General features: G+C 40.5%; 2 protein-coding genes across 2 annotated transcripts in view; both read left to right on the plus strand.

Moving 5' to 3' along the window:
* The first annotated feature begins 11,394 nt into the window (after nucleotides 1-11,394).
* DEPTOR (DEP domain containing MTOR interacting protein) lies at nucleotides 11,395-86,973 on the plus strand. The gene is made up of 10 exons (XM_041470666.1): nucleotides 11,395-11,535; nucleotides 11,689-11,784; nucleotides 36,943-37,121; nucleotides 39,136-39,259; nucleotides 44,846-45,024; nucleotides 59,957-60,142; nucleotides 60,776-60,910; nucleotides 64,007-64,077; nucleotides 64,701-64,805; nucleotides 85,437-86,973. Exons 2-10 carry the CDS (start codon nucleotides 11,699-11,701, stop codon nucleotides 85,563-85,565), a joined length of 1,194 nt encoding a protein of 397 aa, XP_041326600.1. The 5' UTR covers nucleotides 11,395-11,535; nucleotides 11,689-11,698; the 3' UTR covers nucleotides 85,566-86,973.
* Nucleotides 86,974-104,957: 17,984 nt separating this feature from the next.
* COL14A1 (collagen type XIV alpha 1 chain) overlaps nucleotides 104,958-144,179 on the plus strand; it is a 114,018-nt gene continuing 74,796 nt past the window's right edge. The window contains exons 1-11 of the mRNA XM_041470570.1: nucleotides 104,958-105,064; nucleotides 108,288-108,409; nucleotides 115,184-115,300; nucleotides 116,397-116,540; nucleotides 119,561-119,647; nucleotides 134,176-134,182; nucleotides 138,753-138,904; nucleotides 139,588-139,707; nucleotides 141,019-141,183; nucleotides 141,578-141,739; nucleotides 143,084-143,232. Of these exons, the coding sequence (XP_041326504.1) occupies nucleotides 108,322-108,409; nucleotides 115,184-115,300; nucleotides 116,397-116,540; nucleotides 119,561-119,647; nucleotides 134,176-134,182; nucleotides 138,753-138,904; nucleotides 139,588-139,707; nucleotides 141,019-141,183; nucleotides 141,578-141,739; nucleotides 143,084-143,232 (1,191 nt within the window). The 5' untranslated portion in view covers nucleotides 104,958-105,064; nucleotides 108,288-108,321. The remainder of the gene's footprint in view (nucleotides 105,065-108,287; nucleotides 108,410-115,183; nucleotides 115,301-116,396; nucleotides 116,541-119,560; nucleotides 119,648-134,175; nucleotides 134,183-138,752; nucleotides 138,905-139,587; nucleotides 139,708-141,018; nucleotides 141,184-141,577; nucleotides 141,740-143,083; nucleotides 143,233-144,179) is intronic.

Here is a 144,179-nt window from a genome sequence, read left to right on the forward strand (position 1 = left end):
TCTACTAATGCGTAGGTGCAAACTGATATGTGTATAGCCTTATTTGAGACTTACATTTTGATTTAATGAAAATTTCTTCATGCACACCTCAGGTAAACCAGAAAATCACTTTTTACCAAGTAAATGTTGAAATAGTTACTAGGCTTATTTGTGATGGCTTTAATTTATACCTTAATTTGTGCAATTTTCCAATGACCTTGCATACATGTTTCTTGTTCTTTCTACTTTTCATTTTGTAAAAAAAGTTCTGGTATAGCCAAGAAACTGAATCCAAGGCATGGGTTCATGGAGTTTTTTCCATAAGAGATCTTTTATGTAAGAGAAACTCAATAGGAATTAAATCACTGGATGTTATTCAGGAGTTGGCATTGATCTGTGGTCAGGAACATTTGTAGCAGTTATTAATTTTTCTAATCAGTTTTGTTTATCCTGGTAGTTTTGGTTGAAGATGCTTTATATATATATAAATAAAATTATATATATGTTGGAACTGAAATGTATGTGCTTGTGTTGTCTGCCATCTTTCTCTGTCTGTCCCTTGTTTACCCTTGGAAGTTGCTGTTTAAGGTCAAGCAGATTTGGCATGTAAATTTCTTGGAATTTTGGTAGAAATCAGTGGCTGGATGATATATTGAAACCCCTACTTGGGGGAATCAGCTCTGATCCATTCTAAGAGGCAGAAGCCAACTGGCCTATCACCAAACACATGGACATAAGTCTATAGAGATGTCTCATTTCTCAGGAAACAGCTGGTATTATGCATCTGTTTTCACTGAGATTGCTTTAGAGCTGTGACCTGACAAAAACAGGTTTGTCTAGGAACTCATGAAGTTGAAACATGGATGAATCATTCAATGAATTTGAATTGCAGAGAAAATGAGATGATGAACTATCAATGTTGCTGTCAATTTATAAGCATGGCATGCTCATAAATGCATGCTATGGCAAGAGAGCTTGGTAAGATCCTGAAATTTTATATTGATGCTGTGGGGTTATTTATTTGCTTTGGAGTTGCTATAGCATAAATGATTTCTGTTTTCAGTTTGAGCTGGTCTGGTGGACTGAAAATGTCAGGGGGCAGGAGCGTCTAACATCGTGGTACAAGCAGGGGTGAAACTCACCTGCAGGAGAATGGAAGCAAGAGTAAATTCAGCCATCCTGACTTGAGGAAGCAGTAAATTCAGCCATCCTGACTTAACTAATCGCCAGCTGCTGTCAGTCCACCCAGGTGCCCATTGGAGCCTTAAGTGGCTGCTATGAGTGTGAGGTAGAAGGTGTACACCTGTCAGCATAAGGGACATGTAGACTGAACTGCCAAATAGCCTTTGCATCCTCAGCTGGGCTGGGGACAGGGCAGGAATGAAGTCAAGCCTCAAGCAAGATGAGCTTTGACATAGTTTTTCAACTGACAAGTGTTAATGGAAATTACTGTTAATGGAATGTGTTTGAGTGAAGTTAGCAAACAAAAAAGGGATCGTTGACGATTGTTATAGTCTTGCCTTTGAAGTCCTTGGCCCTGTTTAGTCTTTCCCAGAACTCAAACATCAGGGATGTGAGCCATTAAATGAATGAAGGGCATCTGTGACAAATGAAATCAAAGAAATAACTCCAAAGCTCCACATTGAAACACAGAATGATGAAGCAGGAGATAACAGTGCACAGTAGCACTGTCAAGCTCTAGTCATTAGGTAGCGTGTTAGGGGGATGACTTCCCAGTGTGATTGCAATTCAAGTGCTTGGAGCTCTGTAGTAAAATGTAGTGAGAAAATAGGGCTACATGAAATGGGGTGTTCAAATGACAAAGATGTACACACTAGAAATTTACAGATGTCCTTTAAAGTACAACAGAGGTAGCTGAGGAGATGACCACTGAAGCTCTAGGTGTGACTGGGGTTAGAGCTCTGAATGCTCTTTCAGCACATCACAGACTCCTGTGAGACACTGGGAGAATGACTGTCTACAATGACTGTGTCACATTTCCTTCCTAGGAAAACAAGAAAGAGAAAAGTCCAAACAGAAAATATCATTGTGCTATTGAATAAATCCATGGTGCACATATCCCAAATAATGATTGTCTAGTCTGTCTTAAATATAAGAACTGGGGATATATAATGATGAAAATGAACATGAATGATGAAATACATAATGATGAAAAGAACAGAAAGTAATGGATAACAGGAGAGAATGAATTTCTATGCAACACATTGAGAAATTTGGGAGATGTGGTGAAAGTCAAATTACTGTGATTCACAGAAGAGTTAGAAGAGTTAAACAAGTTCATAAAGATGTGCTTGTCTCTGTTAATCACAATATTTAGGTTTTAGTCATAACTCAGGATCCTAAATAAATTCAGACCCCCTAAGTCACCAGAGCACACACTCTTCTGCTCTCCATTGGAGTTGGTTATTGAGACATACTTTGATTTTTTAAACTTTTTTTTTTTTTTTTGTAGTGAAATGTAAAATAGCAGAACAGTGGCTTGCATATTCTCTGTTGCAGACCTTGGTTCATTTGTATTACTGTACCCCAGTAAAACCATCGTACCTGATGATGTCAGCCAGAAAAACACCACAAAGCAGGAGCTAATGAGTCCAAGACTCAAACAGAGAAAATTTCAGCCAATTAGTAGAATAACCAGATAGCTCATTGCTACCTCAGCCAAGGCTGTCTTGTCAGTCTTAACAGGCCACCAGGGAGATGCAAAACACATATATTCAAATTAGGAGAAAATAAACAGGTGTAACCAAACCTAAATATTCATGTAAACCATACAATAGCTTGGAATGTTTTGGTGACATACAATTGGTTCTGGCCTGGAAATACTGGAGAAGAAACACTCAACCACAAAGCTGGAAAGCATACACCGAATAGTCAGAGCTCAAACATGGTCAAGACAATTTGGAAATGACTTTGAGAATGTCACTGCACACTGTTGTGACAAGCAAGAACCCAAATGCTCAATGCTTATGAGACAACCAGCAATTAGAGACCTGTTTCTTTGCTATGTTATTTCTTTGCAGGGACGGCATGTGTAATTGCAAACAAAGACAGAGGATCAGTCATGCAACACTGATTTGAAGATAAGGTGGGGTAAACCTGAGCAAGCTGGTACCCAGCCTACATTCAGAGCTTCTCCCAGTCTCAGCCAGTTAGCTGGGACATTCATTGCTGCACAGCATGTCCTCACAGGGTAAAAATGGTGCCATGGGTGGGGGAAGGTGCTGTGATCTTTGTTCACATTGGCATGAAAGAGCAAGCTGTTTTTTTCAATAATGTAATAATTACAGGGACCCTTTTAAATTTAGAATATATGTCAGGCAGCCATGTTATTTCATGCATGAGTACATCATTAAAATCTTTTGCTCCCTGTACATCATTTTGTGGATAGATCTCCAGAGTGCTTCTACCACAGCAAAGCCTGTAATTCAGACTCAGATGATTTTGCTAGTTGGGAAAATTAGCAGCAATACTTTACTGCAGGCCCTAAAATTTAATCACATAAACCACTTCCTGCTAGAGATATTTAAAATGGTGTTATTATTAATATTGAGGTAAATTAATATTGAGATAAATGCAAACAAACGTAGGGTTTTTTTAATACTGTGTAGAGGATTTTGTGGCTATTTTCAGTCTGCAGACCTTATTAATACTGACAACCTAAATACCAGTATGTGTCATCTGGCAAGTTATTCCATCATCTCACTTCTTGACTAGATGCTATCTGCATAGCAGTAGCCTCAGAAAGTGGGTGGTTTATTATTAATTTTTAAGGCAATGCTGGGGATATATACTACAAATATATCCCAGCAAACTACATACTTACACTTTCTGTATGAATCTAAAATAAATAAATAGATTAATCAAATTAGTGTGAAAACCATAGCTATTTTATGCAAAATATTTTTTAAAACCCAAGCAGGAAAATGCATCAAGTATTTTATTTGTATAGAGAATACAATGGAGGTATAGAGTGGCACAGGAAAATGACAGTGAAAAATGGCAAGATGAAAACTTAAATGAGAAGAAGCCAATATGGGAAAAGCTCATGTAACAAAGGGAGCAGAAGCCTTACGTGGGAAAGAATAAAATGTAATACAATAACACATCACAAAAATTATGTCCAACAAATCTAATGCTGGAATGAGCTGCAGAACAGATATCTGATTCTGTTACATTCTAGGTGTTTCTCATGCTTCTGCTTGTAGGACCTTCTAGTTTCACTCTCAGTTGTGATGAATAATGCAGTCTTGGGCTGTAACTGTTGAAGAATTACCATTTCACTCAATTTTGTCATTCTCAACTTTCTTCCCGATGCTGACATGTTAGATGAGCAGGCTATACCCTTCCCATCCTGCTCCCCAATATACTTAGAAGCCCTTCTAATCCCATGTCCTTTTTAGCCCCAAACCATCAACCTGACATGAAAATGGAAAAACTCTGCAGATATCTCTGCAGGAAACATTTTGTTCTGAAGATTTCCATCTACCCCCCTCACCAGGTACTAGGGCCTATGCCTAAAGCATCCCATGTCTATTATATTTTTTGATATTTTTCTGTGAAGATGCTAACCATCTTTATTTTTTTCTCCTGCTGCTGAATACTGGGTTTTGTTAAGAGGACAAACATTTTTCCATTGTAATCATTGTCTAAATGAGTATCTCGATTTTTTTTTTTACAACTCTGTGAGTAATGAATAGTAGTGAGTATATCAAAAGGGCTGTCAATGTCTTGAGATGTTGAACAATTTGCCATAACGTGTAGGCTATAACCAGGATAGCACAAGTAATGTTCCATTCACTGGATGTTTTGGCCTCTCAGATCCCCAGTCACTGTTGACTCAGAAAAGTTCACTGCCTGTACACTTAGAAGAGATTCTTCTCCTTTCACCTTCTCCTGCCTATGTGCTGGAGGCTGGGTCATCAGTTCTGACACAGACCTAACCTAACAGAATTGCCTCAACCTGGGAAATTGCTTGGTAAGTGGATGATGAGACTGCTGTCATCATGAACTGCTTCAGAAGAGATCCTGTGTGAGGCATGAGGCAAAATACTTCCCTTTAAGCCCGTCTTCAGAGAGGGAAATGAGCTTTCCTCCAAAATTTTATTATTTGAATGAGAGGAACATCAAAGGCAATTAAAAAACTTCAAATGCTTTAACTAAAAATTCTATGCAGGTTCCATTCCTGGGGGAGTGCACACTGGAGTCTGCCAAATTGCGTTACAGAAAAAATACAGGTGTAGCTGATCCTATTCCGCAGTGGGGATGTGCAGTAAGTGGGCCTCCTGAGATGCTTCTGGGTGAGTTTTCTGTATTGACATCTTTAACAGTGGCAATTTGGAGGGCTCCTCTCCAGAGAGAGCAGTCGGTGCAGACAGGGAGGGAAGGTCTTGTCTCTTTGACAGTTGCTGTGAAGCGACTGTAATACAGGGAGAAAACTCTGAGGGACTACACAAATTTATTCCTTCCATCTCAACCCAGGAAGTCTCCGACAAATACTTGCAGAGTGCCTTCCTGAAAATGAATATTGAATTATCCAGTGTTTTACTGACTTTTTCATTTTTACTAGATTGGGCAGTTATTTTTGGTGTTCATTGGGGAGGGAAATTAATGATGGAGTCAAATATGTTTGTGTTTTTGATTGTGTGCAAAGATTGTCTTGTCTAAAGATTATTCCTTTATAAAATTAGCTTAATTTAACAGTCTTTTTCTTTTGTGGAGTATCGATTCACTACAATTTTCTAATTGGCATTTTCATATTTAAATTCTTGAAAAGGCCACAGGGTGGCAGAGCGATTAAGCACTGACAACAGCTCTTTCTGCGGCCATGGACCCGAGTCAGGCGGGATGTGCTGATTATCCCAGTGGAGCGAGCCGTGCCATCGGTGTGTCGCGTTGCCGGTGTCCCACGGCAGCGGTGGCACTTTGTCGATGTGCCCAGCGAGCTCTGTGAGCACAGGAGCGCCCCGCAGGCCGTGCTCCTCCGGCACGGGGTGTCTCTGTGTGCCCCGCAGCCTCACCTGAGCAATTACAGGCTGGGATGTGGTGGAGGACAGAGACGGTGCTGAAGCCCCCGCAGCCCGTGAGGAGGCCTGTGATTCTGTGCCTCACGGACGCAGCTGTTCGGGCTCTGTCAAACCGTTTGCCTCTGTGGCTGCCCCCGGAGCCACATGTCCCCTGAGATCCGCACGCTGCACGCTCGCACCCAGCACCCACACCCACCCCGAGCCCTGGCGGTGATGCTCACGCTAGGAAACAAGGAGCCAGGTGCCCTAAGGCAGAGTGTGCTCCATCGTGGGCAGCGTGGAAAGAGAAATAGTCAACCGAAACTTGTCCTGAGAAGCAGAGATAGACAGCAAAGGATACTGAGGTGTCTTAGACTGAATCTCTACTCTTAGGTGTTGTCTCCCAGAGAACAAGAAAACCAACCCATGCCTGAGTGTTCAGGGCTGATCACAACTCAGTGTCAAACCGCCAGTTCGAGCCACAGTGCTTTAAGCAAACATTTTAAATCTTGTGGCCAGAGTGCTTTAACGCAGAGGCAGCTGGGGGATGGCTTAAGAAGCTGGCTTTTACCACAGAGCTAGAAGGTGTTGTCTTCACATGTGGGAAGTGGTTTAGAAAGCGTTCCTTTTCACCCCTTAGTCACACTTCCCAGCTGACTCACACCTCCCAGTCCATGCATTAGGCTGGATATTACACAAGTCTAGGACTATGATCCGGACGAAACATGATATAGATGAAACTCAAGTTGTACAAGTTCATAATTGCCTTTGGTTAAAATGCAGAATAAAATAAAGAGCAAACAAACAAACAAAATGAACTACTGGAAATACATACGAACTTCTTCAAAGATAAACCTGAGGTTTATAGATGCTTTTAGGCTTGTCATTGCTTTCAGGCTTGATCATCACATCATTTTTGTGATGATCAAAATTTGAAATAATTGGAAAATGAATATATGAAATAAGAGGAATTAGAAAATATTCCAGGTATAATGAAATAGGGGGCAGCATACATTGGGTACTGCAAAATGCTGGTTTAACAGAGCATACTGTCAACTGGAATTATTTGGGTTACAGGTCTGATGCGAATTTCTGATCTTTTGTCTTATTGAAGCTGCTTGTTTCTATAAAATATTTACCTGCTCACTAGAGCAAGCACTAAAGCAGGTACCCATCTCTTGGTCATGCCTTAGCTGTCAGCCTGCACAGAAATCTCACTACCTCTGTCTGGCCTAGTGAGTGTTTGAATATTTAATGCAAAATGGAAAAGCTGTGTAGGGACAGGCTTAGAAAACCCCTTTCAGATTGTCTCTGTATATCTAAGGATCAAAATGCCTTTTTCTCTGCACTTCAGCTCACTATTACAACAGCTACCAGGTCAGTAACACATGAAATATAAGAATATAAACAGATATGATTTTCACTCTAATGCTGAAAAGTTGGACAGACTATGAAAAATTCCTTCTGTTATCTCACCATGGAGGCTCTTGCAGTAATAATGCAGATGCAATAATAGAAAAAGAGAAGTTTAACACATATCCTTGTTTTTTGGGTTTTTTCTTTGTTTGTTTGTTTGTTTGTTTGTGGGTTTTTTTTGAAAACTTACTACTTACTAAATTTCCTGTGATTTATCACAGGACTAAAATTAGCTTGGCCAGATGTATTCTTTGAATCACACAAGCACTGATTCTTACTACCAGTTCTTAGCAGACAACTTATATGGTTCAAACTTAGAGCAGCAATGAATGCAATCTGTGCACTTCCATGTATGGGAAACACTATTGTACATAGCTTGAAAAGAGGAGGGGAGATTGGACAATACCTGGCAGTTCCTATGGTGCCCCTTCTAGTGCTAAGGAAGTCAACCAGTTAAAACACAAAGACAAGGGAGCTCTCTTTGCAAATAAGCATGGGAATATAGGAAAAAACCTTCACACTCATTTTCCATGAGTGTTGCAAGAGCTACTTAGATAAAAGGTCAACTTAAAAGCCAAAAAACATTTTGTACTTTTCTTTCTCAGCAAAGAGCGTGACCTTTATAAAATTCCTTTATAAAGGAATTTTTAAATTTCATGTTTACATAATGATGTCTCTTATACAAAAGATCTTAGGGGAAAAAAAAAACCCACAATCATCCAACAGGTTACCTACTAATGCCTTTTGTCCCTGAAGTGCTTCACCATCTTTTGCATCCATGTCATTTTCCTGTTTAAAAATCTTATCATCCCAGCAAGAGAAAGCCAAACAACTTTATATGGGACTCAAGAACAATGCTATAGGAGAAATGAGAAATATAGACATGAATACTTGTAATTCTTTCATGAGGATGTCTTGTGTTAAAATAAGCTTGCAGAAAATTGACTAGTGAGACTAAAGAATTAATTATCAAACTATCAGATTAATTTATCAAGTCAGAATGGAGGCCACAGATACAACAGTCTTCAAAACAGTGAAAGCAATATTCATATTTCATTATGTAAACATCTAGTGTTTCACCACTTGGGCATTTACTAAATGAGATAAGAAAGTTTATACAACTTACTAACATGTTTTCTAAACCCAGTACTCTAATACAATGTGCCTATTCATGCATGAGCTTCCACAGAGCGTTGTGACCTTGGTGGTTCAAGTGTACTGCCTTATACCTCCCTGCATGCCAGAGAGCCTCTAATGTCAACAAAAGCCACTTGAGCTACCCCTCACACCTGTGATACCAACCCTCTAGCAGACCTATGCAGCCTTTGTTACTCTCTTGATGTCATGGAGGATGAGTTTTGAAGTGTCCCAGGGCTCCAGCTCAAAGATCTGTCCTGCTTTTGGCTGAGGAATGCCTTATTGGTGGCTAGCTATCTCCATCTCATTTAACTTCAGCCATGCTAAAGTAAAACTCAGGTATTCATATCTAAAATAGGCACCAACTTCTAAAACCAATCCCATATCTGAAAAAAATAATTTTTTTACTATTTACCAGAGATTGTCTCAGAGGGATGCCTCTCTCTCGTGCTGTTAGGATTTCAAACTCTACACATGCTGTAGAGTTTCCACCTCTTAGAGGAGCATTTTTGTCTTCATGACCTCTCCCTTGGGAGGAAGGGCCAACACAACCTACTTTTTTGTTAGACCTTATGTTCTATAGCAGTCTGTAGATTAAAAACAAGTTGCAAACATCCCACCGGGTTATTTTGTGTAGCTTTTTACTGGCTCTTGCCTGCAATGTCACCCTTCAAGATTATGTCATTACACTTTTCTGGGGGATAGCAGGCTTGGAGTGACTGATAACCAATTCCCTCCTCTGAAGATAACTGTAACTGTAAGAAATTTCAGTGTGAACATGTGGAACAAATTACAAATGGGATATCAGTGTGCAAAGGCCAACATGAAATTCTATAATCATTAAATAATCCACTACAGGAATTTGTACTGGCCCGCATTTTGCAGGTTGCAAAACTGCACAGGGAAGGATATGGATTTCAGGCTGCAGTTCCACCAGCACCCTGTCACGACACTTTGTCACTGCATGAGGACAGCTTCTTCTCCCTCTTCCTCCGCTTTTGTTCCTGTTTCCAGCTGCCAGGGCCCATTCTACCTTGCTGTCAGCTCTGGCACTCATTGCACCCTGCAGACATCTGCACAGCTCTGCTTACTCGCTCAGAAGAAAGTTCCCCACTTTCTGTTACTCTTCTGTCTGTTTAGTGAATTGAATTACAACAAGCAGAGGACCTAGAAGTGAGATAACACAAGACACATTGCAGATTGTGTTGCCAGGGCCTGGAGGAACAGTGTATCTCCTTTTAGCAGCAGTGAATGGATGAAATCAGCCAAACCTAGGTGATAGAGCCAAGGATTTACCCAGAAAAGGTCTGCAATGTACATTCTCTTGAAATTATCTTTCCTTCAATCATGTGATAAAGCGCTTGAAAAATTTGCTGTGTACGTTCTTTGTCTTAAGGTCAGATGAGATGGTTGTTTCAATTCTCTTTTTGTCTCCAGCTCTGTGAATCTGTACTTTGTATGTTTTCAGTATGAGTGGAATTAGAGGCTGTTTGCAAGTATTAAGATTAAATGTGTGTCTTCCAAATTTACAGAAAATAGTCTCAAACTGTAGTGCTTATAGTCTTAAGGTGTCCCTCTCTCTGGCCCAAATGAAACAAAAGCAGATTGTGTTTTTCTCCCTTTGCCATTCATGGACATCTAGTGCTCTTTGAGACCCACAAAGGTGCTCATTAAAAGGACTCTACTGGGTTGAACCAAAGGTCCATCTAGTCCTGTGTTCATCTCAGTGGCTATAAACAGATGCATAGGGAGCAGCAGGGAAAGCACATATGAAATGTCACACAAGTGCTTGCCTTTTGAGACCATTATTTTTAGAACAGAGAATTTCCTGAGCTGGATGTGGCTTCTGTCTACTTAGTAACCCCATGCAGATTTCTTTTCCAAGTGTTTTTCTCCTTAGTTCCAAGTCCATTCTTTTACATCCAGAGCCACCTTTGGTAATAAATGCCACAATTCTACTATGGACAATGCAAACAACACCTTCTTCCCATTGTCTGCAGTCTCGTTACTACTAGGTTCACTTGATTCCTTCTTAGTTTTTCTTGTGGTTCTATAATTTTGTTTCTGAATCGATGACAGTATTGCAAGTACTTTAGCAGACACAATTTCCATGCATGCAGAGTATGTGCAGACAGATATAAAGGCAATGAGTAGGCAATCAAGGTATTGCATGTATTTGCAAATAAAAACCATGGTTGGACCACTGCAGAAGGTGCCTCTTCCTGGACTTTTTTTAAAGAAAAGGGCGATTTTTTTCCCCATAAAAATGTTGACAGTGTTCATGACCTTGCAATTTATTTCCCGTTGCCAAGACAAAATATTCCTCTGCCCTCAAGAATTCTGCATCCTCTGTCGCCTGGAGACAAAGAGTTGATGTAAGCAGGGGACCAGGGTTTGAAAATAACCCCTGGGTGGCAGATAAGCGGAAATGTGGACAGCAGGAGGGCAGTAACAGTTTTTGAGGTTGAAACCCCAGATCACCAGCTTCCTTTCTGCTACCTGCCCCGCGCTGCATCTCCAAGGATCGCTGCCAAGGCGCAGCCCGCACTACCTGAGCGGGCAGCAGTCGCATCTCCTCCCGCGCAGTCGGATCGCCTTCTCCCGAGCTCACCGCTCCTCCCGGCAGCCCCGCGTTGAAGGGCGGACGCGGGACTTTGCACCCGCGGGAAGGAGCCACGGGCGGGGAGCGCTGCGCTCCCCCGTGCGCCGCCGCTTTCCGCCTCCCGGGCCGGGGCAGGCGGGGAGGGCAGCGCAGCAGCCGCTCGGCTCGCAGCCCCCGCCGGGGAGCGGCCCCTTCCCGCGGGGGCAGAGCCGACCCTGCCGTGTGACAGCCGGGGGGGGCCGCTGCTGCCTCGGCTAGCCCGGCTGCGGCGCGGCGGCTGCAGCCATGTGTTTCTCCGCCTGCCAATGACACAATAACACGGGAAGCGGCGGGAGGGATCCGAGCCTGCCGAGGGGAAAAGTGACCTGAGGCGCTCAGGTGAGCCGGAGCGGCAGGAGGTGGCTGTCGCTGCCCGCCTCCCCCGCGCAGAGCTCCGGAGCTCGGGAGGCGCCCCGGAGCTGCCGCGGGGGCAGCGCGGCCGGGGGGCGGCGAGTCCCGGTCCCCCCTCACCCGGAGGTGCTGTGCCCGCAGGCCGGCGGCGATGGAGGAGGGCATGAGCAGCATGCAGCAGAAAGCGGCGGAGCTGGAGCACATGGCCGAGGTCCTGCTCACCGGCGAGCAGCTCCGGTAAGCGGTGCCTTCCTCCCGCTTTGCCGGGGACGCGTACCCGCGGTCAGCAGCAGCCCCGCTGACGGCGGGAGGGGGAGGTTTGGGAGGCGGAGGGCGAGGGTCTGTCCCCGCGGACTTTCTTTGCACCGGAGCACCTGCCCTGCTTCCATCGCGGCCCCGGGCTCCGGCCCCGCTTTCAGCAGCGACGAGGACGAGGGGCCGCGGCGCGCTGCGAGCCCGGGGAGGTGAAGCAGCGCACGGGGGCTTGTGCCGCGGGCACCTCTGCTGCCCTGCGGGCAACGCGAGGCGGCTGCGGAGAGGCTGCTGCGTCACTAAAGGCATCAAACGCTGCAGGAGAGCGGCGTCTTTAAAGATAAAAACCCCAAAGAAACCAGAGATAAAGTGTCTGAGCACCCCACGGAGAGCCAAGGCGAGCGCAGGGCAGCGCTCCCCGCAGCCCGGCCGGCGCTGGCAGCGGCGCCGGGCACTGGCCCCGCAGAGCTGCGCCTCGCTCCAAGGGACTGTTTTTATTTTGCATCAGCTGGTCCCAGCAGATGGAAGGGGATCCCTACTGTCAGTGCCAGCAGCAATTAACAGTGCTGTGTGACTGGAGTTGTGAGCAGCACAGGAGCCTTGAACAAAAATGCTTGACTCAGTTAATTTTTAATTCTGTGGTGTATGCTGGCTATGTGTGCCAGCTGTACCTATACAGTACAGAGGAGAAAAAGTAATTTTAATAATGTCGGTTTGGTGGTGGACCATCTTGTGATTCAGGAAGAAAAATCTCACTATAATGTGTTACATAAGTAACTAGAAGGGGATAGTAAAAATATTTTCCCAGCAGTTTTTCTTGAATTTTTAAAAACTTTTTTCTCAGATGTCAGACAACACTGAAAAGTGTTAGAAATGTTCCCTGCTTTGGCAGATACCATCATTGCTGCTAGTACAGACACTGTTACTGTTTGCCTCCACGAAGTAAGGAGAAGTGCCACTTTGTGATGCACAGCAGTGATACTCCTGTTTGTCAAGTAAATGTTATTTTGGTGATCTGGCTGCAGTACACATGAGTGCCTCCTCCAAGTTGAGATTTTGCTTCACAGTAGCCTTTAGGGTGACAGAGTACACTGGCATAGGTCCTGCATAGTGGATTTGGTGCAGAGTTGAGCACCCAAGTGTCAGATAAGAATTCTGTTGTTCCTAATTTATTTTACTAGAAGTTGAAGATTTCAGGCTAATACAAAATTTCTATAAAGATCACATTAATCTTTCTGTATACCTCATAGTTAAATATAAAAGCAAAAGTTTTGCAATCTTTCCCAAAGGAGAAACTGAGGAAATGTTATCAAATCAGGCTCCTAGAATCAGCTCATCTGTGTTGTTATCAAGAAGTACATTTGTCATTTTATTTATTAAGGTATTGAAACACAGTCATCTTTTTTGGGCAACATGATTTGCAGATACAAAATAATTATTGCCCATCCTGTGAAGTTACCTGTGGTCATTCCTTCATGAATCTATAAGAAGTGGCTTAGATCTGCTTGGACTGGGAGTTCATTAACAAGTCAGTGTGCATAATGTCTGGCTGCTGCTGAGCAGGGAGATCCACTCTTCTTCTGGCCCTTTTCCTACTACCCAGCAGTGTAGTCCCACCTCCTCTCAGGTAACACCTGCTCAGGTAACTTCTTGGACTTCTTGAAGACACATCTAGTGTGGTGATTTGGTATGTAGGTTGATTTTCTGACCTGCTGACTTCCATTTGGATAGCGGTGAGCTATTGGGTCAGCTGGAACTGTATTGTGAAAATTGTCTGCTTCCCCCCAATTTTTTCTTAACTTCATTCTGTTTCTGTGTTGGGATATTCTCTGCAAAGGATTTGTATTCTTCAGTTTTCCAGGCAGTAAAAGCCACAAATAAGTGATAGAAGACTGGCTGGCAGACAAGTTGTAGCCAACCCTGCATTTAAAGTTTCCCTTTTCCTGTCCAAGATAAGCATATAATTGTTAATGTGAAATGAAAATGTGGAGTGTTTTCAGGATCAAAGACAGTTTATATCAGCAGCCTTTGGGGCAGGCAAACAGATGATAGAAAACCAGCACACACGTGCACTCAAGGCAGCATACTGTACTCTATTCTTAGTGATGCTTACAACTGCAAGATTCCCCAGTGGGATTGATGTAGCCAGACAGGTGATTATGTGTGTATTTGGGTGAAAGTGCATGCAAGATGAGCACATAACTGAGGAGTAAAAGTGTAAAATGAAACTGTGAGCATGGTGTTACTTACACAAACCCAACCAAGTGGAGGTATTTAAAGCACTCTTGTACTAGACCAAACAGCACGTGTGTCTAAACTCAAATACTTACCAGAGCTGCTTGATTTAAATTCCTTGCAAAGTTCCTAGTGCCTGTCTCACTCTGCCTCATGCATTGCCTCACAGCTCTCATTCCCATCGGCTGTTGCATGTCTGTCCTTCTCTGGCAGGGATCTGATGCAGTGAGGGTCAAAGTTGTCTGAGCAGCACCTTGGCAAGCCTGGCTTTGCACACTGGCAGTGCCTGTGGTGGGAATGGAAGCTCTGTGCCTCTTCCACTCCCTAGACAAGTGCACAGTGGCTGGGGGAGGGAAAGGAGTAGGACAAAGAGTTATTTCCTTCTTCTTCCTGTCTCTTGGTTGCCTGTGATGTGTGTTTTGCCTTTGCAAGGTCAGGAGCCTCTGCCCTGATGTGTGCAATGTCAGCTGGCACCCAGGAACTTGGCTGCTGGCACAGGCTGTGATGTAAATCCTAACCCATGGGTGGGGTGATTTATGGAAAAAGAAATGAGAGCTGTATGTTGATGTATGTTAGACAACATGGTAAATTTTTACATCCAGTAGTGTCCTTTGCCTCTATACCCAGTAGCTGTCTGAGCAAATGCCTAACTCTTACTTTTGGTTAATAGAAACATATCTTTTAAAGTGAGGACTTTGAAGTTTGGCTCTTGGCGAGCCTTTAAATTATTAAGCTGACAGCTGTGAAGGAAAGCTGAAGATTTCAGCAGTGTGACACACCAGCACAGACCCAATCTCTGTTGCCATGCAAGAGATTCACAAGAGAGAAAGCTGGGCTGGGCATGACCCGGCTGTGAGCTTTGGCACCGATGGTCCTGCAGGGACAAACTGCAGGCTCTGGCTGCCTGACAGCTCCAGCCAACCAAAATCTCAGCTCTTCCCTTTGAGACCCGACAGCTGTTCAGTGGTGAGCTCTCTCTTCTCAGGAGGTTGCAACAGCACTGCCCTTAAAATGTTTGAGAGGATCATGGGGCCTTCAGATTCCTCAGGACTGGGAGAGCCCTTGGAGCCTCCACCCTGCTACATCCCTGCCTGCAAATCCATGCCTGGTACAGCTCTGGGGAAGTGAATGTCCCTGAGACTCCTTGGCCTTGCTGGGAGTGCCTGAAGGAAGGTGTCACATCCATAGTCATTGATGGAAGCTTAATAACAGCACTACTGAAGTTGTTAAGAATTTTTTTCAGAAGCAGAGCAATTCCAATCTCATTTCTCTCACTGTTGAAGGCAACAGGTTGTGCCCATTTCAGCACTGTTTGGCAGAAGGATTAAAGTATTATGTCTGGGTTTGAGCACTGACTTGGATAGAGCTGATCTTGCCCTCTGGCAACCAGTTTCAGTGGGCATGTTTTGATATACATTCTGGTTGCCTGTCTTCCAAGGTAAGGGTGTCTGAAATCTCCTCATCTGCTAATTGTTTCTTGATGTCAGATTGTCACCAAAATATTGTGTATCTCCCAAGAGTCCCTCATTTCTTGCAGAAAATGTGCCTAATAATTCAGGAATCCTCAGACTTCAGTTGACTGAGCAGCAATATTTAAACACCTATTATTGTCATTGTATATGGTGTGCAGTTCTCTGTAGTAGGTGTAACTTCAATGACATTTAATGTCTCTGCAGACTTTTGGATCCCTCTTTATCACCAGCTTTCACAAGAAACTGCATCTTTCCCTATCCACATTTCTGTTAAATAGTTGAGTAAATAAATATGTTTTATTTATACACACTTCTCTAGATGAGGAAGTGATTTTGATGAAATAGTTTTTATAATCAGCATTGTCTTTCTTTCTACTTAGAGAAATATGAAGCATGTTTCTTAGACATTTTTCTTTCTTTTGGAAGAGACAAAAGTTTCAATAGAAATTTATTTCCCTTTTTGTCAGAGTTGGTGTATGAATTTTGATTCACAGAGTTAAAGGTTTTACATGATAAACAGCTGTACATTTTGAAGCTGTAAGACAAAAACAGTTTCACTCGTCTTCCAAAAGTTTTACTTCAGGAGCCTGATTACTTTCAGAAGCCACATTTGAGTGCATAACTTTCAGAGTCATTAACTTGTGAAGGATGGCAGCACCTACAGCTCTGTAACTGTTTTCTTATTCTAAGCAATAAACAGGCAACATTTTTTTCATGGTTGTAGGACTGAAAAGTTCATTAGGCACTCTAAGGTGCAGAAAGCCCATGGCACAAAACAGTGATAGTTTCTAGAGCAATGGTGTCAAAAGACCCTTAGTGTTAATGTATTGCTGTGATACAGGATTATATAAACTGTAGAGTTACAGAATTGATTAAATGCTATCACTGTGTTTGAAAGTGTGTTAAGACTCTGGTGTAAGCTTAGACTCTAAAAGGATTTGAGATATGTAATTGTCTAGAGGTCAGTTATTCTCAAGTCGCATCCCTACATGTTAAACTAACGTGTATGCCATTTGAAGAACTGACAGATTTTCCTAAAATGAGATTTTGCAATCTGCCTAAAACAATCCAATTTTTTACTTCCTCCTCAGGGAATGATTGCTTTTCTACCCCCTGAACACTTTTCTTGCAACTTCCTTAGTTTTTCACCAGTGGTTGCATTTCCCAAGCACTGATTGGGTTCAAAACTAATCTTGAAAAAAGCAGTTTTCAGTTGTCTCACTTGAGATGCTTACTTCCTCAGTGTGGATAGAACAGAGAGATTATATCATGAGATCTCTATGGAACAGACTCCTCCAGAACTTTCTGTACAAATAATTTCACTTCCATCAATTTGTTTTCCAGAATCAAGCAACCAAAAAATTATCATTTTTCTCTGTGAGGTTTCACCAGAGTGATACATTGAAAGAAAAGATGTCAAAGTGAAGGTTGGTAAAGCTGCAAAATGAAGTGTTCTGAAATCAGGTTTCCCACTAACTCTACTCTATCACAACAATTGAAATTACTTTTATTTTTTTTACTATAAATTATTTAATTTTTTTTTTTAAAAAGTGTTTCTCACATTTATATGTTCATTTTTCCTGGAGTTTTTTATTCTTCATCGTTTAATGTGTTTCAATCTTGCCTGTTGGTACTAATTCTAATGACAAACTCCATCTGTAAATAAATAAATAAATAAATAAATAAATAAATAAATAAATATGGGATTCCTGGGCCAGGAATTTCAATTTCTCATGTCCTTCAGTAAAATCTGGGCTATTCAACATTTCTAGAAATGAAGATGTAAGGCTTTGTTTCCTTATTTCTTTCCTTGTAGCTATGCCTTTTAGTAATTCAGTTGTTGCCCTCAGTAGCTTTCCTCAAGTGCAGCTCAGAGATCAAGTAGTTAACAACGCATGTGCAAATAGTGATCGTTCTTTCACTGTGTACATAAGAAGGCAAATGTTGTATGAGTGGTTTGTGCTGTATATTTTATGTATTCCATTCCAGATGGAGTCAATCATTAACTTTTGTCTCAGGTTAGCAGAGATTGGCAGGCGACTTGATGTGTATAGCATGTGCAAGAATATTTTTTATTTATTTTATGTTAGAGGAGCTGCCTATGAAGAAGTGAAAGAAACTTCTTTCAATGTTGATGGTCATGCAGGGAAGGCAGAATGAATGTGCCAAAATCAATCTAGGTTTGCATTTATTACATGAACCCTGCTTCTGTGGGAGCAGTGGCCATAGGTTGGCACCATGACAGAGAAGTCCTCCTATCACTTGTCATTATAATTTACTGTTTGTGTAGTGGTAGTGCCTAGGAATTTGAGCTGTTTATCAGGTCCCAACAGGGGTAGATGCTGTATGCCCTGAAGAAAAATAAAGCCCTTGCAACACAAATCTTGGCTGTGGTTGGTTGTAGTGTCTTGCAGCAGTGGTGGGTTCTGGCCTGTGTGGGATGGTCTGTGTGAAGCCACCAAGGTGGGATTGTTTCAGGACTGGGATTTCCGGTTTGGGAGGTCAGACCTTGAGCCCAAGAGTGGCATCCTGAAAGCACAGAGAAAAATAACTCCCAAGTGTGGAGATGCAGAGAGTGTATACCGAAATAGGTAGGGGTCTCTGGGTACTCTCTTCAGGAAAGGATCTGCTCTTTTCACCCCCTAGAGTCACACCAGTAAAGAGACCAGACTGGAGCCAGGAGGGAGGTTAGCCAGCTTTTACTATTGGATAGATGAAAAAGGACAAGGGAGGAATCAGTGCATCTCATTTTAATTGAGGTATCTGTAAACTCCAGTACTTTTTGAAGTGTAAACTCACAGAATTTCAGTGCTTTCTGTGATGTAGAGCTTAAGAAAGTGAAGGATAGTGTCACAGCAGAATATATCAGCCTCTTTGCAGTCCAGCTAAGTTTCTGACATAGACTTCTTTGTCCCTGTCGTTGTGTCCATGCACTGTGTGCCAGCTTGGTGGTAGCTCTGGGCTTGGGGTCTGCTCTCAGAAACAGACATCACCTTCTGAGGCTCAGGGCCCTTCTAACTCTCATGCTATTTATTCTGCTTTTTATTTTCATAACCCTGGTATTGTTATTCTGTTAATTCTCTTACTTCTACCATCCTGGAGAGCAGACTTGTCTAAATCCTTTTGCTTACTCAAAGATACTTTTTTCCTGTGTTCAAGGCCAGTCATCTCCTCAGAATAAATTTAAGTGGGAAGAGGTTAAACTGATAAAGAGGTGGCAAAGCGGATCAAAGGCTGAGGAAGAAGCAAGAGCTAATCAGGTTTGGTTTGTGTATCTGGTCTTTGAAGAAGAACTGTGTTGAGGCTCTGAAGGTTAATAAAGACAGAAAGTGTAAAGCTTGAAGTCTCAGCAGAACTGCTGGCATTTGTTGAGGGAAGGATGCATTTCTTGTGTTTATCATGGATTGTTGGTTTCATTCTTAAACAAGATCAGAACATGTAACCATATATTTTAAACAATTTTAATACATAAACTGCTGGAATTAAATGGGTGTTCTTGCCTTCTGGTTCACTCCTCTGTGTTTCCCCTCTTTTGGACTGGATTTAGCACCTCTGGACCATCACCATATGGTGACCTGCACTGGGGGAGTGATCAGCAGAGCTTTTGGAAGGTTGGTATTTCAGTTGGGTCAGTTTTACCAACCAGTTTACCACACAACCACAAAAAAGCTTTCTCTGAAGAAGTTCAGGGGGAGAAATGGGTGCTGGCTTCCCCCATGTCACTGGAATACGCACGGTTTGAGGCTGTGGTTTACTGATAGAGCGGATCCAGCTGCAGGCTGCTACTGCCCCGCTCTTATCACTTCCCTTGCACTTTGTACTGGTGTTTGTCCGGGATCAGAAGTTCGGGGAACTGAAGCAGCTGAAGCCAAATAAGAAAAATTTAACTTTCTAAACTGGTTCAGCATGAAGTCAGACCAGTGCCAACACTGGAGTGAAGGAGACAGTGGAAACACATGGTCAAGTACAGGGAGAGGGAATGGTGGCAGCAGCCACTGCTGGGTTTGCTTGACCACCCCCTCAGGATTTAATTTGCTGGATTCCCATTAAAAAAATTCAGACTGTGGTAGAAGACATTGTAAAAATGGTGTTGAGTTTAAAATGCCCAGTGTACATGCTGTTATTGGACAGAAACATAGACTAAGTTTGACAATGTTTTTTTTTCTTTCAAGGCTTTTACCTTTACTTTTGCACTCTTGTCAGTATTGTGTGTGAATGGACATTCAAATACTGACATTTCATGTGTTTTGGAATTTGTACTGTGCAATTTGCATGACCAGCTTATCACCAGTGTGACAGCACAACTTCAGAAGGCAACCTTAATTATCAGCCTTTTACGGTTTTCATAGTTTTCATCTTAGCAGTGCCTCAATCCAGTAAATGCATTCAGACCTCAAAGGTGCAGTTGCGAATAATTAAGATTGTTTCTGATTGCACTTGCTAATTCAGAGTGAATATAGAAGCATGTTTTCACATCACAAGGCTGTAATTCTCCATTTCCTTGCAATTGTGTGGTTGGGTCATGGGCTACCACAGCAGTGTCACAGGGATTTGCAGGCAGATGAGAGTTTTCTGGTTTCTGTGAGGAACAAGGGCAAGGTCATGCTGTGGATTTTACAGAACTGTTGGTTCAATGTGTCTGGCTACTGCTGCAGAAAGGAGCAGCCCAATTCCCTTGGGCTGGGTCTTCTGCTGCATGGCTGGTGCACTGCATTGGTGCGTCTGAGCCCATGGTGAACAGTCTGGGGGGCTCAGTCAGGGTGTCATTGTGTCAAACTAGTGCCGATGACGGTGTAAGGGGTAAGATCAGCTGGCCTGAGGTCAGGGGATGGGGACCCTACAGTGAGATTGTTTTCTCAGGGAATCAGTTCTTGAAGTTAAAAGTACAGCCCTGCCAGTCCAGGAGCCCCTTCTCACCCCCGTTCTTGACCTGCTCAGCCCTTGTTTACATGTCAGGTTTTTGGCAGAGATCATAGCAATGCTACACAAGATTTGGGTGACTCCATCCTAATGGGTTTGTAGCTGTTTGGATGGGGTTGCCTTCTGTATTAAGGCAGCAAGCACAGAGATGTTCACTTGAAGGTAAAAAATCAAATGACAAACTGTTACTAAATGCTGATCAGAGCAAAAGCCAACACACCTAAGAGATGGTGATAGCAAAGATGGGAGCTTGAAAGCCAAGTATGGCAATACTGTTTGGTGTGACAGAAGAGGAGAAGGCAGTGGAAGGAATCTGGGAGATGGACACTGTTATCCTTCTCAAGAGCTGTGGCAGCTATACTTCCAAGCTGTAATGCTAGATAATTTCAAACAAGATGATGTTTGTGGAGGACAGTGCACAGAAGACTTGAGATGGACAATAATAGGGAAGGAGAGCTTGAAACAGAGCTTAAACTTTCTCGGGGGAGTGGTATAGCTGTCCTGAAAGGGTCACAAGGAATCTGCGCAAGGAATCTGCAGAGACCAAAGTTCTGCTGGTGCAGCACTATGATATTTATCCTGTATGAATCTGATATGCTGTACCTGGTTTGGGAAGATTCTCCCACCCCCAGCAGTACAGTGGCCATCCAGCCCAGTAGCCTTTGGCTTTGTGTTACAGAGGTTTGTTTGGGTTTGCTTCCTTGCTTCTCACATTAAGTACTTGGAGCCTTTTTCTGTAGTGTTTCTGTTAGTGTCCAGCTGAACAGCTGTACAACCCACTGGCTCTGTGTCTGCACCCCTTACCCGCATATTGGGCCAAATGGGTTTATTTGCACTTAAAAAGGAGTGTTTGTATGTCGTGTCTGTTGCTCTTTGCATTGTGACTTGTGTCTTCAAGGCATTGTGGCTGCTTGAAGCAGGCCTGCCTGTCCTTTTGTGTTTGTACAAGCCAGTCTTGGCCCTGATTTAAGAGGCAAAACGAATGCAAGAAATAATTACAATACGGTTAGCAAAAACAATGATTTTTGATTTAATTCCAATGAGTATTGCAAAATATTCACAGGAAGCTGAATTTTTGAAGGTTTAATTGAGGAATCAGTCCAACATTTATGCTCATCCTCTCTGGAAGGACAATCTGACAACACACAGCCAACACATCACTCAAAGTTAGGATTGCAAATAATGGAAATTACTTCTGAAAAGATATTAGCTAGGCATTATTTATAGCACTGATTGTCAGCAGTGGAACAATTTCCTTTCATTTTTTTTCTGAAAAGATCCTTGTCTTGATAATCATACATCCTTTTCTGCGGCAGCATATAATTGTATAGCTTAGAAATTAGGGTGATATAATAGAAAGCTGTTAATTGTTTCCTGATGCTCAGGATATAATTAACTTACACTTTCCTCTAGTTGAAATGAATTTTTTTTACTAAGATGTAGAAAAAGTAACTCTTAGCTTAAACTGCTATTTTGCTGGTTGTTCAGTGCAAACAGAGGGAGATTGTCACAGGAAGAAGCTCAAAGTAGCGCTATCATGTAAAAATCCCAAAAAAGATTGTACAAATGCCATTTTGAGAATGTCTAGAAGCTTAAAGACTTGCCTTGGACAGTTATTTTCAAAACTCTTAGCATGTTAGACTAACTCACACCTTTCAAGTCTTTTGGGAAATGGTAGAAATAAGTGAGATTAAATGAGTTAATAAGTAGATCTCTGTGACAAGAAAAATGAGTCCATAATAGGAGCCATTGGTATTATGTTACTACATGTCTAATTAGACAAAGGATGTATCTTAAAAGGTCTCTTAAAAACACACTGGACAGAAGAAATAAAACAAAGTTTATTAAAAGCTTTATTTTATTTTAATAAGATTTATTTATTTATCTTTAATTTATGCAAAATTACGCAACTCTAAAATAGACTGCAAAATGTTGTCTTTCTACAAGACTCAAGCCCCAAGGAGGGCTGGTTCTCAGGTTGGGGTTGGGCCAGGGCATGTGATATACAAGGAGGTGCTGAGGGCTGTGTCTGCTCAGCCTAGAGAAGAAAAGGAATGGGGGATTCTTCTGGTTGCAACTACTAAAATGGGACAATGTAGGGAAATGTGAAGAGAATTTTCCAAAGTGCACACGGATGGTACAAGAGGCAGTAGTCAAAATTTGCAAGGGACTTTCTAATCAGATATTTAGAAAGAATTATTGTCTGTGAGGCTAAGTAAAAAACTGGAATAGGAGTCCAGAGAAGCTCTGAAATATTAAAATCTTCCCTGGACATGACCCTGAGCAAATTGTAATAACTGGTTATGCTTTCAGTATAGGTTGGACCAGATGACATCCAGAGATCCCTTCCAACTGAATATTTTATGAAGGCATAGTGTGTTGTCTTCTTTAAGATGTGGTGGCTGATATTATCAGCTTTTTGTTATTAGCTGGTAACCAGAGATAATTATCCACTCAGTGACACTGGTGGGAAGGCTTCTAAGAATGCCTCCTAACCTACTCCAGTGCAAAATCAGCTGTGTTAGTTTGTACCACTGCTCTCTCATTGTCCAGCTTTTCAAGCAAATTTAAGAAGAGAAATGTATCAATTTCCAGATGAATCCCAAGAACTTTTGAAATCTCTGTGTTTCAACTAGGATTTTTAGGAAAATGTGAAGGTGAGAGCCTGACTCCCTTGACCTCAATGCCTTAAGTTAGGCTAGGATTTTACCTCAGATCACATGAGATTCACCAAATGCCAACATCACAACTCTTCCTGCCACCAAGATTTCTTTCCAAGATGTTTGTGATCTGTAGATTCATGTCTCAAGAACTTGGGGCACAGAAACCAAAACACACATATTTGGGACATGCTGGTTTTATAGCAATCCTTGAAGTGTGAGAATAGGGGAAAGACTGGAGACAGTGTAGAGAGTAGTATGTGCTGTAAGGCCAGTAGGTCACGGTGCCAGAAATGCTGCTGGCTGTGCCATGTTGGCATTGCAGGAGGAGCAGTAATCTCAGGGCCAGCCACCTGCTCCTCTTTCTCGCTGCCTGCGTGACGCTCTCAGATCCCCTCACGCTGTGCGCAAAGGAGGGACCAGTTTGGGAGTTCATTTGTGTGCACAGGTTCCTGAGCATAGTCCTGCAGCTCCAACTTTGCTTGTAGAAAGAGGATTTTCATTCACATATTGAGGTGGGAAGGTATTTGAACTATTAAAATTTTCTTCCCTTGTAGGTGCACATCTCATCTGGTAGTCTGTCCTGCAATCAAAGACATGCTTATATCAAGCATGTGTCCTACCATTATCCCACCTATTTAAAAATAACAGTATTTCTTTCAACACACACAAAACAATGAAATTTTTGCTTTTTCTATATGCCATTGTGCTTTATCACAATGTTGCAAGGCCTGGGTCCTTTAAAAATATTTCCTCATGGGGGAAAATCCTATCTCCTTAGTTTTCTATGAAGTGGTGGTTTTTCCAAGTGCTATGCTTTGGGCCTACTGTAATGAATCAAACACCAGTGGTTAAAACATAATTGCCTGCATTCACTTTGTTGGGCTACAGAGGGACTAGAGCTGCTCCAAACTAATGTATTAATAACTTCATATTACTTTTTTTGTTGAATCTGTAAATCAACACCAGCTGAAACAGTGTTTCCTACATAATTTCACACAAAATATGTTTGTGCCCTGTGTTGCTTGATTTTCTGATAAATATGGAACATCTGAGTTTAGATAGGGCCAGTAACAACAGTACTCTTGGGAAAGATATTTTAGGGCCAAAGGAGGAAGAAAGCAAGGATTGCATAAACTGTTCAGGACAAGCACAATAAAAATGGAAAGAAGAATTTATTTAAACATATAGTGGCTAAGGAAAAGTTCCAGTGGAGTGGAAATTGTGAAATTTTGCTTGCAGACTGAAAATTACACAGCACATCTTTTTACGTGAATATCAGTATTCCCTCTAAGAAAAAGAAAAACCTATAGGAAAAGGCACAGAAAGGCATTGGCCACTTGATCAATGGTTTCATGTCTTCAGTGGCCACAAACCTTTTGCAATTTCAGCAGTTCATATCTGCACAGCCTACTTACATATGGACTGAAATGTTGTATATCTTCACAATCTGGATGAGGGTATCAAGGGCACCCTCAGCAGCTTTGCAGATGATACCAAGTTGTGTGGGAGTGTTGATCTGCTGGAGAGCAGGAGGGCTTTACAGAGGTGTTTGGACTGGATGAATCAGTGGGCTGAGGCCAATTTAATGAGATACATCAAGGCCAAGTGTCAGGTCCTGTATTCTGTTCATAACCCCACACAATGCTCCAGCTGGAGTTGAGTGGCTGGAAAGGAGCCCCTTGGAAAAGGACCTGGGGATGCTGGTCAACAGCTGCTGAACATGAGACAGCTGTGTGTGTCTGATGAGGAGCAGCTGAGGGAGCTGGGGGTGTTTAGCCTGGAAAAAAGGAGGCTCTGGGGAGATCTTATCAATCCTTACAACTCCCTGAAAGGAGGCTGTAGCTGAGGTGGGTTGGTCTCTTCTCCCAGGTAACAAGCAATTAGACAAGTAATGGCCTCAGGTTGAACCAGAGGAGGTTTAGAATGAACATTATGCAAAATTTCTTCACTGAAGTGATTGTCAAGCACTCTAACAGGCTGCCCAGGGAATTGCTGGAGTCATCATCCCTGGAGGAATTTAAAAGATATGGCACTTAGGGAGCTGATTTAGTGGTGGACTTGCCAGGCTTAAGGGTTGGACTTGATGATCTTAAAAGTATTCTCCAACATAAACATTTCTATGATTCTGTGATTTTCTCATTCAACTGGTTTTGGTTACATTCAAATTAAGACCTAATGAACACTGTAGTGTGCTTTGATAGCCAGCAGGAATAAGGGACTAAGCCCTGGCACGTGCTCTAGCCATGCTCCACATGCCTGGGTAGCTGCAACAAGAAGTGCCTGTGGTCTGTCTGCCCAAATGTGCTTGTTCAAACCATCTGAGGAGCAACCATAGCCAAGCTCCAACAGATCTTCCTTTCTTCAGGTGATGGTCTCAGGGCTGGTCTCGAGGTGATGAATTGGATTAACACACAGTGTTGGGCCATTTAGACCGATGATAGGTGAATATCTGAGTTTGTGTAAAGGCAGTGTGCCGGCCTGAACCACTCGGCTCCTCTTGTCCTGTTGCCCATCTAAAGTCTATCTCTAACCATCTGTGAAACATGTGTTTTGGATTCTAGTTGAGGTCCAAGACTAAGTTTGGAGTATGCTGTAAACATAACCATGTTGTTATAATCTAAATCCAGCAGTATTCTACTGGGGCTGATGAGTGTGTAAAGCTGATGGTGAATAAGGGTCAGGATGCATGGTCTGAGTTATTAAAGCAGTAAGAAGTAGATTTTGAATTTATTGTCAGATCACATAAATACCTGTTCACTGAGCTTTCTGCATGTGTGGAGAGAGAATATTGCTTACAAGGAGAAATGGCAAACACATGGCCCAGCAATGGAAACAATCTGTTCAGTAGAGCAGCAGAACTTCTCTGGACTCCTTAGGGATTTATTTATTACTTTAAAGGAAAACTTCCATTTAATCTTAAGAGTAGAGGAGGAATGCCTCTGTAATATTAATCTTTTCAAAGCTTATATACTTGTGAGCTTTTGACAAGGCCTTATCAAACAAGACAAGATCCTTGATAGCATCCTGACAGAAGGAACTATTCATAAAGAGTGGTTGTGCCACAGCTGTGTGTCTGTTCATATCGTGGTGTATGAGAGGTAGAAAAATGCTGAGCTAATCAAACAAAACAATCCCCAGACTAGATTTTTGCAAAAGGAAAATAGATAGATTCAGTATGTAACTATGATTTTTAATAATAGATTTTCCCTAATGATGAAGTTTTTCATTAGCCTACCAGAATTTAGGCAGTGAGCAACTTCATCCCATTAAATAATCCCCTTAAATTCACATACCATAATTCTTGCTGTTACGTGTTTGCATGACCTAGATAGAGATTTAAAGCAGATAGGATGGTTTTTTGCCATTAAAACATCTATGTCAGAGAGCAATCCTTTCTGTGTTTAAAAAATAAATGCAGCAGAGTTATGTTGCAAAATTGTTGAGTAAAGTCATTGTTACCATTGGCATGCATTCATTTGGAACTCAGTGTAGTCTGGGGCAGTCAGTAGATTTCTGAGACATTTTTCATTTTTTCATCTGCACATGGTGGTTTATTTTTTCTTTTTCTTTTGGCAGTGAGATCTTATTGAATGTTACAGTATTTTCGGTAAGAAGAAAATGTATAAATGAGCAGAATGTTAATTAGGATTATGCTGCTTTGTTGCCTCCAGCTGACTGGAAAGGTCATACTGGCTTATATTTTACTCTCAAAGACAAGACAACTTAAGGGAACTCTAAAAGGCTGTAACACCATTTGATTTAGACTTCTAACCTATTTTGATTTATTCACTTTAATAATTACATACTCTATATTATTTCAATAAATAAAATAAATATGTACCACTATAAAAAATTAGACAAATTCCAGGCTAAGAAGATGAAACTGATTAGACCAAGCTGACTATGACTATATAGATGTGCCCTTTGCAGTAACTTTACAAGATCCCAGGTTGGAGGCTGGAGGTCCCTGCAAACCTGGTGCTCTGGATCTCAAGAGGATGAGTGAATGCAGCTACCCACCTGATGGGTTTCCTCACAGCAGATCCCCAGCTCTGTCCTGACACAGTTGGATGCCACAAAGGTTGCACAGTTTCCTTCAGATGCTGGAGGAGAACATGCCACTAATTTGATGTTGGCTGGCCAGTTAAATCCCCATCCTTCCAATCAGCCAGGTAAGGACTATTGGATGCTTGCACAGTAAAAATGAAAACCAGGGAACACTCTGTGGCAAAAACAAGGAAGCATGTTCACAAAATGGGGACATCTCTCATACTTACAGCTCCTGAGCTTTGGCAGACACACAAAGAATGTCTGTATATCTGCATATACACTTGTAATAAAAGCTTTGATGTAACCAGCAAGTGTCTGAATATAGGCAGCATTTGAACTTTCCTTTTTTGCTGCTGACATGAACCAGACTTTAAAAAGGCTGAATCTTGGTATAGTTCTAAGGTCAGCCTCTGATATTCTTCCACCTTACACTATTCCCAAGGTTGTTTGGAGATAGCAGTGTAAATCATGAAATTTTAAACCACAGGACTGGAAGGTCATCTGAAGAGTATTACAATACATAATCCTTTGATATATTTATTATTATTATTATTGCCTTAAGTAAGAATTGAAATCTTTTCTCCGAAACTTTGTCTAATTCTTACGTTAGGATCCCTCAGCATTACTTAAATAGCTTTTCTTGCTCTCTGCTTTCAACCCACCTGAAATATTATAGACAGCAATTCTGCTCTTCTCACTTTTTGTCTAGGTAAGGCCAGACTCCCAATTCAGTATCTTTTTCTCTCTGCTCATGAGACTGGCTCATCATTTCTCATACCAGAGTAGAGCTACAATGCATCTCTTTGAGCTGATCATTCTTGAATGAGATGTCATGAATGAGATGTTCTGTAGTAACAGACACAATGACATAGGCAACTGGATTCCCCATAATTTCTGGTGACATCTCTGTTGGTAGGATGAGAGGTTGCCCTTGGTTTTTGCATGGTCTCAGCCTGTACCCAGTGAAATCACTACCCCATATTCAGCTATTTCTTACTCTGTTTCTCTTAGCCTCTTGAGTTCCCAGTTTTCAGCAGAGCATTTTGTTGTTAGTGCACAGCCTTACATTTTATAGTTTTACCTGTTCCTCCATGTCTGTTTATGAACTGTGAAGGTCATCCTCTAACAATTTAATTGCCTCTAGGCAATCCAGTCAAATGGATCATTACCTTCACTGTTTAAAAATCTGCATCAGTTTTCCAGCTTTGTTTTACAGTTTAGTGCTCAACCAGTGAATTTCAATAGAGTTCTGGAAGACAGGGGAAGAACTCCCCTTGAATCATGTCTTTGGTCAGTGCAGCATCCTGCATATTGGGGTGTTGTGAGCTGGAGGAGGTAAAAAAGCATGTATCAGTGGAAAACATGGCAGATTTTTCTTTTAATTTAAAGAAATTCAATGCAAATTGCCTTTTCTAGTGAGTACTGTTGCTCTTACTGCTGTCACAGCTTCCTTCAAAATAAAAATAAAGAAATGCAGTTAAACATGAAAGAAAGGAAGCTATTCATCTAGAATGTGAATAGATAAACAAAGTTTGATGGTTTTAATGCAACATATTGTATATTGAAATAATATTGCATCTCTCTTCATTTTTAAGATGGACCTACGTATTTGTTGGAAGTGCATAAAAATTTTTGAGTCATAGCCCCAGTACAAAATCAAGTGTTAACAATTGTACGTAACACAAAGCATTTTATTACTCACTATCTTACCTGTTAATTACTGGATATTTATGCTTAATGACAGTCATGATTCAGCACAGTATTTGGATAAGTTTTGTGTGGAGATGGAAAACAACTGTGGAAAGCCATTGAGATATTACCGCAGTATGATGCTTTATTAATGATGAAGGCAGGTTTTTTATTCGTGTGTTCAGCAGGGTTGCCAAGGACCACTGAAAGAAGTCCAAACAGTTGGTGCTCCTCTGAGAAGTGCAGAATATCAGGGAGAAAATCTCCTGCAGGTCTGTGGTTCTCAGGCTGAGAGCAGCCATTCCTGGAAGGACTTTGAGCTCAGAGTTACCCATATAATGTCCCAGCAAAACTATTTGTCACTTATTGACAGGGTGGGAGAAATACCAAACCGCACTCAAGATTAGGCACTTGACTGGTGTCAGTTTTCCCATGGATTTCTTGGGTTCTCTCTGGCCCATAGCAACCCCTTTTACTGTTTGCACTCCAGGCTGGTTCAGTACTGTGCTGCATTCTGGGCGTTACAGATTTGCTCTTCCCCAGATGTGCTGAGGTGGTTCTTGTTTCTCAGGTGGTCTGAAACTTGCTGCACACAGTGCAAGTACCAAGGCTAAAGTCAGCTTTGCCCTCTGGGTAAAAGAGGTGTCAGCCTGGCTGCATAAGGGACCTCAGCCTGTAACTTTTTTGGTTCCCCTGCCCCCATGGCATGCCAGGTGCATCCAGGAGAGGAGTTCTCACACAGCAGGGCTTTCTGGTACCCACAGCTGTTTGTGTCCTTGGTGCAGGCCCTCTTCTTGACTCCAGTGATGCGGGCCTGTAGCTGAGCATCCTCTTTCCCAGCTGCTGCTCTGTCTCACCAGGTTCCTGAATGGCAGTGCTAGAAGGAATATCTGTAGCAGTAGGATTTGGGCTCTCTGACGGGTATTTTCCCTGTTTAGCCCATTTAGCATTTCAAAGGAACATTCCAGCCATGTTACTGAGATAACAGGCCTGCATTCCCTGGCACACATTTCATTGATTTTCACTGGCCTCCCTTGAGACCTCACTGCATCTTCCTGAGTTTACTATCCATAAAATAATTCATTTTTTGACAGGTACTTTTGCATAAGTCAACAAGAGCTGGTGAGCTTATTACCATGTTAATCCAGTCATAGGATGTCTGAAATAACAGTTCTGCTATGGTTTCTGGTCTGTACTTCAAAATTTTGGCGGTCTTCAGTTTAGATTTGGGAAAATATCCTTGCAAAAATTAATCCTCACAGTACACATTGATTTAATAAGCCTAAGAATATCCCTGAAATGGAGACACAGAAAATCAATGTGGATACAAAACCTAGTTGGTTGATATTAGCAAAGATGGCTTGTTTTTGAGTGAGAAGTACATCAGTTCTTTTGGGGATCCACACAGTAGTATCCCATAGACTTTTACCTGCATCCATTTGTGCTGTGGTGCATCCCAGCTCATCCATAACTGAGTGAGAAGCACAATTATGTCTGACTTCCATTTAGAGAGGGAGGGCTGTGATTTGCTGAGTTCTGACAGCTTCAGCCCCAAAAGTGAGCAGCCTGACTGAGACAGGCAGTCTTCTGCTTTCCTTATAAGACTAGGGTCAAGTGAAATAAAAACTTGCCTGTATTCTGTGTTTTCCTATTTATAAACCCCAGTTTTATGCTTTCCAGCAAGACAGAATCTCTCAGGGTGCAAGTGCATAGGCAGTTCGATATATTATTCGTGTTTGAACACATTTTACTTTAAAGTGAAATGCAAGTGAAATGGCTTGGCAGGCAGGGAGATTAGTCACTTCACAGCTTCTGTAGGTTTTACAAGGGATCTCTAGTTTTATGACAGATCAATACAAACACACAGATTTAATTTCTTCTGCAGTCTGGGGTACTCTGGAGGCTGTGGCTCTGAATTTCTGGCCTGAATTTGTGGCCTGAAAGAGAGTTGCTAAGAGATGCCATGTTGATTTCATCCCAGACCCTGAGCAATGCCTTTGTCTGTTCCCCAGAGTTTGCTTTAATCCCTGACAGTGTTAGTAAGATATTATGAGCATTGGGGATGTCCTTGTGCACCTTTGGTTGCAAGCTTAGTGGCCTTAGTACTTCCTGAATGTATTAAAAAAGACTTCATAAAGAGGCAGCCACAATATTTTATTTAAAGCCACAGGGACACTGGTGAGCTGTTATTTCTTTGGAAGCTTTAGGATTTCCTCTGCAGTGCATCAAGAGATGGTTGATGGCTCTGTGTTCTGGCATCTCCTCACTTTGACTACATACATGGCTGTGGGCAAAAATGGGGAGATTGTCACAGTGATGAGAACTACTATTAGGAGCTGCTTTGAAAACACTCTTTCTAAATGTATTTAAAATGGCAGAATTCCTGCTCTGCTACAGCTACCAAAACAAAAATATCTTCATCCTATTTCCAGCACGACCCCATGTTTTAAAGGGTAATTTAGCTCCTGTGAATATCAAGTAACAGAAGTAAGTGATTGCGGAGCTGAAGCATAAATAGAAAGAGGAACAGGCAGCAGAGAAACGCTGACACTTCAGCTGAGACTTGGCAAGCCCAGCTGGAAATGCTTGTCCCAGCAACACACACTGCATTCACAGAGTACCTTCGCGATTGCTTCTGTGTACAAAGTTCATATCCTCACTGACCTATTTTATTTTTATGCTGACAGTGCAAAGGCAAAAGTTTAGGATAAAGGACATTTTAAGAAGTTTTATCCTGACTATGTGTATATACACAAATACCACCTTATACTCATTTATTTTGTAATGAATCAGGTGTGTAACTGACTTGTAAGTTTTAAATTTCAGTGGGACTTCTGCTTCTAAGTCACTGAGACACTTTGGAAAATGTGATCTTTTAGTAAGATACCCATCTACCATCATGTAGACAGGTCATATGTTTATGTTAGAAACACCAAACTTTGTGACCTCTGGGAGGATATAAAAATGTTCTATTTCAAACAGAAAGGGGCAATTCTACCTACCAGTGGAGGATGTAGGATGTCCCTTGAGAAGAGGTGTGAAAAATCTGTGCTCTTTGGCCACCATGAATTGTCCTTATCTTTGGCAAGATGCTTCTTTTGTCCATGTATATTTCTCACAAAGGACATCATTATTAGTTTTCCTTGGAAATAAGTAAATCCTTCTCCTATAGATGTTCTGTAATACGTGAAACTTGTGAAAGAATTTTAAGATGGCAGAAACCACCTGCAGGACTTTGCCTCTCTGCATATAGCTACTAATTTTCAAGGGATCTAATACAGTTTTGTTCAGTTTACCCAAATTTGATAGAATTGTAGTAGTCTAATGAATGCTGCCTGGCAGTGCTCAGTCTGGCATAGTCAGTGCAACCAAGGGTGTTATGCAAGGTGTAACACATGAGCAGTAACCCATGAGCATGCCAGAACTCCTCGGCAGCAGTTGAGCATGCTGAGGCAGGATGTGCATTGTGCTGTGACTAATTACATCAGTGTGTATTGTTCAATAATTAGTAAATTCTGATAGGGATTTCTATTTTAAGTGATCTCACTGGTGTTTTGTTCTTCCATTGAAAACCACGTTGTTTCATCCAAAGCATTGTGGACAGCAGTTTGAGGGATTGGGTTCTGCCCCTCTACTCCACTCTGGTGGGACCCCACCTGCAGTGCTGTGTCCAGCTGTGGACTCCTCAGCAGAGGAAGGACATGGACCTGTTGGAGCAGGTCCAGAGAAGAACCCTGAAGATGATTAGAGAGATAGAACACCCATTGTGAAAACAGAAACACAGACTAAGTGTCAGGGTTGTGTAGCCTGGGGAAGAGACCTCATTGTGGCCTTTCAATACTTAAAAGGGGCTTAGAAGAATGATGGGGACCAACTTTTTAGTAAGGCCTGTTGCAATAGGACAGGGATAACGGTTTAAATTAGAAGAGGTAAATTCAAACTAGATATAAGGAAGGCATTTTTCACAGTGAGGGTGGTGAAATACTGGAACAGGTTGCCCAGAGAGGTAGTAGATGCCCCATCCCTGGAAACATTCAAGGTCAGTGTGGAGGGGCTCTGGGCAACTTGGTATAATGGAAGATGTCCCTGCTCATGTTGGACTAAATGACCTTGAAAGGTCCTTTTGTTTGTGTGTCTGTGATTCTATGGTTCTATTATATGTACATTTCATGTGTGTGTGTGATTGTCTCAGGAGGGCTAAAAGAGGTGAAAAGGGGGAGCACATTATGAAAGTCTTCATGCCATGTTGTTTATTTAGAATGTCAGGTACCAACCTGTTCCTTGCCCATTTTTTTGAGCCTTGCTAGGATAAGCATAGGAACTGTATAGGATGTAGGAATTGGCAGATACATTATTCAGAAAATTACCAGGAAGAGCATGAGGTGGTTTTTTTTTTTTTTTTTTTTTTTTTTTTTTTTCATTCATAGAACTCGAGATTGGATAATGCTTTGTAAGATCTATGTTAGCCAAGCATAAACTACTAGACTTAATAGAGGAAGGTAGCTGGGTGAGATATTTGGACTGTGGTTCAGTTAATGGCATGTATTCATCCAGCATGCTGGCCTTTTCTGGGGTTGGAAAGGAAAGCTATTGTGCAGGCACTGTCTCATAAATCCTTACCCACTGGTTCAGAAAAGAGGCAAGGAACTTCAGAATGCATAATGTCCCTGGTGGAAATAAAAATGCCCCCATTCGTGAAAACCAGAATGCAAGTTTCATATAGCTGCAAGAGCAATTTCATCCCAAGTTAGTGCCTCTTTCTTCATTTCTGGGCAAAAAATTAGATGTTTCCATTATCATAAAAGTGCCTAATGGCATCTCAGCAAATAACATTATTCCAGAAAGGTCTGAACACATTTACTGCAAAGCAGGAGCAGTGTGTTCCAAGTTATCTTGTTCCATGCTCTGTAGGAGGAAGACATTTCTGTTTGGAGCAAGAGTCCCTACATATTGTCAGTTAGGAGCAGCTCCTGTTTAGAAAAACCCCCATGAAAACTATTCTAGCATGCATGCTTGCAAATACAGCCTTTATTTGTTGTAAGCATGAGTAAGGGCCATGGATATAAATTTGTAAATATTAAAGGCTTGCATATGCCTGTTAACCTTCACAGACAATTGCTCAGATGCTGTGGATCTCACTCACAGTGTTTTCCTCAGGTAGGGAAGACTGTGGCCTCACATTCAAAATCTGGCAGGTGATCTTGAATAATACATGGAATTATATATGGGTGAGATAGTGGTACACACAAAATTGTTTTCTGGTGTTAAGCTATTAAGTTGCAGAAAGTGGGTCAGTATTTCAAAGGCTTGTTGAATCAAGGTGTCCCCCTATCACCCCTTGTTGTTTGCCTATCTTCTCCCCTTTCTCCTCTCAAACTGGTCAGGGTTTGTCAGTCAGCTAATTCTCTTGAACAGCTCTTGAGAAAAATTTCTTCTAGTGAGAAAAATGTGTTTGATGCTAAGTTAGGTGTTTTCCAGTCATCATGCAGATTAGCTGACATGAAGTGATTAACGTTACTTAAAGGGAAAACATCAAGGACTTTGGGTGAGAAGCCTGCTTCTCAGTGCCAAGGGATAAAGAATTTACCACTTGAGAACTGGTTTCAGTGTATAATTGTATTCACTGGTACATTTTATTCCTTTTTATTCCATTTGACTTGGCTTCTGATAAATACTTCTGAGCACAGACACATTTTTGAATTCCTGCCTGAACCTTTGATTAGCACATTGCAATATATACTCAATAACTTTACCTGAGGCTTCCATAATTGTAATGTAACCTATGTACAGTGCCAATTTATTGAGCTACTTCTCCTCCATAGAGTTTGATTTTTAGCAGATTTGTAGAGGTGAGGGAGCCTTGACAAAGAGAACAGCATACAGCACCAAAGAGAAAATCTGAATTCCTTTTGTGTTATTCCAAATAAATAAGCCTGGACATAATTCAGTATGGACATAATTGGCATAGACTGCAGAAGAAATTCACACATTCAAGTGGAAATTCAGGTTTGTTAAGGGTTATGTGGTCATGTTTTCTTTGACTTAATGATTTTGTATCCTCTTAGCAAATTTGGATCCACTTTAGCAAGTGAGTGGAAATAATTCAGATAATGAAATATCTACGAGTTTTATAAATGTAGACAGAAAGATGTACAGAGGGACCCTTTTTCTGAGTAAGGCAAAAGATTGTAGTGGGAACCTGTGTCTTTTGACATGTCAGAGGAATTGAAATACTTATAAGCCCACCAACTGCAGGAAAGCCTGCAGTTGGAATTTAAGTTAGAATGAGCATAAATGCTCATTTCTGGGGCTCTTGACTACTGGCTTGTTTGTGAAATGTCAGACCAGTCCTGGTATGCTCCTATGCAACATGTGGACAAAGAATTTTATAGAAGGGTTTTTTCCTCTTGTGTCATATGAACTCCATCCATTTAGACTTACACCGCTGACAGAAAGCTGGATTGAGCTGTCTGCCTTTGTATGATACACTCTTTTTCTAGTTTTGTTCTTGCAGGTTATTGTGTGACATAAGACCAGATGATCATTAACAGAACCTATTTTAATGTATTTTAATTTGTAAAGCGCCATCAGACATACAGATAATTGCATGCTTTATGATTAAAACTGTGAATGCTTTTCTTTCTAAGCATAGCCACAGCTGTTAGAGCACATCTGGAAAATATGCTTTAAGCAAAAGTATTTTAGCTCAGAGAATTTCACAATCTGTGGGATATTTATCAGCATTTCTTTCCAGAATACTAATCTGATTTATCAATATTTTTTATATAAAAGTCTTGCTTGTTTTTTATGATGTCTGCAAATCTGGCTTTGAATTCACATCCCAGATTGGCAATTCCAGTGTACTTCAAGGCTAAATGCTGCAGAACAAAGCATTGCTTTGCTAGTATTTTTAGGTAGAAGCCTACATAAGTCTTGTCTGATGCCCTGATAAACTTCCTTCATTGATTCCAGCCAAATATTTTCCCTTTTTATCGTTTTAAAGAGAAATTATTGTTTCACACTGGAATTTCATTGAGAGGAAAATTTCTCATACTCCTTCTCTGTACTTCTTGAGGCTCATGTTAACACCCTTCTGTGCTATTACCCTTGTACCACCTACAATTATTGTAGCATTACTCAGGGCTCTTTGCAGTCAGTGAGAGTGTTTACAAGGTAGGACCCTGGCCACTTGGAAATGAGCAGCAATGTTTCTGTTTTTGGTAGGAGCCCAAGCATTGTTGTTTCTGCACTTTCCTCAGAACTGTCGTATAGACATTACAAAACCAGCTTTTCTGATATGATTCATTAAAATGGAACAAGAGAGCATAAAACTTCAAACAACTTTAAAACCTCTATCTGCTAATTTATTGCTAATGTTGCTTATTTTGTTTATTTGGAAAAAAATGACCAAACATAAAGATGCAGAACCTTAGAACCTCAAGGTATTACTTTAATCAGGATCTTGCATTCTGACCCAAACATCTCAACCAACTTGTTTTCAGGATGATGAGGGAGATTTTGCAGAGAGAATTTGTCAACAGATGCCTAAGTGAGAAATCAGTTTCCTTTATTTGGAGTAGGAGGCAACTTTTTAATGATAGATTACACTGTGTTGGAGCAGCTTCACACCTGAACTTTAAATCATAAGTGCTATCCTTGTTGTGCAGTTGGAGGCAAAATGCAGTTATGCAACCAAGAGAGAAACTACAGCTGCAAAAACTAATGAGATTAAAAAAAATCTACAGCAGCGATACTATAAAATATGGAACGCGTTAGTGGTAATGTGGGAAAATTAATTCCGAATTATTGACAATTTAATTGTCCTACGGGAAGTATTTTAATGGACTTTATATGCTGTGCTGTTCTTCAGTTTTTTAAACTTTTCCACTCAGCAGAAAACAAGTTTTTCCAATTATGGGATTTAAAGTTGTAACAAATGGTTGCTGTGGGTTCCTTGGTTGTGAGATGCCAGCTCTGGATGTGTGACTTTCTGCCCAACACCTGCAAAGCCCCTCCTGTGAGCAGGGCGTGGGTGCCACTGCTCCGCTCTCATCCCAGTTTGCTGTCACAGAGGCTCTTTGCAAATGATGCTTACACGGTGCTTTGACCCCCAGGCTCCGACTGCACGAAGAAAAGGTCATTAAGGATCGGCGACACCACCTCAAGACATACCCAAACTGCTTCGTTGCCAAAGAGCTGATTGACTGGCTGATCGACCACAAAGAGGCCTCTGACAGGGAGACAGCCATTAAACTGGTGCAGAAATTACTGGATCACAGCATTATCCACCATGGTAAGTGCAGTATCACCTGCTAAAAAGTTCTAAGCTAAATTTATTGACTGCTGTGAGACAAAGGGAAATCCCACTCCTGCTCTTCAGCCAAGTATAGGACAGGTAGGATCCTTTCCCTGGCAGATATGGAGCATCTCTTGAGCTGTGCTGCTATGCAAGGTCACCTGTGTCCTGAAGGAGATGAGAGCCTGAAGAGGTGTGGAGTGATGTTCCCCATGGCAGGGGGGAAACTTACTGGAGACTGTGATGCTGCTTCCCTGTCTCCAGAGCAGCCCCAGCTGGATCATGTCCCCCCTCTCCCTAGTGCCCTCATTTCCCTGCTCCTAAGAGCACAGTTCTCCAGCTGAAAAACCCATCTGAAAAATCAGCCAGCAAAAAAAAAAAAAAAAAAATCATTTTTCTCACATGGATTAGCTCTCTGGCCCTGGCCCTCACAGCAGCTGCACAAACATTAGTGCTGGTACAGCTGCAAGAAAGTTAGTGGTCTGGCTGTGCCCTGATTAATTTTCTCCTAAACTTGTTGTCTATTTGAGATCTGTTCCTTTCAGCTTCTTGAATAACAATTCATGCTGATGAAAAGACTGCCAATTCGCTGGTAACATTTAGTTACCTTTTGGGGCACAAAGAGGCTGGGAAGCACATTAGCAAAGAAGATCCTAGGCCTCAATTTCAAGCCTTTACTATTACCCATTTCAAAACGGCAAATGTGCTATTTGTTTCTTTTTAAAGAGAAAACTGAGTGACTCTGAACAGTCGAATGTTGACTTTATGCAGAGGTCATTGTATGTGCAGCAATGCTGCTGCTGTCTGCAGTACATGAACAACACCTTAATTAAAGTCAGAAATGCACATATTGAATGAGTGCCACTTCTACAGCTTCTGCTTGGCTATTAAATGAAAATTCTGGGTTGTTATGGAAACTGGGACTCACGGTAGATAGTTAAAGAATAAAGTAATTATAGGGTATTCAAATCTGTCTGCTTAATCCTCTATTGAGAAAATGTCAGTGAAGAGTTGCGTGGATGCCTGAGTGACTTAATTTAATTGAGCAATAGATATTTTATTGCTGAATGCTTGTTGAAGCTCTAAGAGCCTTCAAGCATTTTCTACCCTACCATCCAGTTGAAAACTGTATAAGAAATTTTATGTATGTGTGTAGATATTAGAAATTGAACAGGTATTTCTTGAAAATGTTCTTGGATTGCACTCTAATAAAATACTTTGTGAAGTGAGCTTGGGCAGGTAAATTCAGAGAGGTCCTCCTGTCAGGTTCTGCAGGATGCTTAGAACATGCTTTCAAGTGCCACGTCAAGTGAAAGGAGCACCAGTTCCTGCATCTGTGGTGCAGAAAATCCCCCATGTACGTGGGTTGAGAGCTGTGCTAGGAGCAGCTTGCTTGGGATAGCTTTCCCATCAGTTTATGCCCTTGGTGGGGCTCTGCTCTGCATTTACAAGAGCCCATGATCAGCTGCTGTTCTACAAACCTAATCTGCCATTTCTTGGTGTGCTCATTTTGTACCTACCATTTGCTAGCTGGCATGGCAGAGCAATTGAGACAGTTTTAAGAAGGCAGAAGGCTTTGGTTTTAACTGTTTCTTTAGGAACTCTCAGGTTTCCTACAACACTGCTAACCGATATGAATAACTTTAGGAAGTTTGGCAAACCTTAAATTATTGGGCATTCTACTTCGGTGTCCTTTTAAACAAACAAGCCAACAGGCTTTTTATCAAAAAGTTTTCTGGGTATGTAGTGGATGGATGCTTTTTTGGTCTTTATGTTTGCAGTAATACTCACAAAACTGATGGACACTTCTCCTCCTCACCGAGAAATTTGGTTACCTCTCAATGTTTTCCTTCATTAGAACGGAGTAAAGCTGTTTGCTGAGAAGTACGCAGGGTTAGACTCTACACATGCTTGCTTTGAAGCTCAACAGTGGTACCTGCTAAATGGGTCCTCAGCTACTTAACATGTATGTGAAGATTTTTTTTGTTTGTTTAACTATTTTTTGTTTCAGTCTGTGATGAGCATAAAGAATTCAAGGATGTCAAACTGTTCTACCGCTTCAGAAAAGATGACGGGACGTTTCCACTGGACAATGAGGTGAAGGTGTTCATGAGAGGACAAAGACTGTATGAAAAGTATGTTGCATTCAGTATTCGTAATATGTTGATAATAGTGCTGTGTGGGGCAAATGATACCTGTTAATCTATTTTTGAATCATCAGAGGCTTTCAATTTATGCAGGAATGGGTCTGGGCAATTCCATTACTTCAGCTGGGAGTCCTTCCCTCTCCTATTTTTCTTTTGCTTTTCTACCATATTCACTTGAGGCATTTTCTTTAAAATCTGATGCCACAGATTGTAAATACATCCCATATGAGAATTCAATGTGAATTGAAGCCCTTGAAATCTATTCTGTAAAAATAATTACAGAATTATTTGTCAATATAATTCAAATAATTACAGAATTATTTTATATGTAAAAGCATAATTATAATTCCTAAAACATTATTGAACAAGCAGCTACATGTCTGTGGAGATTTCATATCTACAGCTTCACAGGGAGGTACAATTTTAAATCATAGGTGAGATGAATCTTCAGTGTTCCAGTCTGCAAAGTTTCAACATCAGAAAAATTATGTTAAAAACAATTTCAAAAAAACCACCAACTCAACCAAGAGTATCTGATTATCTAATTTAAACAGATTATTATACTGAGATACTAAATATCCCACTGGATTACTTCCATCAAGTAACTAGGTATCTTAATGATACTTCCTAATATTAAATTAAAGACATTTTTATTCAGGATGTAGAGATTTTGACATGGTACTTTCAAGCAGAGAGAGGAAAATGCATATTGGCATATGCTACAAATTAATGCAAAGGTTGTGATGTGTTATTTACCAAAAAGCTTGAAGTATTGCTCTAGACTGAATACCACCCACTCTCCTGCTTGTTTGGAGCAGAAGCGTGCAGCAGCCAGGAGAGATGCTGTGTTTTCTCCATGAAGGAAATTTGTTTCCTTCTGAGAAGAAGGCACTCAGGAAACTGGCAAGTTTAAAAGCTGATAATAAATATTATTATTAAGGTTAGGTAGCTCTGAAGATCAGTTTGGTGAAAGAGTAGTACCCAAAATATAAACAAATCCTTGTAAATGCCACTCCTTTTGTTACACCCATCATATAAAATTCCCCAAGACAAAGTGACTGTGACTATTTATTATAATAAATTGTATAAGACATAAGAAAATGCATCACTGGAGAAAATCCTCCATTCTATGCACTGGGGCAGGTGAAATGAATCAGTTACCTTCAAACTCTTCTGTGCCTTACTAAGCACAGCATTTGCTCTTTAGACTCAGTAAACATGCAGTGTCTACAAGCCTGACCTATACTCGGAAAAGAAGATTAGAGTGTCTACAGTGATTTTTTAAAGTCTATATTTCTATTTCAATTATGCATAAGAAAAATAAAATTTTCTTGGCAAGGCTGATGTCAGTGCCTGCATGAAAGGAGCCACAGTAGAAAGAACTCTGTTCTAATAGTGTCTGCTTCCATCACCATTTCTCTGAATGGAGAAATATCCCCAAACCAATGTCTGTGATCCAGTTTGTCTAACTCTGTAGTAGCAGAAAAACATTTATAGCTGTAGAGAGTGTTCCTGTATTGGCAAAGGAGTTAATGCCAAAAGCAGCACCTGTATCTGAATATAACTGCATCCTTGAGAGGTGCTTGCTCCTAGGCAACGTATTTGAAGGGTTCAGAAATTTTTAAAAACAGCCTTGAGTGCTAAATATAGTATAAATTAAAAATAACTGTCATATCAAAATCAGTACATGACAGCCAAAGGTAGTCAAAATTCTCCATGGATCATCGGAAGTATTTTATATTCATGGGAGATAAGAAGGCATACCTGGGCTTCACTTTGTTTATTTTAGCAAATCCCCTGTGCAGAGATTTTAATTTTGTTAGTTCCCTTGCCTGTGCACCTTTATTAGCAACACCTTCACAATTTCATTGGATACACTTTAAACTCAAAATCTAATGCTGAAAGTCAGGAAGAGCTCTGCAATGAAATGTCTGGTTATGTAATATATCTGTTGTATCAGTTTGCTGATAGTTTTGAGAAAGAAAATATTAATTCAGTCCTATTAAAATAATTACTAAATGGCAGCAACCAGAGAAAAGTATTTGTGCACAAACATTAAGTCATTTACCAGCATATTCAACTTGTTTATCAAAATGGCTATGGGCCTGATTGCAAGAGAAATGCAGCTATGCCAAAGGAAATCTGTCCAAATCCAACACATTTTGAAAATCTGTGTCTAATTTTGTAGAATTTGCTGATCTTCACTAGGCTTTGCTAATTTAAGATAGACATTGTAATTATTTCCTGCTCTTTTCCACTCTCTGATTGGGGCTGGAGTACTACTAGGCTGAGAAGCCAAGGTAGTTTGTGCTTGCCAAAGTTGCAGACATTACCCGACACCAGTCCAAGCAAATTTGTACCCTCAGTGGGTAAAATGAACAAAATGCTTTAGGAGGATCCAGAGGTTGTTGCATGGATGTCTTAGGCAGGTTCCTTACATTCAGACAGCTGTTTTGGGTAAATGCCTTGTTCTCTGCCCTGGGACATGAGAACATCAGGACTGTCCCTCTGCTGAGGAGCTCCCTTTCTCATCTCTCTTCTGCATGACCACAAAGCTCCTCATAATCTGAACTCTCCTTTCTTGTGCATTACCCCCTTCACCCACTGTGGACATCTTCAGTGGCTGATTAGGAGATTTAAAATCAGTCTCTGATTGTATTCTCCCTTCATTTGCACTGAAAATCATGAACCAGTTCAGATTCCTGCACATCATTGCAGACTTTGGTAATCCTGTCTGTGAATATGCTTTGAGGTTCAGGTTTATAACTAGAGATGAAAACTACTGGATTTCCTACAGTCTTGTCTGAAATTGTTGAATAGTTTATAAAATCTAAGGTTGGTATCAGCTTTCAAGCTCTACAGGACTGTCCAGATAGGTTGAATGAGATAAACATGTTTCCTGTTCAACAAAACTCTCCCTGCAAATCTTTTAAAAATCCAGCACAGACCTTTTGTAGCTTTAAAAAAAAAAATCAAGTTGTTGCAGGCATCTTGTTTTTATGATGTTTGCAATTCTCAGTAGGGTTTGGTCAGACACACAAGACTGTTGTTTCTCGTGCAGTCATGTATAGAAGCTATAAGTCATTTCATGATGCTGACATCAACTGAGATTTTTGAACCAGATTTCACAGTGAAAGAAGTGCAGATTTATGGTTTTAATTTCAGGAAATCTTTCAGATAATTTTGAGACTGCATTCTTGGAATCACTTTCAGTTTAACTCATCAGTGGTTGAGTTGCTTTTATCCTCTGGTGCAGTTATTTTGATAAAAACAAGGTTAAAGACTTCTTTTGAAAAGGAGTTTGAATTTCAGTGTTTGGATAAATACATTCCTTTAATGCAGGACAACACCAGTCATAGCAAATAATACATTTCGGCATTAACAGCCTCATGCATTTTTGGAACAAGGAAAAAATGGATGAGTAAAAGGAAGTTTCCAGTTCTGCCTAATGAAAGGCCAGGTTTTTGATTGATGTAAATTGGTACAGTTTTGTTGACAGCCGTGGAATTACAGTGATTTACTTCAGTGAGTGACGTAAGTCCATGGATTGCTGTGTCTGGGCTTCTTAAACTGGCAATTTGTCGTGTCTGTTTGTTCACGAGTCCAAATCCTTTGCAGTGCTATTCTGGGCTTATGCAGAAGGGTGTGAAATGTCAAACTGAGTGTTTTTCCACTTGATATTTTTCCAGATTTCTTTTGTGTCTCTGTAAAAATCTAACCATTAGCACTGCCTTTTCAAGGACCTTCCTATCTGCGATTTCAATGGAGGAGGTCAACTAATTATAGACTCATCAAAGAACAATTAACGTAATCCTAAGGATTTTTTTTTGGTGCCTGCAGAGCCTGGGTAACCAGTTCTGGGTAGCCATGCAGCAGATGGTACGAAAAGACACAAGCTTTGGGTTTGCATTTTTTTTTCTGGGGGGAAAAAGTCTGGTGAATGAGACACATTTAAAGATAGCCCCTTGGAGCATAGTAGGTCTGTATTAGGGGTGGTGGGTGTGGGACAAAATGCTGTGGGACAAGAGGCTTGCAAATGAAAATATTAAAACATAATGAATTCTGCAAGAATTCTGCAGTCAATACGTTGTCTTCAGCTAATTTGGCTTTCTCAGCTCAGAGGTGCTGGCAATGACACACCATCTAAAGGAGCAGTTCACTGTGCTACCACTGACACACAGCTGTGGCTGAGCAGCCTTGGCCTGGTTTCATGATCTGCTACCTGGTGTCACATCCTGTAGGTTCAGGCCTCAGGTTAGTGCTCATTAAAATCAAGAGAAGAGTCTTTTAGATGAAATAACAGAGGTTGGACCATGTCAAACTTCTTCACTGTAATTTCAAATGAAACTTCTCTCTGTGTTCCTATGGAACAGATTTTTCTGATGCTTCCCAAAGGAGATGAAGTTATATTCTGTAATCTCTGGACATGCTGTCAGTTTAAGAAGCAGATGGCTCATGTATGGATTTACTTGAATTTCAATTCCTTTATCAGAAGGGCAAAGATTCAGTACTTCCAGAATATGACTGTTGTAGTTCAGATGTGCCCTTATTTCAAAATTGTTGGTGGAGGGAGGCGACCTGTTACTCTTACATGGAAAAAACAGTTCTTGAACTATTGTTCTGAAAGTCTTATGCTAGTCCTATTATTAGCCCATAATAAATAATATAGTTATTAAAAAATTAGGTTAATAAGGATGCTATGTGGCTCAGTCTCCCCCCAAAAAGTAGAATTCTGTATTAGAAATAAATTATTCTCTCTTTTTTTTTTTTTAAACTGCCTTTTGCATTAACAAAATATTGAGGCTTTTTTTTTTTTTTTTTTTTTTTTTAAGACTGTGTCATTTGCATAGGTATCTTGAATAGCAAAGAGTTTTATTAGTATCCTTCAGCTACTCACATGTCAGTTGCTAGGAGACTTTGGGACATCTCATGATGTTCCTCTGACTGGTGTTATAGAGAGCCAGCTGAGGCACAGAGAATGTGAGCCTCAGATGTTAAAATGTGCTCAGGTTCATGTGCAACTCGCTGACTGCAGCTGCATCATCAAGTGTTGGATGCACAATATTTATCCGCCCCCAAACCACAGAACAACCTTTTTTCCTTCTCTTGAATTTTTCTGCAGCTGTTTTAGAGCTTATGGAGAGAATTTTCAAAGTCATCTAAATGACTTTGGGGCATAGTCCTGTTAACTGTTAATATTAATTAGGAATCTTTGAACACATTAGTCACATTCTGGTGCTTTTAGGCTAATTTTTTTTCAAAGCTGATTGTACAGTAACTCTTACAGAGTGTTAAACACTAAATAGGGGAAATGCAAAACCGAAAAATCTGATTTTCTTTTAGGGGAAAAAACAAGAAAGCATTAACTTCACACAGGGATATAAAGCCTAAATTTCTTTACTAAGCAGTTTTCATTCACTTCCTAAGTAGATTGATAGCCTGAGGAAAGATTTAGTAAGTCAGTGAAAGCTTCATATGCATTTGCTTGATATAAATGAGATTTGCCAGAGTAGATCTGGAACCGCTTTTCTGAAGAACCATTTTCCCTACCAATTTTCCCCCCCACCACACCAGGCTGATGAGTTCTGAGAACAGCCTTCTGCAAGCCAGGGAAGAGGAAGGCGTGAAGTACGAGCGGACCTTTGTAGCGTCGGAGTTCGTTGAGTGGCTGGTCCAGGAGGGAGAGGCCGCGACGCGGAGCGAAGCGGAGCAGCTCGGCCGCAGGCTTTTGGAGCACGGCATCATCCAGCACGGTGAGAAACCTACTGCCAAGCAGTAAAAGCCACACCTACTGTAGCACTTTCTTCAGCTCAAATCACGTGGAGTGGCCCTTGTCTTTCTGATCATGATATGTTTAGGTTCTAAATAATTTCAGATAGAAGTCTAAGTAACTCTATTTAGTAGAAGGGTGGCTTTTCCAAAAGTGCATTGTATTAGTTCTGAAAATGCTTCCTCAAAGGCAGAATATGGCTGGAATTTGAAACTGTGTAATAACAACTTAAGGATGTGGATGAAAATCAGTACTCCTACACTTGTAGTAATTAACTTGTGGAACTTGCTATCTGCAATGTATATTACTGAGGTAAATAGATTTGTAAGGATCAAATAGGGATTAGAACCATAAATAAGCTAAATTCTGTATGCAGGATAAAAATTTCAGGGTCTGTGTATCTCCCTACTTGTAGGCAGAGCAGAGCATAGTCTGATGCTAGAAAAGCAGCTTTCTCTCTTGGGTGTGTAGCAGAGTTGTTCTAGTATGTTTGGGTAGGAAGGAGGATGTCACTTTTGGTTGAAGTGTTATTGTATTTGTCCTGGTGGTATAACTTCTTTGAGGCAGGAAACAAATGTTTCTTCATGGTCCAGTATAATGTGTCTGGCAAATGCACCTCACCAAGAAGCTCCTTCTGTTAAGGGTAGAGGAGAGAGTTTTCTCTCTCTACTGCCGTGAGGGTGAAGAAATTAACACCCCTGGCCCCATTTTACATGTTGTCATTATCTGTTCTCAGTGCATGTTGCCCTTCTGTGACCAGGCTTTTCCCACCACAGAAGTGGCAGTAGTTCTGGAGCAATGAAGGGATACCAGGAGATGACAACAGAATGGCAGAAGTTGTTACCTACATGACTTAGTGCACATTAGGAAAATAATCATAGCCTGGTGGTCCAAGTGTTGTTGCACCAAACCTAATTCTGACAGAGAGCAAACAGATGATATCCGCAGGCTGTTAGTACACAAGGTGTTAGATTGACTGGGTTGCTTGTTACTTCACGAGAAAACCTAGTTTTAATGAATAGAGAAAAACGGGCATGTAAGTGGCCTGTACAGTTCTGTCATGCTTCTAATCATGTTCACATTAACTTGCAATTACTGGGAGCTACTTCTCAATGTTTACAGTGATCAGCTTCTAGTTCTATAATTACTCCTGTGCTTCCTATGATTTATAGGGTGCCAACTGCTCAGAGCTTGATGGACAGGAAAGGTATGCCACCCCTCCTCTTTACAGCAGCAATGATTTCATTCCTATTTTTACCTGAACATTTTCTGTGTATTACATATGTGGTAAACTTTCCTTACTGTCCTGGGGTCCCAAACCAGGACATTTAAAAAAAAAAAAACCAAAAAAAAAAAGAAAAAAAAAAACAAAAAAAACCCAAACAAAAAAAAAAAAAAAAAAAAAAAAGAAGAGAGTGAGATTTATGCTGATGTAGAGGTTTTTGGCAGAGAAAATAAAGTCAGGACTTAACATTTGGTGCAAAGCTGCTTTTCTTAGATGCTCAGATCTTTGCAGAGCTGAGAAAGTCAGGATGTGGCTTTTCTTGCAGATCAACCATTGTTTCATTAACTAAGGCAAATGCTCAGCAGGGCACATTTGCAGGGAAATAATTTTGCCCCTGTCAAGCCAAGTTTCAGGGGTCATTCCTGAGTGGCACTGGCCCTGCTGCTCTAGGGATAGCCCTGGCCATTCTGCAGGTTTATCCCCTGCCCATCGGTTTCTTGTAGTCAAGAGCATGTGCAAAGCACCCCCTTAGAAAGAGATTTGAAACTCATGAAGTAAAGACAGGATTCTGGGAATTAGTTGATTGCTGAGGGAGTGGTCTTCTCACTTGTCCACACCAGGTCATTGCTGCAAGGTACTGTCATCTTCCTCACCCAGTTTTTAATAGAACAAACATAACTGAGTGGGGATTTCACAAGGACTTGATGGGGATGCTGGGAGTAAAGTTAAACTGAGTGGTGTCCTTGAGATTTGTCTCCTATGAGTGAACATGCTTTGTGAACACTTTCTCCTTTGTGAAAGGAGATTTCATTCATTTCACTGCAACAATTTGTCCAGATAGTGTTAGGAATGTTGATGAAAGTACTGGCAGAATTAACATGGAGCTGGTTTGGGGTTCATCTTAGCAAATGGATATGATCTGTGCAAATTGAAGGTTCTTGTAATGCTGGCTTCCTCTGAGAAGGGAGCTTGAAATGAGAACTTCCAGTACAGATTTAGGGATATAAACTGTAAAACAGCAGGAAAGGTATTCTCTACCCAACACCCTCCCTCCCATCTTACAGAGTGGTAAGAACCAATTAAAAAACAAAAGAAAGCTATTTTTCTGTGTCTTAGTACTATAAATTCATTTCACCATTCTGTGCTTCCTTTGTGTTGTCTCTCATGAGCAACACCAAAATGTTACTGGACACTAATTGGCATCCTTGTTGGCAGAACCAGCAGAAAGACTCTTGACTGAACAGCAGTGGAGAATAAAACATTTCCTGTTCTAAAGGCAATCTTTTTCTAGCAGTATTGTTTGATATCCACAATATGGAATAAAATAAAACTTGCTGTATTATTCTTATGAAGTACTTCTTACCCCACCTAAAGTAATAGAAATAGTTGGATCAAGTTGCCAATCTCAGTAGTAATTTTCCAGCCACAACTGAGTTACGCAATGTCTTTTTGCTAATACTGACTTTCATTTCAATTACTCAGAGAAGCTGTATTCTGCAGCTGAGGCACTGTGTTCAAAATGGCTTCCTGACACATTTTTCTTCACTTTAATTGGTCAGACACCAACCAGGTTTCACACAGGAAACAAACACCCATGCTAATTTTAAAAAGGAAAAGAGTGGTTTAAGAGGAATTGTATAAATGCTGCAAAAGCATCAAATTCTCAGTTTTAAAATAATCTTCCTGATCTCTTTGGACATATGTAACTATACATATTTCCCCTGCCATGCATGAAAATGATGAAATGTACTTAAGTGCTGAATTGCTTCCTGCCAAAATCTCACTGGCCCAGACATATCACCAAGATTTGTTCCATTGGTTGGAGCATGGTGCTAATAATGCTAAGTTGTGGGTTTGATCCCCATACGGGCCATTCACTTAAGAGTTGGACTTAATGATTCTTGTGGGTCTCTTCCAACTCAGAATATTCTGTGATTCTGTGAAATCATAACCACAAAACACCATTACTACAAATAGGACCCAGATTTCCTTTGCTGTGTATTGGCACCCTATGCAATATGGAATAAAGCCCCCATAAGTAGAAGGGAATTGTGCATTTTGCATTTCTTGAAGGCTGGTGGGGATTGTAGTTGCCAGTAGTTATTTGGCATTTGTGAACACTGATGGCCTTCATCCAGAATATAGAAATAAAGACTGTGGGAAGAGTTATAAGTTTGGTGATGCACATAAAATAAAGGCAGGGACAAAAGGTGTGCAGAACACATTTCTCAGCTGTAGAAAAGCCCGTCCGGTGAGGTATGTAGAGCTTGATAACGCTAATAGATAAAACTTTCCTCCAGGAGGCTGGGTCTTTCTTAGTTATTCTTCATATGGGCATGGTGGGACAGATTAGCTACTGTGGTCAGCAGGAGAAGAAGTTCTCTGCCAGATGCCAGCTCCCAGGTAGATCAGGCCAAAGCAAAGATGGTCTGGGGGCAGCATCCACACATAGTCACAGCCCTTTCTCAGTCTGACAAAGTGAGATACTGAGATGTCCAAGGACAAAAGAGGATGTACACAGAGCTCTTTATGGAGTCATTTTTGGCTCATACTTGCTTATAGCCCTTTCTGAAGAACTTACCCAGTTGTGGGTAACAGAACTTGCTGTTGTGCAGCCACAACAGCAGAGCACTGCTGACATGACAGGCAGTCTTCCTGTCCTCCTCCAAGGACTCATTGGGTATGAAAGCTTGAGGGATGGAGAAACATCTGCCTGCCTTGCAGAAACTTTTAAAGTTTTAAGAACCTCCAGTGATGAATAAGTTCAATTTAAATCTGGTTAATACTGTTAAGAGAAACCAGTGCTTTTTTTTCTTAGGATAGCACCTACAACTTGCAAGATGAATATTTGCAATTCTTCCATGGCAGGAACCAAACCATAGCTTACTTATGAATACTTTTCAATATATTGTGGGATGTAAACACACAGGGATTGCCTTGTACCACAGATGGCACTGTGTGTGCTGCCAGTTGAGCCTGTGAGAAATGGGGGCCTGAGCAGCTGAAGTCATCTTCTCATACCACTTCACATCTTGTCTCTTTTGTAGTTATGGTTTCTCAAGCTGCTGCTGACCTTCAAGTTCATGTGCTTGGTGTGATTTCTTCCCTGACATGCCCCCAGCATCTTCCCTGAGCGGTGACCACAGCACGGTTCAGCATGAAGCATTTTGCAATGGCTGTCCGCTCTGCTTCAGGGCTTTGGGATACAGATTCCCAGACTCAGACCAGCAGCAGAATAGGTCTGGTGAGGCTTTGCTCTGCTGAATGATTGAGGGGTGTAAGAGTGCTTTTGGAGATGACAGCCTAGCAGCTGTCTTTGGAAGACATGGTCTGCCTGGACTTCAGTAAAGCCTTTGATACTGTTTCCTGTGATGTTCAGCAGAAACTATTCCCATGGTGTGGATGGATGCACTCTTCACAGGGCAAAACATTGGCTCGATGACCAGGCCTGGGGTATTCCCCAGGGCTCAGTATTGGGGCCAGGACTCATTATTGGGGCCAGCCCTGTTAATTATCTTTATTAAGAAGACCTTTATCAAGGGATCAAGGGGAGCAAATGTGACTTTGTGTGTGACAAGTTGGTTGGGAGTATTAATCTTCTGGAAGGTAGGAGGACTCTACAGAGGGATCTGGACAGTCTGGAGTGATGGCCTAAAGCCAGTGGTGTGATGTTCAACAAGGCCAAGTGCTGGATTCCGCACTTGGGTCACAACAACCCCATGCAAGGAGCCCCATCCAACACTCCAGGCTTGGAGATGAGTGGCTGGAAAAGTGCCCCTTGGAAAAGAAGCTGAGCCCAGGTGGCCAAGAAGGCCAATGGCATCCTGGCCTGGATCAGATACAGTGTGGCCAGCAGGACCAGGACAGGGATTGCCCCCTGTACTCAGCACTGGTGAGGCCACACCTCGAGAGCTGTGTCCAGTTCTGGGCCCCTCACTGCAAGAAGGACATTGAGGGGCTGCAGTGTGTCCAGGGAAGGGCAACAGAGCTGGGAAAGGGTCTGGAGCACAAGTCTGATGAGGAACAGCTGAGGGAGCTGGGGATGTTTAGCCTGGAGAAAAGGAGGCTCAGGGGAACCTTGTCACTCTCTACAGCTCCCTGAGAGGAGGCTGTAGCCAGGTGGGGTTGGTCTCTACTCCCAGATAACAGTGACAGGGCAAGAGGAAAAGACTTCAGGTTGCGCCAGGGCAAGTTTAGGGTGGGTATTAGGAAAAATTTCTTCTCTGAAAGAGTTGTCTTGAATTGGAACTGCCCAGGGAAGGGATGGAGTCACCACCCCTACAGGAATTTAAAGATGTGTAGATGTGACACTTAAGGACATGGGTTAGTGGTGAATTTGGCAGTGTCAGGTTAATGGTTGAGCTTTATGATCTTAGAGGTCTTTTTCAACCTAAATAATTATATGATTTTGTCAGTGCTAGGATTTTTAGATGGTAAGAAATATGTGGTAAGATGTCTTAGACATGATATCAGTAGCTTCGGCCTCCACCCACCTTTAAAATATCTTTCAATTTTAAAAAGTTTTATTGAGATAATTGCAGTAGATCAGACCTTGTGTGTTCAAGGTAGACATGTTCTGCTGGCCTAGCACAGAAGCAGGTGCTTATCTCCTTTCAAGAGTTAATCTTTTATCTGCAAACTCCACTGTGCAAATTACTTTCTGAGATGAAAACCAACACTTTGTAGTGACTTAGTGAGAACAGTAAATGTTGACATGTGCTATGTCCCTGTCCCTGCAGCAAAGTCTTACATCTATATTTAATTGTCCCTATTCTTTGCAAGGACTCTGTACCTTTATACAGCAGAGTTTCCTTTCTGAAGTTGATCAGTGCATTTAGTTTTAAGCATCAAGACACATGATGCAACTGAAAGTTTGTTATAATTGTGGAAGTGGATTAAATATTTGACAAAGTATTATTTCTCTTGCTTTTGTTGAAAAGCTTTCCTTCTCTTCTAAAATTGCTGTGAATAATGAAGTATGTGCTGCTATATTTAGATGTCCAACTGCTTATGATTAGCTGATTATGATTCACTTGCAGAGTGAAAACTTGCCATGTATGTGAAATGTACTCTTTCTTAATTCAAGATTTCTCTTTGGAACCCCTTTCTTGGAAATATCAGCTGCAGATAGGAGTTTACAAGTATCATTGAAGCATACCATAAATCCTTGACTTAATTTATCACAGGCTTTCTTCTCCAAAATCAACACATATATTTTTTAAAACAAATTTTCTAGTTGATCTAAAACCTGATTCACATCAGCCCTTGGATATATCCAAGCTTTCATTATGCTAAAAATTATAAAACATCACATTTTTACAGATGATGCCTTGATTTATCTCAGTAAAACACAAGCCTTCAGTTAGTCTATGATGTCCTGCAACACAACATTGTTTTTTTAAGTTCTGTTGCCCCCATGCTGATGCCAGAGAGAAGCACTCACTTGTTTGTGTGGCACTTCTCATGTTTAGGGACAGTAACCTCATCCACAGTAATTTAGCTGCTTATGCTAAATCTGGAGACCACTTTGCATATTTTTCATGATTTTGCCCCTCTAACAAGTCAAACAATAAGAACTTTTTATGTAATTGTATAAACACCCAGCTTCTTAGTATGTCAGCTTCTCATTGTGCTCTTCTTGCAGTTGTCTTTATCTACAGCAGGAATGGATTTGGTTTTTGAAAGAGCCACATGCTTTATGTAAATAACACATGAAAAATTCTTTTCATATTAACTATTGAATTTTATTTTTCTGACAGAGAATGGGTTTTAGTTTTTAACAGCTGCAACAAAAAAAAAAAAAGATACACCCAGATGGGCCTTTTCATCTTTTGCTTCCCTTGCCACAGACTGTACTTTCCATACTTTATTTGGAAGCAAAGAAAAGCAGTTGGCTATGTTCTGTAAACTTACTAAATTAAAGATGATAAATCCTCATATACAAACCAAAAAGACTGCTGAAATGTGTGTGATTCAACACTGGCTTTTCATGCTAGAGTAAGTAATGTGTATTTGAAAATATACTGCAAATAGATGGCAAACTGGCTGGAAAGGCAAAATGTATTTAGAAACACGTATCTGCATACCTAATTTAAAGCAACAGAAATAACATGTTAATGCACTGATCAGAACATTCCACATTAATAAGAACAGGATACTCTAAATTTCAGTTCTCAAGGAACTTTTTGGCACTTTACTGTAATCCTGATGTTTTAAAGACAGTATAAAAGTTGTCTAGACTTTTTTTGGACTACATGAATCTACTACAGTTCATTGAAAACCCTCCCTAGTTATAGCTCAGAGAGCTGCAGTTATAGCACAGCTTTTTTTTCTGGACCTACTTACAGTTCCAGGACCTATTTATTTCTGGACATGCTTACTGACTTCACCCTTAGCAGGATGAGCTGGAACAGCTCTCTGGATTTTGTATTGCAGTGCCAGAATCTGCCTTGCAGTTTTATACAAGAGGATCAGTGGAAACAAGAGCAGTTCAAGCTTAGCTCCATTGTCTGTTCAAAGTGAATTCCTTGTAATCCAAATAAGAAAAAAATACAATTTAGTACAGCTGCACTGCCAAGAGTTTAACGTGATGGTTGAATACATGCACAGGTGGGCTTATCTATGGTCTGTGCAGCATATAAACATTCATAAAAGGTGGAAATGCAAGTGTTGTGTTTACGCAGTGCAGGGAATCCAAGACCCAAGATCCAGGGCCCTGTGCTCACTGAACATCTGTAGTCTCTCTCCCTGGATTTGTGGGAGATCCAAGCAGGTGGAATTCATCAATGTGTAAAAGGAAACTAATCTGAATAGGTGCCATTATTAAAATGCATTTGCAGTGCCAGATTAGCAGAAAAACAGGAAGGCTTTGAGAGGAGTGGGAAAAGCATTGTCCAATGCTGAATAAAGTGCCAGTTACTCTCCTCCAGCCCCACGTGTGTCGGTGCAGGGCAGTGGGAGAGGGGCAGCACGGGAGTGGCTGGGTGCTGTGGCAGAGACGGCACGGTGGGCTGGGGGCTGGCTGAACTCTGGGCTGGGGTGGCACTGTGGGCTGGGGGCTGGCTGAACTGTGGGCTGGGGTGGCACTGTGGGCTGGGGGCTGGCTGAACGCTGCACAGCCGCCCTGCAGCTCTCAGCAGCCCCAGTGTTTGCCAAGCCCACGGACTCACCGCTGCTTTGTGAAAGCCAAAGTGGACACACACTTCCACTGTTTCTCTGGCAAGGTACCAAAATTGTGCTGGCTAAAGGCCTGAGGCACAGAGGAGGCTGGCTCAGCAAGCTGTGTGCTATCCATAGAGAGAGACATTTTTTTAAGGAACTCGTATTTTATGTGATTTGTTTCCTTCCCTTTTAAACACTGATTCTGCTTTGGAGAGGGGAGGGAGAAAGCAAAATGACATGGAGTGAGGGCCAGACCCTCCCTGGGCACACTTTGGGTGCAGGTGGAAGCAGCTCCAGCTGTGCTCTCCATCAGATAAGCCCCGAGCCCCTGCTGGCCCCTGCAGCCTGTCAGTGTATGTCTCATCATCCTGCATTTGTTCTTGGCATGATGTTGCTCTTTTGGGGTAATATCCTGCCACTCTAGAGGTCAAAACTGATATGGTCATCTGTGACTGCCTGTATGAAGGCACAGACTATTGCAGCCAGTAATAGTGAAGGTCTAGAATGATCTCCTGCAACTTCAAACTGCATTTCACATCATTTTAATAGAGGAAACTACCTCATTAAAAAGATAAAGTGTACTCGTGAATATACTGGGGCTGCTGCCTTGTGCAAAGACTTGGAAATGTGTTGTGCATTGCTGGAAAGAGATCAGTCCTGCTTTTGTGTTTAAGTGGAGAAAGATATGACATATCCACACTGAAAAATCCATACATTCTGCTCATGTTTGTAGCCTCTTCCTCTTAACCCTAGCACAGGCGCACTCTCACACAAACAAGCACACACTTCAGTGTGTCCTCTGCTCTTTTGAGAAAAGCTGCTCATCTGGCTCCTTGTAACTTTGATCTCCTTCCCACTGCTCCCTCAACATGGAGCAGCCGTTCCCTGGCTCCAGCCAGGAGCTTGCCTGGTGACAGTGTTGTTTGTGGGGACGTGCAGAGCAGCTGGAGTGCCTCACTGGATGTGTCCTACTGGGGACTGCAGCTTTCAGCTGGGAGAAAGCATTAATCACCACGGTGGAGATGCACACAGATTATCAGTGCTAAAATCATGGGGAATTGAAGTGGTGGGAGGGATTTGGGGGAAAAGCCAGTTATGAAAATGGCCTGATTTCTCAGGCATGAGTCATACCATTTATTAAAATAGGCTTTTGTACTTTCTAAAGCTTCCTTGGTCCCATGTAATCAGTGTAAAGCTAATATTTCTATCTCTGCTGTGCATCAGCCTCCTTGAAAAAGTGGAAAAGAAAAGGTTGTGAGCTCCATGCAGATCCTGGGATTTTATGTCAGAATCAGAAGCTGAAAGAAGATTTGCATGGATGTTACTATTTATATTTTATGTATCTGAACAGAAACTGTGAAGCAGCCAGGAACAAGAAGCACCAAAGCTGAAACATTAAGTGCTCCCAAACAGAGAAAATCTAAAATAAATGTTCTGATTTTTCTCATCTTAACAGTAACATAAATGGTGAATGAACAGCTAAAACCCTTGCCAATGAAATTTGCAAACTCTAGGGATAGATGAGACAGTGAACAAATAATGGAACTCAATTAAATAGTTATTACCCCAAAAGAAGTGTGGGTTTTTTGTATAGCTAATGGTATAAATACAAAGCAATGCATCTAGGAAATGAGAGTACAGGCTCCACTCCTTGGTGTGGAACTGTGCTGTGCAGGGAAAGGAGGATGTGCAGGGCACAAATTATTCCCATTTTATGCTATTTGTGCAGTACAGTGCAGAAATAATGGTGGGCCTGGGATGTACAAAAAGGACAACAACCAGTAAGAAAAGGGGTGTGAAGCTGTAATTGTGGGCATGCAGTTCTGATAAGTGGATTTTTAGGAAAGAAGTTCTGAAGAGGACTCCAGGAGGGCTAAAAACGTCAGAATTTAGGGGGTGGTATTTATTCAGTTGATAAAAGATGCATTTGAGAGTTGCTTCATCTCTTCACAAATTTCTTTGCAAAGATTTTTGACCAGATCGTGTGTAACTTTCTAATGAAGTGTGACAAAATCCAGGGTGTTGGATAAAGTAGATAAAGTTAAGCAAACTCAGCTTTGAGTTGAATCTTTATTTTCTGTCAGGGCAAGTGACTGAAGGCTTGAATAGCTTGTAAAAGGAAGAGTAAAGTGGTCAATAAATGCTTTAAAGTATGAGTAAACTAAATTTTTTGTAAGATTAAAAGATAATTGTTAAATTCTCTTTCTGGGAGAAATTTTGTGGCCTATGTATGTGGGAGATTAGACTGGTGGGTTATGACTCTACCTCCAAAGTTTGACATTGGTGAGTATATGTTAGTGTTGGTGCCTTTCCTTCCAGGACAATAAATGCTCTTGTATACTTTGATGGTTTATGAGGTCTCCAGTTGCTATATTTGTACTTTACTCTCTTTGGTGCATTTCTTTCTGTTGCATAAGGTGCACATTGTAACATGAACATGTTGCCACCTGAACAGCCCTGAATTAAATTGGTGCAAGAAACATGAAGCCACCCCACCTTGCTCTTTGCATCACCCTCATAATGTACAAATGCAGGTCCTGACACTCATCAGCCATGGCCTGGCTGTTAAAGACAAACTGAAATGGGTGCCAGTTTGCTTTTCTGTGCTGCACTATGAAGGACAGTGAACTAATTCAGGAGTAGTAATTTAATCCCTTTCTAGAACAGCAGCTTTCATGAGAGGTACCTGGAGCAAGAGCCTTGTCAGCTGCCACAAGTTTATCTGCTACTGCCTCTGAGTCAACACCCAGAGGTAACAACCTCTAAATTACCCTTAAAGAAACTGCTCCTGGGCAAGTCTGTGCAACCCTCTCAGCATTCTGCCATTGGTTTGGAAAAGCTTTTCACTCCTACTTTTCTCTGCTGCTGGCAGCAAAGTGTGGCTGCTCAGTGGCTGGGCAGAGCACCCGCGACTGCACCTGTACCTCTCACCCAGCAGCTGCCAGCGTGACAAACCCACCCTTCTGTGTGTGTGCTCTGCATCCAGCATTCCCAGAACTGTGATTTGCCAAGGACAGGGGCATGTGTCACTTCTGGCTCTTGCTTAAAGCCAGCCACTGCACCCGGGGAGTGCTTTCAGAGGCAGCCAGCACACACATCTGCCTCCCTCTCCTCAACTTCTTCCTTCTGATCCGTGGTGTGCAAATTCCTTTTTCCACACCTTTTCAGATACACTCATCCTTAGGCAGAGTCACAGCCTGGACATTTAATCACAAATAATGAATAACTCAGATGATTTAACAAAAAAACCCCCCAAAAACAAAAAAACAAAAAAAAAACAAAAAACAAAAAAAAAAAAAAAAAAAAAAAAAAAAAAAAAAAAAAACCAAAAAAAAAGTCATAGTAGTAATTTTGGTAAGAGACTTTATTTTATTATGTATGTACAAGGAGACAGTCTGAGCTATATTGCTCCTATTTAAATGCTTAGCTTATTTTTAAATATGTCAAAAAAAAAAAAAAAAAAAAAAAACCACCCCAAAAAAAAAAAAAACCAAAAAAAAAGTCATAGTAGTAATTTTGGTAAGAGACTTTATTTTATTATGTATGTACAAGGAGACAGTCTGAGCTATATTGCTCCTATTTAAATGCTTAGCTTATTTTTAAATATGTCAAAAATTACATGATGTTACAAGCACATGATATGTGAACTGTCTTTAGAAATTAGGAGTTCAAAATATGAAAGTCAAGGAGCATGCCAAATTCTGTACTGATGGTACATGTCCTAAGCATTTTGGCTGCAAATCCTTTGTTGTGTAAATCATATACAAATATTCTCCAACACACAGTCATTGGACTTAGCTTTTACACTTGCACTCATCTATTGTATAAAAATTTACTCTTCTATGGACTGAAATAATTACAGCAGAGATTAATGACTTCAGTGGAAAACCTAAGCCTTGGTAGTTTAAATGTATAACTATTACAATATTTAATTCAAAACAAGTATTGTTATTCAAAAATGTGTTCAGTATCATGGCATAAAAATGTTTACATTATCTAGTTTCATGGTCAGTAATTCTTGACTTTCAGAGTGCTTACAATGTCTGCAGCACGAGTGTGTGTTTATGTCTGATTATCATAATTTCTGAGTACTGTCAGAGCACTTCAGTTAATGACACAAACAACAGAATAATTTTTGTTAAAAACGGTGGCGTCATAATATTTAACTTGACTCAGAAATCCCACTGATATTTCTTGCATTGTGAATGGTTGGCCACAGCAGCTCTATTTCCAAGGAAGCATTTGTGGAATCCTCTTTCATTTAAGATTATGAATTGCAATAGTGCTGAATAAATAGAGCTTGCCTTTTTAAGATTGAGATGGTCTCAAAAATTTTTTTTTGTTTTTAAATTATGTGGTAAGATGTTGGTAGATATTGCTACTTTTACTTATGTCAGTGATCTTGAAATGAAACTGGTAGCTGCAAACACCTACGCACCAACTCTGCCTCTGATAGCAAATCCTTTGGGGGATGTAGGCAGATTGCCAAATCTCTCCTCCTCTACTTCCGTTCTTCAAAAATAGTGATTGTGAGTAAGAGTTGTTTAATAGTATTGCATATGATATGTATCCAAAATGGGGAGCACGGCAGCAGTGTGCGCCTGCAATAATTAATGTGTCAGAACACAGTAACTTGTGAGGTACTTGTGATGCTAAATTTGACTTAACAAATCCATTTTGCATCCCTGAGGACCCAGCAGATTCAGCATCAAAAGGAAGCAGACAAAAGCCAAGTGGCACTGGCTCTTCCAGAGATCTTTGACAGAGCCAGGCAATCTAAGGGATGCCTTACAGCCTACGCCATGCAATTGGGGCAGATGGCAGCTTGGGCACCAGCAAGTGCAGTTCAGAAAGTTCTTGTGTGCTGATTATTTATTGTCTCCCAAAGGTAGAAGTCCATTTGTACAAGCAGTGGTCTCTCTGACAGTGACCCAGGCAGGCAAGGGGCGTGCTTCTTTGCAAGATGGTCTGACCTCATAAGGCAGTTTCTGCATCCTCATGGAAGACGGTGCCCTGAGGATCATATCTAGGACTGGCATCTTCCTTAATGTCTGGGTGACTTGACATCCCTGGAGGTGACTGGACTGGACTCTTTCCTCTTTGAGGTTATTTCTTCAGCTCACAAACATCAAATAACTTACTGGCAGTTTATGTGTAAATACAGCCTATTTTGCAAAGTTGTCATGTGTGGTGTAGTTCTGTGAAGAGTAACCTGAGACACGGGGAGTTTTCAGAAAGGATGAGAGCAAGGAAGACTGTGTTAGCGATGAGAATGAAAGGAAAGCAGACAGCAGGGCTCCAGGCTCCTTGGACTCTGCTGGTTTTTGGACGCCATTTATTGGGCAGAGCAAAGAGCAAGGCAAAAGTTCTGTGTCTGCAGTAGGAGTCCAAGTGACTGAGAGATGTAACCATAGACTTGACTGATCTCAGTGCATACCTGTGTTGTTCTTTACACTTTACACATAAATAACTGTAACCTACCAGTTCTTACAATTCAGAATTGCAAGAAATGCAATTTCTAAACCAGAAAAATCCAGAATCTGGATTCTTCATTGAAAAGGTCAACTGTGGGAAATTATTTTTGCAGAATGTGATCACAGAAGCTGGGTAAAAATGGTGAAAAATGCTGCCAAACACCTACTGCAGCTATTTTACATGCAGAATACTCCAGAGAGATTTCCTGCAATCAAGACCTGCAGGAGTCAAAGCACTTTCAGGACCTGGCACAGAGCTCCATCCAACTACTGCATTTTTCATCACAGCATTGGTGGCAATGAAGAACGTAGATGTTATAGTGATGCTGCACTCTGGGGGTAGGCTTGGTGCTCCTGCTCTGACACCAGCAGCCTGGGGTTTGCTCTCAGTGTCAATACAGGTTGCAATTAAGATTCTTCCTCATTATGTAAGAAATGATTTTTGGCCAGGTGCCTGTTCCCAAACCTTGTGTATCCGTGCGAAGCGGGGAAGTGGCCTGCAGGAAATGTCTGGGACACAGTGTCTATGGTGAACAAGACAGAGGAAATACACAGGTCTTGATTCTTTGCTGCCCTGTAGCTCTGGACAAGGTAGCTGGACAGAGCTCCAGGGGCTGCCCTAGACTGATGAATTTACACAAAACTTGTTGTAAGGAGCTAAGTCTGGTCCGTGGGGCCAGCAGCAGCAAGGCTTACAGAGGAATCGTGCACGGAGATGGGCCATTGTGCAACCTGTCACAGAGAGGTAAAGTACTTCTATTTCCACTGGGCAATAAAAAGTGCATATCATTAATCAAAGTAATGTAAAAGATTCTTCTCAGCATTTGCCACTACAATTCCTGGTTTGCTATTTCTGCTATAAAGGGTGTATATTGAAGCTACCCGTGTGAAGCTGGCCACCTTCCTCCTCCTTCTGAGGCTTCACAGGGGAAGAGGAGAGCTCTGAGTATTGCATCCTTACAGCAAGGTCTGTAGTGCACAAGTTGCACATGGGTAGGCTTGGATTTCTTTCTATGCCTACCAGGCATAGATTTTGTATCCATCTCTTTTCCTAGTGTCCAACAAGCACCATTTTATGGACAGCAACTTGCTCTACCAGTGCAGAATGAATTTCCGCCGGCGGCGGCGATTAATGGAGCTCCTCACTGAGAAGTCTCGCTTGGTGCCAGAAAGCCATGACAGCCCGTTTTGCCTGCGCAAGCAGAACCATGACAACAGGAAGCACACCAGTTTTCTCTCAGGTGACTCATTAATTATACTGCTGCCTGTAGAGTGACTCCATGGAGTATTAAAAAATTGGTTTTGGACAAAGGGTTTCAGTGTTAGAAAAAAAATGCAGGGCTGAGTATTATATGTCCCTGTTCATAGGGATTGTCCATTCACTCATTTCACCAAAGCTGCAGCTCCCTGGGGTGTATCTTATCAACAGCATTTCAGATGCTGATCAAAATTTGGTGTCCATGTTCAAACTGAACTGGTTAAAGTCCCCCAAACTCAAAGTAATTTGTCATACATTCTATGGGGGGTTTTCATGAAGATTAAAAGTGAGGGGAAGGTGCCCTGCAGCATTTGTGAACAGTAATATTTAGTAAGAAATGAAGGAAAGGAAAGGAGAACTGAAAAAATGTAGTTCCCTGTATTGGAATGCCTCTTGGAAGACACTGCGATGGGAACAGTTCAGCCATACTGTTAATTGCAATGTTACTCTCATGCAGTGACTCTTCTAACAATGTAGGACACACTAACCCATTCCCAGTGTTGTTAGTGAAAGCATGGCTTGTTGCTGTTTTGTTTTTTTTTTTTAAAGAAACAGGGAAATGGCCTAATAACTGGTACCGTCTCCCTTTCTCTCTGTGTTTTCTCTCTGCTTGCAGTGAGTCCCACCAAGGAGATAAAGATCGTGTCGGCAGTGCGGAGGAGCAGCATGAGCAGCTGTGGCAGCAGTGGGTACTTCAGCAGTAGCCCCACTCTCAGCAGCAGTCCCCCCGTGCTCTGCAACCCCAAATCTGGTGAGCACCAGCATGGCTTATGATGCACAGCAGCAGGGTGCAGACATCTCTGTGGGAGAAGGCGACGTGAAGAATGCCTATTATCACGCCTAAGCCTCTGTTTCCAAGAATACATTAAAAATTCACAGTGTCACAGGTTTTGTAGGCCAGAGGGAACTATTATCATCTTCTAGCCTGAAGTCCTGTTGAAGACAAGCCAGACGTCTGCCTCCAGTAATCTCTGCGTCAAGTCCATAATTGTGGTTTGAGCTGCAGTTTATCTCTTAGGACTACGTGCAGTCAGAGGCCTAGATTTGCCTTTTCACTGCCAAACTCTAAACCAATTCAAATCTCCTCCTAGAGACATTCCTTTGCTGCAAGTCAGAGGAGAGTTTAACTATCCAGTGGCTGCCTGAGCTGCTATGGAATAACACCCCTCAGAAAACAGCAGGCTCTAAAAAAAACGGAGGCAGCATTGTTTCAGCCTGTCAGAGACCATTTGAACATTTTAATTTGTTTTAAGTCTTACACTGGTCTGTTTCAGAAGGTGGAAGTAGTATTGAAACTTATTTTCCTTTTGAAAGGATTTCCTATCCCAATCCGGAAGGTTAAACACACCCATTCTTCCACAGTTCACTTAAAATTGTTTCTTACTGTACATCTGTGAAGGGGAAAACAGACCAAGATAGATATTGTTTCAGCCTCTCTGTTTCCCTCAGAAATAGCCCTGAATATCAAAGAGGGCCCCTGCTGCCCTTTGAGTTCCTCATTATTTCAAATTCACCAAGTCCCTACCAGTGGTGTGGGGAGTACTGTACAATGGGATAAGGCTTCAGTGGATATGTGTAATCTTTGCTTTCAGAGGGATGCTGGCATTTGAAGTGATTACAGGAGAGTGCCTCAAGCACTAGGTGAATGCTGTTCAAAACATTGACCATTTACTCTGGAGATGAGTGAACTAAAGTGCGTTTCATTCCTGCTGTGCAGAGTGGCCATCAGAAAGGGAAGGATATTTTCCTTCTCTCTCCTTTTAGCACATTTCCTTCCTTCTGCTTAAGCTCTGCTGGGAATTCAGTATGAAGCTCTGAACTCAAATAATTAGAAGGACTCAGTAGGATTACATGCTCAGAAGCCACAACCCCTCCAGCAGACCTGCTGCCCAGCAGAGGGAATGCTGTCAGTTCTAGTGGCCACTGCATCCTCGGAGTGTGTTACTGTTGGGTGCTCAGCACCACCTTCCACTGTGCTCACCCCCTCATGCAAGGGGCTTGCCACTAGATAAAGGGTGCTACAGTGTCATGGTTTGGCAGAATATCTCTCAGGTGTACTTTCCAGAAATGCTCTCATAGCTTTTGTATGGGAAGCTCTTTGTCCCCAGTACATTAATTAGATCCTGGAAAATTTTCTGGGACAGATAAAACAGCATTCATGTGCTATCCATAAATGTGTGTGTTATCTAAAGTATGCCAACTATTCTGTTCATTTATGGTTCTGATTTTATATGAAGTGTCAGCCCATGAGTAGTGAGAACAAGTTTATTTTAATGCAGCTGATTACACAATAGTGGAAGAAAAAAAAAATAGGCTGACATTGGTCTTGCATAAATTTTTTAGAAGAAACTTTCCCTTAGGACTAGTTTTCAAACTGTGAATAGCTTTAACAGACTTATATTTGAAAGAAGACAGCAGTGGTCTTATAAACAGACTGATTTTTAAGAATTATACAATTACTGGCAATGTAGGGTTATTTCTCCCAGAGCACAAGTACAGATCCACACGTCAGCTTGCATAGGTTAACATAAGGCTGTCAGATGTAAGTGTTAAAGGAATTCTTAATCTGCTCACTATAAGGAGACTTTGTTCACAAATAGCTTCCTGCTATCCAGATCCAGAGTGTGTTGCTGAACTACGTGCTGATAAACACAAGGCAGAGGTGTATTTGTTGTCAGACAAGCTTGCTTGCAGGCAAGCACTTAAAAAACACCCAGGTCATGACTTGACCAATCATGTAGAAAAACAATCACCAAACAAAAAAAAATTCTGGAGGTATAATGAAGAGAGGCACATAATAGAGCCCTGCGTGGATGATTTACCTGATTCTGACTTGTCAAATGAGCACAATCATTCAGTTTTTTCACATTGACCAGACATGCTCTGCAAAGTGCAACACTGGCTAAATGACAGTTCATCAAAATGCATGGGAAAGTTAAAAAAAAAAAGGAATTGGTTTGTCTGCTAGAGTTCTCCCTGCTCCCATGAATGTCATTAAGGAACTCAAGAACATCTTCAAATACCATCTGTGAGAAATTTTGTCTCCCACTTGTGACTGAAAAGACAGACACCATCAAAATTATTTATCACTAAAAGAAAGCAGCCATAATATTAAGAGTGAAGCAGGCAAATGGGGTGAACAGCATGTATCTTTATGCTGTCCTTTGTGTTTGAAAAATTTATGGACAGATAAAAAGTTGCACACAGGATGGTATTGATTTGATCTGGCAGAACTTCAAATTTAATTTGTTTGGAGGAAAATTATGCCATTACATGGGAAGGCAGTGGGGAACTGCAGAAACTTACTGGTATTTCTTTTCATTTAAAATCCCAGACACCTGTAGGTTGCCTCATCTGTCCCTGGATAAGATGGGAGTTGTAGGTCTGTGTCTACAGTTGCAGAAGTCTTTGAGATAATTCCTCACCCAAGCAGGATTTTCTTGCTATTCAGTTCTGTGATTGAAACCCAACTCAGATGAAATAGCAGAGCATACAGTGAGCTGTGAAGGAAAGCTGCTCTGTGCCAGGAAGGTTGGTCACTTGTTTCAACACTGGACACAGGAAAAGCCACTTCTGAGTTTTGTGATAGTGTTTAGGGGATTTTGATTGCAGACAACAAAGTCTGTTGGTTAAATGACCCAGTTTTCCAAAGATCTCAGCATTTATACGCAGTGTTATTCTGCAGGCTTTTCCTTGGTTCTCTTACTGCTTTTAAGCAAGCCTGCAAGAATTGAAAGCATGCATGGGAAGTGGGGCCAAAAAGATGTATCCCAATACTGAATCTTATTTATTAGGAGAAACTCCAGAGGAATATTTTTATTGAATATTCACTTCTGTACCTCCACAGTATTAAAGAGACCTGTGACTGCTGATGAGCTCTTGATGCCTGGAGCCCCATATGTTAGAAAAACTTTTACGGTATGTCTCCAGTGTTTTTCTTTATTTTCTGCATGTTATATGCGTAGGGCAATGTAAATAGACATTTTCTGGTGGGATAATTAGAGCTTATTTATATTTGCTGAGGTTTGTACTTCAAAATCCCAAACTCCATTATCAGTACTTCCACAAATTTCAGGTCTGATTCAGCACTTGTTTATTCTGTCTTTATGCCAGTGTGATACTTAAAAGGGGTGTAAAATTACATAAAGCCAATAACATTTGCATTATACAAACTTATCCGGATTTGGTGCTCCTGCTTTGCAGGAGTGGATCAGTGGAGTGAAGTTTTCTAGCAGGCCTTTCTACATGATGGGACAGAAAATTTGACTCACGTACATTATTGGAGCCTTTCTTTAAAAATATTCCTGAACCTAGTCATTGGAAGCATTGCTTTTACAACCTCCTAGTTCAACAAAGAAACTTAATTAAAAGCAAGAGGAATCACTTGGATAGAGCCTTTCCTATGAGTGACGTAGCAGCCGGTACTCTACTATGTGTTGGAAGTACAGAGATGTTGAAATTATGTCTGGGACCATTTAGAAGTTGCCCCCTTGAATTTCATGAAGCTGCTTGAAAGTGATCATATCCTTTCTTCTTTCCAGATTGTTGGTGATGCTGTGGGCTGGGGCTTTGTGGTGCGGGGGAGCAAACCCTGCCACATCCAGGCTGTGGACCCCAGTGGGCCAGCGGCCGCGGCTGGAATGAAGGTGGGTTCTCAAAATGGGATGGTTTCCCAGGGAAATTTGTGCTGCTCAGTGAACGTCTTGGGCTGCCTGTATTTGGGGAGGGAGAGATGCTTTTGTTTCCAGTGTTGAGTGCCTTTGTCTCAGTTGCAGGCATTTGTGCATGGTGAGTTCTGTTGTCTTTAAACCCCCTCCTGTTTCTTTTCTTCTGTCCTTGAGATTTTTGAAGTCTCTTTTTCACATGAGATTCGATTATGCTTTCCAAGTTGCTCTCTTGACCTTTTTTCTCTTTTTGAAGGGTGGGTTTTTATTCACATCGTTGGCTGGTTTTGGTGGTGGTGGAAATGTTCTTAATTTTTGATGGATTTTTTTGTTTTAGTTGAATTTTTTTTTTCCAACTCTGCACAATTTTAGCATCCCTCTTTACTTTCCAATTTATGTGATTGCTGGTATGCACCCTCTGGACTTTGCCTTTGTGGGAACAGGGCAAGTCAGACATACCTAGTGAGAGTGAAGCTACCATAGCCCATTGTTCAGTGTAAAGCAGTTAAGATTCAAGATAATTTCGAAAGAACAACAGATGATACTTTCCTAAAGAGCTGAAATAGCTTCATAAGTGATTTAAGAATCAATAAATACACATTCCACTTTTAGCTTTTGCACTGCAATGCAGAGCCCATTGACTTACCTGTGGGCTTGGAACACATCCTGCATATATCTGTGAATTAATCTCTGCCTTGTACAAAGAGAAAAATAAAGACAAAGTAATATGTTAAGTACAGATAAAAGCAAGAAAATTAAGTTAGCTACTACACCTGCTCCAATGGCCAGAAAGATTAAACTACCCATTTATGCCATGCTTTATTTTATAGTAGCAACACAGGTGAAGGTTTCAGGTGTGTTCTACCTGTTCCCCAGTTTGCCATGAATTTTGTCCAGCCTTCTGATTAATCTCTCATTCCCATCACACTCACCCCAGTTGCCTCTCACCTGTCTATTCACACGCACCAAGCTGGAGGCTCCAGGGATGCACATCCTGCCCGCTGCACAGTGCCAGGCCTGCCATGGGACCCTCCTTAGCAAGTGCAGGACAGGGGTTTCTGCTCTCTGGCTGCTGATTCTTTTCTTAATGGAACTTTCAAGAACATACTGTCTTTGAAAGTTTTTTTTTAGAACAGGTAGGCAAAACCCTGGGGACAGGGAATGGCAGCTGCAGAGCTTGTTGGTGCATGCAGCACCCAGACACATCCTGGTGGCAAAGAAGCTTGAGTTCTGAGGGAGCTGGTAGTTTTTTAATATGTTTTATACAACACCTAAATATAAAATACAGTTACAATTATTATATGAAGAGTGTAATTTTCAAATAATGATTCTGCCTAAAATGTAAAGGGCCTAAATTTTAAAATAATTTATTAATTCATGTGTTTGTTCTAGATCCTGAACTTGGGAGTTTAGTATTTTACAGTAGCTTTTATTCTCTGAATATAGAAGCTAGCAGTACAGTGGAGCAATTCTGAAACCTGACTTGTAAAAACAACACTGCGGTGTCATATGTGTAATCCCATGGGGTTGCAGAGGTCTGCCTGAACCATTCAAGACTGAAGAATGCAAAATAGTTCACTGTCCTGAGACCAGCAAGCAGTGTTGTAAAACTGGTATATATTGCCTTGATTTTACACAAGGACAGATCTGATTATTTTCAAAGCTGTTATCTTTACGTGAAATGGTTTTTTTCAGAGCAGAATTGCACATAAAAATTTATAGCTGTATATGAGATGAGCTCCTCTTTAGATACAAAAATTGTTGCCCCATTTTTGGAAATTCTGAATACCTTTAGCCTAGTGAAGAGATGGTGTTTTTCTTTGAAAATAAGGGCTTTTGTTAGGTGTTCCCATGGCAATAAGTATGTAAATCATAGTGCAGTATCTGAAATTTTGAAAAAATCTATGTCACTTAATCCATCTGTTTACAGAACTCCTCAATCTGTCAAATTTAAAGAAATCAAATGACAGGCTGTAGATGACAGCTCCTTGAAATGAAACATTCCCCTGTGTGGAAGCTGCAGGAAGGGCACTTTGAAAACAGGCTGGGCATGGTAACTTCTGGTGGGCTGGTGCAAGAGGCTTTTGTCTGCAAAAGAGTGCTACACCAAAGAAGCGCTAACAAGGAAAGTTGGCTATGATGAAAAGGGCAAGAATTTGAAGAAGAGCCAAGCCTTGGCTTTGCAGTTTGTAGAAAAGTTCTTGGCAGTAGCAGCAGGGATTTTCCTCCTAAGGAGATGCATCCACTGTAATTGTTTTTAGAATGTCTTTATTTGTAAAGCTTGTGATTTTGCACTTGCCTGCTTTGGAGAGCACTATTTTACTCTCTTTGCATTATGCTGGATATACTGTTGAGAGAGGACTGCTGCCTACAATGTCATTGTAGGACCTCGGTTTGTGCATTTACAATTCTACCACGTATCACAGAAACCAGTAAACCTTCCAGGCTCAACCTACCTGCTGGACTTAGTGGTGGCTTGCTTTCAGTATGAGCTTGCCTGGGCTCTTGGCCTGCTCTGAAGTGCTGTGAGTTGGGAGTCTGAGTAGAAAACTCAGTGAGCTGGGGACAGAGCTCTGGCCATCTGCAGTGGCTGTGCCCGGGCACGGCGAGCGGCTGGGACACGTGGGCTCTGCCACACACGTGCACCTCAGCGTGGCAGCACTTGCCATCTCCTTATGTGTGACATCCTCTTCTGGGGGAATTTCCAGACAATTTATTTCTGACAAAATCCCTACTAGCAGGATCTGCTGGAGATGTGTGAGAGGCTGTAAGCTTTAGGATTTGATACCTCTTCTGGGGCTGGTAAATAGGATTACCACTCACAGTCTGAAGTTTCAGGTGTGAAGCTGAGAAAATAATTTAATAAATATCTAGTCAATTAGCTTTATTAAATATTTTTGGACCTGGTTTGCTGAAGGGTATTTGCCTGTGACAGTGTTGTGAGAAGAGTGGTTGCTGCAAGTGCATTAACAAGTGGGAGCTGGGGGCGACACGAGGCTGTGAAAGGAGTCAGTGTTGTGATGCCTTCTTCTAAGTTATTTGCAGCTCTGTATAGCTGTCTGCTGCCATCAGACAGCTATACAGAGCTGCAAATAACTTAGCAGTGCTATACATCAGCAGTGCAGGCAGCAACAGCAGGATTTCGAAGTTCCCTGGTTGCTTTAATATTCATTATTGACTGTCTGAAAAATCTGGTTCTCTACAGATGGCACTGCTAAATATTGCCAGCTGTTGTCAGTAAAACTATTTTTCTCCTTTTTCAATGATTTATTCTGTAAGTTCATTTCTGCTTTTAAGGTGCAAGTATTTTTTGAGAAGTTACAACTTGACTTCAGACTAGTGATTTAAATTATGCATCACATTGTTATTTAATGTGACATAACTGCAACAGAGTGTGATGGAACAAGAAAACCTGGCTAAGTATGAGGCTTGTGAGAGAGACAAATTAATCACTCATTTTGCTGATCATCTGTTCTTCCCACTGGCTGAAGAAATCTGTGCCCTACTCAAACTGCTAAAAGAAAGCTGTCTGGTTCCTTAAACTGATTCTCAGCAAATTAGTATTTATAGTTGTTACACCTTAGGTCCTCAAATCATACAAATTGCCAGTGGCTGTTTAAGCTTTTCAAGCCTAGTTCTTCTTCATTTCAGCAGCAGGGAGTCAGTAGCAGGGAGTTTGAAGGACCACGTGTTGCCACTGGTACCAGCACCTTCTGTTTGGAGCTCAGCTTGGGAGCTGTAATTGCAGCCAGGACCCTTTCAGCATGGTTCTGCTCTCCTGATCTCTAAAAGCTGGAAGAGATCAGCCTTGTAAATTTTCTGCCTGTGCATTTGTCTTCTGAATTCACAAATGATTATTTCAGGTCCAGTTTCTCAAATGATTTCACTAGCAGAATAAGAACCAACTCTCAAGTGTAATTGAGATGCCACTGTGTCAAGAAGCCAATGGATGTCACTTCTTCAAGGTCATCAAGCCCATTTCATGCAGTCAAAGGAACATCTGTACTATCTGATTACTCCAAAGGATTCAAGTACTGCCACAATCACAACATATTACAGACTTGTAACATGGAAGACTAAAAGGCACACATTTTAAGTGTCCAGCAGGGTGAAAACCAACCCAAAACCATGTGATGTCAGAGGAATTGCCAATGCCTTATATTCCTGCAACTGGAAGAAATTTGAACAGTGAGATTCTCATGAAGTTGAATGTACCTCAAGCTACAGAGAAACACAAAACCTATTTGATGGTCCTTGCCAACCTGACCTCAAACATGTGGATTGCATAACTGTTTGTCAAGCAAGATAAATCAGTCTAAAAAATCCTTAAAAAAAACCCCCTTCCCCCAGAAAAAAGTATCCCAAGTCCAATTTCCAGTCTTTTACAGGATAGTGGAAAAGGTAGAGAAGCATTGAAATTGTAGGTGAGAAACTTCTTTGTAACTCCTAAAGGCACCCTAGTGGGAGCTTGAAAACTGGGATTTATACTGTATCAATAAGGCACAAGGTACATGCGTCCATTTAACCCTCTCTGTGAAGATCAGGAAAGAGAAGATGCCTCAGTGTTTGGTGCTGGGCCTCTGGCCCTTCAAAGTACTCCAAGGATGCCTCAGTGCTAATTGAAGCTATCTGAAGGGTACTTTCATTTTTTCATGGAATTGAGCTTTAAATGAGAAGATGGAGTAGGCTTGGATAAATATTTATGCTGTGCACTAGCATATGGTGTTGTTGAAGCAGATGCAATTCAGTCTTAGAATTCTTATCTTATGCCAACATGTTACTGATTGTAGAAGAGCATAAATTACATGAGTTGCCATCTGTTTTCAATTACAGCATGAAAACACTGAGGCAGGTTGGGATTTTCCTTTAGCTGTGTTATCAGCTCGCTGCCGAATTCGATAATTACATTAGAGTGAGTTGAGAATGGATGTATTTGGTAATGTGAACACTCAGAAAAAGTTGCTGACAAACTGCTTTCATAGCTTGTCCATAAATAGAGAAGCAGCAGAGTTAAACATGCACTAGCACTACCCACAATGAATGCCACTGGTGTAAGGCTTGAATATAAATGTATATATAAGTTTCAAACACGTCTCTGTAAGTGCTTCATTTTCTGATAGTATTTATTTATAAACTATAATATAAAGGTCCATTCTCCTCCACAGAAATGTGGAAACTGTATTTAAGCATCTATGACTTTAGAAAAATCTAATTTTAAGAAAATCTAATTTTTTACCACAAAATCAGTCTGGTTTTGCAAAGCCAAAGAAAATTCAAAGATGTTCTGACTCTGTCTTTCACTTAACACAGCAGTAACCAGGACCTCAGATTTTATCTGCTATTGTCCAGCATGGAGATTGGAGAGTGAACCGAGTAGGGTAGCATTAGCCTCAAACATCATTGAGATCATGCTTGAGAAGAGTGGTTGTTACATTACAGAATCAAAGAATGGGTCATGTTGGAAGGAACCACAGAGAGCCATCTGGTGCAACCTCCCAGCTCAAGCAGGGTCATCCTGGAGCACACTGCACAGGACTGGGCCCATCCAGTAGGGGGGATTCCACAGCCTCCCTGGTCAATCTGTTCCAGTGCATGATCACTACACAGTAAAGAAATCCTTCCTTGTGTTCAAGTGGACCTTCCTGTTCTTCACTTTTCCTTCCTTGTGTTCAAGTGGAGCTTCCTGTTCTTCAGTTTTTGCCTCTTGTCCTATTGCTTGGAACCACTGCTAAGAGCCTGGCCCATCCTCTTGGTACCCTCCATTTAGCTAGACATTAATGAGGTTCTCTTTCAGTCATCTCTTCTTGAGGCTTAACAGGCCCAGCTCCCTCAACCTTTCATTGTAAGAGACATTCTCCAGACCCTTGACTGACTTTGTCGCCCTCCACTGGACCCACTCCATTTTTTCCATGTCTCTCTTGTACTGAGGAGCCCAGAACTGGACACAGCACTCCAGATGTGCCTGGCTGGGGAAGAGGAGAGAGGCAGGATCACCTCCCTTGACATGCTGCCAATGCTTTCCCTAATGCACCCCAGGATACCACTGGCCTTCTTGGCCACAAGGACACGCTGCTGGCTCATGGACAGTTTGTTGTCCATCAGGACCCCCAGGTCCTTCCCTGCAGAGCTGCTTTCCAGCAGGTTGGCCCCCACCCTGCACTGCATGGGGTTGTGCCTCCCCAGGTGCACGACCAGAACATTAGGACATGTTAAGAGCATAGCAATGGTGACCATAATGTTGAACAATTTGATGAACAGTTTGGATGGCTTTTTCATTATTATTTATTTAATCCTTAGTGGAAATCTTTCTAAAAGACTCTAAAGAAAAAAATAAGTAAGGCTGTGCTAGTCAGGAGCATAATGATTCAACAGAAGTTGGAAGAGATCAAATATTTGTGAATGTGAAAATACTCAGCTCTGCCATCAAAAACGTGTTCTTGATTGGTTGTGCTTGACAACTTTTTAACATGTATAGCACTCACTGTGCTTTCCTGATCAGTGAGTGAATCTGTGCCTGGGTGTTCCTGCTCTGTGTCTGCCTTCCCTTCTTGGTCTGTGGTCATCATTTGCTCAAGTGGTTTGCTGGTGAGCTGTGGTGATGCCTCCCTGACTGTCCCAAGGTTTCCACTTTCCCTGTGTGTATTTAATTAACCTCTATGAGTAGTTCCCAAATTTTTAGATTGAATCTTTTTACCACTTCTACATAGGTTGGACCTACCCTAAAACCACATTACTCTTACTATACTGGGATTAATGCCATGAAAATTATCACAGTAACATGCTTCTGTGAGGACTTGGCAGAAAACTGCATTGCACCCCTGTCCTCTTGTCTGGGAGTTCTGTGAATTCAGCCCTCTCACCAACGCAGAGGTTTCACTAACTGAAGAAGAAGGTGGTTTTGAAAGCTGCATTGTGTGTCACTGCCAGAACTTTGTTTAGTTGCCAGAAGGATACAAGGTTTGGCAAATTTCTCCTTTTTTTCATTGGAGGCTACTACAAATGCAACAACAGCGTCTTTATGTCCTTGACCATCCTTTGCATTAGCACAGTGACTTTAGGTTGGTTGAAATAATGGAAGTTTTTTCCTCAGTACTAGGAATCCCAGTGCAAAATTGGATATCTCTCTATTGCCCCTTCACCGCACCAGCTACTCTGTCCATTTTATTTCTTCTCTGTGTTGGAAGCCCTGTCATTGTTGAACCTCTGTGTCGGGAGACTTGGAGACTGTTCCACTGGGCTGCTGGTGAACCTGCCCCATGGTGGCCACAAGGAAGTCATAGTTTGGATTTGTATTCTCTTCTTTTTTCCTGTCACAAACCTTCTGTGCAATACTGACCATTTCCCACCAGAATTCTTGTATTTTGGTTTGGGTTTAAATAGGGATGGAAAATGTCAGAAAATCTGACATATTCTCAAACATAACCAAAACATTTGATGAGTAGATCTGTTTTGGCACCTGTACAGACAGATAAGTTTGCTAAAGTTTCTTTGTTTCTTTGTGGGAGGCGTGACTCACATCATAAGATCCAGGTTTTCCAGTCTCAGTGCAGAGATTTTGCACACTGGGCCCAGTGACTCCCATGCAGAAATGTTACAGCTCCCCAGGTTTCAAATGTCAGTTTGTACAGCTCTCCTCTTCCTAAGCCATCCTTCTCCCCTCCTGAAATTTGTGTTTGTATTTACTCCAGATACTTTCTTTGTGACATCCCACTCTGCCACCCCTGCTCAGGTTGTAAGTACTCTACAGACAGACACTTTCTATTTCCAGTGTTACCATATTCCAGTCTCTGCTGATCTTTACAAAAATTCTCCTGTTATGCTCCATTTTTCACTAATAAATCATTAGACTCTTAATTGTGAAATTTTAGTTCTTTTAAAGGCATAATAAAGTTCCTGTTATCTTCTGACATGCCAGAATTTCATCCTACATTCCTACTTTTTTTGGTGGATCTCAATTTTTTTCTGCTTGTTTCCTTGGTTTGCCTTGCTTCTTTGTCCCACAGACTTGTGTAAGGATAAGTTTGTCTTGAAGAAATCTCTTCTGAGGCTGCAGAACTTCTGAAACTGTTCTGGAAGGTTAAGTGAACCCCACCCTTGTGCACTAGCCTCAGAGTGCACAGCCGCCACCAGGTAGTTGGGTCTGGGACTGTGCTTGCTTCAGTGGATCGTGAGCCTCTGTTCTTATGAGACAGTGGACATAAAATGGACTGAAAAATCAGCCATCTTTATCTTGTACTAGAGACCAGGTGCTTGCTGTGACTATCTGGAACTGTTCTATGATGAAGAAATCAAAACTTGGCATGTAAAAGTTCACACACTGAGATATGAGGGGAAAGACCCCCCACCATGCAGTTGGGAGCATTGACGCAAGCGTCACGCCAGCAGGATGTGAGCTGCAAACTGCACACACAAAAGAAAACAGAGAAAAATTCTTTTCATGATTGTCAGACCTGGTTTTGAACAACAGGATCCATGGTGCTCACTATAGAGAAAGGAATTAAGACAGTGGGAATTCCCAGGTGAAATATAAAAATAGTGAGTTCAACTTTTTGAGTCCAAATTTCTCTAACATCTTCCCCCCTGCCAAACAGGACACAGGTTTAACAAGGTTTTACTTGCTTATCCCAGATCCAAATTTTGGCCTGCAGAGAAGTATTAGGTTTCCAATGTCTCTGTGTGATTTTTCCTAAAGACTCTTCTAACAGAGAGAGTTTTACTGGGCAATAAAATAACTTTTTTTTCTCTTTACAACAACTGAAACCTTATGTGAGTACAGCAAGTTTCATAATATCTCAGAGCTCCTTTTTCTGCAGTCACAATGGTGGGGTTGGCTTTAGAATTGAACTTGTTTGTAGGCCTGTCACCTAAAATGCTGTTGGGCAACAAGTGACCCACTGTACTTTTGTCTGTATGTTGGCTCCTTCTCATCAATAGGAAATACAAATTAAAAAAAAATAAATCTGCAGCTTCATTATTGGAGATCAGTGGATTTTCTAAATTTAGTCACATTATTTTAATAAATTATAGTTTTAAAAATTCTTTTCAAATAAACGGTGTTTTATGACAAGATAACCCAGATATCTGAACACCCTGCCTTTATGAAAGTGTTTTCTTGATTTTTTTCTGGAGTCTTACAGCTGTAACCATTCAGAAAGAAAGACAGCAGCACCATAGAACAGGGCTGTTCTTGTGTTTTGATACAGCTTCCAAGTTCCTGTGTGGTCTATAGGCCATTGGATGGTGAGATCTAGCGCCTGAAGGAGGAGCTGGGATCTCCCCCATGCTGGAGCTCTCGTAGGCTATTGCAGGTCACTCCCAGGTAATCCAGGCTCTCTAAAGAGACTGCTGCCAACTGAAAAACTGATCTGCAGAATGCCTGAAATCTTGAAAAGGTTATCCTAAGTGTCTGTAAAAAAGACATAGAATTAGAGGCCAGCTCAGCAAAGAGCTATCATTTTGAACTACTTTTGCTCTCAGCTGAGGATGGAAACCATTTTGTAGTACTTGGTTTAGTTGCAATACTCATTTCACTTGTTTCCTTGGAGAGTTCCTCAGATGCTGTTGGTTTTACAAGTCCGTGGCTATCTCAGCTCTCTGCCCTGAGCACTTCAAGGATGCTGCTGCTCCCCAGCTGCTGCTCTAAACACTCTTGCCTGCACTTCTCCCTCCGTCTCTTTTCTTGTTGCTGCTCAAGACACAAAGTGGCTTCCTTTCATGGTATAAGCAAATGATTCGGGAAGCACGTTGCATTCAAGCCAAGGCTCTGTTTAGCTAGCCAAACACATGGAAAAACAATTGCACTTTTGTCTGTGCAAACAGAGAGCAGCTGTTTGTCTCAAACAGCGCAGACTGTTCCTGCTCATGACACGCTGGATACCAGAGGGTGCTGAGGGTGCCTTGCATGATCTGTCTGCCCCTGTAATTCCCTTGCTTGTACTTCATGACTGTTTTTAACCAATATGGGGCTTAAATGAACTACAGTTCAGCATAATTATATTTGACCATGTAAGTAAACTGATACATATTTTTAAAGTTCTTTATTCATTTTGTGCAATTTTGTTTTAGCAAATATGGTTTAGCTACAGATATACCAGGAAAAAAAAAGACCCCAAAAGGTCAACCCAAGCACTAAAAGACATTATTTCTAAGCTTAGACTTTGTTCTTCTGACACTGATGCAGTATTTTACCCAGAGCCATCTTTAGCCATTCGAGTTATTTAACATTTTCAGGACTGTTCTGTGGTGGGTATCAAATTGCACTATACAATAAAAATGCTTATAAAGTTAGACATGCAGTCACTGGTTTGCTTTCCTGATGTGGCCCAGCCTGGTCCAGCTTTACCTGTGGGTATTTCTCACTGGGACTCACATTAAGCCAGTGATTTTACACACCAATTCCCAATTAGGGCCATGGAAAGCAGTGACCTATATTCCCCTACTCCATATTTATGGATGGTTTGTGTTTCAGGGTATTATGTTCTTATGTTATTACTCTCCAGATATGTACAGATAGCGTTAATTTACCTTTGTGAATAATTCCTGCTCAGCTGATCTGTCAGCAAAACTCCACCACTTGCAGAGCTGAGACTTGTGCAGCCCAAGAGACTCGTGCTCCAAAGCAAGAGTTGTTCTCATGGGCTCTTAGGTCAGCTCTTTTCCTTCTCTAATTTGTCCTCTCTGTTTGTGGAGTTTGCTCAGCAATGGTTTAATTCTCTTCCTGGTGAAGAAAAAAGGACTTGAATTCCCACAGATTCCCATCATTTAGAAGGCAGGAAGGGAGGGAGAGACTATATGAACCAATGATGAAGCCCTTGAGAATCTATGACTTTTTATACTATGTGACTTACTGTATTATGTTATAAAATAGATATTACTTTATTACATGCTCTTTTTTTTTGTAATTCGCAGTTTATAGATTATGTTGTTTAATTCATACTGAGGGGTTTTTTTTTCAGTTGGAGACCAATTTGTTTGGAATACTATAAAAAATTCAGCCTCTTTTTAAAAACTGAAAAAAAAATGTAATATATATATATATATAATGAAAATGTGTAATGAAGCCTTGCTCAGGCAAACCATCCACACCACTCTGCAGTAACAAACCAAGATTGAGCACAAGAATGATGAACTTCTATTTTAATTCTGTAAATGGAGTTCACTTTCTCTGCTATGGGTTGTAGTGTGCTCTGCAGGTACCCAGTTTCTAGCCCCCTGATGGAACAGTGGGTCAGCTTCACACTGCTGTAAAGAATGAACAAGAAACACATCTCTCAAGAGACAAAATCTTTTTTATGCAAAGCCTGGATACTTGCCTACTCCCACACCACCCACTGTACAGCCAATTACACTTTCACTAGAGATCTTTACAGAACTGAACACACATCTGCAATTTATTCTGTTCCATCCAGTAACCTCAGTTATGGAGGAAAGGCCATGGTATGATTTTTTAACCTTCCAGCAACATGCAATTGGTTGTGAATTGTGAGGTTCCAGCTTTACTTTACTAATCCTGTCAAGTTTGCATGAACTCTTTAAAAAAAATACCAAAGATAAAAATCTAACTGGAAACATAACCTTTAGGACCTCTGATTTTTATCTCTTTTCCTCATTCCTTTGTGACAGTGTAAAGCTTAGGAGAGTGAGAGCAAAAAATTCAGTGCTGCCTCTGTTTGCTTTTAAGTAGAAGTTAGTCGTAGATCTTAGGCTCTTCTGTGGTACCACATCCAGCATCTCTGCAGCCTGGCCTCTCTGCTGGGCATAGGGATTCCTTTGCTTTATGGCTATGGGTGACCAATTAAAACAGAAGAAATCCTGTATCAGCATAAATGCAGGCTGTGTGTGCAAGTGTGTAAAAGAAGCTGAGCTCTGTGCTCTCTCTCCTCCACTGTTGGTCTCCTGCCTCAGATTTTTCTGCACTTGTTCTTACATCCATCTTGCCATTGATTTCACTGGGACTTTAAGTTATCTGAAAACTTAAGGCTGCAGTTACTGGTCTGTGTAAGGTCTGCCAGGAAGGTTGCTCCTATCTTCACCTCCTTTTTATCTCCCTCTTTCCCTTTGCCTTCAACCAATATGTGTCTATTGCCTCCTTCCTCCATCCGTGTCAGGCACATCAAGAAACTTACTTTGCCTGTAGACAAGCCCTTTGATTTATTTATTTTTGCTGGCACGGGATGAAAAGGATGAAAAGGGAGGGGTGCCTGGCTTTGGTGTGCTGCTCCCAGAGCCAGCACAAAGGGACAGGAGCATCTCCTGGGACTGCAGGCACCAAGTCCTGCTATGAACCTTCCTCCCCCTTGAAAGGGGTTTGACATCTGAATCCACAGACTCCTTGGCAACTCAGGTTGAGTGTATCCCTTTCTGTGAGTAGAAAGAGTCGTGAGGTCCCAAATCAGATTACTGATCCAGCTTTAAATAAGCAAACATTTTTTTCCACATTTCTTTTAGAAGTAAAATTATGTTTTTGTGCTCTAAAAAGGGGGAAACCTCATTGTCACTAAGAGTGTTGTCACCAAGGGTTTTGTATACAAACCCATGATGTGGTACGTGAGGCAGAAGGTGATGATGTGGTAATTGGCTGGGAAGATTTTTTCAAGAGATCTAACAACCGGCAAGGCAAACCTGTGTGGTTTTCCACTTGTAAATAACTCCTTTCTAGTTGGTAACAGCAATGAAAAGTACAAATGGTGTAGTTTTTTGTTCCTTTGTGACAAAATAACAGCCTTAAGTGGAAGTTTTTACTTTCACTCATTTCTCAATTCCTTCACATTTCATATTTCAATTAGATTTTAAAAAATGACACCTTGATTTCCATCTGTTTGCTTGGAGGGCAGTGGTGCTTGGGAGGCAGGAGTGGGAGGAATGTTTCCGAGCATCTGCAGAGGAGCAAAGGGGCATGCAAGGGGGAAAGGATCCCATTGGAAAGATACCTCTTCTTTTAAAATGTTGGAGGCTTGGATGTCCTCTTCCTCCTTGCAGAAAGCTGGAAAGCTGTGTTTTAGATGTTATGTTCCTGTAGCACCTAAGCCTTGCCCAAATTTTGCTGAAATATGTCAGCAAGACAGGAAAAGCCAAAGCAGCTGTATTGACTCTTGAAACAAGCAATGGTAAAGGCTGTATTTTCTTTTTTTTTTTTGCTTTGTGTTTTCCTTCTCAGTTTCAGGAGTTTAGTAACCTTCCCAGGTGAGGGCTGTGGCTTTACCACGGAAGTCAACCAGAATGTTTTCAATTTTAGAACTGGCCCAGAGCTTTCAGAAGTATCTGAAGTGTGAAAAGTTTGATTTGTTGGGTATCCTGCTGATGACATCTCCAGGTCACTGCCAATTGCAAAATGTTAACTCTTCAGCCCTGATTTCATGGGTGCCCATAAGGAAGGGTTCTTACTGAGAGCAAAGCCTGATATTTAATAAAAATCAGGATCTTGTGGGTCTCTCATGCACACAGAAAACAGATGGGTTTGCTAACCACATATGGAGGACTTTCCTCTGGAAGATCACAGTGAATTTCAGAATACCGTAATGAAACAATTATGAGTTGGAGCTATTCAAACCTCCCAGCTGATCCTTGTCCCTGCCGGATTAGTAGGACATGAAAAAGCATTTATTTATAATTATTGAGGGTATCTGCATAACAGAAATATAAACAGACTGTCTCTGTAATGGATTTAATTTTAATTTTCATTAGCAAGAAAAAAAGCAAAAATATTACCATTGGGATATAATTTTCTTTTTGAAATAGTTATATTGTCAATTCTGGTATGAATTCTACTCTATAAAATAGTCAAAATACACTTTTGTTTGAACAGCTCTGAAAGAAGTTATACTCAGAACCTTTTATTTTTGTTCTTAGGAAAATTACTGAACAACTTTTCAAGGTTGAAAATAACTCCTACATTTGCCTAATTTATAATTTTTACTTGATGCTAATAAGTTTTTTAAATTTTTTTTTTTAAAAAAGAGACTAAAAAGAAAACAATATATTTTGTCATGCATTTTGGGAATGGTTTGTGTGACTGGCAATTATCTGTGTGACTTTGGCGTCACATCAGATGATAAGAAGAAATAGTACTCAAGGAAGCATGTCCCAAACAATCCAAGTGTATGTAAATCACTGTGGATAGAAATGATGAACAGAGCAAGGGGTTAAATCCAGTCTGCCTCATGCTGGATGACTGAGCCTGCCTCCTTTCAGGCAGAGCTTTCCCAGCGAGGATGGCTTGTTTCTGTGCAATGTGCTAATAACTTCTGAACTACCTTGGTCTCAAAGGGATGTGCTTTGCTGCAGAGCATGCAGAGCATGGGCCTGCTTTGTCATTTCAGCTGCTAGAAATCTGTTCTGGATCCACACAGAGTCCAGGAGGGAAATCCTGGCTGCTCCGGAGTGAAAAGATTAGTGCATGACTGGATTTCACACTCTCTGCAGCATTTTTAAATATTTTCCTTCATACAGTTACCATGTGTACAGTAATATTCACATTTTCAGTGGAAATTAATTGGTGGCAGTGTTTTCAACATCTCTTTATGCTGTTAGTTGCTGATGCCAGAGCTGCTATCAGTACCAAACAGCCCATCAAACCTTTTTTGTTTGGTTGACCTTGTTGCTGCTGAAGGAGAAAACTTGAGTGTACTGGCATAAACTTTGTGCTTTGCAGTTTTAGACACTGAATATTCCCATTGCTGCCTAGATAATGGGGTGAAGTATCAGTACTGCTGAAAAACAGTACTTTTTGCCACTATCTTTACTGTGTCACTGCATAATCTAGCTTTGAATTTGAGAACTTCAAGCCTGCATTATTTGGTAACATTGATTGCTTTGATACCTATTTGGTCTGCAATTTTAGTAACATTTGTACTTTCCTAAAGAGTAGTTAACAGGCTAAACACCAAAAAACCACTAAAATCCCACAGTCAATCAAACAAACAAACAATCAAAAAAAGCAGAGTGGATTCCAGACACTGACACTGGCACTGAAATGTAAATGATAAATCCTTTGAGAATGAGCACTCACCCCCAGCAGCTGCTGGCATAAAGGACAGTCCCCCACCATCTCCAGCCAGGCTGCCTCGTGGCAGTTGTATTCCTCTTAATCTGGGTGGGTTTTTTAAAATTTATCTCAAATTAAGGTGGCCATGTAATCATGGTCTTATCCTACTGTTTTGAGATATATTATCTGCTGACTGTGCATGGCTGTTACTTGCTTTATACCAGAGATGAGCAGCTGGACTCACTGCATCTATAAATTTAAATGTCATTTTAGGGCAGTCGCAAACAGCAGTGATCACTTAAGTCAAAGTCTGCAGTAGGAATTTCCAACTCTTTATGAACTTTCACAACACCCTTCTAAAAAGCCTAGAAAAAAAAATAACATTTTAAAAGGATTTTAAAGTATATTACATTCAAAAAAGTCCAGCAAGCAAGGTTTAGCTCTACAGAGGAAGCTAACTAAAGTTCACAGTGCAAACAGCATCTGAATATCCAAGGGTCTAGGCTAGCTGCCTATCCTCTAAGAACATTCCTGTAGCATTTATGAATATTAAGGTCATCCTGAGGCAGAACTAACAAAGAATTAGTGACAGGTATGCAATGTTTTTATTTCATGATTGGCTTTAAGGCAGTTGCGCAGTTCCACACCCATGCCTGCAGCCAGTCTCTGCCATCCCTTAGAAGGATCCCACGGCCATCCTCAGCCAGCTCAGCTCCTGCTCAGTGCCAGCTCAGCTGTCCAGCCCTGCTGCAGCAGCCCCCTGCGAGGGCAGGGGCTGTGGTTTGGCCAGCAGGCAGTCGTCCCAGCAGGAAAATCAAGGGGTGTGGATGTACATCTGCAGGGCAGCTTGGCAAGACTGAGGAGGGGCAGGCAGCCAAAGATTGCCGTGGAGGAAAGAGCAATTACCAGTGAGGGGGAGGAAGGGTTGGACGGCTCCAAGTACAGCACAATCCTGATTTTGGCCAGTAAATGTTATGAAAATGAATTATTCTCCCCTCTTCTTGCCATCTTCAGTCCAATGATAAATGGCATGATGATTCTTTGCTAACTTTTTTAAACTACAGGTTCCCTGATCCTTTTTGTTCAAATGTAAGCCCGAACTTGAATTTTATCTTTTTATGGGGACACCTGGATTTGGTTAAACCTTCTGTATGCATGACGGAAAACCCACAGAAAGACAGAGGTGCTTTTTCTGCTGTCCCTGCTTGCATGAGCTGCTGTTTCCAATGGCGGGAAATTGAAATACTCAACAATAAATGCTTATTGCTCTTATACTTAAAGATTTGAAATCAGTTAGGGGAGGGGTTTTTTTTTTTTCATTTGAGTGTTGCTTTATTTAACTATTATTAGTTCTGTGGTTTTTAGATCACCACATCCTGACCAACAAAATGGTCGGAATTTATTCTGGGCTGTGTCATTTCTTGAAGTCTGAGGGATGAAAAGGGATGGTTATCTCTTGTCAAGCTCCTTGGAGAGCAATGAGGAAATGAACAATAAAAGGTTCTTTGAGGCTCTTTTAACTGTAGTTTATCATCTATTATAGTTACTGATGTGTGGAAACCAACAGAAATATTTTACATGTTTGTAGTTACAAAGCCCTTAACAGCTGCAGCTATGAGCTGAGCAGTTACATCTTCTTGAAATGTGTTTTTATAAATGTAACGTTAAGTCATTGTGTTTTTGTAAACCAGTCTCCTGAAGAAAATTCCTGAGATAATAATATATGGATTGAGTCACCAGTCAGGGCTGGTGAGTGGGTGCTCACTTGCTCTTGCTTGTTTTTTAACTTCAGTAGAACAATACACAATATGAGCATTTTTGGGGCAGGAGTGATGGTGACTAAAATGCACAAAGAAGCACTGCATTTCATTTCCACTAGCTGGATGCAGTGCTGAATGGGAAATCAGGGTGGGGAGAGGAAAACTGAGTGAGTTGAGGGCAGTCAGCATAATAAAGGGCTCAGGACTGTGCAAACCTCTTTCTTGTCACCAGGATTGGAGATACAGCAAATGGCTCCACATTTCTTCATCCCTGAAGGAGCCAGGTCTGGAATTTTCAGAGACACAGCCCTGAGGAGCACTGGTCAAGCAATTGCTATGGAGAGAGCTTTCTACCCCCAGGGTAGTTGCTCTTTATTACCATCTCCTGTTCCTCAAGGGTCTTTTCCTACACTTTTAGGATGGGACTGTGCTCTTCTGTGTATTGCCCTCTCCCCTGCATTTGTCTTCTCATCTGGCCTGGGTGGACTTCTTGCATCTAATCCTCTCCACTGGGGATGATGTAGCTGATAAGCCATGTGGATCTGCTGCAAAGGAGGGCACGAAGGGGGCTGTTCTCAGCGTACGCATTGCTGGTTAATCATACTGCCAAAGGCATGTGATAAAACAAACACTGAGAATGCAGACGTGTCAGCTCTTGTCTTCCACAAGAAATTCACTCTTTGGCACCCAGACTGCTGTTCACATTGTGCCTGTACCATCTGCATTTACACCATTGCAGCCCTGGTGTGGGTCACTGTCTGGTCTGTTCCTCTGGCAGGGGCATTCCCCAAAGGGCCCTGAATGCCCCTGCCATGATCCAGCATGCAGATTTATCCACTGAACCTGGCCAAGCATGAGTCCCATGCATTGGGATTCCAGTAAGTCAAGAAGTCTGAGAATATGCAACAGTAAAACAAAGATCAGCCATTCAACTTCCAAAAACTGCTTTAAGCCTGAAGAGACAATGTTGTTTCTACTGGTCTGTTTTAAATCAACCCAAATATTATTTTAGAGACAGAGCTATAATTCAGTAAAACTTGATACAATCTTGGAAAGCCATAGAAAGTATTAGGAAATACCACTGGAAGTTGAAACCTACAGATACTGCAATAATCTGCATTTTAAACTAAATAGACATGCCAGTTAAATACTAATTGGACACACTACAGAGGATGACGGGTTACCTTTTCAACAAAAATCCTTAGAATTTAGAAGGCTTTGTCTGCATGCAAAAACTGAACCATTTTCCCAATGCTTCTTGCAGCTGAAATATTTATGTACAGGAAAGATTACTGCCATGGGAGTTCACTCAGTTGTGTCACAGATTGCCATACTTTGGTGATCATTTGGGCTACTGATAAGGCTACTTCCAGGATCTTCAGCTCTGCAGAGGAGTTCTGAGGGTAAGGAGTAAGGTGCAAGGGTCTACCATCCCTTCAGGAGCTGCTGCAGCCACTCTTCCTCATCAGAGTCTCTAAGAAGCAGAGATTGAAGTAATTGGTGACATTCTTTAGGAAATGTTACATTTTTGGATTGGGCTTGCTTTCTCTATAATTTTTCTTAAATTGATAGCTACATTCTGTCCATTTTGCAGAAATACAAATTGAGTTTCACCACACATTTTACTAGAGAGGGAAGTTACTGGCACACAAAAGTTAAGTGACTTGGCATGTGAGAAAATCTGCTTTAGAGCTAGCATTGGAGGACACCAGAGCTGCTTCCCACCTCTCCCACACCATTTCTGTCTTGTGCTTCTGCCTAAATAGGAAAAGTGAAAAATCATAGACTGATAGAATTGTTACTGCTGGAAAAGACTGCTTGCTCTAATAGCATCAAGTCCAGCCATTAAGCTGACACTGCCGTGTTCACCACTAAACCTTGTTCCCTGGAGCCACGTCCACACAGGGTTTTTAGCACTTGCAAGGATGGTGGTTCTGTCCCTTCCCTGGGCAGCCTGTTCCAATGTCTGACCACCCTGTTCCGTGAAGAAATTTGTTCTCATATCACAGAATAAAATAGGTTGGAAAAGACCGCTGAGATCATTGTGTCAAAGCTATGACCAAACACCATTCTGTCAACCAGACCTGGCACTGACCCTCCCCTGGTGCAACCTGAGGCTGTTTGCTCTTGTCCTGTCATTGTTACCTGGCAGAAGAGCAACCCACACAACCCCCTAATGTGCAGGACCTAGGACCTGGCCTTGTTGAACCTCATAAAATTGAGCCCACAACTGATCTGGAGTGTCCATATAAAATAAAGCATGAAAATTTCTGGTGATACCTGTCATATAGCTTCTTTCTTACAGATTCAAGGTGACTTACGGGTAAGATAGCCTTCTAGTGAATGTATTGTTTACATCAAAACATCAGGATGATGTTGTTATTCCCTTAGGCTCCATATTTTTATCATTAAAATTACAGATCTAGACACTACACACACTTTTACCAAACACTGTAATGTTATGATTATATACAGAGAAGTCTTAATGTTTTCGAGGAATCAGTATTATCTTTCTTTTCCTGCATTTTTTACCATGTTGATGTGACTTTCTCTGTGTGTTTTAAGATGTACAGTGATGTTGGTCAGTATATTTCTATCAAGAATATTTTGCTTGAAAATATCCTATGATCATACAAAACCTCCAGTGTTTGTATTTGTTATAGCTTTTACAAACAAAATACTAGCATATTTGAAATTAATTAATAAGCCATACTTGGTGAAGGAAATTAAAACCAATCACATGGCAGTGACATTTGAATCTGTCCTAGTACTGACTTCATCTTCCATGATATTATTTCTTAAAATTTTGATCCATTTGGTTCATGTTACACCGTTGGAGGTTTTGGCACTGAATCTAATGAAGTCATCATCCAGACCTTGCCCTGAGCCTGGAAACATGGTGCATATTTTTACTGTGATTACCAAGAGCTGACTAAAATGATTTCTAAGAAACGTTTAAGACAAACTAAAGGTAACAGCCTGCAATAGCCAGAGCTGTCTTCATAGAATCATAGAATGGTTTGGGTTGGAAGGGAAATTAAAGATCATCTTGTTCCCACCCCCCCTGCTGTCAACAGGGACACCTTTCACTAGGCCAGATTGCTCAAAGCTCCATCCAACCTGTCCTTAAACAGTTCCAGGGATGGGGTATCCACAGCTTCTCTGAGCAGCCTGTGACAGTGCCTCACCACACTCATAGCAGAGCATTTCTTCCTGGTATCTAATCCAAACCAACTCTATTCCAGCTTAAAGCCTTTCCCCCTTGACCTGTTATCCCAGGCCCTTGTGAAAATAGCCTCTCTCCATCTTCCTTCTTGGCTTCTTTTAGGTACTGGAAGGCCACAATAAGGTCACCCAGAAATCTCATCTTTTCCAGCCTGAACAAACCTAATTCCCTTAGCCATAGTTCCTTATAGAAGTGCTGCATCCTTCTAATCATCTTTGTGGCCTCCTTTGGACTTGCTCCAACAGTTGTCTTTCTTGTGCTGGGGACCCCTTAGCTAGATGCCATATTGTTTGCAAAGCACCACTGATACCGTAAAATATCACTGATACAAGAAAAGAATAACATTGCTGTAAGAAAAAAATTATTGATATTGGTAAAAGATTGATGACCTTCAAAAGTTCAAAGATCGGAAATCTGAATTCCACTGATTTGAAAGTTGAATTGATGTTTAAAAAAAAAAAAAAGGAAAATTAACTTGGCAGATTAATTTTAAGAAATGTGAGGGCTTTTAAGAGTACCAAATGAGATGATGCAAAGAGTTCTGCAGGTGTTGTCTGCCCAGGAGTTGATAGTACATCTGTGTAAATGACCTAACAAAATAAAGTCTAATGCATAACTCATTTTGCTGTGTGCTTTCTCCTCAGGTTTGCCAATTTGTCGTGTCTGTCAACGGCCTCAATGTTCTCCATGTGGATTACAGGACAGTAAGCAACCTCATCCTGACCGGCCCTCGAACAATTGTGATGGAAGTGATGGAAGAAGTGGAGGCCTGAGAAGGCACAAAACCCCTATTACTGGACATTTTTGTGAGACAAAAAGCAACAGCCATGGAGTGTCATGACACAAGGCAGCAGAATGTTGCTGTGTCTAAAGAGATGATTTTGCTTTTAGGGGAGGGGACTCTCTTTCCTTTAACAATAATAGCACTGGTGATTATGCTAAGATATGAACAATAGATACCAGCTTATTTTCACTAAGGACTTCTCTGTGCCCAACAGAGACAAGATCAGGGCCTTCTGGTGGTCTGTCCAGCCATGGCTGCATCGGTCAGAACGGGTTCCAGCCTAAGAGGCCATGCATATTTCCTCACAGTCCACTGCTGGATCAAAGCACTTCAGGATGTGAAAGAGCCAAGCACTGTGGGGCCAGGGTGTCACAGATGGTTTCCATGAGCTGCTGACATTGATAAACATTGTCCTGGTGTCCAGCTTTGTCCCTGGAGCACGTGCAGTCACAGTTGCTCGCTCCTTGGGCTGAGGGACAGCTGATGAAATCCTGGCTTGATTACAGTGAAACACGAATGAACTGCAAATGCATGAGAAAAGGTGTCTGTGCTCTGTAGAGGATAGTCTGGTATGAATGCTTGGGCCTTACTGATTACATGGGTTAGTCTAGAAAGAAAATGGAAAAATGTGTGGTCTTTTACAAAAACCGCCTTTGAAAACTGGTCTGTTGGTTTCAATGCTTGTGTGCTGGATTAGGTTCTTGAGTATAAAATATTGATTTTGAGGTTTTTTCCTTACCTGTAAAGGAAAGGTGCCTCAGTCTTACTATCCATCACTTTGGAGAAATTTTGGACATCTTAATTCCCAGAGGAGGAATGTTTGGCAGGTTGTAGTGGGAAATTCACAGTGTTAGCATAAGAAATGATACATCCAGATTCTCCAGTAGCAAAAGCACACTTCAAATTGAAGCAATGTACTTGAATGTACATGAAGCTTATCAGCACTTTCCAATCATCTGATGTTTTGCAAAGAACCAACTTCCCTCATGAGCTGCATTTGACACTGTTACAAATAAAACATTGTATTTAACTGACTCTTATTGTTTCTCAAACAGTAGGATTTTTTCATTGATGAATTAATGAAAGAAATATTTTTTAAAAACATCTATAAAATTTCCGTATTCTGCAGTTAGGTGACTCTTCAACTCATTGTTAAGGGGACTGCATGGGTTTTCTTTGATCTTTGAACTGAATGAATACATCCTGCTGCACAAAATTATATATACATTTTGCAGACTTTCTCTGCTGTCTAAATTTTACAATTAAAGCTTGACTTTCTATATGCACATATCACAAATCATCCAATTCTGGGGTGGGGAAAGTGTTTTTCCTCAAATAATTTTGAAACATGTTTTGTATTAAAAATTGTTCTCACTAAATAAATTGCTCTTTCAGTATGTTTTTCATTCACTCAAACACTTTTACTTCAGAGATACAGCAAGTCTTCAAACTCATGTATACCTGCAGCTTTGTAGGAAGAAGTCCTTTTGTTCTTTGTTTCTGGTTTTGTATATCTATGGTTGTATTTTAATCAAGAAAGCTTTTCATATTCCACTAAAATGCAGCACTGCAGGGAGGTATAAAACTGCAGCTGCTTACTGGATACTAACCAGGCACCAGAGTGTTTGGGGGGGGGTTGTTCAAACTGTCATCTATGACACTTCTGAATCCCAATTGTACTCCCCAAAATTTTGGTACACATGTATACGCCACAGCGGGTTACATTTTACAGCTCATCCAAAATAAATAGCTGGGCACACAATGTTGCATTAGATTGTAATAACTGTCCATGGTATTCACTCAGAACAGTTGGAAACAATCTTGGTGTTCCAGAAATGTTTCAGTATGCTATAAGTATTTTGAGTTTGTGAATCCAGGAACGCTTCTCCAAATATTTCTATTTAATTTTTTTTTATTTTCTTTTTTTTTTCGTATTTTCTTTTTTCCCCCTGGGTTGTTTTGGTGGCTTGACTCCTTTAAAATATAAATTCTGCATGTTAGGTTAAGTTAAATATTACAATTGAAGGATTTTCTTAGCAAAATGCTAATGATTCTCTCTAATGCCATCATGGGCTCATCTGTATTACATCTCTTGCCTTAGTTAATATTCTGCTAGAAGTTCTCTGTAGCTTACAGATAATTAAGAAACTGGGTCAGAATTTGGCTTAATAATGCATTACAGAGTGCACTTCAGACTGGAGCAAAAAGAGTGGGAATGGGGGCAGGGAAAATCTGTGCATTTCATTATGTTACAGATTGGAGATGGCATCTTGATTCACAAGATACATTAGTCTCTATCACAATTTGAGCACAGCTACTTGCCTTCTGTTTAACAGGGATTTCCATATTGTGTTCTCAGCTTGACTGACAGCCCGGGATTTAATTAATTCTTTCCCTCTTCAGTGTGACAAAGGTATTCAAATTGTGTCTGCAATGAAATTTTGTATTTTGGAGGAAAGGATGGAAAGTAAACAATTAAGCCATGAAATGTATAATTTCCAGTTAAATTGCAGTTTTTCTACAGACAGTGCTGCATATGCTCCGAGACCTCCACAGCAGTCAGTGTCAAACTCTCACGCACTTCAGAGGGCACAGAATTTCAAATATAACAGAGCACCTTGCTTCCTGCAAAGTGCCAGGGGAAATGTAACATTATTCACAGAAGTGAGGCATTTCAAGAGGTATCTTGAATGAATAGCATGAATATCACAGTGGAGAATGAAGCAAGAAACCAGAAATTAAAAAATGAACCCTGGCATCAGTAGTAATAGCTTCATTAAAAAGACAGGTGTTTTTGTAAGACTTACACTCTTCTGTGATCTCATTTTGGTTACTGTAGAACTTGCAAGATCCTCTAATAAATCTTTAAGCCTTAATCACTCGAATTAGTGCCATTCCTCTGTACATGCACATTTGCAAATCATTCATGGACATCTTCAAGCAATGTAATATTTAATTAAATTCAAGTAGCAGTTAAGCTAATTGGAGCATTAAATCAGTGCAATATTTATCATCTTTTTTTCCTGTTATATTTCCCTCAAGATAAATTATTTTCATTTTTTCAAGATGAAATACCATGTGTATGGTATTGAACACAACTGGTCCCATGGAAGGCCTTTCATTCACACAATAATGCAATAATCCACTTCAGGTGTATCAGAACTTAATTGTCTGTATTTTAGGTCCACATTGGAGCTGAAAATAAAACTTTCAGAATTAGAAAGATATTGTGTTATAGCAGCATCTGAAATATGAGTGGGTGTGGCCTGCTGTACCTTCTTCTATGAGATTACATTCAGGAAGAGGTTTGGAATGAAAAGGCCATGCAGTAGGACTGTTTTTCAAAGTGTTTTTCTTAATTTTTTCCTCTTTTTCTGATCATACCCTCACTAATGGCTAGAGTGCTAGGTATATGTCAAATGCTGTCCCAGAATTACTGTTTTAATGGTCAGCTTGTTCCCTTGGCATGGTCTGGATCTCTGAGAAAATTGCCCCAGCGTAGTTCAGAGAATAACATGAGACCTGAATTTGGTGCCTCTTGGCCTTCAGACCAGAGACAGTCTCTGCACTGACTTGATGACTAACATTGACATAAACAAATGACAATAGTCTGAGGTTTAGGAAGAGAAGCAATTGACTCTTTCTTCTTCTGTGCTGATAGTTACAATGTATGTAATTTTCTTATCAAATTATAGAATAATGCTCTAATAATTTCTGATAATTCTGGGAATCAAATACTAATTTTTTTAGATATTATTTTAATTTTAGAGACAGGAGAAACTGAAACAATATGTCTTGCAAAAGTGTTTGTCTAATGCAAGACAGACTGAGAAATCAACTGTTGCAATTATGAGTATTTTGTTCCCCATGTGTAATTGGAGCTAGACCGCTTGTGTAAGTGAAAAATCATGTATATGTCACATACATAAATACAGTTAGACCACACCACTCTTCAAATAAAGTGAACTAGTAACTTTTTACATTAAAATTGTCATTAAGGTTTTCATAGATCACCCTTTTTAAATGTCTTTAACTGGTGAGACATGTGGCTTTTATTTTTCACTTATATGTTACTTACAAAACTAGAGATAGTACCTATCAATTCAGTAGTTCCTTTTGTATATTCACAGTGCAGATAAAAATATCATTAATGTTCCAGAGAGGCTGAGTGATTTTAAACCATAGATTTCTCTACAAACTTGCACATAAATAAATATTTATAGTTTAATTTTTAAAACGAGCCACTAGTGCAAAAGACAATTTAAGAATGTCAACGGATGTCACAGGAATCAATGATACAATTAATTTATATTATAAAGGTCGTGTCTCATGTATAGCTACCTCATCTTTGTGCTTGCAATTCCTCAGGAAAATTCTGAAATATTCAGAAGGGAGGAGCTATAACTGTCAAACTGAATGTCCCCTAGGAAAATGCCTGTTGTTTTGCACTTAGGCATCCTCTCTCATATTGGCCGTGGGAGCTTCCAGTACTGTTGAAACTCAAGTTTTATTTGCACACACTCAAAATGCAATGCTTAGCTTTAAGAGCAGGGGTTGAAGCAGACACTGTACTTTAGGTAGCACAAATTGTTGTAATGCCTCTTCTACAAAGATGCTGCCATATACCCATAGGTTTCCTATCCTGTGTCACTATAACTCTCCTTGAACTTAGAGTACAACAGTCTCCTACTGCCTTTTGTATGGCCTTGTCAAATAATAATTGTAATTTCTTTCCAGAATTTGCCGGTGATTTGCAGAGGAAAACTCTCTTTTTATGTGCAAACTCTTGCTTCTGTTCCTAAGGTGCTTCTACATAGAGATGTCTACAAACTGCTCCCTAGAATAGAGTACACAGAGAGCTTGTGGTATTCTGACCACTTCAAATAGTCATTTCCATCATGCCTGCGCAGCTGAACTCCTCCTCTCCAGGGAAATGCTCCCATCCAGCAGCTCCTGCTGCTGCTGCATGCACCCAAGCAGGCCAGGCTGGGGCACGATGGTCAACAGGACAGCCCACACCCACCAGACTGTTTTGCCAGTGATTTATGGATACGTTTCATTTGCTTTCCTATTCTACTTATTTTACTGCATAGCTGACATTGGTCCTACTTTATTCTTTGAGCTCAAAACTTATTTCTGGAAGATCTTGATGGTCGTGCTTCTTTGTATTTTTACTAGTCTGTTTTTGAGAGCCTCTTTACCATGATCACCATCATTGGCTTTTCATAAATTAGCAGTGCTTATTTAGCAAGCCTAATATTTCAGGGAAACAGGTGAATTGGATGCTACTTTACAATTAAATGTTATTTCACTATAAACAAAGCCTCAAGACAAGAGAACAAAGTAAGAAAAATTACCATAAATGAAGGAATAAAATTAATTTTAATGTAAAATGAAACCACATATACTCTTAACAAAGCTATGTATGATTCTTAACACAGATGGGCCACAACTTTCATGTATTTTCTCAGGTTATGGAGTCAAAAGAGGAGACCTCCACACAGTGGTGTTTCCTTTGGGCGTCTGGGTGAGCTACCCATGACTTCCCTCCCTCCTGTACCAGGTGGAGCACAGCTCCCAGCCGTAGCTGGGCTTTGAACCACGCAAACTCTTATCTTCCCTGTTAGCTGTAAATGGCTGCAGAATTTTGTAATTTTATTTTCCACTTCAGGTTTTAGAATTTCTCTTCTTAAACAGAAAACAATAAATTTCTCCATCTATCTGATAAAGAAGTTCTGCATTTTCCCCCTTATGTTTGCAGTAGGACGTGTGATGAACAGGAATACTTTTCAGTTTGTACTCAAGCCTGACTCAGGGAATACTTCTTCTTACCTGCCCTTCTCAAGGCAAACGTCCTCTGGGAAAATCTCATGAAAATTTCATGAAAACCCTAGCAAAACCAGCAATATGATGCCTATTAGTGGATCATACCTCAAAAATACATAGTATGTTCAAATAATTATTAAAAAAAAAAAAGGACAAAAATGAAGATAAGTTAACTTGTTTTAAAATTCTTGTTGATGATTTTAAAGTATAAGCAAAAATGAATGTAGATCACAGAAAAGAATCTATCAGACAGGTGCAGTGAAGGGATGTAGTATGGAAAGGTTGTGTCATAGAATGATAGAATGGTTTGAGTTGGAAGGGGCCTTAAAGATGATCTAGTTCCATTCCCCTGCCATGGGCAGGGACACCTTCCACTAGACCAGGTTGCTCAGAGCCCCATCGAACCCAGCCTTGAGCACTGCCAGGGATGAGACAGTCCTGTAATATCCTATTAAGTTTCTTAAAAACATCACAGAGAGAAAAAATGTTGTATTTTTATGGCTAAATTTACAATTTATGTTCTTAACCCTGTGTTTTCAATAAGAACAAAGTTTTAATTAATGATTTAAATTTATGAACATTCAATCCTAAAATGCAGTACATAAGAATATAGTAAAGATATGGTTTTTTGGGGAAATATCTCCCTTTCAAATATAACAAACTACCCAAACAAAACATATCCTTTAACAAAATAAGTTCTATTTACATTATAAAGTAATTTAGACTTTTTTCATATCTTCTATTTATAAAGTAGAATGCAAACATCATGCATGCATCAACTAAAAATAAAGACACATGCAGGCTTGACTGAACAACTGTTTTGTCAGTGGAGCTATGGGGCTAAACTGAGTGCTTCAGGTTTATTAGTAAAAGTTTAATTAAGCATGATGTTGAGCAAAGCCTGGGAAATATTAAGTGATTACACTCAGAAGTGCTCAGTAGTTTGCAGGATCAGGAACCCATTTAATTTCTCAAGGTTCCCTTACAACCTTGCTTTGCCTGCAAAATATTTCCAGAACCATGATAAGATTTTCTTAAAACTCATTTAAAAATGGTAGATGGCATGTACTGGCTTTTATGGCTTAACTTGGAAAGGAAGAAACATGAAAGTATTTAAGATCTTAATGTTACATTTTCTCAATGTCTGTTTTGTTTTATAAGCATTTTCAGCTCAAGTGCTTTCTGAAGATAATGTTATGCACCCTTTGTTTGTTACTGCAGCTGGGAAGTGCATGTGTTTAGTTTGTTTTGCCAGAATAAACAAAATCCTGTTGAATATTAAAATATTCAATATTTCATTTTCTATTACACTCCATCTGGCAAATAATTTCTTAAACACTTAAAAGATGTATTTACAAAAGACTGCTGAGTTACCCTCTTAATGTTTGACTTTCGTGATAAAACGTGTGTTATTGTGTGTTACATTTTTGTTTCATTTCCCACTGTAAATGATTGTATCATTGTTCATTCTCCTAAGAAATTATTTTCTGGGGGATATTGATTCACATTGCTTATAATATTCAGCATTCCATTTAAATATAAATCCTCTGGACCATATTTACTCTAGTTAGAGAAAGAAAAAAATCTCTTCTGGTTCAGAAATTTTAATTTGAAAGATGAAGGCAAAAAAAACATTTACCTTAACTCTTGCTGATTACTGCTTCTTTCTCAGAAAACAGACAATGCTGTCTTAATGTGCAGAGCTCCAGGAAGTCATGTAATACAGGAATAAAAAGTTCATGATTAGGATCAAATTGTCCACTTTTTAAAGGCTCTTTGATGATACCCTTTTCCAGTAGTTATCATGATTAACTCCTAACAATGGGCTTGTGATTGCAAAGATGACCTTTGGCATACAGGTTAATGCAGTGCTCTTTTCCCAGCAAATAGTCTGAAAAACATCACAGCAGGGTGATGGCATCGACTTCTACTTACCTAATTGGAATCGGAGCTCAGAAACGAGGGGCTTGGTTCTGTTGCATACACATACATGTCAAGTGCCACTGAAGATGCTTTTAGGGTATTTGAGATATTCTTCTGTAGCAGAGAGCAGCTTCGGGGAAGTCTGTGACCCCTCAAAAATCACATCTAGAGATTAAGTCCCAGAGGACGTCTTAAATATTGTAGGATATTTCAAAATGTGTTAGACACCTATGTGTGAACAACTGAATGACATCCCTAATAATCACCACTTAACATCTGCTGATTCAATTGTCTCACTGCTGGTAATTTTTTTTGGAGTTACCCAGCTGTATATTCAATTAGCACTGTTGATGGAAAAGAACATCCTGGCGATCCAGCCAATTCTCAGAGAAGCTGCCGCACACTTGTATCATGCAGAACTGACTGTGATGATGTGGTGTTATTAAATGTCTGAAGAAATGTCTCCTTTTCTTTTCCTCATGCTTTTAGTCAGGATACAAAGTGGCTTCTACCCAAAGATCCCTTTGATTCTGAATTGTCTATTGACAGTCAAGGGGACCAGAGCCATTTGTCAGCTGAGCTGTAATCTGTGTATATAAATGATCATGTATTATTACTTCCTGCATGTTTCAACAGATACTTTTTGCATCAACAGATGCATTTTGGGTGTTACTGTTTTTTAAGTTGTCCTGAAAAGTATTAATTTCACCCCAGGAGTCACAGCCATTAGAGAAATAGGATCATAAGAAGGAGTAGCAGCTACTGCAGACCCAGCAGATGAGAACAGATGCAGCAGCAGCTGAGTGTTTCCACATTAACTCGAGTTTTATTGCACTGCTTACAATATGACAGGTATTGTAGCTCCTGGGAGCCTTGAGGTATTTATACACTACCCTGCACTTCAGTGATGGCTCTCTCTCTGCTATGTCCCTTGCATCACAGTCAGCCACATCTCAGTGTTTGACATCTTCAGCCTTTGCTACAAGAGGAGTTTCTGCTCACCCCTGTAGCAGAAGGGACACAGGCAGAGTCCAAACAAATGTGAGGAAATCAAAGTGAAATTTATAGAGAACTTAGGTGCTGACATATATAAAAATCAATTAAAAACTCCTGTTAACTCACACAGGTGTTTAGAAGGCTACTGGGACTGAAGATTTCACCACCAGTTACCTAACTTTTTGTGACTCTTGCATTACTAGCTGGCTTTTACCTCTTCATCATGTTCATGGTTTTACAGGACATCCTCAGAGAACCCCACTCCCACATCCACCACTCTCCAGGTGCTCAGACACGAGCTCCTAGATCCAATGTACACAATGTAAAATCCATGTCCTGGATACCTAAGCCCACCAATGAAGCCTGCAGAGGAGCAGAGCTGAAATTCATTAAAACCTTGGCCGGTGTGCAGCCTGCAGGACGGCATTCAGCAAGCAAGCAAGGCACACAGCGCTGCAAAGACAGCAGTGCCCCATACTGACTGCACCCCACAGGCTCCATGGCTGTGGAAAAATATTTCCCTTTATGTATTTTGAATCTTCTGTAGCCATAAATGTGTTATTTGCAACTCTGTGTTTCAGTTTTGGCAGACTCTTGTCACCAGTGTGCCAGGTACCCACCACGTGCCGTCAACCTACGGCCTCCTCAGCTCCACAGCCGCCTTCCAGCTGCTCTCCAAGCTCCTGCTCCTGGCAGGCTGTCCTGGGGAGAGGCTCTGTCTGCAGCAGCCCCAGTGCCAGCCCCGCTGGCTGAGCTGCTGAGGGCTGGCCCAGGCCCCGGTGCAGCGCGGAGCCGAGCGTCCCTTGCGCGACCAAAGCCGCGCTGACGCGGGCAAGGCACGACAACGGGCTGCGCGCTGCAGAAGCTGGGCTGCTACAAAACACCCAGCAGCCTGTGCAGCTCATGGTTTGTCCAGCACATTCCTGCCTGTTGCTAAAAGCAAGCGTTGGGAATCCCACAGGATTTCCAAAGGAATAACCTCACAGCCAAATAATGAGCATTGCTATGCTTCGCACAGTATTTTCAGTACAATAGCATAAGTGGGAATTTGTAAGTAAATATGACAGCTTAACATCTTTTGAACTATGACAGCTGTAAAATGTGGGTTTCATTCTTGCAAAGAGGGAGAATTGCGAAGAGTTCAGATATTTAATTTTGCCTCCATTAATAATTCTGGTTTTGTTACTGACAATAATCACACACTGAAAGCCCTATAAATCTCACACACTCACTAAGCAAGTGAAGAAAATTAATGCTAGTTAAACAAATAGTATTGAAAATTCTTCAAGAATGCAGTTAGGCAAATGACAATAGTGATTATAAATATTTATGGTGACCTTCTGTTTTATTTAAGTACTGGAAAATCAGAAATAATTCCATTAAGTGTACAAAAATGCCACCTGACTATAAGATTAGAAGAAAAAATCACAATCTGACTTCTTACTGGCAGGCTGATTTTAACAGCAGAAAGATAAGACAGCTCGTATTTAGGAAGTTATTTTTTAAATTTGCACCGGACTTGACCACCAAATGCAGCCTTGGTTTAAAAATAAATGCTACTCAACATGAGAAGCACAGATTTCTCTAAACTAACATTAAAAAAAAAAAAAAGAAGGCCAACAAAAAGGAGGCTGGATAGTCCTTGTGCCAGTAAAGAATTGACCTGTTCCACTGATGTTCAGGGTAGTGATTCAGCCTCACTAAAGACTGGCTGTCATTCAGGCTCTTGTTTTAATGGGCCACTGCCAGTGCGGCACACTGAGCTCTCACCTGATCCTGTGAACACACAAACAAGACACAGCACTGCATTCCTACTGTGCTCCTCTGCTGAGGAAACTTCACATGCTCTAAGTTTTACGACTGAAAGTTTGGAATATTAAAAGAATATACATAGCAATCTGAACTTGTCTTATAATTATACTTTCTGGACATGGCAAATGGCCTTGTGGAAGTTTTTACAAAAAGATAACATAGTAAGAATGCACTACACTGCAGAAACAAAGCTGTTCTTCACTTCTTTCCATTTTTTTTGTAAGACAAAGAACATTACTGTGGCCAGTGCCAATATTACAAGAACACTTAAACTATCATTTATGAAAGATGCTACCAATAAATTAAAGATTACAAAAGGGTCTAAACAGTGATAATGAAAATGAAACAGCAAAAAAAGTGACTTGGTAAAGAAGGCTGAGATGAGAAGCCAGTCACTACAGTTTTAACAAACAAATACTAGAAAATGATGTAGAGTCAAGGATGGAGTGTTGTCAAATTTTACCTATTTTTGTGGAGAACATGGATTGAGGTTGTGTTCAGGGCAAGAACCATATACTCAAAAAAGTTTTTACAACAGCATAAAATACAGTCTCTAAGTGTTGAGAGTTAAGGAAAAAAAAAAGGCTAACCCAAAAGCTTTTGAGATGTTATCTGCTTTTTGTGGTTGTAGACTATTGCCTCTCCTTTTTTCTGCTTTCTCATTCTTTGTCACAATACTCTATAATTCTTTAAATTGTCAGATCACTTTGAAGCACAGTTTCTGCTGGCTCTTTGTTTAAGGCTAGAGTACACACTTGCTTTCCTCCTGTGTAATTTCCTGTTATTTTTGACTTTATATTTTAGGTGCTTAATCATGTTCAGTGGGAAGTGTGTGCACTTCCTGGGTGCACACACAACACACAGCTGATTCTGCAACAGATGCAGGGCAGAAACAAAACAGCCTCCTCTTTATCACAGCAGTTCTTGGTAAACCAAATGATCATCTCAGTCTCAGGGAGAGCTGAAAGACGACAGGCACAGGAACTCCTGCAGTGCAGGTGCCACTGACCTCAGCCATCACCCTGAGCAGCACCGCAGCCCATCCCACGGCAGCAGCTTTTCCTGCACCAGGAGCTCCAGTGGGATGGCTTTGCCTCAGTGGAGCCTTTCTGCACAGGAGGGGAGTAATCCAGGTCTCTGCAACTGATAATCTCCTGACTGTTATAATGTAGATCAAAGAGAAGTGTTCTAACAGACACAGTACTTGAATTTGGATCTGCAGAAGCACAAAAGACAGAGGTTTGTGAACACTCAGAAGAGATGTTTATCCAAGACTGCCCCCCTCTGTTATTGCTTCACAGATAAAAAAAGGAAAATATTTCAAACTGCTGTAAATTCTTCTCATACCTGATAAAATGAGATTTGCAGTATACTGATTTTTAGTATCAGTATTTAATGGAAAAATAAAACCAAATAAAATAAAACATAAATAAAAAGTTAAATACTCCTGGAATATAAACATGCAAAGCATGCTGAATTTCTTCAGTGAGTGTTTGAGTAGGAGTGATTTTATTGAGCTGTTTGCAGCAAATAAAAAAATTAATATTTCTCTTGGTTTTTCTCTGTTCACATTTTTGTATAAAATCACTCTAAAATACAGGTTGCAATTTTTTACTTTTTTTTTTTTCTTTTTTTTTAAATTTCATGACCATTTGTCTTTCATAAAGTTTCTGCTAAGTTCAATTCAGTATTTTATTCATGGAAAGATAACTTTGTATGTTTAACATATGCTTAAATAAATATTGGAAAACTAAGTCTATTCCTGAAAATTCCAACTGCAATTCTTAAAAATGAGAAGGGGAACAAAGTACCCACATCTGATTCTCATAATCCACTGCAAACCCCTTAAAACAAAAGCAGCAAAGAGAACCAGGCTGTTGAAAACTGAACAAATGAAACAGTTTAACGAATAAAAATTTTGAGAAATATAAAATACTATCTTAAAGGAGAGTTTGGTTTATGTGTTTATTCAGTGATGCTATGTGATATTATTCTAGGAGACAACTGTAATTATTTTTACAGTCTAATGAACTGATGTTTTTCTTAAAATTGCAAATTGGAAAACTGAAAATTCAGTTTTTCAGTAATCTACAAAATGCAAAACCAGTAACCTACAAAATGCAAAATCCTGTATACAATATTTAATAAATCTTGTTCCTCATGTAAAACTTGTCCTAGAAAAGTCCTTAGAGTGAGGCAGACCAGAGGTGCATATTTGCAGTGTTCAGGGGTGTTCAGTGTAGGAACTCAGTGCAGAAGTTCAGTAGGAGAAAGACAACAAGCTCTGTTTCTTTTAGGTCATAGCTTAAGATATGTGTTATTTGGAAAGGATTTTTTTCTTGTTCCATACATCCTTTGCATTCATTACTTATGGTATTTATTACAGAGACCAACACAGTCTTACTTCCAGCTCTTACTGGTTTAAATATACATTTCAGCCTGGATTTCATTCCAAAGAAAATTATTTCTTGCACAGCCAGCCACAATCTGAAACTCTTATGCTTTTTCAGTAAAATATGGGGGAATCCTTCCCTCACTGTGTTGAGCTGTACCATTGATGGTCTGCAAATTAATCTGCACTGCAGCTGAATCCAGTGAAACATTTTACCAGGCTAATGTATTTGTACCTAACCCTTTCCAGCTGCTGGTAAATCCAACTTCATGAAGTCTGGTTGTTCCTCTTTACTCAGGGCAGCCTTCCTCCATGCTGGCAGTGTCCCAGGACCTACCCACCAGAGGCAGAGCTCTCTTGGGAGGGTTGATGAAGTCTCAGCACGTAGCCTGGGAGTAAATGGGAGCAGTGCTCACATTATGACTGCAGTGTATTTATCTTAACTTTAGTAATGCTTTCTCCCATAACTTCCTCATAGACACACTGCTGGGGCATGGACCAGACGAGTGGACAGTGAGATGAATTGAAAATTGCCTGAATTTCTGGGCTCAAGGGGCTCTGATTAGGAGCATGAAGTCCAGTCACCAGAGATGTACCTCAGGGGTTGGTACCAGAGCCAATACTGCTTTGACTCTTCATTACTGCCCTGGTCAATGGTGGAAAGTGCACCCTGAACAAGTTCACAGATAGCAAAAAGCTGGGAAGAGTGACTGACCATAAGATGGTTCTGCTGCCATCTATAGGACCCTCACCAGGCTGGAGAAATGCAAAATAGGAACATTATGAAGTTCAGCAAAAGGATGTGCAAGCTCCTGCCCTTCGGGGGGAATAACCTCAGACACCAGTACACACTGGTGGCTGACTGACTTTGCCGAAAAGGCCCTGGAGTGGTGGGCACTAAGCTGATTCCATCTGAACATAAAAAAACATTTGTGTTGTGGCAAGATTTTTTCCTTCATTGTGAAGGTGGTCAAACACTGGAGTAGGTCACCCAGGGAGGATGTGGAGTCTCCATTCTTGGAGACACTCATAACTCAACTTGTCCCTGGGAATCCACTCTAGGTGCCCCTCATTTAATAGGGTGGAGTTGGACTTGATGTTCTCCACAGAGGCCTTCCAAAGACTCTGTGATCCTGTATAATGCTGCTGAGTCCAGAACATTGCCAGCAACAGATGAGGAAACCCCTCCTTGCTGCAGCCTGAGGGAGAAAGAGCACACAAGAACCCTCCCTGTCCAGTGAGGTAAGATGGGCTCCTGCCCTGTGAGCATGTCAGATAGGATAACATCACTTCTCTGATGCTCTGCCCTTCACTGCAGCTGTGAGGAGGCTGTGGGTGCAGGAATTTGCACCTTCAGGATCTCAGCAAGCTGAACTCAGCCTCCCTGCTGATCGTGGACTTTAATAAGTGGCTGAGCTCCCTCCCTAAATGGATCTGACAAGCTGCACTTGTCAGAGGCTCAGAATGATGAAAGTAGCTCCTGACCATGTTGCTCATATTTATTCCTCAGAGCTGGCCAGAGAAAGGCTCAGAAACTGGCTGAGATGGGGAAGTGCAAACACACAGCAGTTAACCTCACCTCTGGAATATAAAAAGATCTAATTTGACTGCAGAATGAAAAGCCAACTTTACAAAAGACTAATCTTGTCATTCTTGCCATTACCTTCTTCATAGTGAGAACAGAAAAATACATGATTCAATAATATTTGGGGTTTTGTTCCCATTTCCCTATGGTCCTTTTGCCCAGTTTTGCTCTCTTTCCTGAGTGTTTGGAGGAGCAGAACCAACTCTAAACATGAACTTTTACACTTCGATGGCCATGGCATCAGTCTGGTTTCTTCTGCATCCCTTTCACTTACCTCATTATGTGTAATAAGCTTCAGATTAATAGACCTAGCAGCTCAGTAAAGTGCTGACGGCACTGAAAGTATCAAGGAAAAAAACTATCAAGGAAATGAACATGTCAACAAATAAAGAAGGAAAGCTGGACTACTTTTACTGTTTCTGCCTAAAAACAGAGATGTAGAAAGCCACGTTTGTGGTGTTGATATCAGAGAAATAGTTGTAGCACAAAGAAAGTGCTTTTTTTAGTCCACTAAAAAAATACTTCACAAAAGATAGCTGCCCTTCTCAAAAGTTATTTCATTGTATATTCATATCTCAAAACAATTGCCTTAACTAATTGTCTTAACTAATGAAGAGAAAAATTAGAAAGTAAGTATGCACGGCTAATATGTTAAAGAAGGTGCATCACAATTAAAAATTTTTTTCTCTATTTTAATTTGGGCAGAATACAGTCCTAAGTGCTTCTCTACTCTCTCAGTGCATGGCTTACTTCATAGATCACCTAATTACTGCAAGTGTTGACAGACCGATCTTGGCAAACCGCTTTTCAAAGAGTATTGCATGTTCCATTATATTTAACAAAACGTAAAGCAAAAGTCAGTTATACTTCACCTCGAGTACTATCTCTGTCTCTGTGTTATGGAGTTTTTTTAATAGCAAAAAAAGAAAAATCTATGAATTGGTTTTAGGCCTAGGGACTACTTTGAGTCATTCAAATAGATGTGTCATAGTCAGGATCTTTGAATGCAACAGGAACTTTTGAGTGCTGGAGGAGAAAAGGCATTTAAAATTGTAAATTTCTTTGTAAGGAAAGGAAAGGAAAGCAAATTTTAGTTTAGGATTTAAAAATGCTAGTTAGCTTAAAAAACATTATTTTAATAAAAGCATACAAAACCTAATTAGTTTTTGGTTATTTGCTATTTGAAAATATCCCCCAGACTTGATATTCTCTTTTCTAAAATCTTGTGAAAAATGGTATACATTGCCTTCATTAGTATATGAAAAAAGAGAAATACTCTAAGTATATCCTAAAAACAGGAGATATGGGAAAAAAAAGAAAAGGATTGATAATTACAGTGCAATTCTGCTCCACAATGACCAAAAACATCCATTATTTTGGTTTCTGTTCAGTTTGCACAAGTACTGCTGCTGGTGATCCATCGCTTGGTTTAATCAGACCCTGAGATATTCAGCCAGCTCACTCCGAGGTCGTGAGCCTGCACTAATTCTGTTCTTGCAATGGATTAATTGTTTCCAGCTGTATTTCCAACATCATTGTCATGTAATCCTATTTATAGAAATTTTGTGTAATCTACACTAGCCAAGCAAAAGATGGTCCATTTCTTGCTGATATGAATACTTTTAAAATGTGGTAGCTTTAAACAGTTGTTCTTTTGAAATCACTGAGGCTTGGCCAATTCAAAATACTGGAAAGTAAATTTATGGGGCAAATTCACAATCATAAAATTAATTCTTAAAATTCAAAGGTTTTTTCTTTGCTTGCTTGCTTTTAATGGAAGACAAGAAAGAAACATTGATAAATCATTTGTACATTAATACTAAGCATAGTGCATTTTTACTCTATTTACAAATGTGCACATTATACAAACTCTTTCAAGGAACCTTACCTTTTAATTTTTACCTTGAACTTGTTAGCAATAGCTCTTCATTGGAATAATGCAAAGAGATCTATTGTGCCTTCCAAAGAAAGCTGAGTAAACTCAATTGTGATAAGCATGATTAGCTCTGAAAGTGGTCAAATTATGTTAAAATAGAGTTATAAATGAGGAAAATAATATGATAATAATAAAATCAACCAAGTTACACTTGAAAGCACACACTTTGCATAATCTTAAAATATTAATTTCAATTTTGATGCAAACAGACAAACAAAAATTGAAGTATAAAGATATTTGAAAGCTACAAGGAGCTACAGAATCTGTTTACCCATCAGTGGGATCCTCAAGATCTGTCTTGTTTGAATCACAATACTCCAACTAGCTGCAGCCACAGGATGGTGCTCATGGGCTTTGGATACTACATTATAAATCTGAGAGGAGGGAAAAAAAAAAAAAAAAAAAAAAAAGAGAGAGGGAGCCAGACTCTCCTCTTGTCAGGCTCTTCCATGTCCTACCCTGAAATACGTGAGCCAGCAAGCAACCGTGGGTTGGGTTGATTTACCTCTCTACATTTACTGAATCTTCAGGGGCACTGCAAATAGACTGATCCATCAAAGGAAGTCACTAAATGTAATCTTTTTGGACTTCATCAAAGCTTTGATACTGTCTCTCACAGAATCCTTCTGGATTGCCCAGCCCACAGCTGGATAACTGAGTTATGTGATAGGTAAGTTACTGCCTCACAGGTCAGGCAAAAAGAGTTCTAGTGAGTGGGGTGACATCAGACTGGTGACTGCCACTAGTGGGGTTCCAGGGGGTTCCATCCTTGACCCAGTTCTCTTCAACATCTTCATTAATGACCTGGCTGCAGGACTCGAGAGAATACTAAATAAGTTTGCTGTCGACTCCCTAGAGAGTAGAGAGCCCTGCAGAGAGCCCTCAACAAATTAAAGGGTTGGGCAATCACCAGCTGTGAAGTGTAAGAAGGGCAAGTGGCAGATTCTGCACCTGGGATGGGGCAGCCCTGGCTGTTTGTACAGACTGGGAATGAGAGGCTGGAGAGCAGTGCCATGGAAAGGGACTTGGGGGTCCTGATCGATGGCAAGGTGGACATAAGCCAGCAGTGCCCTGGCAGCCAGGAGGGCCAGTCCTGTCCTGGGGGGCATCAGGAACAGCATCACCAGTTGGGCAAGGGCGGGGATTGTCCTGCTCTGCTCTGCTCTGCACTGGGGCGGCCTCACCTCGAGTGCTGGGGGTGGTTTTGGTTGCCACAACATTAAAAAGATATTAAGCCATTAGAGAGTGTAATAAAGGAGGGCCATGAGGATGGTGAAGGGTCTGGAGGGGAAGCCATATGAGGAAGAGCTGTCACTTGGTTTGTTCTGTCTGGAGAAAAGAAGACTGAGGGGAGGACCTCATTGCAGTTACAACTTCCTTGTGAGGATAAGTACAAGGTGAAGTAATGATGTTTTCACTCTTGTGACCGGTGACAGGACCCAAGGGAATGGCCTGGAGTTGAGTTAGGAGAAATTTAAGTTGGATATCAGGAAAAGGTTTTTTTACCTGGAGGGTGGTTGGACACTGGAACAGGCCCCCCAGGGAAGTCATCACAGCACCCAGTCTGATAGAATTCAAGAAGTGTTTGGACAACACTCTTGGGCACATGGTGTGAGACTTGAGGAGTCCTGCACAGGGCCAGGAGATGGACTTGATGGCCCTGATGGGCCCCTTCCAATTCAGCATATTCTATAACTCTATGATTCTATGAGCAGTTTTTTGTTATTCTGGGTATTACTGTTTAGCTAAATACACAGATTAGGGACTGAAAGAGGTACAAACTATATCATATTTAACATCAGTGACCTGAACATCTTTTTCTTTCAGAGGAATTGTTATCTTGCAAACTGCTCTTCTTGCCTGGTACGTTGCACACAGGTGGCAATGCAGTAGAATAACTGCAGGTGACAAGATCTAGGAATCTGGTAGAAGCTTTTTAGATCTAGGCATGCTTTTGAACCTTTGCTATAGAAAACAACTAAACTTAAAGAGTTCCTTTAAAGCCCAAACATTTCTGCAGTTTAACTGGAAAGAAATCCATGCACTATGAATTTGGACAAGAATCTGCAGGACTGGGAATCCTACTCAGAAACAGAAGGTCCTGCTTTACACTTAGTCACAGTCATCTCCCTGTGACTCACTGCCTTCTCCTTCCCTAGAAGGGGCCCCTACTTACACTAAGAAAGTATGCACATCTCTGTATCACCTGTGACTGATTCTTAACTTCTTCAGTGATTTCATTTGTAATTTTATACAGATGACCAGGCATGTTGTAATGAATATTTTCATTCACCTCTTAAATTCTCTGGGCTTACAGACTTTGTGAATAGTAGCCTTAATTGTAAATTCAGTAGGATATATCACAGAACAATTCATATTTCTATGCAAATATAGAATATAGATTCAATAATTCCATGTACCACTGCAGTGTCTATCCATATGGGCAAAAATGTAGGTATGTACTACAACAGTTTTAATCAAGATTTATACTAAGCCAGAAAAGTTGGAACACTCTTATATAAATATTTCCCCAATGAGTCACTAATCCACACATCTCAATAGCTGGCGTGGGGAACACTTGCATTCCAAGCCGTACTGCGAAGTAGGCAGCTTCGAAATAATTTATAAACTAAGTGAATAAGGAACTTTGGAGTGAGGAAAATGAGTTAACAGATAGCAAACCCAGAATACCGAGGACACTGGCAAGCCCAGCACCTGCCCGTGGAACGCCGCCCGCGCTCCCCGGCCCAGCCCGCGCACCTGGCCGCGCCCCCGCCGCGGGGGTCGGGGGCGGAGGGTGGGATCTCAGGCATCGCTGATGCCTCTTCCCTCCCCCCCTTCTTTCCACCTTCTGCTCTATAATTGCCCGCCTCCTTTCTCTCCCCTTTCGCCTTATCAGATGCGGAGCGGCCAGCGGGGAGGGAAGCGGCTCTCCCGCAGCCGGCTCAGCGCCCGCAGCCACGCGTGAAAAGCAGCGGCCGCTCCCCGCCGGCCGCTCCCCGGCCGATGCCCGCACAGGTCGGTGTGCGCTGCGCTTCGTCCCCCTCGAGAGCAGGGGCCAGGCGGGCGGGGGGTCCAGGCAGGACTGGAGAGCTTCCCATCAACCTGCCCGGCCACCTCCGCGGCGGCAGGACCGGAGCGCAGGAGGGAGAATGGGGAGAGGGAGGAGGAGATGGAGGAATGGAAGGTGGCGAGCTCAGGCTAGGACGGGGAAACCTCTTTAGGAAACCCCCTGCAAAGGCCTTACTTTGATAGCTGCTAGTAATTAAAACCCAATCAGTCTCACTGTTGCTGTGGCGGAGACTCTGGCTCCCTCGCTCCCTCCCTCGCTCCTCTCCGCGCTCTGTCAGGGCGGTCGCTCCGCCCCGGCCCCGCACGGCGCTTTCTTCGCGGAGCTGCCCGGGCTGGCGAGCGCGTCCCCGCCTCGTCCCCGCTCGCTGCCGGCAGCCCCGGCTCTCACGGGGTCCGCTCCCCGCCTCAGCTCGGCGGAGGCAGCGAGCTCCCCGCGGTCCCTCCCTTCACCCGCGGCGGGGGCACTCGGTTTCGCACGGGTGGGTGCTGGTGGTGGGGAGCCCCCGAAGAGGAGTCGGGGGTCAGGAGCGGAGCCTGAAGCCCCCCGGCCAGGCTGGCCGCGCTGCGGGGCTGTGGAGAGGCGAGCGGGAGAACGCGGTGCCGCTCCCCTCCGCCGCCTCCCTCTGCGGGACCGGGACCGGGACCGGGGCAGGTGGCGCTCCGGCTTGGCCCGGCGGGCCGGGCGTGTTCCCGGGCAGCGCCGCTCCGCAGCGAGACACCGAGACGGGAAAGCCCCGAGTGACCTGCCCGTCCCGGGGACTGTGCTCAGCCTCCTCCCCTGGGCTGGGTGCGCGGAGCCGGGGCAGGGCGGAGCGCGAAGGTGTGTGCCGCGTTTGTCCCGCTGCGGGTTCCCGGCGGTGCGTCCTTCCCTCAGGAGAAGGTGCCCTGTGGCCAGGTCCGTGCCAGGAGTGCTGGAGCCCAGCTGGGAGAGATGCTCGGGGAGCAGGGCTCACCTCGTGGCAGGGTTCTTGGCTTGCTTGGTGTCTGCTCCTAGCGCTAGTCTGGCAGATAACTCATTTACCACATACTTACTAAAAGGTGAAATATGTAAAGAGCAGAAGGAATAGGATATTTGTTTTTAGTCCCACACAATGTCAGCCACAAGGTGGCTGCAGACGGGGGTTTCCTTTCCTGGTTAAGTGAACCCTGGCGTGCAGATCATTGCAGAGATGAACTCGTGTGTAGCTGATCCAGCACCAGTTATGTCTATTCCAATAAATCTCATTTCTCTGGCTTTTCTATAAAAGCAGAAGTAGAGAATGTTTCTAACATAGGATTATCGGTCAGTTAGTATTTATAGCTCTTACTTTGGAGGAGGGTTTTATATCAAATATAGCAGATGGGGAATTCAGCCCCCACTGTGAGTGAATATTTTAATGTCTGGGTTATTATGGGAGGCCATCCACACATCATCAGTGGTAACTGCCTGGAAGAATGAGTTGCTTGGAGAGTCTGTATATACTTGATCCAGGTTGTATTCCTGAGTTATGAGAGCAGCATCAGTACCCAACATGAGATTCACAAGAGATGGATTTCAGCCTGTTTTGAGATACTCTCAGTTCTTTGTATTGCCTGCCACTAGGCAGCTGTCTGCTGACTGTGGTCCTTGGGTGTTTGACACCTTGGTTCATGTAGTAGGAAACCTGGGAACTTTGCACAAGTTTCTGAATTCCATCTGGAGGATGGGTCTAAGAACTCTGCATAGCAATATATAAGTTCCTGGGGCAGAACCTTTATTTGGAATCTAGGTACTTTCCTCTGTCTTGAGAGATTTACGCTATGAGAGATGGATTCAAAGTATATGTTTAAGTAATGTGAAATTTGTTGATAATATGGTTAAAACGTTGATAACCTCCTTTGGAGATGGAATTTATAATGTATGTATTTCTCCTAAATATTTCTAGGAGTTGTGTCAAGCATTCATGACTGGTATTGGTGACAGTAGACTTACCAACTATAGAACTATTGTTGTCTCACTGGGACAGCTATAGCAGGATGCAAATACGCAGAGAGTCAGAGAGATAAGAGGATTATCCTCTTGTGTTTAATAATGATTGAGGCACTTCAGCCTGCTTTTTTTATTAGCTAGTGGATGAAGCACTTGCCATGTGCCTTCAAGACAAGGAAAACATGGAAGGCAAATACAGTGATGGTATGTCAGGACTATTAGAGAAAATGACAGAGGAGGTAAATGTGAGAAACCTACAAAATGGAAATACATTTTGCCCAAGTAAACCTTCAAATCCTCTTTGCTGCCTGCAAGAAATCTATTATTAATTATCTTAATTTGTTTCTCCTGTAGTATTTTAACAGGTGACAACAGCAAAAAATCATCTTCTTGGCCCAGAAAATTGACTAAAACTAGTGCAGTAAAGTTGAGTGAAAGAGAAATCTTTATAAGTATGGTGCTAGGCACGTATTGATGCATCTTGAGATTGGTATTGTTTTTAAGCTAACTTCTGTGGTCAGGTAAATTGCTCATTCTGAAACTTGCTCTTTGGAACCAGAATTGTTTTCTGTAACCCAGCTAGTTCATCTAGGACTACCTTTGGTATTCATATACTGCTGCATTCTAAAGCGTTGATTTCTCCTAACTGGTTAAGTTAGTGTAAATGGTTTTGACCATGATACTACCTACTGTAGGTGCAGACAGTACAACAGAGAGCACAGGATAAGCTGAATAAAGTAGAAAAAGGAAAATGGACAATGGGAAGAGGATGTGAGTTCCTTCAGAGCAAAGTTCTGCCTTTTAAAAAAAGCTTCAGAGTTCATTGCCACAGATACCTTGATAAGGTTCCTACAAAACTGGATTTTATAGAAAGACATGTTGTACTTTGTTATTAACTATAGCTTACTCTATTTCCAATGCTTGTGTATGATTAGCAAAGAATATACAGTTCCTTTTTATGTGGGCCAAGTTTTCAAAACTGTTGAGTAGCTCAAGTGGGGTTCTTTGTCCCTTTCAGGTAAAATGTCCTTTGGTCATAAAACTGCTGCCAGGAAAATTTGTCTCCACTGATGTCTGTGGTAAATTCCTTGTTGTTTGTTTTGTTTGCTTGGGGTTTTTTTGTTTGTTTTAATCAAACCCAGACTTCTCCCACAATTTTCATTAAAGTGGATGCCTTCTCTTTGCCTGTGTAGTAAGTCTTTTTGTTCTGTGGGTTTTCAGACCTGCTGATACTGTGTGTATTGAGGGGAGGAAGATGCTGTGTCGATACGAGATACAGAGCTGTTTTCTCTTGGCTTTCCTAACTGTCACACCTTTTTTCATCAGCGATGTCCAGGGTCAAGGTAAGTCACAAATAAGAAGATGCAGTTTTTCACTCTGATGTGCAGAAATAGACTTTATTCCAAATGCAAGTGTTACTTCCTCCTTAGTAGGATGTGTATCCAATAATACTGAAATGAAGCAGGAATTTTGCTGCTGAGCTTGGGGAGCAGGTGGGAGTAGAATTACATCTTCATGTGTGCTCTTTGAATCTACTATCTCAAATAGCATAAATATTTGTGCAAATTCATGTGTCTCAAAATTAATTATAAACAACATGTTTTTACTTCTATTTACATGAAAATACTTATCAAAAATTGCTCTTATTGTCCTCTACGTAATGAAGCAAGTTTGAAGGATCAGCTATGATGTGAAACTTGTATGGAATATGAATGGTTTTTGTCTTTTGGAACAGTAGCTTTTGTAGTGCTTATATCATTCCATATTGCACAGATCTGTTAAATGTCACAGACTACTTCTGCAGCTTTTAAAATGAAAATCTCCTTTGTGAACATTAAAGGATACTGCTGGGATTGTTAGGCTTACATACTTCTTGGATTGTATTGACAGTGCTATTGCTTGGGGATGGAGGGAGGAAGAATACCAATGAGTTATTATGATTTCTAAAGAAAGGCATTTCTCTCAACTTTAGATTTATGTAATCCCTTTGATATGAGATTGCATGGGCATAACCAGGAGCAGAATTGGATCCTGGGGTCTTTTAAAGCGATTTGTATAATGCATTATTCATGAGGACATTTGGAAACTATTGGCAACGTGAGGCTTTCAAAATTCTGATAATGCAAGTTGCTGTGTTGTCCAGTCTGCGTGGCACTCAAGTGCTGGGGAAGCATACACTCTTGGGTCTTTGGAAATCTGTGAGCATTTTACAAGCCTCTCCCAGAATTTAGGGACACGTGTAAGCTGTGATATATAATGTCGGCGATGTGAGGTGAATCAAGAAATGTATGTTCCCAATGTGCATCGTTCTGGTCAGAAATTAGGTCCAGAATGTTTGTGACTTAATGAGCCAATAAAGCAAAGCATATGGTTAGGCTTTTCTCTGTATTTCAGTCCTAATACATAAGGTTAAGATTTGCAAAACAGGTGTGGGGGTTGAGGTCCACCTCCAGAAAGTTTTGCAAAATTCCTTGATCTTGGAAAACTATATTCTTCTCCACTTTTTTAAAACTTTGATTCCATCAGTTACAGTTGGAGAGTGTTCTCCCTTTAATACCAGTACAATGAAATGAAGGTCGGAGAGGTTTTTTTTCCACAGTAGTCACCCTAGCAGAAGCTAGAGTTGGTGTATTTGATGAATAAAGAACAATACTTCCCTTGTTCTTAGACTCTTTCAGCCAGCATCAGCTATGGAATGCTGTCAGCAGTGTGATACCAAACTAAGCGGACCTTAGCCCAACATGACTGTTATTCTATTGAATTAGGTGATATGAAGTCTCTATTCCATGTTCACAGAAAAATAATCTATTGGTACACTAAAAGTAATAAGGTGTTTCTCAAATTCTTTTTGTCAAGGTTGCCACCTCTTGAAGTAAGCTCTTCAGGCAGCTGGCAAACTATTTACAATTTAATACCGTTTGTTTGTGTGTTTTAATCAACTGTACACTCTGCCAACATGTAGGAAGAGCTGGCATTAGTTCCAGCTCGTGTTTCCTTCCTTTGGCAAAGATGAGGCTTACATACTTCTTGGATTGTATTGACAGTGCTATTGCTTGGGGATGGAGGGAGGAAGAATACCAATGAGTTATTATGATTTCTAAAGAAAGGCATTTCTCTCAACTTTAGATTTATGTAATCCCTTTGATATGAGATTGCATGGGCATAACCAGGAGCAGAATTGGATCCTGGGGTCTTTTAAAGCGATTTGTATAATGCATTATTCATGAGGACATTTGGAAACTATTGGCAACGTGAGGCTTTCAAAATTCTGATAATGCAAGTAGCTGTGTTGTCCAGTCTGCGTGGCACTCAAGTGCTGGGGAAGCATACACTCTTGGGTCTTTGGAAATCTGTGAGCATTTTACAAGCCTCTCCCAGAATTTAGGGACACGTGTAAGCTGTGATATATAATGTCGGCGATGTGAGGTGAACCAAGAAATGTATGTTCCCAATGTTCAGTGCATCGTTCTGGTCAGAAATTAGGTCCAGAATGTTTGTGAGTTAATGAGGCAATAAAGCAAAGCATATGGTTAGGCTTTTCTCTGTATTTCAGTCCTAATACATAAGGTTAAGATTTGCAAAACAGGTGTGGGGGTTGAGGTCCACCTCCAGAAAGTTTTGCAAAATTCCTTGATCTTGGAAAACTATATTCTTCTCCACTTTTTTAAAACTTTGATTCCATCAGTTACAGTTGGAGAGTGTTCTCCCTTTAATACCAGTACAATGAAATGAAGGTCGGAGAGGTTTTTTTTCCACAGTAGTCACCCTAGCAGAAGCTAGAGTTGGTGTATTTGATGAATAAAGAACAATACTTCCCTTGTTCTTAGACTCTTTCAGCAAGCATCAGCTATGGAATGCTGTCAGCAGTGTGATACCAAACTAAGCGGACCTTAGCCCAACATGACTGTTATTCTATTGAATTAGGTGATATGAAGTCTCTATTCCATGTTCACAGAAAAATAATCTATTGGTACACTAAAAGTAATAAGGTGTTTCTCAAATTCTTTTTGTCAAGGTTGCCACCTCTTGAAGTAAGCTCTTCAGGCAGCTGGCAAACTATTTACAATTTAATACCGTTTGTTTGTGTGTTTTAATCAACTGTACACTCTGCCAACATGTAGGAAGAGCTGGCATTAGTTCCAGCTTGTGTTTCCTTCCTTTGGCAAAGATGCTCAGGTAAAGGTGTGTAATGTGACTTCTTGGAAAGGAGAATATGTTTGTGAGACTGAAGTCAATATGCCTGAAGCTACAAATTATCCATTCACAGGAGCTAAGTGGTTGTATCTCACTGTGCCACATAGCACAGTTTGGTTTTGAATCAACAATTATTTTTCCAGCACTGCTGTTTCTTCCCCATTGAATATAATGTATAAATAATATATTTTGTCTGCTTATGTTCTTATATAGTGCATGAATAGTGCTGGGCAAGAAAAACAGTTGAGATTTATTCATAAAAGTAACTTGCTTTGAGGGTTTTTCTGTATGTAAAGTTGGATTTTCTTTGTGTAGCAATAATTTTCATGTGTTACACCTGTAATTGCTAAGTAACTGCAGTGCATATTAACTTATTCTTATGACAACAGTAAATTGAAAGCCACAATATTTAGTTAGCATCCAAACATAGACTACTGGATGTCTTGGAGAATTGTCTATAAGCAATTTATTGTATTTTTCCTTTCCGGTAAGGGTTGAAAACATTCTTTCTCTAGTTGTCTGTAAGAGTTATGTGTTTGGAGTATTGATTTACCTGGTGGCATAAGCCAAAGCCTCGAACTTGTCAGTTTTCTTTTGGGTGACTGCTCTAATGTTGCTGACAGCCATTCTCTTTTGCATTCCTGTAAAACCACTTAATGAGATCTAGCTACTGATTTTTATCAGTTAACTGACTCAGCTTGGATTGATTTTTTTCCCTTTCTGCAAGAAGTGAGATTTTGTTCCACAGACAATAAAGGCCCAAAGAAATAAAGATATCCTCTTCAGGTTGGTGAATGCGTAGTAATTCCCATCAATATTTTGTCTGTTTGAGTGCTAGATTTTTAACTTCCTTAGCTATATGTACTTTCTATGCCAGAACATTAGTCTTTGCACAACTAAGACACAGTTGACTTTCTGCCTAGTGAATAATTATTTTCTTTCTTATGGTTTGTTGCTGTGTGGGAATGTTCCTTCCACTGCACTGCTGCCTTTGGTATAAAAAGATCCCGGTGAAAATTGACCAGTTATGTAAAGACTATTCTGGCACCACTTTTCTAGTCTTTCACGTTGTAACTCTGTAGTATACAGAAAAACTGGTGATTGTGTCCTTCTTTGCTTGTAAGGTCTGTGATTGTTTTATATGGGCTCATATATTTACCTGTTTTGGTGATGGCTAATAGCAGTTAGGCCAGAAATATGCTTCTTTGTTAGAAGGTGCTTTCATAAACTCTCAAGTTGAAAGTTGGATGGAAAGAAATGATGGGAAAGGAAGATGGCAGACAAAGTGAGCTCTGAAATTCTAAGACATGATTGGGGTTTTTTTTGGTCAATCCTTGGTGTTACTTTGTTGCTCTCTGCTCTGCTTCTTAATCCCCATACAAAATTACTTAATCCCAGTAAAATCTGCAGCATTTTCACACTTGCATGCAGCTATTATTTAAAATTTATTTTCTATTCCTGAGGCAAAATAATAAAAGTAATTGTATTTTTGCAGACTTCTAGGTATGATTTGTCACTCTTGTTCATTTAGCCCCAATTTATTGTGATTTATGTATAGCTCAAAAACACAATGAATCTTGAGAATGAATTAAAAGCTGCAATCCATAATTGCAGTCTGCTTGGCTTTAAAAGCTTTTTGCCATAGTCTCTGTCATGTTTTTACAATTATAGCATGCTGAATGTTCTTGCAGAAACCTGCCTAGCAAAACATTTTGCAGTATGAGGGCCAAATTTTCAAAGAACTGATGTTGTATTTTCAGTGATTCCTGCACACGATCTTGCTCTGAGCCTCTTTCTTTCTAAACTTCAGGGAGGTGACAGGCAAACTGAAGATGAGGTCTGACAAGATTGTGCCCAGCAACTAAGGAAATGCTTGGGTTGGGTGTGAGCCCAGTGCTGCCAGTCAGAAGAGCTTTGAGTGTGTGGAGCTCATGTGCTGCCTGCTGCTTCTGTCCCCTTGCCTCTCTTCTTGAGCTTGTTCTCTGAGGTCTTTGAGAATGCACAGGTCTTGATAAGCTGTTCTTGGTACTGAGCTACTCTCTTTTCTGTGTTCTGGTGTTAAGTTCCTCAAGGAAGAGAACGCAGAACCTGCCCTTGGTCTGACAAAACTGCCACTTAGGGAATGGGAGACTGGATGCAAGGGAATACATCTCTTGTATTAAACCTCCAAATTCTTACTTCTAAGATCCAAAATGTATTTAATAGTAGATGACATGAAAAAACATGCACCCCTGAATCTCAAAAAACTACAACATGCCTTTTTCTTTCTTTCTTCCCCCAAACTCCTGGAAAAAGTAGCATGTAGGAAAAAGTTATTGGTTCAGAACAGGTCTTTGGCTGCTGCTGGTGCCAGAGCTGCGTTGGCTGTAGCAGGTCAAATGGAGAGGCCAGAAGTTGTTGGCCAGCACATTCTGCCTGTTGACTCAGACACTCCATGTGCCGTAATCCCTAAATCTCAGAAATATCATGAGACTGTTGGTTTATTATATCTAAAGGACCAACAAACTGTGGGCATGAGCCTAGTCAGTAAAGAGCAATCTTAGCCCTGGGGAAAAGAAATTGCCACTTGCCTGCTTCAGATTAATTTTCCCTGATTTCTTAGACTTACTAACAGAAACCTTAAGATGTAGTGGCAAAGGCACCAAGGGTTTGGAAAATGAAGGAGACTGTTCCGGGGGCTGTGGAGGCAATGGGAAGAGGAGGAGTAAGGTTGGAGGTATTAAAGGTTTTCTAGGCCTTCTGTCATTCAGCCTTTAAGTAGCTTCCCTGGCTGCCTTTCCCTGTAGATCAGTTTGTTCTCTGTGAGCCAAATTCTATTCACATGTATGAAGATTTCCCATTGCTGACAGCCAGGCTGCACTGCCAGACACTTTGCTGCAGTTCTTCAGTGAAGAAGGGATGTGCCTCCCCAAAGCAGAGTAGAAAGGTTTTGTAGAATGTGGTCCAGCATCAGTGGAGTTTGACTGAGCAGTGGGATGTAAAACTGTAAAAAGCTTGTTGATGTGCAGAGACACAAAGTTGCTGATAGTATGGCAACAACCTGGGGCAGTTTCTCCATTTGTTCCTGTGTGCGTTGCTTCATTGATATATTGCCTCTTTTTCAATCATTTCATGCTTTTATTCATTTCACCTGCTGCTTCAGTTTGAAACCTGGGTGACATCACAATATAAATAGAAGTCAAATTTTACTTACCATCCAGATTGCCCCTAAGTCTTGACTGGCCTGTGCATTCCTGCTAGTCTTGATGAGACTGAAGCAGTGTTTGCAGCTGCAAAGCTTTGTGCTGCTTTAGCCAGGTTTGCAAATTGGGCAGCTGATGTTCCCTTTGCCTTGTGCACGCCTGTCTTTTCTCTTGGTTATTCTCTCCTCACAAGGATTTGAAAATTTGGCCCTGGGTGACATTAAATGTGGGGAAATGCCCACCGTAATGAGAGGTAAAGGAGTGTAGGTTATGCTATTGTCAGTGTAAGCAAGAAAGCAATTTTAATTCCCATATATTAACAAAGAGCATTTTTATTACCAGCTTTGCCTGCTAAACTAGTGTCTTAACATCTAACATTGTTTGTCTTTCTGTCCACTGCTGTTAGGTTGTTTAGTTTGTTTTGTAAAGAGATAAATAAAAGGTCTGTCTGAGGGAAGTAGTGCACTTGGGGATGTCATTTTACAAACTAATAAACTGATGTATGTGACATTTTAAATAACTTGCATCCTCTACCATTAAAATTTTGTGTTGTCTTCCTATGTGTTTATTTTTGTTTGTTTAAAATTAGTTAGTCTTTATTTGAATTTAAAATGTTGTTTTCTTTCCAAACTTTACCTTTAAAATTTTGTGTTGTCTTCCTATATGTGTTTATTTTTGTTTGTTTAAAGTTAGTTAGTCTTTATTTGAATTTAAAATGTTGTTTTCTTTCCAAACTTGCAGTGTCCCCGCCAACAAGACTAAGATATAATGTAGTGAGTCCTGACAGTGTACAGATCTCTTGGAAAGCCCCCAAAGGGCAATTCACTGGATATAAACTTCTTGTCACTCCAAGTTCAGGTAAAAGTCTGTATGTTCTTTAAGGTGAAAGAACTGTCTTCCTAAGTCCATAAAAAGTTTTTAGAGTTTAGTGTCCTCCTCCACAATGAAGAAATTGTGAGCAAGCTTTGGGTAATGAAGTACTGGCCGGTCAACAGAAGAGAGATTGATTTCGGTAGAGGATGGTCAGGCTCAGAAAATGGGAGTCAAATGCCTGAGGTAGCAGAGGTGGGTCAATGCTAGTTGTGCTTCATGTATAGTCTTTGGGAATTGTCATTGATCATCTGTCTTTACCTTTCTTCCAGGGGGGGTGTAAGGAATTCTAGAAATTGTTCAAGGGAAAGTATTGGAATCCTAATTCAGTCAACCTTCAAGGTGGATCTCCTTGTCTCTTATCCCTTAGTGAGCTGTCCAGAAAAGAATTAAGAAAACAAGTAATCTTTAAAAGTCTTTTGACTGAAAAGTTAGATAAAAAAGTGGCTGTGTAGAGCTGTATAAAGGTCCTACTTCTGTACATTTAAAATTAAATTTAGATACAGAAACAGTTTTAACATGCAGCTAAAATACATCTTTGTATATATTGGCATGCAATCTTTATATGTAAATGGACGTATAAATATTTGTATTTACTTGTTGAATAACAAGTATTTATTTGTATTTATTTGTTCAATATTTGTATTTATACATTAGAATTTCCTAGCCCAAAGAAAGCTGGGAAAGCGAGTATTCAGAGGTGATGTGGCTATGACAGGGTCTGAACTGGCAGACAGTCACAGAGGGAAAGCATATTGGTATGATGTTACCAAGCTTGACAGATTTTGTGGATTGTTTCTCTTAATGATTTTTCTGGACACCATGTCTGTTTCATGAGGCCCAGATATAAACGCTGGTCTTAAGAGTGTTTCTGTTTAAGAAAACTGGTTAGACTGCCTGTCTTGTTGATTTTCTGGGATGTTCTCTGGCCTGGCTGTATGGATAGTCCCAAAAGTGGGTAAAGTGGGAATGCTTAGGTCATGGTAGAGCTTGAGATATTTTAAGTCATTACGTTTACTGTGCTATAAGAAAAGCAAACAAAGTTACGTGTTTGTTATGTTTTTTTTTTTCTTTTCTCCTATAGGTGGAAAAACAAATCAATTAATTCTTCAAAATACTGCAACCAAAGCAATTATTCAAGGTCTCATTCCAGATCAAAATTATGCCCTTCAGATCATTGCATTCAGTGAAGACAAGGAGAGTAAGCCAGCACAAGGCCAGTTCAGAAGTATGTGTCTCTTTATGGCTGACATACAGAATGTATCAGATATTTAATGTAACTTCTGAAACGGTAACAAGTCTTACACAAAGGGGAATGATGGAAAAACAGTTTTTTCTGAGGTGGAAGGATAATCAAAGTAATGTATTTTAACTGGTGTAAGTATAGGTGCAGGCCTGAATTAATTGCATAGTATGTTCTTGCATTGGGCTTTTTGTTTCCATTGGATTGGCATCCCTTTCTTCCTCATTTCTTTTGGAAATTAGCTGGTATTTCATGGAAAGAATCTTCAGTGAGTAGAAATAAAGTGCTATATTCTGATACTTTAAAAATTTCCTTTTTATTAAAACAGTCTTATAGCTGTGCCAACTGGCAACTAGATGCTAGTTTAGTAGTATGAAAGGCTGATTTCTTAGTGGTCTTCAGTGGTCATATATATTAACAAATTTGATTTTTTTATATAATCAAGACAAGCTCTTAATGTCTATATCATAGTGATATATACACTGATTTATCTGATTTATCTTGATCTTCTTGTGAAATGTGTTAAATATGATTAGTGGAGATTTAGTTAATAATGTGGCAGTGTAGGAGTACAGTTGAAAACCTAATGAATTCTCTGATGCTAAATTTTCCTCACTGTCTTTGCTAAGCTACCTTTCTCTTCAAACCAGCACAAGATAAAATATGCTGAGGACTTGATGTGGTGTGTATCCAAGTCCTTTTAGCTTTTCACCACTACAATTGTGTATTTACTACCTTAAGTTCTGTCCTGGTTAGGAAACCCACAAAACCACAGATTACTTTAGCATTAAAAAGAAGCCCACAGAAGGCAACAGCAAATTCTATAATGTTAGGTGTAGCTGTTTTTGAAATGGCATTTAGGAAAAGTAGAGCAGGCAACTCGATTTAAGAATATGGGGATTCTATTCTGTTTAGTATACTCTCTTTGCTGCACTTAAGGCTGGAGTTTCATTTAAAAGCATGATGCCTTTCATGAGTAAAGAATGCAGATGCAGCATATATACAAGTCCTTTTTTTGCTCTCCTGTATTATAGTTTTTTCCCCTTGTACTCTGACATGTGGCAACTAATTCTTGAGATGAAAAAAGGTCAAATATATGAAGAGTTTTGGGAATATCATCTGGTTTAGTGCATTGGAAGTATGGGTTTAATGCTCTGGAGTTGTAACTGATGTACTAAGAATTCTCAAGCTTGCAATAAAATTTTATTGTCGGAAGAGTATTTCTCTTTTTAGTGAGGTATACATTCTTATTCTAATACATAGTGTTTAATGAACGAAGATCAATGGGGATTTTTTTTTCTTTGAAAATGTAGATGTAAAATCATGTGCTAGATAAAATCTTTGTCTGTGTAAATATTGGAGAAAAACTGCTGTCTTGCCTCTTCTTTTGTGGTTAGAATTTTGACAGTTCCCAAATCCAGAAATCTGTCAGGATGTGACCAACTTGTCTCCTTGGAAGATTTTCAGACTTTTGTACCATTTTCTCTGGAGACTTGGCCCTCAATAGCACTAGCATTAGAGGAGGCCAGCTAGTTGGCCTTGCTCTTGGGCTTTTTTCAAAGGAATGCTCCTAGAAGGATAAGCAGCAGCATCCTTTTTGGCCCATATTATTCTGGCATTTCACCTCTCGTTTTAGTCAGAGTCTTGTTCAGTTAAGGATGAAATGCAGACTTCTGACTAAGACCTGGTGTTGTTGTGGCCTTCTGTAACCCAACTAATAACCAAGATCTGCCTTGGTAGAAGCTGGCACCTCAGCAAGCTCGTGGACTTGAATTTGCTCCCAAATCAGTTACACAACTCTTTGCTAAAAGCAGAGGTGATACACAGTCACATGTGCTATCTTAGTAAGCCGAGGAGTCAGAATTTCAAGTTTTTTGTTCTCACCTCTGTAGCTGGAGTGTGAGCACTGTAGGTTCTGGAAAGTGTTGTCATACTGAGAAAATCACATTCAGATATTTGTCAGCTCATTGTCTTCCTTAGAACTTGGTCTTGTGATTATATTTTGAATTGGAACTTGGAACACTCCTGGTTGATTCAGATAAATGTACAACAGAATATTTGCACTGTCTCTCTTACATAGTCAAGAGACAGGTAACCTCCTTTCATGCCCTCACAGTGTTTTTTTGAATGATGTAGCACAAAGAGACTTTGATCCTGGCTGAGGATCAGTGCCTGCTTGGATGAATGTCAGTCATAATCCAATTTTACATAAACTAAGTGTAATTGGAGTAGAATTTTATTTTTCTGTGGAAGATATTCTCAGCTTCATTGTTTTAAGCTTTTCCTGGCTGTTGCAGACAGCTGGAGTGTGGATACCAATGAGCATTCCAAGAAAATTCGGGAAGGGGTTTTTCTTCCCAATACGTGACTTTAGCAATGACTTTGTCAGAACTTTTCAGACTATTTGTAGAGCACTACTGGCTACTAATGTAATATTAGGAATTGCTAATCATACTGAGTTCTGCTTGGCTGTTGTGAGAGATTTGAGGTATAGTAAGGGAGGTATCCCACCCCCTTGTGGAATGGGAAACTGTCCAAGTCTCCTTGCACTCCTGGAAGTATTTGGTGCCCTTACTGCAGGTTTGGGCATGGGATCTAAGCTGATTCTGTAAAGAGGACAGTGCAACAGCTGGCTTATGTATTTTTGTGTTGACTGACTTGGAGGGGAACTTTGCAATGCTGGACTTTCCCCAGCTAACTTTGCCAATTTTCTGGACTATATTTCCAGTGTGGGATCTTGTCTGCATGGGCTTAGGTGCTGATGTCACTTTTTGGACTCTCCTGTGTGAAGAGAGTCAGTTTTGAGAGCTTTAATGATGATAGAATGGGGAAAGAGCCATAAAAATAAAAAATGCAACAGGAGGGAGGGATAACACAGAATCAGTAACTCATTACCTAAACATATCTTCATATGCTCTGTGCACCTACTTTACCAGGAAAAAGAAAATTACATGCTTCTAACTGCCTTGTTTCTAGATTAATTGATTTTCTCCTTTACTTTACAGTTAAAGACATAGAGAGAAGAAAAGACACTAGTAAATCCAAGGTGAAGGATCCAGAAAAAACAAATGCGAGTAAACCAGCTCCAGAAGGTCAGATCATAACACATGTGACTTATGTGATATTCTGAATATAATCAGTTTTTTTGTTTACCTTGGCCACTGTAGAGATTTTCTGTAAGTCAGTACTTTAAATCTGGTTCCCAGGGTTAAATTAAATAGAGAGGAAAAAAACCAGTATTTTCAGAAATACTGGAGAGTTGCTACAGAAGTATTGCTTTTATTTCTGTGTTTTGCTTCGCTTTTTTATAAAGTCCTAAATGCCATCATGAATAGATAAAATTATTTTTAAAAATTTTAGATAATATTAAAATTATTAAAAGCTACTTCTATTTCCCCACTGGGTGCACTTTGAGTAGTGGAAGAATCATGCAGGTGCGTGTGCATGTAATAACAACTTCTTGTCTTGGCTGTAAGACAGACTGGCAGTGTTAATTCCCGCCTAAAGTCAAATTAATACTATTGTGTAATTAGCCACATAATAACTTGATAAGTCTGTCCTAGTGTAGGTTGTATATATGAAAACATTTGAAACATTTTGAGGGAGGGGAAAAAAAAAGGAGTTAATTTTGACCTGTTGCAAGGAGCCAATCTTCTGGTGAAATGTGATACTGCTTGCCATGAGAAGTTTGTCTAGTATGGACGAGAATCTATTTCAAGCTTAATATGCATCTCTATTTCCTGTTATTTTAAAATTCAAATAGCATCTTCTTTATGGAGTAACCCCAACAGTAATTATTCCCTTCAGTGGTTATTTATGGTATACAGAACAAGAAGAGCTTGGTATGACCTTAAATAGTCTCTCTGTGAATAAACTGGACAGTTTCAAGGATCCCATTTTCCCCTTCCATACAAATCTGTCTCCACTAATGAAAGTGTCAAAGACCTCACCCAAAGCTCCTTGAAGCCCACACAAATTTTTCTTTGATGGGTTTTTATTCTTACCACACATTTTTATGTCATGTTGTATTTATTAACACTATGCAAGTTTGTTTCCATAGAGCATTTCTCAAACCAAAGCACCCTTGAATTTCATTGGGTGCATTGGAAGAATTTTAGCTAGTGTTTGCAACACTAAAGAGACAAGTTGTACCTGCTAGAGCATGACAGGGTAGTGGATAGGTGATCTTTTCTACATCATCATGTCTACAGGAAGGCTGAGCTGGAAGAAATGACAGAACTGAGAAGGAAAATGTGATTTGCTTTCTTAATGAAGGACAATTGATAAAAGTTGAAGGAGGGAAAACTGGGCCTGTACTTGGAAAATGTTGATTAAATACAGACAGAGGAAAGTGTCTGCCAGACTGCGGGAGAGAATTTATGCTTTTTTCATGGAGTAAGGGCAAAACTACGATTGGTGAGAGGAGCTTGGATCTGCAGTCTCTCCCTTTTTAGGATTCATGTTTACTTTTGAAGTCTTTAGTTTAGTCACATTCCTCATCCCTACACCACTTTTTACTCATCTGAATGTCTTCAGTTGTATCAGGGGAGTTTGTAACAGGACAAAATACATCTCAATCCAGCACTTCTGAAAAGATATTGCCTTATACTTACTGTAGCAGATTTTGCTAGAGAACTGGGGTGCGTGTTTAAAACTAAAGCACAACTTAGAAACTTCTAGGTCAGCAAACCTGATCATAAAGAAAAAATATTACACTAATTTTTATCAATTCTTGAATTTGTTTATACCTATTTCCAACTCAGCTATATATTATTGTACAGTAACAGAACTATTTTCTCTAGTCTAACTATTGCATATTTCTCTGCTTTGCACAGTATAATGATTATTCAAAGTGATGAAGATTACAACTGAATGACTTCAGTGGGAGTAGGGTGAGATTTTGAGTGAAAACATTGGGCAAAAATAACAGCATCAGCAAAAAATGTGTAACTGGGGTAGAAGTGAATTCAGAAAAGTTACACAGACAATGGTATCAAAACTTTCCTAGTTTAAAATATAAAGACCGTTCCACCTCAAATTGAAATAAAATCAAAGAAATAAGGAAAAGTCTAAAAGAAATGGATTAAAGAAATAAGTGCAAAATTTTACAGCAAACCCTTTAATAATAACTTGATCCTCTGCAGATGTTTGACAGGAAATTATTTGAGTACAACCAAATGAATTCAGGCCAGCAATTAGTCGGTTTCATAACCATTTAGTGTATGGCTAAATTTGATGGATTTAATACCAACCCTGATTCATTCTCTGTGTGTGTTTATATCTTTGGTCTAGTTGGCTAGACCTTGGGAGTTAACACTACAGAAGAAATTATTAGAATCATAATAAAATCATTAAGGCTGGAAAAAATGTGCATCATTGACTTGACCTAATACCACCATGTCCAAAAAACATCTCATCAAGTGGCACATCCATTCAGTTGTTGAACGCTTCCATGGATGGTGATGGCACCAATTCCCTGGGCAGCCTGTTCCAATGTTTATCTTCTCTCACCATGATGAAATTTTTCATAATATCCAATCTGAATCTCCCCTGGTTCAACCTGAGGCTGTTTGCTCTTGCCCTGTCACTGTTACCTGGCAGAAGAGACCAACCCCACCTGGCTGCAGCCTCCTCTCAGGGAGCTGTAGAGAGTGACAAGGTTCCCCTGAGCCTCCTTTTCTCCAGGCTAAACACCCCCAGCTCCCTCAGCTGCTCCTCATCAGACTCGTGCTCCAGACCCTTTCCCAGCTCTGTTGCCCTTCCCTGGACACACTGCAGCCCCTCAATGTCCTTCTTGTAGTGAGGGGCCCAGAACTGGACACAGCTCTCGAGGTGTGGCCTCACCAGTGCTGACTACAGGGGGCAATCCCTGCCCTGGTCCTGCTGGCCACACTGTGTCTGATCCAGGCCAGGATGCCATTGGCCTTCTTGGCCACCTGGGCACACACTGGCTCTTGTTCAGTCCCTGTTGACCAGCACCCCCAGGTCCTTTCCAAGGGCAACTTTCCAGCTACTGTTCCCCAGCCTGTAGGACTGCCTGGGGTTGTTGTGACCCAAATGCAGGACCCAGCACTTGGCCTTGTTGAACCTCACACCACTGGCCTTGGGCCACTGATCCAGCCTGTCCAGATCCCTCTGCAGAGCTCTCCTACCCTCGAGCAGATCAACACTCATGCCCAGCTTGGTGTTGTCTGTGAACTTATTGAAGGCGTTATTAATCTGTTTGTATAAACTTTTAAAAATCTTTTATGATGGCAGCTAGGTTGAGTTAGGTAGAATAATATCTTACCTGAGAAAAAGAGCAATCTTTGCCCTTAACACAAATTGAAAACAACCATTGTCCAAGCTACTGTTGTCAGTGGTTGTGGCTTCTGCTGTTCTCTTGAGTGAAGGAGGAGCATAATTCCCCAGCTATTAGTGTCAAGTTTTGATGTAAGGAGATGCCTCCTGTGAACATCTGCACTGCTTGTTACACAATGATTCTTTCTGGTATTAGTAAACCAGAATATCTAAAATTATTGTTTTGGGGCAAAACTAATAAAGTGCATCAATGTACTTGCCAGTGAGTGTGAAAAATGACTAAGAACTCTTTCAGTATTACAAGCTCCAGTTTGTGCATTATGATAAGTCCTATATCCTGTGGATTTTTCTGAAAGGCACTACATAATCGTATAAACTTGTTTGTAAATACTTAGCTAATGTACCTTCTTCAGGGTCACACAATGAACCCCAGAAGTTTCTCTTTCCATTTCAATAGGTCAAAGATTTCACTATAACCCTTCTGCTCCTAGAAGTCAGCTCTTTGCTAAGAAATGCAACATGTAAATACCTGTACTCATGATTCTAGGTAATTCCAGAGCATTTCACTCTTATTTTCATCTGTGGTTTGGAGGACTGTCCACTATTTAATTACCAACTGTCTAAGGCTCTGAGCAGTGCTGGGAGGTCTAAATGCCTTTTCTCAACTCCCAAATCTACTTTCTTCTTCTGTCCTTAAATTAAACTCTTGTGAGGGTTTTCCTCTGTCTTTATGGAAGTCTGTCAACAGTTTGTATGGCTTGCTAGTAAAGCAGCTTCAGCAACCTAGATTAAAATTTTCCATCTATTCTGTCCTGTTCATTCAAGTAGTTTAAAAAGATTTACTCCTTTTATGCTGTAAGTACTGTGCTCTTATCACAAGCAAACCTCCAGTGTATATCCAGTAATGTCATGGTGCCAAATTAATTCAGGCTTAATGTCTAGCACTCCTCCATCAAATGTTCACTTTATATTTGATTTCCAGAAACTTTCTGTAATTCTTCTGCATGACCACTTTCAAGTTCTGAATCTCCTTTCTATATTTTTGAGAACCTGTCATTTTTCAGCTTAGTGATTTATCGCTGCTATGCACACTCATAATAATAATGTCAGAAGCTTTTCTCTTTCTGTCTGTTGAGAAAAAGCTCACAGATGCAGCTTCTTTCGGCACGCACTGATATTTGAGTGCTTGTACCCTGGCTCCTCTCCAGCTCCCTCATGTACAAAGCTCTTTTCTGTACAGTGACAGGGGTTAATACATTCTGTGCCTTCTCAGATGTTTTACAGTTTCTCAGAGAGCTTTTATGACTGATTCTCTAATCAAATCCCTTTGGGGAGGGGAGAATCAGTGCTTTGACTATATCCTCTGGCAAATATATGACTATATCTTTTTCTGCAGAATATTTCTCCTTGTATTTGAACTGGGTTTAACTACCCATTTCAATATAAACAACAAAACACTGAGGCCAGTTTTATCTGCATTCCTGTTGATTTGATTGGGGATTTTTAGTTGAGAGGTGTGGTGCCTTAGTGTAGGCTTGCAGCCAAACTCCCACCTAGTTGCTTGCTCATTCCTCTCCCCCGCAGGATGGGAGAGAAAAAAGGAAGAACAGGAATGAAAGAGTTCATAGGCTGAGATAAAGACAGGGAGACTGCTTACCAGTTACCATGGTAGGCAAACAGAGTCAAGTGGGGGATGATTTGATTAATTTATTGCCAGTTTAAAAATTTGCTAATGTGGGTAGTGGGAAACAAAAGAGACAAACATTAAAACAACAGCTCTCCTTTCCATTTTCCCAGGCTCAGCTTGACCTCCTCCAGACTCCTCTCCTCCTCCCTTGTTATCACTGCAAGTTACACTCAGTCCAAGTCCCTTCAGAGAGGAAGCAAGCGGTGCAAAAGGGGTGTTGAGAGATTGTGATCAGGGTGTAGTGGTCTCCCTTTTCCATTCCTTTCTTCTCATACCTTTCTTCTCCATGTACGTCATCCACAGGCTGCAGAGAATATCTGCTCTGCCAAGGAGCACACTCTCTTCTGACCTTCGGATTCTCTCTACTGTTTCTCAGTCTTTCTAACTTTCCTTCACTCTTTGCTGGGCAATTTTTTTTTTCCTTTCTTAAATATATTTTCCCAGAAGTGCCACCATCTGTACATGGACACTTGGTCTCTTTTCAAAAAGGCCACCCCTGCAGCCTCCCTCCTGCCAAACCTGGCCACAAACACCCAATACCAAAGGTGCTCCATTAGTGCTTTACTAGAGTAAAGACTTTTCACGGTCTTTAACCTGTCCTGTTTGGAAATTCCCTTAACCAGATCTCACATCAAGATGATTTAGCTAGAGCATGTATGGGTCAGATTTCTCTTCCGAATCAGGTGTCGTAGGATAAGCCTTACACAGTCTGTAGACATTCAAACAATGGGAAATAAGCTCCCATAAAAGGCTGTGATTTGTGTATCACAATATTAGTTACTTTCTCATTGTAAAGTGCATGTAATGGAGTCATACAGTAAATATGGCTGGTTAGGTAGGTCAGGGATCTTCACTGCACAGCACAGAACACAGAGGTTTGTTCAGCCTTCCAGAATCAAAATTGTGTTTCACCCCAGAGCAAGTCCACTAGGGGCAGGAGTGGCTTTTTTTACTGATTTCTATGAAAATCCAGTGATGCGGTGCCGAGTTAAAGTACCTGGGGGAACTGCAGTTTTTTCCATCCCTGAAGTGCCTGTTTCTGATGGGAGTCATCTTTACCCTATGCTAGGAGTGAAACTGGAACTGGAACATTAGCTGAGCTCTCTGGGCTGGTGGGGAGCCAACTGAAAGCTCTGAGAAAATCAGTGATGCCACCCAGTTCCCTGCCCAAAAGAAAAATAGAGGAAGCTCTAGGAGTAATTGGTTGACAATAAAAGCTAGATCTGAATTCCACATTGTGGAGGACTGGGACAAGCAGGTAGAAATTTAGGACAGAGAACTTATAACTAATTTATTTGTCAATGAAAACTTAGGTAGTGGGTGAATGAAAAACAGCATAGAAATCGTAGTGGGCTCTAGAGAAGAAAAGCAGAAGCTCTATATAATGAGCAGTGTAATGCCATACCTTGGCATTAGGTGCAGATGTCAGGTCTCATTATCTGTATGCAAGTAATATAACCTGAACTAATCTTAAAAACAGCAAATAGTGATTTCATGTGCCTTGATCAATAGTCCTGCACTGTTTATTAATTTAAATTAAAAAGTTTTTGAGGAAGAGGTAAAAATTATCTGTAGGGAGAAACAAAGGTTTCCTTTGAAAGAATTTAATATTATTAGTGATCTTGTATTAATTTAACAGTGTTACTGATATTATGATTATGATTGTGATTATTTACACAGGTATTTACATATACAAGTTATAAATACAATGAAGAATAGCTGCTCATTTAGTCACAGCTACTCTGACACATGCTGTTTCTGCTCTCCTTTTTTTTTTTTTTTTTTCCTTCACTGCTCAGTGATAGACAGAGAAGAGATTTTGGTTATATTGTACTAAATTTTGAGCTTTTAGTACTTTCAGGGTGTAGTATCATAAAGTGCTCTGGAAAGAGGCCTGAAGCCATCTGACATGTGATACCTACCTGCTAAGTAGTAATAAGTATGCCTGTAGTTTCTTTTGAGTGAGTGTGATCTGCCAGTGCTCAGTTGCCTGTAAAAACTGTGTAGACATATCCAAAGTTATGTTTTGTGGTGAGATAGTTTTTGATAATTTTTTTAAACTTCCTAATGTGTTGTACATTATTAGTGATATTATTATTTACATTACTTCTACAATCTTTCAGTGTAAATGTTTCTGAATAATTTTTTTTTTTTTATAATGTGTTTTTTATTCTATCAGACAATGCAAAAGGCATATCCTTCCCCAAAAGGCTATGGTATACTTGTCTGAGGTTTATATTTTAATAGCTCTTGGAGTGAGGTGGAATCAGTCTTCCGACAGTGATAGAAATGAGAGGTTTGGTAAGCTTAGAAAATACACTGATTTGCATTCTTCTTTCAACATTCCTATACATTTGATGCAAATGAACTTTGACACATGTAGTTTATAGCTGTTGAATGGCACTATTTAAGTAGGGTAGGAAAAATCCACAGGAGGCATATTAAGGTACTATTCAGAAGACACTAATTATCTAATTTATTAACTTGTCTGTTTAGTTAATGTCAGATGCTTCAGTAAGTATTACTAGACAGTGTGAAATGAGTGCTGTGAGGTATTTGACTAAGCCACAGGAATGAATACCTTCTGAACTTCTCCTTCATTGGCAGCATTTCATAGTTTTACTCACTTCATCCTGGCTAATGTAACTGCAAATGTTGGTTTTAGTCATGACTTTTTTTATTACTTGCTGAACTCCTGGGCTATGGAACTCATTAACTATGTCTTTACACAAAGGATAATTTGATTTACTAGCAGGGTTTCCTTGAGCTTTCTGGAGGACACTTTATGTCTTGATTATGAGCAGCAGAAGAAAGAAATTATAACTATGCTGTGTGGGCATTTTCCTGCAGTGCCATTATGTTCTTCCTAAGCTATCTTTGTCTTTTCTCAGCTCTTGCAGATTTTTCTGCTTTTGCAGTCTGAGGTCAAAAGCAAAGTTTGTTGGAAAGTACTTGGCTTTTCCACTTTAAATAGTACTTTTTGTCTTGCTTTGGGGACGACTGAACCCTTTAGCCCAGTGCCCCAGCTCCAGCCAGTATCAGGACTGAGCACATAGTCCCAGTAGGTCTGGGGTGATCAAGCACAGGACTTGGCCAAGAAAGTACTAATCAGCCATTTGTGCAGATGGAACTGGTCCCCTTGATGCCTTCATTGTTCTCTTTTCCCATATGTGTTCTTCCCCAAACTACCTTTCAATGTTTTTGTTCCTCTCCTAAACATATCCTATTAGATTTTGCACAGTCCCCAGGTACTCGTTCCTGTATCCCCTGTCTCATTGCCCCCTAAGCTGTGACCCACCAGTCTGAGCCATACAGACCATGCTGTGAAGTAAGAACAAGTTATCCAGAGGTGTTGCTGATCTCAGAAGACGCAAGCAGGATGAAACCTCTGTACTTATTGTTTAGTTTCTGAGTCTGTGCTGGAGAGGCAAATACAAAGTTTCTGCACCCCTTTTGTTTTCTTTGTTCCAGTGCAGTGCAATATAATATTGAAGGGTTGTGTGAACTAGATGCAACGAATTTCACTCCAAAACTAATAGCAGAGCAGCGATCCTATTCAGTACAGCTCACTCCTTGGTGGATGCACTTCCCTGCTCAGAACTAACTAGCTCAACATCTTCTATCTTATCCTCCATTCCAAAGTGTAGAGATAACCCTGGCCATTAGTCTTAAGCATCAGTTTCTTGATGCTGCAAAATGGGAACATTGCCTACTTCAGAGATACGTTAGGTTATTTAAAAATTGTGGCATACTTCTATATAATAAGTTTCATTTTTGGACATTTGTAAATGAAAGTCTTCATCAATAAATATAGTAAAGTTCAGAACTATTGATTGCATTTGTCTAAATTCTAGGCTACTGCTTACATTTCTGTAAAAGATGTCTATGCATAATACTGAGGCTAATATTTCACTTTGCAGTGTCTGTAGGGAGTATGGGGATGCATTACCTTGTCATGGATGCGATGGGATGCACATCCTCTGTCATTAGCTGCCTCCCTGAGGACATGTGCTCTGTGTAGGCTGTTTCTTCAGAATTTTTTTTTGTTTACCTTTCAGATCTGTTCTTGCCATCTTGACAAATATGTTTGTAGTCTTTAGCAAAATCTGCCTTTTGGCACTGAGTGGCATGCAGTGACATTTGCAGTGACATGCAGTCCTTTGACCTGATTGTCAATAGCTCTTGTGTGTGTGGTGTATATCTGCTTGTTTCAGCACTTACTAATCAACTAAAAATAATATGAACATAGAAATGAATCTATTTTCTATGCTTCTTCAAGGGGAGTGGCCCCATATCCCTTCGCCTCCCTTGAGTAGTCTGGGTAATGCTTGGAGCATGCTTCATCATTATTAGAACATTTTGTACCACCAAAAAGCATTTATTTTTATGTTCCCCTCACCATGCTCTTCTGATCACTGTGAGGTTGCTTAGCCCAGATATTATTTTGTAGATCTGATTTTGGTTTCTGACTCAGTCACCTTGGCTTTGGACTCAGTTGGCTCTCTTCTGCCTAGCCTTAGCCCAAACAGAGAATCCATGATGTCTCCTATCTCAGCTTTCTCTAGTGAAAGCAGCACCTGACCATCTGAACTTTGCCAATAGGGCTCTCATTAAAATGCCTACAGCCAGTGGCCTCAGTGGTTTCAGTGGTGGTTAGATCACCATCCTGATGTGTGCTAAAAGATGTCTGCACTGGACCCCACGTAGAACCTGCCCAGCGATCCTGTCCCCATCCATGTAAGGTCATCAGAGCATGGGTTTTTCTGACAATGATTGTTTTTTAATTTGTGCCAAATGTCATGGCTTTCCATTCTTCTCTGAACTCCTCATTTTCTCTCTCAACTTTAGGTGATAAAAATATTTGTTATACTAAGGAGATGAAGTAGACTTGTCAGAATATACCATTGCTCTCTTTGACATGTGAACTTTGGATGCTGCACCCAGGCCATCTTGGTTTCTGTACTTTTCCAAGGTAGAATTTGATGAGAGGCATCCATTAGGTTTCCAAGCTAGACTATAAACCTGTGAGCTGCCATGCAGAGCTTTGTATATTAGAAATTCCTTGTTAAACACTGGAAGACTTACAGGAGGACTCTGACGCAAGGAAACTCTTGGGTAAACTTCTCTTTACTGTCCAGAAAGTTTAGCTCATTGTGCTGTGGATGATCAATGCTTATTCCAGGAACTCATTCGAAAGATTTCTCTGGAGGAAATAGCTTTTACATCCTTTGAGTACTACTTGCAACTTGGATTTCATTCTGCAATGGCAGTACTGCTATGGACCTGGCTAGGGTAATTTGAAAGACTCCTTCCTAGCTTTCATGACTGAAAAACGTGATGGGAGGTATCAGCAATGACATGGACAGAATTCTTAAGTGCTTTTCCTTTGCAATAATTTGGTAGTTGCTTTGGAGAAAACGAAGCAAGCTACATTTAGAGATTGCAGCATTTACATTTGCCATCTGGCCAAATTAAATAGTACACAAGTGCGTTCGCATAACCTGAATAAGAGAAAAATATACTTTTGAGAGACAGCAAGCTTGAAATCGAACACCTGGAAATTAATGTGAAGCCTGGAACTGGGAAAGAGTTCATTTTGAGTTGTACACTTTGATCCTGACAGAAGAAATCCCAGGGAAGAGAGAGAAAGAGAGATTGGGAGCAAGATGTTGACTTAGCCTATCTTGGACCTAAATGGAAATTTCATTTTTTTCTCATAAAGTGATCCAGGTCCTGATATTAGAACTGCTCAGATTGACAACCCGGGTTAAAAGATGCTTATCCTCATATCCACTGAGTTATGTTTCTCTTCATATCTCTGCACTGTAAATATGTATAAGGCTTCATAAATCTGAACTATTACCAACTAAAACTTGTCTGGCCTCTTTTTTTCCTTTGGTAGCTTTCCCCTAAGGCATTGACCTTTTTTTGTACAATTTATTCTTAGTTGAAGTGCGAGGCTGTTATTCACATTCTTGAATGATGGATTAATAGAAGCTCAGCTGAATGAATGGTCTTTCATTATTTTCAGACTGATTTTCATCTCTTCAAGTCATTAGCTCTTGAGTATCCATCCAATCAACAGTGCCCTGGCATGGCTGGATTCTGCTGGCAGCAAAAGATGTTCCCATAAGTCAAATTCAGGGTCCGTGTTGACATGTTTCATAATTGAAACACTTTCATTACTACCCTGCTGAGACATTCCTTAACAGTTCTTCATCCTCTGGCAGCATGAATTCGCACAGTCTGAAGTCTGTGGGCTCACTCAGGACTATGTATATTCTAGGTAAACCTCTTGGTATGTCATGAGAGATGCTTGTCTTTGGTATAACATGGAAGCCACGTAGTAACAAGTTGAAACTCTGGGCCACTTTTTAAAACTTGTGTGGCAACCTTGAAAGAAGAATCGGAAAAATCTTTGTGGAGTTGGTAGCAGACAGATATATTATTAAAGACTGGATGCAAGACCAAGAACCTCTTGTAGGAATGTGTAATCATAAAGGATTGACGCATTCATCAGCAAACGCATCATGAATTTGCATACCCTGATGAAGACTCTTCTTTGCTTTATGCTATGGTCAGCAAAATGAGAGGGAAAGGTTAAAGTTTTGGTATCTGTTTTCAGGGACTGTGAGATAGCTTTGTCTTGGATACAACTATATGATACCCAGTTTTTGGGTTTTAAGTTGTCTGCCGTACAAGTTCTCTTTCAAGGCTGCCCTTTACTGTTCCCCGTTTGAGGAGAATCTTGTTTCATAGCCTGTCTCTTCATCTGTTGTTAAACTGCAAGCATGAGCTTGTACTGAGGAGAGATGATTTCAGGGTAATTTCCAGCCTCACTGTGTGGTCTGAGGTCTTCATGTCCATTCTGGGTCTGTTGGTGCAGGACTGGTTCTGATCTGTCTCATGGTCAGCACCCTTTTCCCGGTGCCTTGTGCTGAGTAAGCCTTGGTCTTACAGCTGAGATATGTCCCTTGGTTAAAAGGTGCCAGGTTGTAGCTAAAATGGAGCTTACCTGGCTGTGGGGACCACATTTTCTACCTCAGAGGTGTTCTCCCCTGTCTGGTTGGCTATAACAATACTATGCATGGAATGAGGGAGTCCTGTTTCCTTATCTGACTGCTGAGTTTGGTGTGTGTGTCTTTGGCTCATTATTCTCCAGAGCTGTGGTATTCTTGTACTCTGCCCTTCTGGAATACTCAAAGGAACTTCCGTGGAACAGCAGCACTAGCTTGAGTATATTTATTTTCCTGAGTATATTTAGTTTCCATTTATGCAGGAAAGTTAGCAGAATTAGGGCTGGATAGTGGTGCAGGCAGCTCTTTCAGAAATAAAATTCATGTCAGCAGGGTCTTGCCTTGGTTTTGATTTGTTTATGTGGTTAGAAATTTGGGCTAAAATTTCTGGTGTTTTGCGCTGATCTTTCTAGTACAATAAAGGAAGAGAAAATTGTAAATTATGAGCACTGGGATGGTGGCTCCTGTGGCCTGTGAAACATGTCTCATATCTCATCTCTTCTCTCTGTACCCTCAAGACCTTTCAAATTCAACATCCAAATTTCACAGTGCATAGGCAGGGTGGTGGTGTCAAACAGTGCCAGATCAGCAAGGGGCAGCAGAGTCCTGCCCCAGGCAGGAATAACTCCAGGCAGCAGCACATGCTGGTGGCCAACCGTGCTGGTGGAGCTGGGCAGAAAAAGCCCTGGGAGCTGGGTGACCCTGGGCCAGCACAGCCACACGTCACAAAGGAGGCAAGCACAGAAAAGTGCTCTCTCAGCAGGCTCTTCTCTGTTACTTTACCTGTTGTGTTACGAGCTCAGGCACAGACCAGTTCTCTATCCTGGTTTGGAGGGATTTAGACATACACCTTAATTAATGTTGTGGATTTCTGAGTACCACTTTTGGCTGAAGTGCCCTGATTAACTGTCTTCTAGACAACCAAAGAAAACTGTCAGGGATTTCATACCTTACTAAAGAAATAGGAGAAATAAGCCTTTTAAATCCTGGCATATTTGTTACATAGGAATGGTAGATAAGTATGACCATATTAATAAAAGATACAGTTTTCTGTCTTGCAAAGTAATTTAGACCTTGAGATAGCTGTTTCATTTAAAACATTCATGCACTCAGATGCAGAACTGGGAGGAAAGAGAAGTAGAGAGTTACCACTATAATCTGCAGAAGAGTTTCTTAGGTTTCATGCACTTTACAGGAGGATTACAGATCAGTCTAAATTCAGTGTAAATTATGGCTAAATGGACACAGTGTATTGCCAGGCTGGGCTTCAGGTTCAGGAAAGACATCAGCAGCATGCTTTGTTCTGTGTTGACATGCTCTCCACTGGAAACGAAATTATGACAAGTGTTTTAAACTCTCAATTTAAATTCAGGGGGATTTAAAACCATATTTTTCTGTCTAGGTACACAGACCAGGAGTGTTTAGTATTGCTGTTTGGTAAGCTGCTGGAGATATTGTGTTCTTCAGTGCTATCAATCAACAGTGTATCAATCTGTAAGAAAACATCAGCACTTTCTTTCACAGTTACTTTTTTTATCTCTCAAAATAAAAAGTTCAGAAGTTTTATAGACTAGTGACTACTTGCTGCAGAAGTACAGCTGTCATTGAGTATGTATGGAAAAGTGCATAGAAAATGGCTCGATGCTTCCTTTTCTCACACTTGAGAAGTATCACCAGTATATATAGGCAATTAATGTGTTATCAACGAGTGCTTTGATATGTTTTGTGGCCTTAAATTCAGAAGGTATGCTATAAATAGTATTTAGTAACTGCTGTGTTTTGGAAGCAGAAAATTTTTAAAGTACAGTATTCACAGTCAAATGTGATATGATTAGACACAACATACTCAGTAAATTGTAATATTCCAACTCCACCAAATAACAAATTTGTAGGCTTGCCAGTTGGGCTATATTAGTTTCCTGGAGAGGAATAAGGCACATGGAAAAGGGCTGGCTGCTTTTTCTTTTTTTCCTAGGGACCAGGGACAAACTTCTAACCTTGTTGGGCTGCTTGTTAAACCTAATGTTCCAACATTTGAGTTCTTCAAATTCAAGCTGTGGTTGGATCTAGTTTAAAGAAGAGCAGTTAATGTTATATGTATTTGTCTGGTCCATAGGCCTGACATATGGGATGTGTTAAACTGAGGTCCAAGTGCAAGGATGATATCACCAGCACAGAACAATATCAATGTCAGAAGCATGGACTAGTGAGTTGCTGAATTTTGGAGCTGGACACTACCTCACGTCCCTTAATTTTTTTAACCCTTTAAATAAAAGATGTGACATTTTGCTAATGTAGGTTTACACTGCCCTTGTCCTCAGTGGTGCTTCTGCTCAGCGTGGTGCTGTCAGTCGCTGTGGAGGACTGGCTGTTCTCTGTCATTCATGCTTTATTCACAAGGTATTTTTCACTCACTGCTGGCATCAAGCTTCTTGCCTTTTGTGCTTTGTTACCCCATGAACAAGTCTTCTGTTCATACTGTATTATTATTATTCACCTCTGCTTGAACTTTCTTCCTCTCCTTCCACATATATTTGACTTTCCACTGTGACAGGGAGTAAGAAAGGAAATGACATATTGCAGACTCAGAAAGAATTATAGTCTTAACTTCTAGCAGAAGAAGTGTGTGTTTTGGCTCTTGGAAATGAGAACAGAGTTTCATACCAAGGGGAGGCAAAATATCAAATGTGTTTCTGTAAAACATATCAAAATGCATGCAAATTGAACAGGTTTGTCTAAAGCATTGAGTCCTCCCGTGTGAAGTGCCTGTATTTGCAGCTTCTCCCTTTTCCTTTCAAGGAACTTTCAAAGAGTAGTAGTATTAACTCCAGGAGTCAAAACACCCTTCTCTAGATCAAAAATTATAGTTTTGTATTTCTATGTGAGTAAGTCTTGCAGGTTTTTTGGTTGAACTTCTGTTTTTACCATTGCTCACTGGCTCACAACACGTGTGTGGAAGAGTAGCCACAGTAGGGAATGCAGCCCTGGAGGGGTGGTCAGTGTTTCCCGGAGCTGTCAAACCTCTGTGCTCTGTGCAGCCCCCACACTGGCAGAGCTTCTCTCAGGTCTCTCTCTACACTCCATTCCCTTCAGTGGAATGACTCAAGGGTCCTGTTTTGCAGGCTCCAATAACACTCCCTCTATCCCAGAAAATTCTATCTGAATCTTTCTTTCAGCGTTGCCATCACTGGCTTCACTCTCAGACAGTTTTGGCATGATTTTGAGAGTGGTGCAACACTTGCATATTGGAAGTGCCAGCAAATCACCTTCAGCGTCGAGGGGCTTGAGGAATCAAAATCAGAAAAATTAATTTGGCAGATGCAAAGCTCTTTCAATGCTGGCTCTTTGAAAAATTTCCCTGAAGACAAGGAACCAAAATTCTTCATGGTGATTTCATTTTTGGTGATAATGAAGCAGTTTTGTGCAAATATCTTACCCTAAAACATTGTTGGTAGCCCTTTGCTGTGTGTTGGTGCCTTTGAAAGTGAAATTTTGAGCCTGTGCCTTCTCTGAAAAGCAGAAATGAGCAGACAGGGTCCCTTCCTCCTCAGCTTTCTGGCAGAGTGGCAAGTTCCTTCTGCCAAGTAGCACTTGGGAGATTGTAAATTTGTTACAGAAAGTGCATTAATATTTTACTTTCTCCCCCATAAAAATTCTCCTCCAATTGTAAGTGAAGCAATGAAGACAGTTGCTGGTGCAAAATATACAGGTTGTTATTCTGACTTTACAATTTGTGCAATTCTGTTATTTTTGCTTACCTAAATAAAGATCACAGGCTCTGTTATTGTTTGTTGTGGAATGCAGCACTTGAATCAGAATTATGGTTTCTATATAACATTAGGAAACATGATATAAAATTTGGTAACAGGTCTCTACTGTCCTACTTTTGAAATTGGTGAGTATTGTATAATTCAGAGGGAAGTGGAACCTTCTCTCTCACTACTCTTTTCTTGATGACCGAATAAAAGGGAAATAAACACACTATTGAACCTGATCACACTATTGAACCTTGTAGTAGACTAAAACACTGAGTGTTGAAAGCTTTATTCTATGGAATGATATGCTGTTATCCTCCTTTAAGAAAAGTTTGGGAAAATTGCCTATTAAAGTTGTGTATGTACTTGACATGTTCAAAATTACCCTCAAACCCTACAGGAATTCATGACCATGTATGACTGTATGGAAAGATTATTGAAAAAGACATTCGCAAGAACTGGCAATGGAAACTGGCTGAGCACAGTGGGGTGCAGAAATTATTTGCTACACACAGTGTCTTTTAGACTAAATTTATTAACTAGGATGTCATGGTGTTTGTATTTCTATCAGGTTTTAAAGATTCTATCACCGTATTATTCTGTTTAATATCTCACTGTTGTTTATTCCCTTTTAGGGAACTTTCTACAATTCTATTAAGTACAACAAGGAGAAAGCATAAGCAAAATAGTGGGTGTACAGAAGTAACAAAACCTAAATGTTTTATGCAGAAAAGATGCAACAAGTATCTGCTACCTACGAAGAATGAAACAAATTTTCACACTGTGACCTTGCAGTACAATCTTGGATCAAACCACACAAGTTTCTTTAACAAAAAATAGTTGGATTATACTATTTGCATTGATCTGATGATGTGGAAATAAAACATTGAAAGGAATGTCGTTATTGTTTTCTTTATTCTTTGGATTTTGCTTCACTGAATGGATTTACTAAAACTGATAAAATCTTTCACTACAAAGTCATCACTACAGGATTAAAGAAGCCTTATAGGCAAAACTTGTTGATATGAAATGATGTGAAATATTACCAAGGATAATAACAGGGTTTCATACTCAGCACAAGATTTTAGAGAAGGAAAATAGAACCACACAAATCCTGTTATCCTCGTTGGGCTGTATGATTAAACTGCTGGGATAGCACTGAAAGGTACATCTGTGCTATTGTACAGCTGCTTGGATGTGAATCAGGGGTCCTGTGCTTTCATTCTTACTGGTGTTGAGTAGCATTTCACTTTGGCAGTAGTTCTTTTGAAGGTTGCAATGCTAGTCATGGCCAGTGTGAGAATGGCACAATTGAGCTGCATGTTAATGGAAGGCAGATACTGCAAGCAATGCAGACTGATGAACAGGAAGTTTATTTGGCAAAGATATTTGAAACATTAATTTTGCCATGACTAGTAGATTCCTATTAAATCACAAAACAGATTCAGTCCAACTGAAATCAAGGGAAGTTTTTCTGTTGACTTCAGTGACATAAAGATTTGGACCTCTTTTGGAATTATGTTCCAATTTGTGATCATTTTTCTGATGCTTACTAAATGTCCCTCAGAGTCAATACATTAAAACATGTTGCCAATTCAAATATTGTTGTCTTGTACTGTAAAAGCTAAAATAAAATATTTGCTTTGGCATCATTGTAAGTGGAATTTTTGTCATGTGCTTAGAACTTATTTTGCACTGCTAGCTGCACGTAGGAAATGTTCCCTGTTCTTCTAAAAATATTTGTAGTACACGTTTAAGACATTAACTGTAACTTTATGGATTGGGTTTAATGCTCAGTGGATTTACACTACAGTATGAATCTAACCCTTAATTATTACCAATGGAATTCCTTCTGCACATCAGATTGGTTTTGCCTGTGAAGTTATAGTTTTGTATTTAATGAAAAGATTATCATTAATAATATATTGTGAAAGTTTAAAGTTGCTAACCATGTGTTTTATTTTCTCTGTGTATCAGGAGAATTTCTTGGGAGCTAATGCAAACACCTTTTGGATAATTTCTCACTGACTTACTTCTTTTATTTGCTGAACATCTTTGCTCAAATCAGTTTATTTCTGGCAGTGTACTTGGTGATTCCTGTTAGCACCATGCTGAACTGTTGGTATTCTTTGTGAACTAAATTCTACAGTGCATCCTGACAAAAATGATGATAAAAACTGGGCTGCAGCTTAATTCACTAATCTGTGTTTGTTTTTTACTGTATTGAGGGTCATGATTTTCATCCCTAAATAGTTTGTGATGCATCATATCTGTTCTACTAAACCTGCTTTGCTTTGTCTTTTCTACTTCTCTCCTTATTCTATAGCCAATCTGGTAGCGAGTTTGTATTTTTGTACTTCAAACAGAAGCTCTCACTTCTTATGCCTGTGTAACATCATTCCTTTGTTTCCCTCCCTACAATACGAATCCACTCTTTCAGCAACTTTAATTTTACTGTCACACATCCACTTCTGTGGACTATGGCAGTTCTGTCTGAGGTTCTGAAAATATTTTCCATTCCCTTTCTTCTCTTCTTGGCATTTTCTGAAACTGACTGTGGCACTTCTGTTTAGGCTTATCAGTTGGCTCATAGTGCAATTTGTGTCTAATCTCTACTTCCCTTCCTTTGATTTTCTCACTGGTTAGTTAAGCCTTAGAGATCATTAATATGTACTTCTGCTAATTCTCATCAGATCTTTTCTGTTGTTTAGTTTGGTTTTCTTTTAATGCTCTCATATTTTTCTGTATATCTGTATGACTAAAGCTTCTTTTTCATTCCTGTTCTCAGAGAGACTGTGAATTTGAGTCTAAGGTCTTTGCATTTTACCTCTGCTGTATTGAGTGTCTCCTACTTAGGTTTAATACAGCATATTCAATTGGCCTTCAGTTTTCCTCAGCTCCCAGGAGCAGGAATGAGATTCACTTCTGCATTTACAAGTCTACAGTAAACAGTGGTGCCTAGTGGTTTTCTGTAGGGCTTTTGAGACGTATAGAAACACCTGGTTTTCTCCATTGACTGTGAAAAGGGCCTTGATAATTGTTTTATATGTCTGCGTCTCTAGGTAGCTCTCTCTGCACTGTCTGTGTCTAAGGCTACATGTCGTGCACTGTGTATGGGGACTGAAATTGTATATGTGCATTGGGAATGAAAACCAGCTCTTGGTTTGGCTGTGCTATATGGCAGCTAATTTTTTCTTTCTCAAGTATTTTTAGAAGGGCTTCTTTTCATAGGCCTCCCAAAAGTAATTTTGAACACTTTAATGAAGGAACTGAAGTAGAAAATGGCCAGACTATTCTATTACTGAAGTTAGAACAGGCACATTTAGTCTTATGGAAGATCTTACCAATCTTGGTGGGAGGAGGAAGGCATATATTTATTGGATTACAATTTTATTGTTGAATTAATAATATTGATTTAATTTTAATGATTTACAGGAAGCCTGTTTACCTGTAAAACTCCAGCCATTGCAGATATTGTGATACTAGTAGATGGTTCTTGGAGTATTGGCAGATTCAATTTCAGGCTCGTTCGACTGTTCCTGGAAAACCTGGTTTCTGCTTTCAATGTGGGATCTGAGAAAACAAGAGTAGGTAAGGTGCCACACTTTTTTTGCAATATTTCTCCAGCAATGTAAAGATATTATCATTTCAGGATAGTTAACAGCTTAATGCTACTCTTTTTTGCAAGATTCTTCCTCATCTAGCACTAGCATTTCTATCATCAGAGCAATGCTGCTGGAATGTTTGTAGTATTAATTCTTTACTGTGACCCTCAACTTAGTTAACTCTAATGCAATGTCAGTGAAAAAATGGAAACAGTGGAAACAGTCTTACTGACTTCAGTCAGCATTAGCCTCAAATACTTGCAGTTTAATTTTTGCAGGCAGAATGTGCCAATGGATGGCTTTTCTTGTGCTTTAAACTGGCTGAAATGTTATATTTTTGATCTGCTACTGTTCAAAAGTACATTAAGTAAAATTGTTCTAAAAATTTTTTTGCGATGTTAATAACTCTGAAAAAATTTTGTATTTCTTTGCTTTTCATTTAATTAGCACTTGAGTAAAAGGCTTTGAAAGTTAATTGAAGAGTTGTCACCCAGAACAACTTCATGCTACTTTTTGTTGTCAACCAATGCAGTTTTTCTAGTATGGTAGCAAAGCAACTTGCAGTAAGCTAATTAGTAAGGTACTGGAAACCCAGTACATAAAGTCTATATACTTGAAAAAAAAAACCCTTTATTGTCTGATGGATTACCCTCATTTCTGGTTCTTTAGGTCTTGCACAGTACAGTGGGGATCCCCGAATTGAGTGGCACTTGAATGCCTATGGCACAAAGGATGCTGTTTTGGATGCGGTCCGTAACCTGCCGTATAAGGGAGGGAATACATTGACAGGTACTGTGTATGCTTTGGCTCTTGCCTTTTATTAAAAAACATATTCTGCTGCACAGCCCAAGAAGTGTCAGTGATTATTATGAAGGGTGGAAAGGATAGGGGTTTTGCAGCTTGCCAAGGGCTTTATCCAGTGTCAGTCAAGGCTTTTCTGAAGCACTTGTCCATTGGCTTCACTGGGAATCAGGACAGGGTCTCATAAAACAAAGTTACCTAACTCTGTGCTGGAAGTAAAGTCTTTTACCTGCTGGGAAGAAAATGCAAAATCCATTTATAATGTTCATGCACAGAGCTTTATTCTGGAGAAGGAAAGGATGTTGTTTCAATATCTGACAACTGGTAATACTAACTTTACAAATGACCACCCAGGGCTTTTAGATTTTCATTGACCTTTTAGTAGTCAGAGCACTGAAACCTCAGAGACACTTAGTGATGGATAAAGGAGAGATGCCTGACAATCTGGGAAAAATATAGTCTCTGAATACAATTCCAGTGTCATCACAGCAGCAGTTAGTAATGTTGAAATGATATACCCAAAGACCCAGACATGGCTTTAAGTAAATTACTGCCTTTTTTTTTTTTTTTTTTAAGGAATAGGAGAAAAAATAAGGAACAGTCTTTATTTTGGTAGAAGGAGTGATTGCAGTGGGACAAAGGACAGAAAACTCTAGTATGATTCTAGGAGTACTGGGTGGTAGGAAGCAGTAAATTATCATGATTATTTTATATGAATGTTACATGAAAATGAGTTAGAAATGTTAGTTGTGGGAGATTTAAGAGTTTTCAGATACGATCTCATTGTGATGTGTAAGTTTGTCCTGAAGCTGTTGTTCTTATTTCCTTTTAAATAATTAACATTTATTAAAATCAGATTTCCCCTAAGAGTAAATAAAGCTCTTTTTTTGGCTTGTAAGTTAGAAAAAATAAAAAAACAAACAAAAGTAAGATTATCTGTAGCAGCCAGAGCATGTGCGTTCATATAAGCAATACAGGGAGGGTGAACTTCCTGTTCTAGCTTGGTGGAACTTGGTAGAGCAGGAAAAAAAAAGATGACGTATTTGCAGAAATATCAATTTAGGTTTTCATAGGCAGCTTAGAATACATTGATTGATCAAAAGGCTGCTAAAAATAATTTTCAGCTTCTCTGTAGTTTAGGCTGCTGTTAGAATTTAATTTTTCAGTAAATAAATTCTTCTTTTATGCTTATTCTTCATCAGAATTTTTACATTGAGTAGAAAAACAAACACTGTGATATTGGCAAAACTAATGGATGTTTTCATCTGTAAAAGTCTTTTAAAATGTTTCCTTTTTTAGGTCTTGCCTTAACTTACATTTTGGAAAACAGCTTTAAGCCTGAAGCAGGTGCAAGACCTGGGGTATCTAAAATTGGGATACTGATTACTGATGGGAAGTCCCAAGATGATGTTATCCCTCCTGCTAAAAACCTACGAGATGCTGGCATTGAGCTGTTTGCTATTGGTGTGTATTCTGCCATATCTATGTACATGTCCCATTGTACTCTGGTCTATTTGTATCTGTTGCTGACTGTAATAAGGAAGTGTTCTTTTCTGCCTGTATGCATCATTAATCATATTGTCATTCATTTGTGTCTTTTATAAGAATTGCTTATAACATTGCTGTTATAACTGGAATTAGGCAGTATACATGGGTGCTACATTTTCATGAGACAGCTGAAAAGATGCCACTTACACTGGAAGAAATCACCATCTTGCATTGACATCTTAAAAACAGAGCAATCTGTCATTAAAACAAATAGAGTTTTATGTTAGTAATTTTTTATCAATCCCTGTGTGTACAAGATTTTTTTCTTTTTCATTGCAAATATTTTCTTTATTTTCCTTTCCAATAAAAGGTGTAAAGAATGCAGATATAAATGAACTCAAAGAGATTGCCTCTGAGCCTGACAGCACACATGTCTACAACGTGGCTGACTTTAACTTCATGCATACCATTGTAGAAGGTCTTACCAGAACAGTGTGCTCACGAGTAGAGGAGCAGGAAAAGGAAATCAAAGGTATACAGAAACAAGATTTAATGTAACTTATGAGCTTAGAGCTGGAAATCAAATACCTGCAGTTCTAGGCTGGCTTCTGACACTAGACTCACACTACATATTCTTTTGCTTCTGCTGTCAGGGAAGTTATCTTCCTAGCTGTTTTATTCTTAGATATCTCTGATCTTTTGCTCTCTGTTTTTAGTAGAGGTAAATATTATGGTATTTGGTAGTACGAAAAAAAAAAAAGTGCATTCATTCTGCTGTAAGTATTTCCAAGCAGTGGGTAAGGAAATCTTTTCGTAATACAGTTTTGGGGATGAATTAGTTTAACAGCTGCGCATGGAATTGTTATCATCATGCTGTGCTTTCCATCTCCTAACTTAATGTTTTTACTGTCTCATAAGTACTCAGGAGTTTCAACTATTTAGATTACTTTGTCCCTCCTCTTGATGGATTTTTTTCTCATTTTTAATTTACTACACAAAAAATATATATTTTGGTTCGCAAGAAAAGATGGCAGCAAAGGAAATTGTTCTTATATGAAAAAGCCTCCTCTGACTACAATTATTTTGGCTATTCTGAAGAAAAGAAATGGCTATGAAAAAATGTTGCAATTTGCCAGAAATACAATTCTACCTGAGGCCTTTCTTTCTGAAAGGTTTCAGTGGATTTTGTTTCTATTTATTGGTTTGTGATTCCTTAATAGCACAGAATTCTGAGTAATTGTCTCTTTCTCTGTCTCTCATAATATATATGGATATATGGAATATAATACATATATATATATACACATTGAATATAATATATATATATATTCAATATAATATATAGATATATGTAATATATATCAATAAGGAAAGCTCTCTCGAGCGGAAGAAAATGGAAAAAACCATGGATAGATGAGACATCTTTGTGGAAAATGATTGCCAGAGAAGATCACTGTGTCTCTACAGTGGGCTGACTGACAGTATCAGTTTCCAACCTGCTGAGGAGCACAGGAGATCACAGCTGTATATGTACTTGTATGGTTTTCATGACTGGGAGGAAAGCAACCTGAAAAAAAAACCCAGCAGAATGGTCTGGAAATAGTGGTAGGAAGAAGGTTAGGAAGGCTTAGTGTTGTATTTTTGTCTTTTTCATATAAGGGTCTATGAAAGACCAGGGAGGTTTGATCCCAGAGAAACTCCTTGTGAACTACTCATTATTACTTCTTTGTTTCCACTGAAAATAACCTAAATAAGTGTGCAATAGCCAATTATTTGATTTTCTGATGAGGAACAATATTTAGAGCTTCAGGATATATAACAAACCAAGCAATTATAATGCAGAAGGGAATAAAAATGTGTGTTGTCTCCAACCTAGGAACAATTGCTTCTCTTGGGACTCCTTCGGATTTGGTCACATCGGAGGTGACAGCGAGAGGCTTCCGGGTCAGCTGGAGCCATGCACCAGGCAAAGTGGAAAAGTACAGGGTGGTGTACTACCCCACTCGAGGAGGACAGCCAGAAGAGGTAATAGGAGGAAAAGATGCCCAGAAGTTTTTAATGTAGCAGGGGCAACTAACCAGACAGGAAATCTGTGGACCTCTTTTAAATGGACCCTGAAATTCCCCCTGAGGGCTTCAGAAAAGAGGTTGGTCACACTGGATGGTGACAATGGTTAGGTAGTAGCCAGGCTACATGTCTCTCATACAATTTAAAGTAAACTAAGTGTTATAATAATAATCATCACTTTCAGGGGGTGGGGTGAAGTGCGTGCATTTTTTCTTACACATATGGTTACTTGAAACAATTCTACTGACATCCCCTGCACTACTCTGTTTGCAAGAAGAGAAGAGGTAGGAGGTGATGGCAAGCCACATTTTCAGTTCTAAGAAAAAGATATTCATAAAGGGAAGATTGTACATTTTGGGACATCTACAGTTGGTCATTGAAAATTTGGAGGGAATTGTTTATTTGCATGGGACTTCAACATTTTGGAGATGGAAAAAATGCAGTGGAACAAAGTTTTGACTCCAGCTGACAATTTATCAAATTGAATGGAAATGTAGAAGAGCAAAAGGATTTAATGAAGGTTATATTTTGTTTCCTTTTGCACTAGAAACTAGCTTAGGATGAATATGTATTGTTGGAATTTTGAAGTACTCTCTCTGTGTGTATATATGTAGTACTAAAGGAATATTTATGATGGTATTATATCAAAAAGTGCCAGGTACACATCTTTAAACTGTATCCCATACACTTTATTCAGCTAAACTCTTCCTTTGTTCTGAATGGCTATTTATAGCAGATAACCATTTGGACTATGTATATGGTTGCTGTTCTTTTCAGACACTTTACTGTATATAAACATGGCATGAACCGAACTTTAGTACAGTGCAAAAATTGCCTGAAAGAGGGATTGATTTGATGGTAATATTGTTTGCTTTATGCATATTTAGTTAAATTTTCTTTTAAAC

The sequence above is a fragment of the Pyrgilauda ruficollis genome, unplaced genomic scaffold (genome assembly GCF_017590135.1).
Source record: "Pyrgilauda ruficollis isolate IOZ18807 unplaced genomic scaffold, ASM1759013v1 scaffold25, whole genome shotgun sequence".
NCBI classification, from domain to species: domain Eukaryota; kingdom Metazoa; phylum Chordata; class Aves; order Passeriformes; family Passeridae; genus Pyrgilauda; species Pyrgilauda ruficollis.

What these genes read in the sequence shown, in the direction of transcription:
- DEPTOR (XM_041470666.1), top strand. Translation starts at nt 11,699, where the DNA reads ATGGAGGAGGGCATGAGCAGCATGCAGCAGAAAGCGGCGGAGCTGGAG. An exon ending in CTCACCGGCGAGCAGCTCCG is followed by an intron (nt 11,785 to 36,942) that starts GTAAGCGGTGCC and finishes TTTGACCCCCAG; the next exon opens with GCTCCGACTGCACGAAGAAA. An exon ending in ATGTTAGAAAAACTTTTACG is followed by an intron (nt 64,078 to 64,700) that starts GTATGTCTCCAG and finishes TCTTCTTTCCAG; the next exon opens with ATTGTTGGTGATGCTGTGGG.